The sequence below is a fragment of the Mesocricetus auratus genome, unplaced genomic scaffold (assembly GCF_017639785.1).
Source record: "Mesocricetus auratus isolate SY011 unplaced genomic scaffold, BCM_Maur_2.0 Super-Scaffold_100010, whole genome shotgun sequence".
In the NCBI taxonomy this organism is placed as follows: Eukaryota; Metazoa; Chordata; class Mammalia; order Rodentia; family Cricetidae; genus Mesocricetus; species Mesocricetus auratus.
In genome coordinates this window covers 44,564,111-44,679,775 of record NW_024429194.1, presented here as the reverse complement: position 1 = coordinate 44,679,775, position 115,665 = coordinate 44,564,111, and the positions used below count along the sequence as shown (strand labels likewise).

At 42.5% G+C, this 115,665-nt stretch overlaps 3 protein-coding genes, 2 long non-coding RNA genes and 2 other non-coding genes across 7 annotated transcripts; 5 read left to right on the top strand and 2 right to left on the bottom strand.

Moving 5' to 3' along the window:
* The first annotated feature begins 8,512 nt into the window (after window positions 1–8,512).
* Window positions 8,513–12,129, top strand: LOC121142808. Its single transcript, XR_005879916.1, has 2 exons — window positions 8,513–10,383; window positions 11,766–12,129. It is a non-coding gene; the product is annotated as an uncharacterized LOC121142808 (long non-coding RNA).
* Window positions 12,130–17,213: 5,084 nt separating this feature from the next.
* On the bottom strand, window positions 17,214–49,878 carry Ndufs1 (NADH:ubiquinone oxidoreductase core subunit S1). The gene is made up of 19 exons (XM_005070577.4): window positions 49,722–49,878; window positions 45,350–45,415; window positions 44,652–44,743; window positions 43,455–43,562; window positions 40,508–40,584; window positions 39,011–39,092; window positions 38,791–38,921; window positions 38,181–38,366; window positions 35,333–35,467; window positions 34,393–34,507; window positions 31,941–32,086; window positions 30,847–30,975; window positions 29,199–29,328; window positions 27,791–27,951; window positions 24,933–25,087; window positions 21,630–21,805; window positions 19,170–19,304; window positions 19,000–19,072; window positions 17,214–17,532 (listed from the first exon to the last, which is right to left on the bottom strand). The coding sequence occupies exons 2-19, from the start codon at window positions 45,408–45,410 to the stop codon at window positions 17,441–17,443; spliced, it is 2,184 nt and encodes a 727-aa protein (XP_005070634.1). The 5' UTR covers window positions 45,411–45,415; window positions 49,722–49,878; the 3' UTR covers window positions 17,214–17,440.
* A 173-nt stretch (window positions 49,879–50,051) lies between these two features.
* Eef1b2 (eukaryotic translation elongation factor 1 beta 2) lies at window positions 50,052–53,025 on the top strand. Its single transcript, XM_005070576.4, has 6 exons — window positions 50,052–50,434; window positions 50,854–50,976; window positions 51,577–51,703; window positions 51,974–52,040; window positions 52,606–52,731; window positions 52,830–53,025. The coding sequence occupies exons 1-6, from the start codon at window positions 50,355–50,357 to the stop codon at window positions 52,982–52,984; spliced, it is 678 nt and encodes a 225-aa protein (XP_005070633.1). The 5' UTR covers window positions 50,052–50,354; the 3' UTR covers window positions 52,985–53,025.
* LOC121142989 lies at window positions 51,814–51,892 on the top strand. The gene has a single exon (XR_005880132.1). It is a non-coding gene; the product is annotated as a small nucleolar RNA SNORD51 (small nucleolar RNA).
* On the top strand, window positions 52,187–52,321 carry LOC121142992. The gene has a single exon (XR_005880135.1). It is a non-coding gene; the product is annotated as a small nucleolar RNA SNORA41 (small nucleolar RNA).
* A 2,184-nt stretch (window positions 53,026–55,209) lies between the features above and the next one.
* Window positions 55,210–103,713, bottom strand: Gpr1 (G protein-coupled receptor 1). The gene is made up of 2 exons (XM_005070647.4): window positions 103,387–103,713; window positions 55,210–56,620 (listed from the first exon to the last, which is right to left on the bottom strand). Exon 2 carries the CDS (start codon window positions 56,588–56,590, stop codon window positions 55,523–55,525), a length of 1,068 nt encoding a protein of 355 aa, XP_005070704.1. The 5' UTR covers window positions 56,591–56,620; window positions 103,387–103,713; the 3' UTR covers window positions 55,210–55,522.
* On the top strand, window positions 69,237–71,754 carry LOC121142809. Its single transcript, XR_005879917.1, has 3 exons — window positions 69,237–69,292; window positions 70,969–71,182; window positions 71,593–71,754. It is a non-coding gene; the product is annotated as an uncharacterized LOC121142809 (long non-coding RNA).
* Window positions 103,714–115,665: the final 11,952 nt, after the last annotated feature.

Sequence of the window (115,665 nt, the reverse complement as noted above, 5' to 3'; positions counted from 1 at the left end):
GCCATGTGATCGAAGGCTCAGCAGAGATACTTAACTGCACAAGTCAGGCGACCTGGGTTCAATCCTGTGGGCCCCACATAGAGTGGGGGAGTGAACTTGCTCCATAGAGCTTTCCCCTGGCCTTCACACCTGCACTGTGACACTCACATGCCTCCTCTACCACCACACAATAACAAATGATTCCTCGCAAGTCAGAATGAGAAAGGCGTGAGATGGACCTCGAGAGATGGCTCAGCAGTTAAGAGCACTGGCTGCTCTTCCAGAGGACCTAGTTTCAATTCCCTGCTCACTATGGCCTGTAATTCCAAGATCTGACATCCTCATACAGACATACATGCAGGCAAAACACCAATGCACATTTTATTTTATTTATTTATTTATTTATTTTGGTTTTTCGAGACAGGGTTTCTCTGTAGCTTTGGAGGCTGTCCTGGAACTCACTTTGTAGACCAGGCTGGCCTCGAACACACAAGAGATCCGCCTGCCTCTGCCTCCCAAGTGCTGGGATTAGAGGCATGCGCCACCAACACCCGGCCTACCAATGCACATTTTAAAAAAATTATAATTTAAAAATGAAATGAGACAAAAGCAGATGAAATTCACCCAAGCTTAACCCAGCCTTGCCCTCCTGTTTGACTGGTTCTCTTTTGCACCTTGTGGTGCCTTTATGTCTGTCTTAAGGCTCCATGGCAGAGCAGTCATTGGAGGAAAAAAAAAGTATTAACATATCATGTATGTGGGTATGTCTGGACTGGGACAGAAATGTGAGGCCCTGCTGCTGTCTGTCTAAGGGTGAAATGTGTGGCATCTTCTTTTCACTAACCAGTGAACAAGATGGATGGATGGATGGATGGATGGATGGATGGATGGATGGATGGATGGATGGATGGATGGACGGACGGACAGACAGACAGATGGATAGATAGATACATAGGATGGTCCCCATTCTTGACTTACAATTAAATCCACAGGAATGATGGAATCTTAGGAAAACTTGAGTTTTAAATTACCCACCCACCCGGCCCCCCAAAGACTCGGGCAGAGCTACACACATCCATGGGAAATTTGTTGACTAATTACTGTGTGTCACCCTGGCTAGAACATCTCATCAAAATGTAGTGTGTCCATGCAATTTAGGTCACCCTGCTTCACAGACACAAAGGAGCCAGACAAGATGCATGGAGTCATTGTGTTGTCATAAAACAACAACAGCAACAACTGCACTGCAAAGCCTTCTCTTGTGGAAAAAGAAGTAAAATGAGTGTTACTGCTTGAATGTGAATGCCGCCCCCTATCATGTACACTGGGCTTATTTGCTAACTGATGAGCTTGTAGGAAATGGTTATATCATGAGGGGGCTCTGACCTTGTGAGTGGATTAACCCATTGATAATTTATAATCTGATGGCATTATTGAGTGGTAGGGCCTGGTTGGAGGAAGTGGGCCTCTGAGGGTGTGCTTTTGAGGGACCTATCCTTTTTTTTTTTTTTTTTTTTTTTTTTTTTTGGTTTTTCGAGACAGGGTTTCTCTGTGGCTTTGGAGGCTGTCCTAGAACTCGCCTGGTAGTCCAGGCTGGTCTCGAACTCACAGAGATCCGCCTGCCTCTGCCTCCCGAGTGCTGGGATTAAAGGCGTGTGCCACCAACGCCCGGCTGGACCTATCCTTTTTTGTTTGTTTGTTTGTTTTTGAGACATGGTTTCTCTGTATTGTTTTGGAGGCTGTCCTGGAACTCACTGTGTAGACCAGGCTGGCCTAGAACTCAGAGAGATCCGCCTGCCTCTGCCTTCTGGGAGTAAAGGCGTGTGCCATCAACGCCCAACCTTGAGGGACCTGTCTTGTCCCCAGATGTACTTCAAGGTCTTCCTGCTTCCTGGTTGCCCGGAGGTAAGCAACTTTATTTCTGACTACCTGCCTACCATGATACTCTGCCAAACCGTCATGGCCTAGAAGCCTCTCAAACAGTGAACCAGAATGAGTCTGCCCTCACTTTAAGTTGTTTCTTTCAGGTATTTGGCACTTCATCTTAATGCACCTGGGTTGGGATTAGTCAAGGCAAATAGATCCTCCACATTGTTTGTGAGTCAAAGAGAATGCGTGGCTCTAAAGAAAATGGTATAAAAAAGAAAGGAGGGCCGGGCGTTGATAGCTCACGCCTTCAATCCCAGCACTGGGGAGGCAGAGGCAGGTGGATCTCTGTGAGTTCGAGGCCAGCCTGGTCTACAGAGCAAGTTCCAGGACAGCCTCCAAAGCCACAGAGAAACCCTGTCTCGAAAAACAAAAACAAAATAAAAAAGGAGGGAATAGGAAAAGGGGGAGGGGAAGGAAGGGGGGAACAAGGTGTTGAATTTTTTTGTTTTATTTTGAGCCAAGGCCTCAAATACCCCAGTCCAAGATGGCCTAGAACTCTCTTTGTAGCCAAGGATAAACTTAAATTTTTGATCCTTTTGCCTCCACTTCTAGAATTATCAGCATGACCCAACATACCTAGTTTAAACAGTGCAGATAATAGAACCCCCAAGGTTTCATGCCTGCTAGACAAGAACTTTACCAACTGAGCTATAGCCCCAGTTCGAAACAAAGCCTTTCTGATGCAGCAAGCTCCAATCATACATCATACATAGCTCTGTGTGTGTGTGTGTGTGTGTGTATGTGTGTGTGTATGTGTTCCAGACAGGCTTTGTAGACCAGGCTGGCCTTGAACTCACAGAGATTGCCTGCCTCTGTGTTCTGAATGCTGGGACTAAAAGCATGTTAAACACCATGCTCAGCCCCATACATAGCTTATTTTAAAAACTGGCATAAATGAGGGCTGGAGAGATGGCTCAGTGGTTAAGAAAATCAACTGTTCTTCCAGAGGACTAGGGTTCAATTCCCAGCACCCACATAGCAACTCACAACCGTCTGTAACTCCAATTCCAAAGGATCTGACACCCTTATGCAGACATACTTGTAGGCAAAACACCAATCGATGCTTATAAGATAAATAAGTTATTTTTTAAAAATTGGTTATACATGGAATTTGATTTAAATGTTAACTTTTCCTTTTCCTTTTTCTTTTTTCTCCCTGAGTTTTGCTATCAATATAGATGGCTCTATACCCTAGCAAAATATTTGTAAGAATATCTTTCATTATATAAAATTCCTTTATATTGTTGTGGGACACACACACACACACACACACCCCGATCTTCCAACTAGGAAAAATCTATCCTCATAGTCATAAACCATTTCTATTTTCACAGAAGTTGTGTGTCTGCTTTAAATGTATTAAGACCAATTATGTAATCTACTATGAACAGAATTTATGCTACAAATGTTGCAACAATGGGTCATCTCCGTTTGTGGGAGGATGTACAGATGCTTCCTGTCACCCTGTCCAGGATGATGTTAACATCAACCTCAGGGAAAGCCGTTAGGCCAGCCTTTAGCCCAATGGTAGCCATTATGTCTGTATTGAGGAGGGAGGGAGAACTGTTATTTGGATTTTACTTATTTATTTCTGATTTTGAGACAAGATCATCTCTCTAGAGGCTCTGGCTGGCTTCATACTCACTGTGTAGCTTAGGCAGGACTCAAAAATCACAATAGTTCTCCCAATTTAATTTGGCTAATACTGGAATCATAGATATGTGCTACTATGCCCAAGTGTTGCCTAAAATTTTAGAGCAGGGATGGAAAGATGGCCCAGCAATTAAGACTTCTCCTCCAGAAGACCTGGGTTCAATTCCCAGCACCCAATGAACCTGAACATTTTATATAACAGTAGTTGCTAATGGTGAGATAAATTGTCATAGATAAGTGTGTGTCTACCTCTGAGATAAACCAAGAAAACAGTACAGAGCCAAGCATGGCAGCGCACACACATATCCCAGACCAAAGAGGCTGAGGGCAGGCTGATCCTGTGAGTTCAGGAGTTCAAGACCAGCTCCACCAACATAGTGCAACTCCATGTCAAAATAAGCAAGCAGGGCTGAGGATGTAGTTCTGTTGGTGGTGTGTGCCTAGCACGAAAAAAGCCCTGAGTTCAGTCCCCAGCATTGAATAAACAGGATGGAGCAGTATACACCTACAATCCCAGCAGCTAAAGGCACAGAAGATCAGAAGTTCAAGGATATCCTCAGTTGTACATAAAGTCTGAGGCCAGCCTATGGCCCAGACCATGTGGGGGCGGTGGAAGCTAAGGAAGTAGAATTGCCGTGAAATGTAAGATAGCATTCTTTTTTTTTTTTTTTTTTTTTTTTTTTTGGTTTTTTTCGAGACAGGGTTTCTCTGTATTGTTTTGGAAGCTGTCCTGGAACTCGCTCTGTAGACCAGGCTGGCCTCAAACTCACAGAGATCTGCCTGCCTCTGTCTCCCGAGTGCTGGGATTAAAGGCGTGCGCTACCAATGCCCGGCTCGTAAGATAGCATTCTAATAAACACTGTGCGACTATTCTGTTGGGCCATTTCTCTCTCTTTTTTTCTTTCTTGAAGGAGTCTGTTTTCTTCAGATAAAATGCATATGTATGTATACATAAATACAGGGAGTTCATGTATATTCCAATATGGAATCTTTCTTTTCTGCCAGAATAGTATGCAATTATTCCATCTTGCTTCTAGAACTATCTTAGCAAAGATGAGAAAAATGTAACATCCTTTAAAGATATATGCATGTGTTTTACCTGCATGTATGTAAGTGCTGGTGCCCCTGGAGGCCAGTAAAGGGTGCTGGATCCGAAGGCGGGAGTTATTAGCAGTTCTAAGCTGACACGTGGGTGCTGGGAGAGGAACCTGGATCCCCCACAATGGCAACAAGAAAAAGTGAAAGATTCTTTTTTCTGTTTTTTGTTCGTTTGCTTGGTGTGTGTGTGTGTTTTGATTTGGCTTTTGGTTTTTTGAGACAGGGTTTCTCTGTGTAACAGCCCTGGCTGTCCTGTTACTCATTCTATAGTCCAGGCTGGCCTCAAAATCACAGAGATCCACCTACCTCTGCCTCCCAAGTACTGGCTTCAAAAGCATGCACTACCACTGCCCAGCCTGTTTTGTTTTGGTTTATTTATTTGTTTATTGGATTTTTTTTTTTTCGAGACAGGGTTTCTCTGTGGCTTTGGAGGCTGTCCTGGAACTCGCTCGGTAGTCCAGGCTGGTCTCGAACTCACAGAGATCCGCCTGCCTCTGCCTCCCAAGTGCTGGGATTAAAGGCGTGCGCCACCAACGCCCGGCTTGTTTATTGGATTTTTTAAAGATTAATTTTATTATGTATCCAGTGTTCTGTATGCCTGCAGGACAGAAGAGAGCCCCAGATCTCATTCATTCCACATGGTTGTGAACCACCGTGTGGTTGCTGGGAACTGAACTCAGGACCTCTGGAAGAGCAGTCAGTGCTCTTAACCATTGAGCCATCTCTCCAGCCCCTAATTTATTTATTTTTATTGTATGCACATTGGTGTTTTACATGCAGGTATGTCTGAATGATGGTATCGGATCTCCTGGAACTAGAGTTACAGACTGCTGTGCACTGCCATGTGGGTGCTGGGAATTGAATCTGTGTCCTCTGGAAGAGCAGTCAGTGCTCCCAACCTCTGAGCCATCTCTCCAGTCCTAGTGCAGCCTGTTTTTTTTGGTTTTCTGAGACATGGTTTCTTTCTGTAACTTTGGAGGCTGTCCTGGAACTCACTCTGTAGACCAGGTTGGCCTCGAACTCACAAAGATCTGCCTGTCTCTGCCTCCCGAGTGCTAGGATCAAAAGTGTGCACCACCACTGCCCAGCCCAGCTTGTTTTTTTTTTGTCTCTCTCTCTCTCTCTCTCTCTCTCTCTCTCTCTCTCTCTCTCTCTCTCTCTCTCTCTCTCTCTGAGAAAGGGTTTTGTGTATTTATAGTTCTGTTTGAGCTCTTTCCCCAAACAGTACTTCTGACACTGCTAATCACAGTGACGTGTGTGTATCTATCTATAGTCCCAAGTACTGTAGAGACTGAGGCAATTGAGGCAATGGATCACTAGAGCCTCAGAGTTTGTGGTTAGGGTAGGGAGTGGGGGGTCAGGAGTGGAGAGAGAGAAAAAAACATGAATAACAACATATAAACACATTCTGGACATGTGTGGGGTCTCTCAACCAACCAATTCTCCCAGCTCTCTGAATATAACAGCTCACTCAAAACTGTGACACCAATTACCAAAAGTTGTCATCAGATCCCACAGGTTTAGTGACTCAGTTCCACAAGACAACCCTCACTCCAGGCACTGACCGCAAGCGTCAGGTTCCAGGAGACCTACGCTTCTGTCCCACGTGGCCACAAGTTCTAGTTTAATGATTTTCTAGAACTGCTTATACAAATAGGAACAGTCCTGGCTTATTATAAACACTCTAATCCAGGACAGCCAAACGGAAGTGCACTTTGGAGGGGTTGGAGAGTCGCAGGGTTCTGAGACCTCTCTGGACAAACTACCTTCTGAGCTCTGGTGTGTTCTCCATTCTGGAAGCTTCCATACCCTGACATGTGGAGTAGTGATGGAAGATCAGTCACGTAGACACACTTAGTTATTAATTCCATCTCTTGTCCCTTTTCCTTTGCCAGGGTCATGGGGTAGGCAATGAAGGTTCCAGGCCTATTATCAAGGTTTGGTCTTTCTGGCCACCACTCACTACTAAGGTGTTTGGGGCAGGTCAAGAGTCACTCATTAAAAAGATCCCTTTGACCCAGGAATTCCAAGAGCTTTCAGAATTCTGAGGGACCAGAGACCAGGGATAATAGCCAAATATTAGGACAAAAGGCACATGCATGTGTCATCTAGAAAACTATGTGGGTGTTTAATAAGCTTTGTAAACAAGGACATTAAAAGACAAAGCAGCCATCAGGGGCTGGAGAGATGGCTTAGTGAGTGGTTAAGATGATCCGGGTTCAGTCACCAGCACAATATGGTGGCTCAGAGTCACTCCAGTTCCAGAGGCACTGAGGCCCTCTCCTGGCCTGTCAGGGCATTTCACATAAGTGGCACACATGAATACATGTAGGAAAAATACCCTTACACGTAATAAATAAACAAGTAAATCCTTTCTAAAATCCTTTACAGATGTATTAATTGCCCTAATTTTCACTTTGGGAGTATACTCGTTAACATTTACTCTTTATGTTTGTTTGTTGTTTTTTATTTCTTGTTTTTGTTTTTTCGAGACAGGGTTTCTCTGTGGCTTTGGAGGCTGTCCTGGAACTCACTTTGTAGACCAGGCTGGCCTCGAACTCGCAGAGATCCACCTGCCTCTGCCTCCCAAGTGCTGGGATTAAAGGCGTGCGCCACCAACGCCCGGCTGTTTTTGATTTCTGAGACAGGGTTTCTCTGTGTAGTCCTGGCTGTCCTGGAACTCTCTCTGTAGACCAGGCTGTCCTCTAACTCACAGAGATCCGTCTGCCTCTGCCTCCCGAGTGCTGGGATTACCGGCTTACATTTACTCTTCTTAATCTATATTATTGCATCATAACTGTTAACACTGTTGAACTAAGCTGTCTTTTGCATATTTTTTTTTCTCAAAGCAGGGTCACTTGTAGTCCAGGTTGGCTTCAAACTCACTGTACAGCCAAGGATGAATTTGAACTCCTGATCTTCCTGCTTCTGCCTCCCAAATGCTGAGACAATAAGTACTGTCTTCTGAAACACACCATCTCTTCCAAAATCAAACTACCTTGCTGGGCACAGTAGCTCTCTCCTTAATCCCAGCCTTTGGCAAGCAGAGGCAAGAGAATGAGTTCAGAGTGATCTTCAGCAACATAGGGAGTTTGAAGTCAGCCTGAGCCACATGGAATGAAACAAAACAAGAAAAAAAATTAAGGTATAGTAAGTGCAAACAGAACTGTTAGCATATACATACTAAGCAACATAACAGTGTTTCAGCTAGGAATCTTTTTTCAAAACTTTGTTACGTTTAGGTGTGTGTGTGTGTTTACATGTGCCATGGCATGGATGTGGATGTCAAAGGATACCTCTAAGGAATCAGTTCTTTTCACCACATAGGTTCTGGGGTCGCCAGGTAACTTTACCCACTGAGCCATCTCACCAACTGTCAATTAAGACTCTTACAACACATTACAAACATTTGTTTTGAGGAGGAAATTCTTTTACTGGGCCTAGAGGCACACACCTGTTTTTGGTTTGTTTTGTTTTTTGTTTTTTTGTTTTCCAAGACAGGGTTTCTTTTGGAGGCTGACCTGGAACTCACTCTGTAGACCAGGCTGGCCTCGAACTCACAGAGATCCGCCTGCCTCTACCTCCTGAGTGCTGGGATTAAAGGCATGTGCCACCACCGCCCGGCAGCACACACCTTTTTTTTTTTTTTTTTTGGTTTTTCGAGACAGGGTTTCTCTGTGGCTTTGGAGGCTGTCCTGGAACTCACTTGGTAGTCCAGGCTGGTCTCGAACTCACAGAGATCCGCCTACCTCTGCCTCCCGAGTGCTGGGATTAAAGGCGTGCGCCACCAACACCCGGCTAGCACACACCTTTTTTAATTGTAGCACTCAGGAGACAGAGGCAGGCAAATCTTTATGAGTTCAAGGCCATACTGGTCTACAGAGTTCCAGGACAGCCAGAGCTACACAGTGAGACCTTATCTCAAAAACAAAACAATAGGACAATGTAGTGCACACCTTGAATCTTAGCACTTGAGAGTAGTTCACCTTGAATACCAGCACTGGGGAGGCAAAGGCAGGTGGATCTCTGAGAGTTCGAGGCCAGTCTGGTCTACAGAATAAGTTCCAGGACAGTCAGGACAGCACAGAAATCCTGTCACAAAAAATCAAACCAAACTAACTTTATTTTTAATTATATATATGGGTATGTGCATGTAAGTGCAGGTAACCTCTGGGACCTGAATCTTCTGGACCTGGAGTTACATGTGGTTGTCAGCTGCTCTATGTGGGTGTTAAGAACCAAACTTGAGCCCTCTACAAGTGCAGTATGTGCTTTTAACCATTGGCCTATCTCTCCAACCCCTACACTTTTTCTTTTTTATGATTTATTTTTATTTCATGTGCATTCATGTTTCTCCTGCATGTATGTATATGTGAAGTTGCTGGATCCCCTGAAACTGGAATTACAGACAGTTATGAGCTGCCATGTGGGTGCTGGGAATTGAACCCAGATCCTCTGGAAGAGCAGCCAGTGCTCTTAACCACTGAGCCACCTCTCCAGACCCCCCTTTTTCAATCTTAACAATCGGAAGGACAAGAAGATGGCTCAGCAGATAAAGGCACCTGCCACGTAGCCTGAGTTTAATCCCCAGAACCCACCCGCATGGCAGAAACAACCAACTCCTGAAAAATTGTCCTCTGATCTCTACTTGTGTGCTACAATGTACACACACACACACACACACACCAGTTTACAAACAAATATAAAACAATAAAACAACTGGAAGAAAACAAATTCCAGCAGGAGAATTGCTTAGTTACATTGCCCCTCTGGTTCTAGGAAGAAATAACTGTGATGTGTTTTTGTAACTTGGTTAGCACTCTGCACTGCAATTCACCAGTTTCAGGTTCATACCCTTTCTATGTTCCAGTTACTCACTCCTTCCTGTCTATCCTGACCTCATCACTCTGGAAGAGTACTGCTCTTAATTTGGTAGAATGTCTCTTACTTTGGGATTTTTCCAGTGTTTCTTGTTTGTTTGTTTTCAGGATGAGATGGGAGTGGTATATTTTTTTTGCAAGAATCTCAGCTATAATGCCTGTACATGATGTCAATGTGTTATTAATAATTTTATCATTTATTATTGCTGCTATAACAAATCACCACCGATTTAACATTTGAAAGCAATATCCATTTGTTATCTGTTTCTGGGGGTCAAAAGAGTGTGGCTAGCGTCCTGCTTTGACCTGGGAATCACAAAGCCAAAGTCCATGTGTGGGTGTGACTGCCTTCTTATCTGAGTCAGATTGCTGGTGATTCCTTGAGATCATATGCTGAACAATGTCTTGTAGGCTGGCAGTTGAGACTGTCTCTCAGCTCCTGGAAGACACTTCCATGCCGATGTCACATGGCCTCACAAAGACAGCAGATTTTCCCCGCACACAGTCCTTCTCACGCTTTCTCTACTTCTAGACTCAAATTTGAAATGTTCCATAAAGTTGGGCATGTGGGACATCGCTGTAATCCCACTGCTTCGAATAAAGCCTGAAGTTAAGGATTGCTGCAAATTTGAGTGACTACAATGTGAGACCAAATGTGAGACCCTATTTCAAAGACAGGCAAGGGTGGAGAAAGAAGGGGAGGAGGAAAAATAGTTGTCTCCGCTAGAAGTTTATTTTGTTTTCAAGACAGGCTTTGGCTGTCCTTGAACTTGATTTGTAACTACACTGGCCTTGATGTCACAGAGATTCACCTGCTTCTGCCTCCCAAGTACTGGGATTAAAGGTATGTGCCAACATGCCCCGAATCCAACACAGATTTATTATCTTGTTGTTCTGGAAACAAAAATACAAATAGTATTTGTTTGGTTAAAATTAAGATGTTAGTAAGAGATAAAAGGTCAGGTATGGTGACCTCTAACCTGCACACATGCTCTACTCACCAATGTAGTTAATCCTGGCACTTAGAAGTAGGCTACCCTGGTCCTTAAAACAGCCAGTTCCTGGCCACCCAGGAATACATAGTTACACTCTATCTCAAAACAAACAACAAAAGATATTAGTTAGCAAGGTCAGGCTGTTCCCAGAGGCAGCAGGGGTAATCTACAACCTTTCTCCATGGGCATTCCTGTCTTCATTTTCACAGCAAGCAGCGTGAGACTTTCCAGTCTCTCTCTGACCTCATCCATATGGCTTGCTCCTATTAGGACCCTCTGGTTCTGTTAGACCCATCTGGATAATATATCATCTCCCACACAGAATCTCTTTTGCTATACAAGCCTATTCACAGGTCCGGGGATCAAGACATGACGCCTTTAGGAGCCACTATTCTGCTTCCCACATGAACATATTTGGACTAATGAGATAATTGATCAATCCAACGTAAAACTGGTTTTTGGTGATTTGTTTTGTTTGATTTTTCCAGACAGGGTTTCTCTGTATTATTTTGGAGCCTGTCTGGAACTAGCTCTGTAGACCAGGATGACCTCGAACTCACAGAGACCCGCCTGCCTCTGCCTCCCAAGTGCTGGAATTAAAGGGGTTCACCACCTCTGCCTGGCTAAAACCGTTTTGTTTTAAGATGGGGTCCCTGCTATGTAGCCCAAGATTGTAGTGTGTCATCATGCCCTGTCTAGAAAATGATTTTGTTGGTGTTGTAGATTGAGCTAGGGAGTCTTAGATGCTAAAGTGAGTATCCTACCAGTGAGAAGAAACTCCATGCTCTTTTGTCTTTTTAAATAGGGTTGCTAGCCTATCTTAAATTCGCTATGTAGGCATGACCTTGAATTTCTGATCCTCTGTTTCCACCTCCAAAGTACTAGGATCTTAGGAACAGGCTACTGTGCCCCATTTATGTGGTTCTGGGATCAGACCCTGGGCTTCATGAATACAAGGCAAACACTCTACCAGCAAGTGTACCTTGTTTGTTGTGTTTTGTTTTGAGACAAGTTCTCACTCTAGTCCAGGCAAGACTGGAACTCACAATGGCCTCAAGTTCTTAGTAACTCTCCTACCTCATCCAACCAAGTACTGAGATTACAAGCATTAGCCATGACTATGTCTGGCACTTTTAAGAAACTGTATTTGTACATTTGGCTAAATCCTTATTAAAAGTAAATGTCATGAATTCCACATTGCCAGGACACTGGTTTGAATTTTGTTTTCCAGCAAGAGTGAAAGCTGTGGATCTGTCCGTCTGTCTGTTCTCCTCCATGTTTGCACCAGCAGCACAGATTTTTACCCAGCTGTAAAAGCAATGATCCTCATCCACCCTGCTGTGTTATTCTCCTGTGTAAGGCGAGTGGTCTATAACCCCCTATACGCATCCCTGGCTGGGAATTACATCCTCAGAGGCAAATGAAAGAAGACCAATAGCCTAAGGTAGGCATCATCATGCTTGCAGGTGACTGCAGTGACCAGGGAAGCTAGCACAGGAGGTTCATGTAAATTGCAGAATTTGAAGTCAGACTGGGCAACATATTAAGATCCTATCTCAAAAGAAAAATGTTTTAAAATAAATGTTCTCATCATGCTCTTGGCTACAATGCATTTTTATTTTTATTCACTTACTCAATAAGTAAATATTTACTGAATATTTGCTTTGGAAAGCGCTGCAGTAAATATTGGTGACAAATGGTAAGATGTAATAAATCAGAATTTAAGATACAGAAAAGCTGCTTCCAGTAGTTTAATCTCAGGAATAATTCAAGTATCTAATATAACCTTCCTATGAGCAGTTTTTAAAAGTGAAGTTTCTCCCTTATTATTTTGACCAGATAGAAATAAGGTTCTTGGTGTAAAGTATTCCGTGCAGCCAAGTGTGATGGTGGACACGGAGAGGTAAGAGGACTAGGAGGGCTTAGGGTCAGTCTGGAGTACATGAGACCCTATCTCAAGAGATGTATGAGCCAGTCTGGAGCACATGAGACCCTATCTCAAGAGATGTATGAGCCAGTCTGGAGTACATGAGACCCTATCTCAAGAGATGTATGAGCCAGTCTGGAGCACATGAGACCCTATCTCAAGAGATGTATGAGCCAGTCTGGAGTACAGGAGACCCTATCTCAAGAGATGTATGAGCCAGTCTGGAGTACAGGAGACCCTATCTCAAGAGATGTATGAGCCAGTCTGGAGTACAGGAGACCCTGTCTCAAGAGATGTATGAGCCAGTCTGGAGTACAGGAGACCCTATCTCAAGAGATGTATGAGCCAGTCTGGAGTACAGGAGACCCTATCTCAAGAGATGTATGAGTAGGTAAAAGGGCTTGTTGTTCAGCCATGGATACCTGGGTTCAATATGCAGAAATTCACAAATGTAGGAGAGAAAAATAAATACATCTTTTTAAAGTGTTCAAAGATAGCCTGGACTATGTAGTGAGACCACTCTCTCCCGCACAGAACTTATTTAATGCTGTCTGTTCTACTACTAAGCTGTACATTGGCTGCATTAGCATTAGCAATCACTCTCACTGTGGGAGCTGGAGAGATGACTCAGTAGTTAAGAGCACTGATTGCTCTTCCAGAGGATGAGTTCAATTCACAGTACCCACATGGCAGCTCATAACTGTCTGTAACTTCAGTTCCAGGGGGTCTGATACATTCACACCAATGCACATAAAATGAAGTCAAGAAGATTATTTTTTTAAAAAAGAAATAATTCTGGGAATTGGGCAGTGGTGATACACATTAGTTCCTAGAATTGGAGTTATAGAACAGTTGTACGCAGTCATGTGGGTGCTGGGAATTGAACCTGGGTCCTCTGGAACAACAGCATCTCTCCAGTCCCAGAATGATTTAGTTTGCTTTTCTTTCTTTTCTTTTCTTTTTTTCCTTCCTTTCAAGACCTGGCTTCTCTGTGTAGCCCTGACTGTCCTGGAACTCAGTATGTAGACCAGGCAGGCCTTGAACTCAGAGATGTGCCTGCCTCTGCCTCCCAAGTGCTGGGTTTAAAGGTATGAGTCACCACTGCCCAGCCTGTTGAATTATTTTATGCTGCATTTGTATAACTCTGAGAAACTTTGTTACTTTGCCTGTCTACAACACCTGATTGGTCTATTGAGAGCTGAACAGACAATAGCTAGACAGGAGAGAAAAACAGGCAGGGCTGGCAGGAAGAGAGAATAAATAGAAGAAGAAAGTGAGAGGAGGAGTGAGGGGGAAAAAGGAGGAGAGGAGGATGCCAGGGGCCAGCCACAGAATGAGGAACAACAACAACAAACAGGTATACAGAAATAGAAAAAGGTAAGTGCCCAGAAGCAAAAGAATAACTTAAGCTAAGAAAAGCTGGCAAAAATCCAGCCAAACTAAGGCTTGTTATAAGTAAGAACAAGTCTCTGTGTATTTATTTGGGAGCTGAGTGGTGAGCCCCTAAAGAGCAAAGAAAGAGGAAAACCAGCTACATCACAGGTTTAGAGGTTTAGTCCATTATCATCATGGCAGGAAGAATAGTGGCATGCAGGCAGACATGGTGCTGGAGAAGGATCCGAGAGTAGAGTTCTATATCTGGATATGAAGGCAGCAGGAAGAGAGAAACATACTGTGCCTGGCTTGAGCATTTGAAACCTCAAAGCCTACCCCCAGTGATACACTTCCTCCAACAAGATCATACCTCCTACTAGGTCCACTCCATAATGACCAAGCATTCAAATATGTGAGCCTATGGGGCCCAGTCCTTATTCAGAGCATCACAATGTCTGTAGGCATTGTCTATGCCTACTGCCCATGGAGGTCCAAAAAGGGTACTGGATTCCTGAGATCAGAGTCATAGATGGTTGTGAGTCACCATAGGGTGCTGAAAATCAAACCTGGGTTCTCTGGAGGAGCAGCCAGTGCTCTTAACTTCTGGGCCATCTCTCTAGCTGGACCTTGAACTTCTGATCTTCCTGCAGCCACCTCTGAAGAGCTCAGATTACAGGCTGTGGTAGTTTAAATGTAATTGGCCCCCATAATCTCATAGGGACTGGCACTATTAGGAGGTAAGGTTTTGTTGGAGTGGGTATGGCCTTGTTGGAGGAAGACTGTCACTGTGGAGGCAGGCTTTGAGGTTTCCTATGCTCAGGATACTGCCCAGTGTTTCAGTCAACTTCCTGTTCCCTGAAAACCAAGATGTAGCCAGCACATCTGCCTGCACACCACCATGTTCTCCATCATGATAATGGACTGAACCTCTGAAATTGTAAGTGAGCCACCCAATTAAATGTTTTCTTTATAAGAGTTGCTGTGGTCATGGTGTCTCTTCACAGCAATAGAAACCTAAGATACACAGCACGATGATACCATGCCTGGTTGAAGCTTACTCAGTGCTAAGGATAGAACCCAGAGCCTTGTAGAGGCTCATTAATCACTCTACCAACTGAGCTATTTCTCCACACCCTAGAGTGTTAATATTGTCAACTTGGTTAGATTGAGAAGTATTTAGATTTCTAAAACACACTTGTGTGAGGGCACTTCCAGAGCACTGGCTAAGGTGTATGTGTGGAGGGGAACCTCCCTTGAATGTGGATGACACCACCCAATGTCTGTGGGCCAGAGAGGAATCAATAAAGGGAAGGAGTGAAGAAGTTGCTATCAGCTTCCTGGCAGTGAGAAGGAGCAGCACTGCCCACTACATTTTCCCAGATACAATGGACTGGAAGCAAAATCAAAACAAAATTTCCCTCTTTAGTTGTTTCTTGGTTATTTTGTTACAACAATGGAAAAAAACATCTAAAATATCTGGGTGGTGATGGTGCATGCCTTTAATTCCAGCACTCGGGAGGCAGAAGCAGGAGGCTCTCTGTGAGTTCGAGACCAGCCTGGTCTACAAGAGCTAGTTCCAGAACAGCCTCCAAAGCCACAGAGAAACCCTGTCTTGAAAAACAAAAATAACAACAAAAAAAATCTAAAATAACCATAGTAGCTTATAAATGATAGAGCTCGAATCTACATTTGAGAACTGACCCTACATGACAGATGTAGGATAGATATCTTACAGTGTTGCCACCAGAAAATAGACAAGGTGGAAATCTCAGAAATAGACAAAATGCTGTACAGACTTAGACTTACATCAGAATCCTGCTTTTATGTAAAGGGTTTTTTGAGACAGGGTTTCTCTGTAGCTTTGGAGACTGTTCTGGAACTCTCATTGTAGACCAGACTGCAGACTGGCCTCGAGCTCAGAGATCTTCCTGCCTGTCTCCCCAGTGCTGGGATTAAAGGCGTGCACCACCACTATCTGACTGTTCTTAAAGCAAGTTTCCCATTCCTACGTGTAGTTTTTATTTTTCTTTTCATGTGTTTGTGTTTGGTGCACATGTGTCTGCTTGTCTGCAGGTGTGTGTGTGTGTGTGCAAGCCTATTTCCAGGTGTGAGGGTATGCATGTGTGCGTAAGCATGCATGTGAAAGCCTTCAGTTACGTCAGGACTTTTCACCCTTTTACCTCATTCAGTAAGGCAGGGTTTCTCAATGAAACCCAAGGATGGCGGATTGGGCTTGTCTTGCTAGTCACTTTGCCCTAGGGAGCCTGTCTCTAACCTTCCAAGGATGGAATTACAGGTGACTACCACTCAGCATTTATGTGGATTCTGGAGATCTGAACTCAGGTCCTCATCTTTTTGTGGAAGGCTTTTAATCACTTGGTCATCTCTCTGGCCCAGTCCTACGTTAAAAACAAAACTGTATGAAATGGGTATGAAGGTACTTGTTTGTAATCTGAATATGCAAGGGCTGAGGCAGGAGAATTGCTCTACAATTATTTTGTGTGCAGGGAAGTGAACCTAGGGCCTCATGAACACTAAGCACACTGTCCACCATCAGCCCTGCACAACTTTTAAAGTATTGATGGCACATTCCCTCTATTCTAAAACCACATTGTTTCTTATGCTCTGAAAATGGCATCCTGTAGTTGGGGCTTTTGGTGAAACAAGAAAGAAATGAGGATTACAAAAGAAAAGAGATTTGAACAAAACAAAAACCAGTACTGAGGCTGTACTGCCATGGTAGAACACTTGCCCAGTCCAATCCTCGTTAACTACAGATAAAACAACAACAGATAAGCCCTGGGTTCAATCCTCATTAACTACAGATAAAACAACAACAACAAAAAATTGTTTACCTAATTTTGGTTCTTCTCCTAATATAAAATGTTTACTTTTTTTCTTTAGTTATTAATTGTTTTATTTTTTCTGAGACAGGGTTTCTCTGTGTAACAGCCCTGGCTGTCCTGGAACTCACTCCATAGACCAGGCTGGCCTCAAACTCAAAGAGCTCTGCCTGCCTCTTTTAACTCTAAAGCCCAGGTGGCTAGATTTTGTGTGTACAATTTGTAGGATTCAGTTTCTTCCTTCTACCATGTAGGTTCCAGGACTCCAACTCAAGATAGAGCTGGCTGGCAGCAAGCACCTTTACCCATTTTGAGTCATCTTGCCGGCCCGAAAATCTTCAGCACAAAATGTGAGACTGAATGGAAGATCTTTGTTGTTTTCTTAAGCTTCATGGGTCAAATCTTTAGCCTCACACATGCTTGGCAACTACGCTACCTATGAACTATGTCCCTAGGCCTGAAAGGCCTTTCATTTTATCCATTTTGAAATAAATGATCTATGAAAATAAAAAAATTCATATTTTAAGGATCAGTGTTTTTAACATGACAGAACAAACGATAGTTTTATTAAACCACTAAATGCTTGCACATAAATACATAAACTGCCAAGATTCTTGATAAGTGCAATACCATTTCCAAATAAGCATAGTATAACTTTAAATATTACATCATTTAGAATCACGATGGAAAACATTAACTTGTAAGGGATTACGCCAGTGTCCATTTACTGTCTATAGCAAAACTGGGTCCCTGGTAGATGTTTCAGCATATGGATGGTTCCTCTACAGCCTGAGCGCCCTCTGTGACAGCTTTGACACATTTGGCCATTGTCTGTGAGGCTCTACTGATTGAATCTGAAAGACATTAAGAACATGCATTTTGTTATTACAACCTCCTTTCTTGTTTTGGAAAGTATTTCAGATTTCAGACCAGACAGGAACCAAGTTATCCTCAAACTTGGGGTGATGCTCCTACCTCAGATTCCTGAGTGTTGAGATTACAGGGAGGAGACACTATGACAAGTTTTTGCTGATGTGACTTTAGAACACATGGAAAATTTAATGCTACACATATTCAAGAACAAAAGATGGTGAGGCTGTAATGCAATTATAAGTAAGCAACACACTTTGCATATAAGCTCTTTTTTTTTTTTTTTTTTTTTTTTTTGGTTTTTCGAGACAGGGTTTCTCTGTGGCCTTTGGAGGCTGTCCTGGAACTAGCTCTTGTAGACCAGGCTGGTCTTGAACTCACAGAGATCCTCCTGCCTCTGCCTCCCGAGTGCTGGGATTAAAGGCATGCGCCACCACCGCCCGACTCACATAAGCTCTTTTTAAAATTAGGGTCTTGTGTATCTCCGGCTGTCTATGAAGGCAAGGATGACCTCCTTAAACTATGATCCTCCTGCCTCCACTTCCTGTTTACCACCACAGCTTTCTGGCCAAATGCTTTTACTATCTAGCAATAATTAATAATCACATAAGAGCTAGATAACATTCCAGCACAAAAAATTAAATGATAGGAAGTTCTTAAAAATCTAGGAAAAATAATAGACACAACTGTTTATTAGATATGGTAGCTCCTACTCATAGCCCTTTAGCAACAGGATAAACGAAACAAAACACCTAGGAGCTGGCAAAGGCCTGATAAGCCGAGTTTGAGCTCTGTATCTCAATATAAAAGCTGGATGTACAGGCACACATCAGCAATCCCAATACTACTATGGCAAGAAAGGCGCTAGAATCTAAGAGACTCACCCTATAGCTTGGGCTAGCTAGCCTGGAACACAAAGCATGGCAGAAAAAGCAAGAGAATCTCAGTCATGATGGAAAGAGAGGACTCGCTTCAGAAAGTATGGTGTGGCATGCACAGACCTAAATTTCAGTTCACTAATTTTTCTTATAATGGTAAAATTTTATATTCAAAACCTGTTAAACATTTTGGGTGTTCAAACTTTGCTTACATGTCATAAACACACAAAAAGCTACAGGACTAGGGGTACAGTGCCCATGCTTTCAGCCCCAGTCCTGCCTCCTACATTACATTAGTTTTAATGTCTGATAATTTCAGATTAGAGGTCAGTGAGGTGGCTCAGGGAACAAAGGTGCTTGTCATCAAGCTTAATAACTTGAGTTTGAGTCCCGCAAGTTGTCCTTTGACCTCCACACTCTTCATGGTGAGAGTATGCTTGCCCACACACAAATAAATGTAAAAACACAAGATCTTCAGATTAACAGCAAACAGTGCTAAGCACAAAATATGTACAATAATAAAGGAGGTCCGGATTCTCTGAGTGGTCAGTAGTGGAAGTGATAGTTACTTACCTGTCATATAGAAGTCTTTTATAGTTAGCTGAGGTGGGACAAGTGGGTCAGCAAGAAGCTCCTGGTTCACTAGCTGAAAAAATAAGAGAAACCAACAATCATGCTGAAATTCGGTACTGTTGTGCCAAGATATACACCTTTAAGAAAACTGCACATAGGTAAGCTTTTACCTTGGCAAGTTCAGTTGCTTGCTGAAAGTAATTAGCTCCTTCAACGTCATCATATCGAACAAGATTAGGAGAGACCTCTTCTAGACGGTTCCTCACTTGATCCAGAGTATCATATGGAAGAGTGATACCTGCAATCTACAACAGATCAGATCCATGACGACATACAACTTTACTACTTAAATATGTCAGAATTGGGGCAGGCCAAGGTGACTCAAGACACCTAATGTCAAGCCTGAGGATTGGAGTCCATCCCTTGGACCCACTCAGTGCAGGGAGAGAAAAGACTCCCTTGGGATGCACAACCCATGGCCCAATACAATAAATGTCAGTTAGCTTGGCAAGGTGGCCCGGTGTTATGGAATATTACTTTAACCAGCAAAGTGCTACACTTGTTTAAAGATATGTTAAAAAAAAATGGGGGTGGGGTGGAGATGCTCTGCCTGCCTAAGGTACCCAATTGGTCTACTAAAAAGCTGAACAGCCAATAGCTAGACAATAGAAGGATAGGCAAGACTGGCAGGCAGGCAGAATAAGTAGGAGGAGGAATCTAGGCTCAAGAGGGGAGAGACAGACAACAATGAAAAGAAAAAGGGAGATGCCCGGGGCCAGCCAATCACAGAATAGGACATGCAGAATGAAAGGAAGGTAAAAGGCCCAGAGGCAGAATGCAGATGAAGAGAAATAGGTTAATTTAAGTTATAAAAGCTAGCAAGAAACAAGCTAAGCTAAGGTCAAGCATTCATGACTAATAATGAGTCTCCATGTCATGATTTGGGAGCTGGTTGGTTACTCTAAAGAAAGCCTGGTACAGAGGCTCAGAGGCTAAGAACACTAGCTGGTCTTCCAGAGGTCCTGAGTTTAATTCCCAGCAACCAAAAGATGGCTCAAAACCATCTGTAACGAGATATGGTGCCCTCTTCTGGTCTGCAGGGATACATGCAGATAGAACACTGTATACATAATAAATTAAAACAAAACAAAACAAAACACAACAAAAAAGCCTAGTACAGCATAGACCCGTAGTACTAGCATTAAGGAGGTAGAGGCAGGTGGATCTCTGAGTTTGAGGGCAGTCTGGTCTACAAATTGAGTTCCAGGGCAGCCAGGGCTACACAGAGAAAACAAAACAAATCAAAACAAAAAAAGGTCCTGACTAGGATTTAGTATGTACTTTAGACTGGGCTCAATCTCCAGGACCAAAAGAGAGGGCAAAATAATTCATAACTGCAACAATGGTGAAATATTGCAGCATTACTAAAAGGAAGAAAATTCTGTTATCTTTTTTCTTTTTTGGTTTTTCAAGGCAGGGTTTCTCTGTGTAACAGTGCTGGCTTTCCTGGAACTCACTTTGTAGACCAGGGTGGCCTTGAACTCACCAAGATCTGCCTGCCTCTGCCTCCCAAGTGCTGGGATTAAAGGTGTGAGTCACCACTGCAGGGCCCTATTAATATCTTTTAGCAGACAAATTTTTCTTTTCTTCTTAAAAATTTATTTATTACTTTTTTGTGCATGTGTTTTGCCTGTGTGCATTATCAGTGTACTATGTGCATATCTGATCTTCAAGGAGGCCAAAATGAGTTACAGATCTTGTGTGTCACCGTGTGTGTGTGTGTGTGTGTGTGTGTGTGTGTGTGTGTGTGTGTGTGTGTGTGTGTGTGTGTGTGTGTGTGTGTGTGTGTGTTGAAAATTGTACCCAAGTTCTCTGGAGGAACAGTCAATGCTCTTAACTGTTGAGTCATCTCTCCAATCCAGACAGATTTTTCAAGGAAGCATCACATGTGGAATATAGATTTCAAAAATTCTAATTCATAAAACGTCACCATATTAATTTATCGGCAGAATGTTGCTCCATAGAAGAGAGAATACTTAGCAAGTGCATGGTTCTGAAGTAAAGGATTACAGAGATGATGCTAGGCTAAATATTAATGCTTGCTTTAATGCTTCATTTTCTGAAGGCTTCTTCTACACTACCAGGTTATGCAAACCCTCCCTCATTTTAAAGAAAAACTTTCTGTGATTCTAAAAATCATTCTTACAAGCTAACATGTCTAGCATGTCTTTTTTTTTTTTTTGGTTTTACGAGACAGGTTTCTCTGTATTGTTTTGGAGGCTGTCGGTCCAGCCTGGCCTCGAACTCACAGAGATCCACCTGCCTCTGCCTCCCGAGTGCTGGGATTAAAAGCGTGCGCCACCACCACCCGGCCGTCTAGCATGTCTTAAGCATGCATCACTATGACATGCCTTAATGAATGAACACGCAGCTCAGTGACAAAGCTCCTGCCTAGAATCTACTGAGCCACTGGGTCTATTTCTAGCACTATAAATTATATACAGGAATTTACTGAACTCAGGACTTCATGCATGCTAAGCAAGTACTCTACCAACTGAACTCCGTCCCCAGCTGCTTAACGAATATTAACAAATAAAAAAGACTTCAAAGAAATGCATCAAAAAAAATACCTCTGAGAGAGCTCTTATGATTTTCCAGTCTTCTCTTGCCAAGCCAGGAGGCGTCACGGCTACTTTGGTTTGCTGGGCTCTTCCCTCAGTATTGACATAAGTAGCAGACTTTTCTGTGTATGCAGCCCCCGGGAGAATAACATCAGCTATGGGAGCACCCACATCACCATGATGGCCTGTGAGGAGAAAAGTGATGAACCACATTTTAGGTCAGTGTGCGTTACATAGTTAAGACCATGTATCAATACCTACTACCACCAACAAACCAACCCAACATGCACTGGTTACTACTATACCCAAGACAGCATACCTCCTTTGTAATTCCCATTTTTATTTTTGCAGTTCTGGGCATCAAACCACTTATTTTCCATTGAACTACACTCTTTTTTTTTGAGATGGAGTTTCTCTGGGTAGCGCTGGCTGTCATAGAACTTAATCTGGAGACCAGGCTGGCCTTGAACTTGAAGATCAGCCTGCCTCTGCTTTCTGAGTGCTAGGATTAAAGGCATGTGCTACTATGCTCAGTCATTTTCATAGGTTTAAAATGAGAATAAGAGTGTAATTCAAGCTCGGTGGTGGTGGCACATAACTTTAGTCCTAGCACTCAGGAGGCAGAGGCAGGCAGATCTTCAAGTTCAGGCCAGCGTAGTTTCCAGAACCTCCAGGGCTACATAGACAAAAACTTTGCCTTGAAAAACCAAACAAGCAAGCAAGCAAGCAACCAAAAACAAAACAAACAATAAAAAATCAAAACACCCTTAAAATCCAAAACCCTATTAAGACAATACATATTATTCTAATGGGATGTGGTGGTGCCTATACTCTCATCACTGAGGCAGAGGATCAGAAGTTCAAGGCCATCCTTGGCTACACACTGAGGTTAAGGTCAAACTAGGATACAAGATTCTGCCTGAAGAGAAAAGAAAAATAAATGACATGCATATCAAACTGACTACCCCTAGAAAGCACTAGAATAAGATTTTCGTTCACTCATTTTGATTTATATCAACTATATATAAACTAAAGATATAATAATATCTTTCTTTATTTTGGTTGTTTTGAGACAGGGTTTCTCTGATTAGTCCTGGAACTCCCTCTGAAGATCAGGTTGGCCTCAAACCCAAGAGATCCTCCTTGTTCTGCTTCCAAAGTGTTGTGATTAAATGCATGTACCACTGCTGACATAAAATCTTATATAATAACTTTTAGATAAGATTCTTACTTTATATGTATGTTTACTTGCATGTATGTGTGTGCAACACATGTGTGCTGACACTCTCAGAGGCCAGAAGAGGTTGTCAAATACCCAGGCCCTGGAATTACAGACAATTGAGAGCTATCATGTGGAGCTGACATTCAAGTGGTTTTAACTGCAGACCCATTTCTCCAGGCCCTGAACAAAGATTTTTATGGCAATAAAAATAAAATATCTAGCCGGCGGTAGTGGCGCACGCCTTTAATCCCAGCACTCGGGAGGTAGAAGCAGACGGATCTCTGTGAGTTTGAGACCAACCTGGTGTACAAGAGCTAGTTCCAGGACAGGTTCCAAAGCCACAGAGAAACTGCCTCGAAATACAAAACAAAACAAACAAACAAAAAAACCTACTACTATAAATTATATCCATGTATACAATAAAATTAAAGCTTGTACTGCAGTTTTAATTTTCCAGAAATATACAACGCACTACTTACTCTAGTAAAACTTAATTATGTTTACAAGTAGGAGTTCAAAAGAATGCATCAAATACAGAAAGTGAGTGTGCCAGGTTAACTGTAACCTATTCTTGCTAAGGTTGAGTGTAATGTAACTTACTTAAGCCAGACACAGTGCACACCTGCAATCCCCAGGACCAGGAGGCAGAATATGAGGCTCATGAGTTCAGGGGCAGCCAGGGCTACATATCAAGACCTTCTCTCAACGACCAAGAGCTGGAGCTATAGCTTAAGTGGGGAGTACTTGGCAAGCATGAAAACACACATGTACGAGGTCTGTGGTAAAGCCTCTACACAAGCAACAACAAAACATGACTTACTGCATGTCCCGTAATACAGAATCTAAGTGATTAGTTAAATTTTACAGTTTCGTCAGGCATGGTGGTACATGCCTATAATCCCAGTACTTGCAAGGTGGAGGCAGGAGGATCAGGAGTTCAAGGTCATCTTCAGCTATGCATTGAGTTAGAAGTCAACCTGAGCTACACAAGATCTTGTTTCAAAGAAAAAAAGTTATAATAATATTTTGCACTATTAAAAGTTCTTTTCTCTAACAATACATAATAGCAGTATATTATTAGTAATTAATAATACTAAACATTCTGATAGTTTTATGTTGTCCTGGCTGACCTCAAACCTGTATTCCTCCTATCTCAGCTCCCTGAAGACAGTAACTACTGCTGCAGGCAAGAAATCTTTTTTTTTTTTTTAATTATTTTGTGTACGGCTATTTTGTCTGCATGTATATTTGTGCACTACATACAAGCCTGGTGTCCTCTGAGGTCAGAAGAGGGTGTTGGAACCCCTGGATTGGAATTACAGATGGTTGTGCACTGCCATGGCAGTGCCTAAAGTCAAATCTAGGCTATCTGAGGAGCATCCAGTGCCCATGACTGTGGATCCCCATCTTCAGCCCGGTATGTAGTTTTTTTTTTGTTTGTTTTGTTTTTTCGAGACAGGGTTTCTCTGTATTGTTTTGGAGGCTGTCCTGGAACTCACAGAGATCCGCCTGCCTCTGCCTCTGCCTCCCTAGTGCTGGGATTAAAGGCTTTCACCACCAACGCCTAGCCAGGTATAGTTTTTTTTTTTAATTTTTTTTTTTTTGGTTTTTACAAGATAGGGTTTCTCTGTATTGTTTTGGAGGCTGTTGGTCCAGCCCGGCCTCGAACTCACAGAGATCCGCCTGCCTCTGCCTCCCGAGTGCTGGGATTAAAGGCGTGCGCCGCCACCACCGCCCGGCCGACGGGTATAGTTTTTATTAGCAGTGTCAAACATAGTAACATCTACCATGGGTTTTTAAAGACTGCCTCAAACTCTTGTCTCATCCTATATGGGCAGGTATCACAAGCATATGCTACCCCTCTATATAGCAAACATATCTGTTTGTTTTGATTTCTAAAATAAGGTCTATTATAACACTTGCAAATAAAAAAAGTCACAGACTCAGATTAATCAGACCCAAAATCTATACATTTCAATAAACTTCTAAACAGAACAGCTATTCAAAACAGAAATTGTATGTATCAAATAGCTTTTAATATACACCATGCATGACTCTCTTTTTGTTTCTGGTACCATGGTGCTACTTGCCTTGGTAAATAATGAAACAATCCTTTGGCAAGTCCTGTCGTGTGATACAACCTCCATCTGCTCCTAGAAGAAACAGCACTTTGGGAGGGTTCTTCCTAATTGCGTCTATCCCAGGTTTATAGCCAAGGTCCAAAGCAGCTACCTGGCTTGCAATCCTACAAAACAATTGTGGAATTTCAAATACATACAGCATTTTCAGTATAAGCAATTCAATTTGAGTAATTACACAGGAATAATTTGAAGTTTCTTTTATATACACAACTCTTACCCACTTAAATGTAAGATGCATAGCATAGTGTCTCTTTTCCTTTTTTGGGGGGGAAGGGGGCTTGAAACAGGGTCTCTTTGTGTAGCCCTGGCTGTTCTGGAACTCACTCTGTAGACCAGGCTGTCCTTGAACTCAAAGATCTGCCTGCCTCCGCCTCCCAAGCACTGGGATTAAAGGTGTGAGCCATGGCCCAGTTCGTTCGTTCGTTCTTTCCTTCCTTTCTTCCTTCCTTCCTTCCTTCCTTCCTTCCTTCCTTCCTTCCTTCCTTCCTTCCTGTGGTTTTGGAGACTGAACCCTGACTCTTGTGTGTGCTGGGCAAATACTGTAACAGTGAACTACTCATCCTCCTCTTGACACTTCTTCATGAAACAAAATATGCAATGGAGTAATTATGGAAACTTTAAGTCAATGTAAATGGCTTACATTCAACACAGTGAGACATAAAACACCAGCAAATCAAACATCCTCACTAGAAAAAAGACACAGAATATCAAAAATCAAAAGGGAGCTAGATGTGGTGGCATATCACCATAATCCCAGCTGAGGCAGGAGGACCACCAGAAATATGTCCAATCAGAGCTATAGTCAGTTCAAGGTCAATCTGGATTGCATAGCAAGATTCTATCTCAAAAAAACAAAGAAAGAAAAAAAAAAACTAAAAGGGAGAAATTTAAAACTATTAATAAAACAATAAATCAAATAAGGGATGATGCTGATAGTTCCAGCTACACAAGGGCCAGAGTTATGAAGAGGGTTACAAGTTTGAGGCCAACCTGGTGGGGAAACATAGCAAGTTCAGAGCTATCTGGAGATACAGCAAGACCCTGCCTCAAAAAAAAAAAAAAAAAAAAAAAAAAAAGGGGGGGGAGCCAGGCATGGTAGTGCATGCCTTTAATCCCAGCATTTAGGAAGCAGAGGCTATTCGATCTCTGAGTTCTAGACCAGCCTTATCTACACAGCAAGTTCTAGGCCAGACAGAGCTACACACAGATACGCAGCCTGGAATATACCTCTATGGAATTGTTTTCTACAACTATTGTTTATTTCAGTCAAAGTATCTCCTAAGAAAGAGGCTAGTAGAAACACACAAAATGGCTCAGATTAGTCCAGTGCTTCTATTCTTATAACCTAAGGAGGCAATCTAAAGCTCAGAGTTATCTGTGCTATCGATGCGTAATTTGTTTAATTTTGTAGCTGAGAATGGAAACCAGAGCCTTGCACTTAGATAGGTAAGCACTTTATACCACTAAGCTACACCCATCATTCTCAGAATTATTTAAAAGTCGTTAGAAAGTACCATCAGTATACATGCTAAAAAAAAGTTATATATTATTATCATAAATAACTTCATATCTTTTGTTTTATTTTAATATTCTGTCCTATTGGCTTTTATTTGTCTTTTTTTTCTTGAGAGAAAGCATGAAGAAGGGTGGGCAGGGAAATGGGGAGGACCTGGAAGGAGTTGAGGAGGGGAAAGAATAGGATCAAAATATATTGTATAAAATTCTTTTGGGTTTTTTGTTTTGTTTTTCAAGACAGGGTTTCTCTGTATAATAAACCAGGCTGTCACAGAGATCCGCCTCCTCACCTTAACCCTAGCTCTAACCTGAGTGCTGGCATTAAGGGCATGTGCCACCATGTCTAGCTGAATTTTTAAAGGAAAAATTTCTAAAGGAAATAGTTCATAAAGGATTTCCAATTATAGGTGAAAATTCTTAAATAATTTATCTTTATTTCATTTGCATTGGTATTTTGCCTGCAGGTATGTCTGTGTGAGAGTGTCAGATCTTGGAGTTACAGACAGGTATGAGCTGCCATATGGGTGCTGGGAATTGAACCCGGGTTCTAAGGAAGAACACCCAGGGCTCTTAACCACTGAGCTATTTCTCCAGCCCCTAGGTGAAAATTCTTATTTAATACTGAAAGTAAGATAAATCAGCACACAAAATTTATAGTCAAAGTATGATTTCAACTAAATAACTAAAAGCAATCATACAGGGAAAAAAAGACTAGAAGGAAAGGAATTAAAATAGCACTAGCAAGTATTTTCAGATTATGACATAATTTCATTTTCATACTCTATTCTCTTTTTAGCTTTATTAAAAAATTAGCATACTTGAATGTTTACAAAAAATCTTTTTAACTAAATTCTCATACTAGATTATATGTTTATCATCAAAGTCAGAGGACTCACTGTATGTTTTTTTTTAAGACAGAGTTTCTCTGTGTAGCCCTGACTTCCCTGGAACTCACTCTTAGACCAGGCTGGCCTCAAACTCCTCTATTTCCCAAAGGCTGGGATTAAAGGCTTGTGTCACCACTACCTGGGAAATGTTTTTTAATACAAGATCTCATATATCCCATGCTGTTATTAACTTGCATTCTTTTTAAACAAAACATTTTATATTTCATATGTGCAATAGAAATAATGTTTCTAAAAGCTGATTGTCCACATAAACATGGCAAGTTTGTCAGGAATGAACATAAATGCATGCATACTTGCAAATACACACACACACACACACACACACACACACACACACACACACACACACACAGTCACTTGAATTTTCTAAAACAATTAACAAACCTATGCAGGATATTCATAACTTTCCAGTCTTCAGTAACACCGCTTGTCACCCGAATCATCTGTGCAATGTTGGACACGGTTGCAAGAATTGCTGCTCCATCATTTCTCTGGAGTGCAGAACTGCCTAAAACCAACATTGGTTTTTTAGCTTCCTTTAAGACCTATTAAAAAAAAAAAAAAGCTGTGACCTTAAAACACTGCAAGTATAAGCTAAACCATTTAACCTTACTTGCATCTATATGTTCTTCCAAGTTAACATGAAGAATCATTAATGTACTTAACATCTGAGTTACAACAACATCTTGCCAATGTTATTGTGAAAAAGCTCAATACCACTTAATATAGAATTTACACAAGTAAGCACTGGGAATGAAAATCCTAGCCAAATATCATTTGGCTGGAATGAATTTGGGTAGGTCCCTACAACCTGGAGAGTGTCCCTAAAGATATTCAAATGGACCTGTCTGTCATTTAAGCACTTGGGAAGAAGGAAAAGAATCATTAGGTTTGAGGCCAACCTGATCTACATCATGAATTCCAGGCCAGCCAGGGCTACAAAGTAAGACCCTGTTCCAAACAAACAAAAAGAATAAAAATGTTAAAACACAAAAGAAGATATAATATGGAAGGGTCACCACTTACTGCTTCCTATAGTCACCAAGACCCAGACAGAAGAGAAGGCAGGGAAAGCAACCAAGCATTCCTAAAGCAGCAAAGACTGTTTACCCACACAGTAAGTCTCCAGAGGACAGGAAACCACAGCTTGGTGGAAGATGGGAAAATAAGTAAAACTGAAGAACAAACAGCTCACACAATAGTTTTAAAACAACAAAACAACTGGCTGGTGGTGGTGCACACCTTTAATCCCAGCAGAAGCAGAGGCAGGTGGACCTCTGTAAGTTCAAGGCCAGCCTGGTCTACTGAGTTAGTTCCAAGACAGTTAGAACTGTTGTTATAGAGAAACCCCATCTTGAAAAACAAACAAAATACAATAAATTAAAGGACTCAGAACTTGGAGAGAAGCAGGAATTCGGTTCCTAGCATCCACATGGCAGCTCACAACCATTTGTAACTCTAGTTCCAGGGCATCCAATACCCTCTTCTGATCTCTTTAGGTACCAGACTTGCAAGTAGTAGATATACATGTAGGCAGGCAAAATATTTATACATATAAAACAAAACTAGGGACTGGAGAGATGGCTCAGCGGTCTTGCTGCTCTTCCAGAGGATCCAGGTTCAATTCCCAGCACCCACATGGCAGCTCACCACTGTCTGTAACTCCAGTTTCAGGGGATTTGGAACTCTCATGCAGACATACATGTAAGCAAAACACCAATATACATAAAAATAAATAAACTTAAAAAAAATCAAAAACCAGCAACAGTAGATATGGATAACTTAAAAGCACCTGGCTGAAAAGATGGCTTCCCGAAGCAATGCCTTGCAGAATTTTAGGAGAGTCTCCTAGATGGTCGTATCTGTAAGTGAGGTCCACTGGACTACCTATGAGGGCCACTCTTAAGTCATTATGAAGCCAGCTGAAACAAAAACAATTTTTGGAGTCAAATAAGCACAGCCCTTGACCTCAACAATTTTAAGTCCTACATCTGTTTACAATCGCAAAATGTCAAAAGCACAAAAGAACTCACAGAATATTTCATCTTAGCAGATACAATGTACATTTCAAAGAAAGAATGTTGTAAAAATGTATAAACAATTCAGGGAACAGATTTGTTGTGTAGGAGCCCTAAGCACAATGTAAACAAAGACTATTTGAGAATAAATAACTGACCTATAGGTTACATTTCGCAGTACTTGTATGGCAGACTCAGTATGGTACCGATAATGCTTGTGTGCAACAATGCTCATTTATTTGTTACCCTGAAGCAGTAACTCCCTCTTTCACTCTCAACATTTCCAACATGAATTACATGTTCACACTACTGTGTCTACAACACAAGTGAAAAGCACTGGGGTGGGGGATGTTCTACAAAATAACTAGCCTGTACTTTGCAAAGGATGTAAAGGGGGGAATGAAATGTGATGACATTAACAGCAATGTGTGACTCTAGAAGGACATTAGACAAGGACGACACTGCTCTAAGAGATGGGGCATGGAACACAGTTCAGCTGGCAAGTATTTACCTAGTATACAAGGAAAAGCCCCGAATTTAGTCCCTACCACCAAAAGACAAACAAAAAACAGAGGGTGGGGCTGGCTAGACAGCTCTGCAAGTTAAGGCACCTGCCACTCAATTCAATTCCTGGGACTCACATGGTGGAAGGAGGGACTAACTCCTGAAAGCTGTCCTCTGATTATAGCATGTTCATGCCCATATACATATACACACATAAAATAAAATCCAAGCAAACATGCCTGTAATTCATGAAGAGAGGTGGAAGCTGAGGGATCAGGAGTTCAAGTTCAACTTTAATTTCACTGAAAATTCAAGGCTAGTTTTGACTACGTCATGAGACCTTACTTTTTTTTTTTTTTTAAATTAGCCAGGCAGTGGTAGCTAACACCTTTAATTCTAGCACTTGGGAGGCAGAGGTAGGTGGATCTCTGAGTTCAAGGCCAGCCTGGTCTACAAAGCGAGTTCCATAACAGCCAGAGCTACACAGAGAAACCCCATCTTGGCGAAAAAAAAAGTACAGGACCAGCACTTCTTGAGGTAAAGGCAGGAAGATCAGGAGTTCAAGGTCCACTCTGACTTATAGTGAGCTTGAGGCTAGCCTGGACCACAAGATAATAACAAGGAAGCCAGGTGGGGTGGTACATGTCTTTAATCCCAGCATTCAAAGGGCAGAGGAAGGCTGATCTCTGAGAGTTCTAGGCCAGCCTGGTGGTCTATACAGTGAGTTCTAGGCCAGGCCAACTCAAAACAAAACCCTATTAAAATAAATTGAAAGACAAGGAGTTAGGAATTTTCCTCTTGAATCACTACAACTAACATTTAGTAGGAATCACCTACAATATATTTACACACATAAAACAAAAACAACCTCATATGTTTAAAACTTTGATTACATGAGGATTAAATCAAGTTACGCACCTCTTTCGAATTCTAGCATTAAATAGCGGGGCCTCAAAACGTGGATTTGTGCCAATGAGAAGAACAACATCTGCCTCTTCCACACCAGCAATCGTCGTATTGAGAAGATAATTGGAGCGTAAATCTGTGCTAAAAGGGTAATATACAACTCAACCTTAAGATAAGAAACAGTAACAACATAAAGCCCTGCCAATAAACTTAGTATGTGCTAAAATGCATACCTAAGACTCCAAGGACTATTCTTTTATCATAAATCCCAGGGCACTCTCACACAAAAATTTTCATAAAGTATGCCTAACTTTTGTTTATGAGACAATGTCTCACTTTACAGCCCAGCTGGCCTTGAGCTTGAGGAGTCCTTCTCTCAGCCCTCCAACTGCTTGAGACTAGGCATGAACCATCATGCCAGGCAGGTGAGTGTAAATGAAATCTAACTTACAGTATTTATTAATGACTATATTCTCAGCCGGGCGTTGGTGGCGCACGCCTTTAATCCCAGTACTCAGGAGGCAGAGGCAGGCGGATCTCTGTGAGTTCGAGGCCAGCCTGGTCTACAGAGCGAGTTCCAGGACAGCCTCCAAAGCCACAGAGAAACCTTGTCTCGAAAAACCAAAAAAACAACAACAACAAAAAAGACTATATTCTCCTACAACTTTAACTGGTTTCATTTTTGAAGTCTTTTATTAGCATGCATTAATTACACATAATGGGTTTAGAATTCCATTTTCATACATGCATAATGTGTAACTTGAATATATTCACCATTCAATCCCCTCCCACTCCTGCTAATCTTCCTCTTCTCAAACAGCCCCTTTGTACTTTCCCGATGTTATATTTGATTCACATGTGAAGGTTCACTGGTGTATTAGAGAACAAGTGTATCAGAAAGTGAACCCTGATGTTACAGATGTGGCTGTTTTATGTAACTATGGTAGTTGAGAACAGCAGCACTTATCTTTAATCCAAGCACTTGGGAGGTAAAGGTTGCTCTGGAACAGAGTTCAAGGTCAGCCTGGAACACCAGAACCACCACCACCCAAAAAAACAAAATAAACCCTAAGGCAGCAGCCTGGGATACAGCCTAACATTCTTACCCTGCTCCTTCAGTGGGGAAGATCTCTTCAGTGCATAAGTTGTCAGAGTCTACTTTATTAAGCAAATCTTTCAGAGCTACTAAGGCTTCAGCATCCACCAAGCCACCTGCAATCGCGGCAACATCCTTGCCTTGGAAGCTCTGTAACTAGAAACAGACAAAAAGGGCACCATTTAGAAAACTACAGGCAGCAAAGACCATAATTGTTCAGAAAGTAAAACAAGTCATTTTCAAGTATCGAAAGAGAACTAAACATCAGGATGAATCAGTCATCTTTCCTGAATAGTGTAGCTATCACCACATCAAATAGCTTTTCTTTGCAGCAGATGGAAAGAAAAACCACAACTGAACACAATCAAGAGATTATGGGGACCCCTACCACCACAGATACATCCACATCACAGCTCCTGCATCTACAGCTCAGGAACACCATGAAAAAGGCAGAATCTCTTTATGTTTGTTTTTCTTAAGACAGGGTTTCTCTGTGTAGCCCTGGCTGTCCTGGAACTTGCTCTGAAGATCAGGCTGGTCTTGAACTCAGAGGCTGAACAGCTTCTGTTTTCCAAAGTGCTGGGATTAAAAGCATTCGCTACACCCAGTTTATGATAGAATGTACTGTATGAAAAAGAAAAAAGGCTATCAACTTGAGAGTGGGAGGGGAATGGGAAGGATTTGAGGAAAGGTAGCAGGGGGGTCCTGGAGGGAGAACAGGGAAGCGATGCAATTCTATTTCAATTAAAAACATTTAAAAAAATGGAAAAAAGTGAGCAAACATAAAACATGAATTTTAAAGGATGCTGTTATCAAAAATATTAGAAAATAACAATTTTAACCTTTTCTTTTGCTTGTGGATCAAATTAACTAGCACATGGTTGTTGAAATAACTTACGAGTTCTCAATTTAATATATTTGGGTTTGAATGCAGTGAACTACTTAACTGCTTTTTTTTCTAATAAACTTATTCCTAACAACAGTTCTTGTCATTGAAGCAGATTATAAAATTTACATACTTTTTTTGACACAGAATTAAAGCCAAGCTATATGTAGTCTCAATTTTTCACTCATACACACACACATATATTGGTTTTTCAAGACAGGGTTTCTGTGTAGCCTGGAGCCTATCTTGGCACTCACTCTGGGAAAAAGGTGTTCACCACCAACGCCTGGCAATTTTTCCTGTATTTTAAGAAGTATACATTTTCAGCCAGGCACTGGTAGCACACACTTTTAATTCTACCACTAGGAAGGATCTCTATGAGTTCAAGGTCAGCCTGGTCTACAGAGTGAGCTCCTGGACAGCCAGTACTATTACACAGAGAAACCCTGTCTCAAAACACAAAACAAAGAAAAAAATCACACATTTTCTTTGCCAAGTGCATCAATAATACATATTGAACAATCTGCAAAGCAGAAAAACAGTAACCCACATGTGACTAAAAAGCTCTCCACTGCTCATTCAGTCTAGGAATGAGAAGCAGCAGTGGTGTGTGCGGGACCAAGGTGAGCAACTCTAGCCTGGCAGGATTCTGTACATGTAAGCTTCAGGACAAAGCAGCTTCACATGAGCTCTGGAGAATGAAAACCATGGAGCTAGAGTTCCCTTAACTAAACACAGTCTCTTCTAAAGCACCCGCCACTCCCTCCAGGCTTTTGCTCTTTCTCTACACTGTCTTCCATCAGGTCTATTCTTTTCCCTTTTATTGGCTGCCGGGCACTAAACCCAGGGCTTTGCACATGCTAAGCACAGCAGTATGAGTGAGCTCCACCTTTGCTCTGGCAAGCTTACATCCATTCTCAGGCTTTGTTCCTGAATCACTTTCTTTAGGAAGGTATCTTGATACCGTAGTTTTGGCTAGGCACCCTGTACCCCTTTGTGTTTTCCCTGCTATCAGTCCTAGTAGAACAATAATTATGACTCTTTCTCTAGCACAACAAGGTGGAAGTTAGACATGTGTCAGTGATTTACCGGTTATAGTCTAAAATGTATCTAGTATACTATCTGAGATACAGCTTTCAAAAATGTCAAATAGAGACAAATTATAATCTTGGCAAGAAAGGAGAAAAGAATGGGTATGATGGCGCATGCCTTTAACCCAAAGCATTCAGAAGGCAGAGCAAGTAGATCTCTGCTTAAGGCCAGCCTGATCAGCTGGAGCTGCATAATAAAACCCTGTCTAAAAAAAATAAAAAGGACTGAAAGATGGCTCAAAGGTTAAGAACACTGACTGCTCTTCCAGAGGTCCTGAGTTCAATTCCTAGCAACCACATGATGGCTCACAACCATGAGATTCAATGCCCTCTTCTGGTATGCATACATACATGCAGATAAACCACAGTATACATAGTAAATAAATTAAAAATATATATATAAAAGAGAAAGATGTGTCCTGCCTTCACGGCCAAGTTGTTTCTTGGAAATGACACACTATTTATCCTATATTTCAATTTTTTACCATTCCAGCTACACGAGAGAGTGCATCTTCCCAGGAGGTGTAAGTTAAAAGCCCCTTTTCATTTCTGACCATCGGCTCAGTTAGTCTTTGACGTTTTAGTCCATCATAGGCAAATCTAGATAAAAGAAACCACACAATATATAGAATATTGAAAAGGAGCAACTATAATTTTCAAGATTAAAAACATTTAAAAAATGTTATTTAAATGAAAGATCACCTAAAGTGTCAGACAGAATAATAAATACCTAAGGCAGGCATGGTGACAATAGATAGATCTACCTTAGCTGGGCATGGTGGGACACACCTTTAATCCCAACACTTGGGAGGCAGGGGCAGTTGGATCTCAGTAAATTCAAGGTCAGCCTGATATACAGACAGAGTTCCAGGACAGACAGACTACACAGAAAGATACTGTCTTGTGTGGGTGGGCGGGGCTCTCCCTTTATTCCTTCATTTCCCCAAGCACTGGTATGGAGACCAGGGCCTTCACTCTATTAGGCAAGTGTTCTACAGCTAAGTTAAGCTACATCGCCAGCCCTTTTGAATCTTTATTTTGAAACAAGGTCTAAGTCTCACAGGTTGGTCTGAGGATCCTCCTGTTTCAGCTCCAAGTACCTTTGACCACAAGCGTGTACCACTATGCCCAGCATTTATAACTATTAATGTTGATTTCATCCCACCATTCTCTTAATAAAAAATTCACATTTTTAAATAGTTTATATCATTTTGCACATTAAAAATGACCATAAAGGCTAGAGAGATGGCTATGTGGTTAGGAGTATTTGTTCTTACAGAGGAACTGAGTTCAGTTCCCAGTACCCAGATGGAGGCTCACACCGACCACAGCACTATAGTACACAGACATCCATATATGTAAAATAAATCTAAAAGAAAAGTATAAATGTTTATATCAAGTGTAAAAATCTAAGAAAGACAGTACCTGGTTTTATCAGAGATCCATTCTTCATTAATATCTTCATGCATTCGTGGCAAAATCCTCATTACCTCTCCAGTCCTCGTGCTAACCACAATGTTACTCCCCACTGCATCCATTACATCAATGGATTCTGTCTTTCTGAGAAAATAAACATACAATTAGTATGCTGATTCTAGGAACAACAAAAGCTTCTGGTACTTAATCATGTCCCGATTAGTTTTTCTTTTTGGTATTTTGAGACAGGTCTCATACACTCAGGCTGGCCTTAAATGCTATAGTGACTTTGAACTGATGGTGCAGCCTCTGCATTCCAAGTGCTGGGATTACAGACATACACTACCAAACCCACTTCCCTTTCTAAATCTAAAAGTAGTGCAACTCAGATGGATAACAATAAATATAAGCACCTCATAGTTTGAACACATTGACAGGCCAACGTAAGGAATACAACTAATTAATTCTAGGCTCTTGTAGTCCAGACACCAACAAATCAACAACCATTCGAGTAGAAACAAAGCTCAAAAAACCAACAAAAATGAACAAACAAAATAAAAATTCCCCCCAAATACCATTTTATCACTTATATACCAAAATGTAAGACACTTTAACGAATAAAAACTACTCTGTGAGGCTGGAGAGATGGTTTAGTGGTTAAGAGCACTTGTTGTGCTTACAAAGAACCTGAGTTTGGTTCCCAGCACCCACATGGCAGCTCACCACCTGTCTCAACTCCAATTTTAAAGGATTCAATGCCCTCCTCTGGCTTCTTTGGGCATCTGCATGTATACAGAGTTCATCTATAACTCAGACCCACACACATATACATAAAGTAAAAAATTGTGGAACTGGAAATATGTTTTAGTAGATGAAGTGCTAGTTCTGCAAGCATGAAGACTGGAATTCAGATTCCTAGCATAAAAGCCAGGAGAGCAAGGCAGTCTGGCACTCTGGAGGATGGAGGGCTAGGTGGGCTTATCAGGAAAACTGGTGGTCAGAGTACAGACAGCAATTGGTAGAGAGCTTCAGGCTCAGCAAGAAATGCTGCCTCAGTAAACTGAGTGACGGGAGAGCCAAGACACCTGATGTCAACATCTGGTCTCCACACACGTGCACATGCACAAGCACACCTGACCAGCTAAAAATCTGTGATGGCTGGATGTGAGTGGCACACAATGCAACCCCAGCACTTGGAAGGCAGAGAAATGTATTTCTGTGAGTTCAAGGTCACCTGAATCTACATAACAAATTCCGGGAGAGCCAGGGTTACATAGAGCAAACCTGTCTCAGAACAAAACAAACTAACAAACAAATCTGTAATGGTCTAGCTTGACTGTTCCCGTCTCTCTCCTCATTAAAGGCTAGGACCATTGCATATAACACAACACATGTAATTTTTTTTTTAAGAAAGAAAGCAACTATAAATTGTAGAGATTGTTTTACCTTTGAATTTAATTAGTTATCTTCCAATAAAACATTTTTATAGGGCTGGGTAGGCTGTTCAATCAGTAGGTAAAGGCCGCACAAGCTTAAAGAAAGAACTGAGGTTCAATGTCCAAAACCCACATGAAAAGGTGAGTGCGACAGTGATGCCTTGTAATCTCAGCACTATGGAGGCAGAGGGTGAAGGCTCACTAGGGCTGGCTGGGTAGGCAAATCACGGAGTTACAGTTCAGAAAGAGGTAAGTTATGAGAAATTAAAGACATCCATACACACCCTTCATCCCCACATACAAACATGTATATACATATAAAATTTTTTTTGTTGTTTTGTTTTTTTTGAGACAGGGTTTCTCTGTGGCTTTGGAGGCTGTCCTGGAACTAGCTGGTCTCGAATTCACAGAGATCCACCTGCCTGTGCCTCCCAAGTACTGGGTGCTGGGATTAAAGGCGTGCGCCACCACCGCCTGGCCTACACATACAAATTTTTTGTTTGTCTGTTTTTCCAGACAAGATTTTTCTGTGTAATAGCCCTCACTGTCCTGGAACTTGCTATGTAGACCAGGATGGCCTCGAACTCACTGAGATCCATCTACCTCTGCCTCCCGAGTGCTGGGATTTAAAGTCATGTGCCACCACCTCCTGGCAACACAATTTTTTTTTTACTTAAAGCAAACAAATAAAAATGTAGACCAAAATCAATTAAAATTTAGGAAGAAAATGATAAAGAACGTTTTATAAAAAGTAGTGAACTAAAATTTAAAAACAGGGCCAGGAAAATGGTTCACAGAGCAAAAGCACTTGCTGAGCAAATCTGATGATCCCAGTCTGACCCCTAGAACCCACAGCAAGAGCCAGCATTCCTACAGTAGGAAACTGGCCAAAGCTTATAGGCTGGCAGGTCTGGCATATGCAGCTTAACAGAAGAAATTAGAGACCTTCCTTTACAGGCTAAAGGTAAAACTAATTTCCAAAAGTTGTCCTTCTCATGTGCACACTGGCATGCAACCACCTGTGCATGAATACACATAGGTACACACACTAAATAATCAAGGCTAGGAGCACAGCTCAATCTGTAAAGCCATGGCCTAACAACTACAATGACCTGAGTTTTATCCTCATAGCACATGTAAAAATGCTGGGTATGATGGTACATGCTTGGAGTCCCAGTGCTGGCGAAGTAGACAGAAGGATCTCTAGCCAGTCACTCTAGCCTGATTGGTGAGTATAGGTCAACAAGGGACCCTGTCGAAAAGGAATCAGACAAGATATCTGATCTGCAGAGGACAGCAAACATGTCTTCCAGCTTCCAAATATATTTGCACACACATTAGTGAGCACCTGCACATCTGTCACACACACACAAAATAAGATCTTGTAAAAACAAGTTGGTCAAAATTGCAAAGATAAATACCTTGTTTCCCAAGGCCGGGCAGTAAAGGCATAAGGCTTCGAGGTTAGGGCACCTACAGGGCAGATATCAATGACATTCCCAGACAACTCAGACATGAACATCTTTTCAATGTACGTGCCAACTTGCATGTCATTTCCTCTGCCCGTTGTGCCCAAATCATCAACTCCTGCAATCTCACTTGCAAACCTAAAAAATAACAATTTATCAAATGGTTGAGTTCAGCAAACAGCATTTCCTTTCCTGTTCATAATCACAAAGACAATGATTTCCAAAACACTAAAAGACATTAGCATATTTTCAATGATAAGCATAGTCAGCAAATAAAAATTAATGCTTTTCTATAACTAAAGCACAACCCATAAATGGAAAACTGTACAAATCACATGTACACAGTTCAGTAAGTCATCACACAATTAATAACAGATTTAAAGTTTTAAATTCAACTGAAATTGGCATTAATTGAAAGCAAATAGCATAGACCTTTTATCAGAATATATGAAAAAAAAAACCACCTAAAACAAGCAAACTTTCCCCACTAAATAATGGCTATCATTTCAAATGATGCTATTCAATGAAAATTAGTAGTCAGTGTTCCTGAAGAAAAACGTACCTGATGCACCGAGTACACTGTATGCATCTAGTCATGATAGTCTTTACCAATGGTCCAATGTTCTTGTCCTCCACAGCACGTTTCCCCTCTAGAAACCGGCTCCTATCGCTTCCAAACATCATGGACTGGTCCTTAAGTAGATTACGAGACAGTCAATCTAATGCTGCTAATGAAATTAAAATGAGTCAATCAAAAAGATTAACAGAATTATTCTAGATACCTGCAGATCACATTCACCTCCCTGGTCACAAATAGGACAGTCCAATGGGTGATTTGCTAATAAGAACTCCATCACACCTTCTCTGTATGAAAAATTGAATATATAAAGTGACATAAACAGCTACCACTAAAAAATGGTTAGCTCAATAACCTTCAGAGGTACTTTTTACAGTTAGCATAAATTTTACATTGACTTCCAAACATGCTATCATACTTGTATTCAGCTAGTATTAAACACAGTTTGAACATGCTCATAAGAGTTTCAACTAAAATACTGTCCCTAGGAAACTGACTTTCAGGGCTTTGTTTATTTACTTATTTGAGACTGGCCTCTGACTCACAGTGTGCCAAAGATGTCCTTGCATTCTGATTTTCCTGCCTATACCTTCCAAATAATGGAAACACAGGTATATGCCACCATCATCAGCATTTTTTATTTTTTTAAAGACAGGGTCTCGCTTATGTAGCCCATGTAGATTCAACCTCCCAATTGCTAAAACTATGGGCATGTGCTATCATGCTCATCTTTTTAAAATTATGACTTTTGGGCTAGAGATGGCTCAGCAATTAAGAGCAGTGGTTGCTCATTCAAAAGATCCAAGTTCAATTCCCAGCACCCACATGGCAGCTCACAACTGTTTGTAACTCTAGTTTCAGGGGATCCGGCACCCTTATACAGACATGCATGCAGGCAAGATACCAATACACAGAAAATAAACACATTTTTTTAAAAATTATGACTTTTAACAATACAGAACTCTCAAACATCACTAGAGGTAGGATGTAGCTTAACTGGTAGAACGATCATCTAGCATGCATGAAGCCTTGAGTTTAATCTCCACTACTGCATTACTCAGGCATGGTGCACTATCCTAGTACTAAGGAAGCGGAACCAGACTCAAGGTCACCTTCAGCCTCATGAGTGTGAGACCAGGGTGTGCTACATGAGAGCATCTCCAAAACAAATTCTGTTAAAATTGCTGAAAGGTTCTCAGAAAATATCAACAATTTTTGTTGCTGTTGCTGTTTTTTAAGACAGGGTTTCTCTGTATTGCTTTGGAGACTGTCCTGAAACTCGCTCTGTAGACCAGGCTGGCATCAAACTCACAGAGATTCACCTGCCTCTGCCTCCCAAGTGCTGGGATTAAAGGTGAGCGCCACCACCGCCTGGCTTTGACATGAATTTAAAATGAAGATGGGGAAAAGCACTCACCTGTATTAGTTCTATAGCTTTAACCCACAAGCCTCACAAACATACTGAGCACCAGAGTCAATATGAGTGTATCATGAACTCAGCTGAGCAAGCCCTAGGTGCTACTACTCATCACAAGATGAATTTTCAACGTTGACACTATTCAAACAATACCTTGGCTACCTGAACTGACCTCCTCTACTGTGTACTCATTTCTGCTGTTCTACAAAGTCTGACAGTAAACCCCTCATCTATGGGAGGCATAAATACCTCCTGACAAATCCACAGCAAATAAGGTCAACGTACCTGGCTTTCTTAGATTTTTCCGAGTTAGTCAGGATATTCCAGCCCTTCATAACAGGCATAGCACAAGCAGCTACAACCTAAAATTTCAATGGAGAAATCCATATTTGTATTTTTGTAGTCATAACCAATGCTACATACAAAATATTAAGAAATAAACAAAACCCTGGGACATACAATGAGTTGCATGACAGCCTGAGATCTGTTTCAAAGATTAAAAAAAGCAGAGATCATCTTTCAAAATAGATTTTAGCTTTCAGTTAGGTATAGTGGTGCATGTCTGTAACCTCAGCACTCAGGAGGAAGAGGCTGCAAGTCTGAGGCTAGCCAAGTCTAGCCAAGGTTTTATTTATAGTAGGACCTTTTCTAAAAGACAAACAACACACTTTTTTTTTCCCAGATATTTTTATAGTCATAAGATAATCTGACCCTTCATGTTAGTCCCTCCCAAGACAGGGTTTCTCTCTGTAACAACCTTGGCTGTCCTGGAACTTGCTTTGTAAACTAGGCTGGCCTGGAACTCACAGAGATCCACCTACCACCACTGCCCAGCCTCCTTAATGCTAATCTTAAAAACAAATAAAGCATTGTTGTGGTTTGTCCCCAATCTACAAAGACTTGTGAGAGACAGTGCCGAGTGGGAGGCAATTGGGACATGGGAGAGTAACATTGGCATCTCAATGAGTAGGTCTTAGAGCAGATCAGTTCCCACGAGAAGTGGGTTATTGCCAAATAAGGAGGGTGGCCCCTACCCACTCTCTTGCTTTTCTTCCTGTCATACAACAATCAGATGCCTATCAAATGTAGTTGCTTGATTTTGGGCTTTCAGACTCCAAAACTATGAGCTAAATAAACCTCTTTCTTTCATATATCCAGTCTTGGATATTTTGTTACAGCAACCCCAAAGAAGCTAAGACACACTAGTAGTCCTTAAGGATTTTTCTATTAGTCAAAGCAGCATTTTATCATGCCCTCAAATCATTTTTCTTATCTTTTTTTTTTTTTTTGAGATAGGATTTCTCCACCTGGCTGTTCTGTATCTCTCTATGTAGACCAGGATGCCCTCAAACTCAGAGATTCAACCACCTGTGCCTCCTAACTAAGTGCTGGGATTCAAGATATGCACTATTATGCTTGGCTTTTACTTTTTAAACTTTTCTGGTCTGTCTGTCTGTCTTTCTTTAATTTATTCTTACTTTAAAAATTTTAAGACAGGGTCTTCACTGTGTAGTCCTGCTGACCTGGAACTCACTATATAGATCAGGCCAGGTTCCTACTGAAAGAGGTCTGCCTGCCTCTGCCCTGAGTGCTGGTATTAAAGGTGTGCACTATCAGCCTGGTACACGCCTGAAATCTCAGCACTCAGGAGGCAGAGGCAGGTGGATCTCTGTAGTTCCAGGACAGCCTGGTCTACAGAGTGAGTTCCAGGACAGTCTCCAAAACAATACAGAGAAACCCTGTCTGGGGGGAGTGGGGGGAAAGGTGTGCACTACCACACCCAACCTGATCATCATTTCTGTGCCTCAAAAACCAGGACTGGGCAGACAAGATGGCTCAGTGTGTAAAGGCACTTACTAAGTCAACCCTGGCACCTACATAAAAAAGAAGAATGATCAGACAAAGTTGTCTCTAATCTCTACATTTCATGTCACGTATACACACGTGACAAAAAAAGACATGGTGGCTAATGTCTATATTAGCATTGAGGAGGCTAGTGGGTAAGGGCACTTGCTGCCAAGCTTCACAGATATACATGTGTGCACATATACTCAGGCATGCATGAAGGAAACACAAATACATGCACTAAATACAGTAACATTTTTAAAATTAGTTCAACACTAGCCTGTGTTTGAGGTCATCCTGAACTATGTTGAGAGACTCTGTCTCAACAAAAATGAAGGACCAGTGAGATGGCTTAGTGAGTAAAGGTACTTTCTAACCTAGTGACCTAAGAGTTCAATCCCCAGGACCCACATGGTGGAAAGAAAGATCCAGACCCCTGTAAACTGTCCTTTGACTTCCACACGTGCATCATGGCACACACCCCAGATCTCATTTCCTGCTAAATAAATGATTACTTTATCTTTTAAATTCAAAAAGCAAAAAACAAACAAAAAACCAACAGCAACAAAAAGCAGGAAGAGTCCTAGGATTTAAGGAAATAGCTTAGTAAAGTGCTTGCTGTGTTTAAAACTAAGTTTGATGCCTAAAACCAATATAAAAAAAGCTGGGCACAGTGGTGCATGCTTGTAATCTCAGCACTGGGGAGGCAAAGACAAGCACATCCTAATGCCAGCTTTATCCTAATCAGGCAGACCTATCTCTAAAAAACAAGATGGAGGATGCTTGAGGAATGAGATGTGAAGTTGTCCTTTTGAACACACACACACACACACACACACACACAAAGCCTTGCTTTCATTTGTAGGCACTGCTGACTTAAAGCTGTATACACCAAAATGCATTTACATAAGCTAACGTGAACTTCTCTACAACTTTGCCAAGTGAAAATAGCACAGGATGAGTGCTTCTATACACTACATATGCGCCATGAGTTTTAAGACACTGATACCTTGAGGCTCCATGGCAGCTGTGGGCACGCCTTTAATCCCAGCACTCAGGAGGCAGAGGTAGGCGGATCTCTGTGAGTTCAAGATCAGCATTGCCTACAGAGGGAGTTCTAGGGCAGCCAGGGCTGCATAGAGAAACCATGACTCTAAAAAGCAAAAACAAAAACAAAAAACCAAAACCACCTTGAATTCTTAGACTTGGTATATGGCATTAATGTTTATACAACATTTCCATCAATGTATTTCACTTTGAAATGAATCACCTATATACAAAAAAAAAATATTGAATTTATAGTAGTACTGGTGTTAAAGAAAGTTTGCTGCAAGATTAAAGTCTTCTCCCTCCTACAGCATGACATGGAATTCCAGGCATCATGTACCTTCGGAGCTTTCTCAATTTCCACCAGGCACATCCTGCAGTTCCCAGCAACAGACAACCTTTCATGGTAACAGAACCGAGGGATCTGCATGCCAACCTTCTCGCAAGCCTAGAAGACAAAACTTTGTATTAGAAGATCTTCACAGCCGGGCAATGGTGGCGCCTGCCTTTAATCCCATCACTTTGGAGACAGAGGCAGGCAGATCTCTGTGAGTTTGAGGCCAGCCTGGTTTACCGAACTACTTCCAGGAAAGCTAGGATTGTTACATAGAGAAACTCTGTTTCAAAAAACAAACAAACAAAAATTTTCACTTGGGTTGGAGAGATGGCTCAGAGGCTAAGAACACTGGCTGCTCTTCCAGAGATTCTGAGTTTAATTGGATGCTCTCTTCTGGAATGCAAGTGTACATGCAGACAGAACATTGTGCACATAATAAATTAATTATTTTTTAAAAAGAACCTCACTTTGTTCTTGTCCTCACTGAAACAGAAGGTGGGGGTGGGGATCCTTTATTGCTAATATCCCTAAATACCTCTATCTTCACCCACTACTACATAAGTTCCTGAAGAGATTTCAGTCTTTGATTCCCAAACCTGTCAGCTCTGAAGCTGCCTCAATGGACACAGCATCCTCAAAGTCTCCTCATTTTATGCGTCAGAAATTAGATAGAGTACTCACAGTTTGTGGTGAAGTCTTTTCTCCCATTATCTGCTTTGAGCCACTCTCCATAAGCTTCCCTGTCAAACTGTCCCAGTGGCTTCATGCCTGGACTTCCCTTTTGTTTTTGTTTTGAGACAGGGTTTCTCTGTGTATCTCTGGCAATCCTGGAACTGGCTCTGTAGACCAAGCTGGCCTCTAACTCTTAGAAATCCTCCAACATCTGCCTCTCAAGTGCTGGGATTAATGGTGTGTGCCACCACTGCCTGCTATCTAATGTTTTGTTTTTATTTCGAAACAGGGCTTCTCTGTGGCTTTGGAGGCTGTCCTAGAACTAGCTCTTGCAGACCAGGCTGGCCTCGAACTCACAGAGATTCGCCTGCCTGTGCCTCCCGAGTACTGGGTGTTGGGATTAAAGGCGCGTGCCACCAATGCCCAGCTTGTTTTGTTTTTATAAACTAAACAGTATGAAGTAAATAATTTTTAAACAAAAATCAGAGAACATACACAGTCACAAAAATAATTACAACATATGCATACCTGCAAGACAGTGGTTCCTGGTTCCACCATGACAGACTGACCATCAACAAATACTTCAATCAAGTTACTTGCTGCTGTGCCAGTTGTTCGAACTGATCACCAAAACAATAAGGTGAAAAACAAATTAACAGAGCTTAACTCATGACAGCAGAAGCTATCAGATAAACCACACATAAAATTTTCATTTTTTGCTAGTCCTCTCCCTCAAGATGCAAACTTCTTAAAGTACTAAAGCAGCCCAAAGGCTTTCTCAATTCAATTTTATCAAACATATCTTTAGGAGACTCAGAAAGACCTATCAAGGCCCTGTTTACAGGCAGCCCTGGCTAGCCTGGAACTCAATACCTGCCTCTGTCTCCTGAGTGCTAGGATCAAACACATGCGCCACCAATGCCAGGCCTTAGTTGTCTACTTTTAATAGCAGTTTAAGATGAGACTTTAATAGTGCTTCTTCAAAAACCAAATGATCACTATTTTCTTGTTTTGATACAGAAATGTAGTTTCTAATATTTTCTATTATGTGTTTTTTGTTTATTTTGAAAATTCTTTTGTCAACTTGGGTCAATTCCAAAACAATACAGAGAAACCCTGTCTCAAAAAAATCAAAAAATTTTTTGAAAAAATATTTAACAGACCATGGAACTGACAAAGGTAATTCTAATACTCATGAATATAAACAAACAAACAAAAGAACTTACCATATCCTTTAGGAGACTTAGAAAGGCCTATTAAGGCCCTTTTTACAGGTATCCTTAACATGATGGCTAAAAAAAAAAAAGATGAATTATAATTCATAATTATAAAACATCTGTGGTTTCATATACATTATTCTAAGAGGATCTTCAGAAATCCCGATGTTTTCTCTCAAGTTTTACATTCAACATTCAGTCTCAGAGACATTAGCTTATATAATGTCACATAGCTAAGAAGTTAGCGTACAGTAGACTTTGGGTCCTCGTGTAGGTAAGTGCTTTGCGATGCAAAAAGCAGTTCTGTTATAACCAGAAGGAAGTGGTAAGGGCTTGGAATACAGCTCATTTGGTATATGACACATAAGAGTGCTTGCAGAGCATTTAGTAAGTCCTAAATTCTAACCCCAGAACAGCAGAAACTGGATTACAAGCCTGTAATCCCAGAATCTGGGAGGCAGAGGCAGGAGAATCAGAAGTCTAAGGTAATCTTCTGCTACATAGCAAGTTTGAAGTCAGGCAGAGATACAGGTAACACTGTCTCAAAAAAAAAAAAAAGAGCTAAGAGTAAAGTAAAATAAACTGCAAAACTAATTCTATCATTAACAGCTATTTAAAATAAATAAAATGTCTTTCTGCTCTCATCTCCTCCCAGTATGTTGGGGTTTTTGTTTTGTTGAGACAGGGTCTTGCTATTAACCTTTAGTCTTGAAGTAATCCTCCTGCCTCTGCTTCCTGGGTTCTACTACAATTGGCTCCAGTATGCACTCTCTCATGATATATGAATTATATATGATCCCAAGATATTCTGAGGTAGCTCAGAAGTCAAAAGCCTTTGATGAATCTTAAGGACCATCATTTTACACTGGGTAGTGTGTTTATCTCACAGACCTGCAATTTGTATGTATTGAATGTATGACAAACTCATGGAATCTTCCCACTTCAGTACCAATTCCCAAGATCTCATAAAAATTAGCTTTACAACAATGGTCCTCCATTGAACCTGGTGTTACAGGACTGTAATCTCAGTTATTTGGGGCCTTGAATGAGTTCAAGGTCAGCCTGGATAACCTGTTGAGATCCTGTCTCAAAAAAAAAAAAAAAGGTGACTGGAGAGGCTCAGCAGTTTAAAGCACTTGTTACTCTTGCAGAGAACCTGGTTTCAATTGCCAGCACCCACATAGTGGTTCACAGCCATCCATAACTGCAGTTACTCCTCTGATCTCTGCATGCACAGCATACACAGTGCATGTGCATACACGAAGGCAAAACATTCATGTACAGAAAAGAATATACATATAAATTCTTTGTTGTTTTGTGTTTTTTTTTTTTAGACAGGGTTTTTCTATGCAGTCCTGGCTGTCTTAGAGCTCACTCTGTAGACTAGGCTGGCCTTAAACTCAGAGATTACCTGCCTCTGCCTCCTGGGTGCTGGGATTAAAGATGTACACTACCACTTCCAGGTGTGGAAGCATTTTCTTAATTGAGGTTCTTCCCTCCTCTCAAATGACTTTAGCTTGTGTCACGTTGACATAAAACTATGCAGCATGCCTCTAAAATCATAATTTTTCTTTTGGAATTTTTAAAACTTTTGTTTAGTCGGCTGGTTTTTGTTTAGTTTTGGTGACAGGGTCTCATGTAGCTCAGGCTGGCCTTAAACTCCTGATCCTCCTGCCTTTATCTCCAAACTGCTGGTATTACAGGCATGTACAAGATGACTAGTTTGTTGCATGTTTGTTTTTACCTTTTAAAGTAAAAAAACAGAATTATGTGATTAGAAAGTATCAACATAAAAAAGTTTCAATAGCAGTAGCAGTATTAACAGGAAACAGTACAAAACTGAATTTTTCTTTAATTAAAAAAATTAAGTGTATCATATTTTGACTGTATGTATGTCTGTTCACCATGAGCATGCTTGATGCCCAGGGACACCTGAAAGAGTGTCAGATCCCCTGGGACTGGAGTTACAAACAGCTGCTAAGTTGTCGTGTAATTTTGGGGAATCAAACCTGGGTTCTCGGCTGGGTGTTGTTGGCGCATGCCTTTTACTCCAGCACTCAGGAGGCAGAGGCAGACAGATCCTCTGTGAGTTCAAGGCCAGCCTGGTCTTCAGAGTGAGTTCCAGGACAGCTTCCAAAACAATACAGAGAAACCCTGTCTCCAAAAACCAAAACCAAAACCAAACTAAACCAAACCTGGGTTCTCTAGAACAGTCAGGAATCTTAACCACTGAGTCACCTCTCCAGCCCCAAACATATAGCCCAGGCTAGTCTTGAATTCATGATCCTCCTACCTCTACCTCTTCAACATATCCTACTGGCTTGTGCTATCACAAGTGGCTTTTGGCTATATGGAGACCAGGCTGGCCTGAATCCCACAGAGAGAGATCCATCTACAGACCCCTGCCTCTCAAGTGCTGAGATTAAAGGCACTACCATTCCAGAAAAATAGAACCCTAAGCTCTAAAGTCTATAGTTATCACAGATGGCCTATAATTAAAATTTTCATTAATTCACAACTCATTTCACTTAATTCCTTAATAACAGTAATTACAAAAGTTCCTTGACAAGAAGTCTATTTCCCTTTTCTGAAGACTAGCACAGTACCCTTCCAAAAACAAGTCACCAAATTCCAGGATCTGTTAGCAAAAAGTATTGATGAGGCCAAGCATGGTGGCCCATGGCCATAATCCCAGCACTGGGGAACTTGAAGCATGAGAACCACGCATTTGAGGCCAACCTGAGCTACATAATGATAAAATCTACATAGACAGTTCGAGGATAACCTGGTTTATAGAGCATACAGTTTGTTTTGTTGTGATTTTTTTTACTGTAGTGGCTATCTGATTTTTGAGATAGATCTCATGTACCTCAGACTGACCTCCAATTTGCTATGAAGACAAGGATCAACTTGGGACTCCTAAACTTCAGATCTCCATTTCCCAAAAGGCACCAGGATTACAAACATGCACCACGACGTCCAGATTGGTATGTTTGTTGCTGTTTGTTTTTGTTTGTTTGTTTGTTTTTTGTTTTTCAAGACAGCGTTTCTCTGTATTGTTTTGAGGATGTATTTGGAACTCGCTCAGTAGACCAGGCTGGTCTCGAACTCACAGAGATCCACCTGCCTCTGCCTCCCGAGTGCTGGGATTAAAGGCATGCGCCACCAATGCCAGGCTTGCTGTTTGCTTTTTACATTCATTTATTTACTGAGTGTGCATTAGCACACGTGAACTGCGGTAGGGCTCGTGCAGATGGAAGACCAAGAACAGCTTTTGGGAGTCAGCTCTCTCCTGGATCACGTGGGTCCTAGGACTAGAAACTCAGGTTGTCAGGCATGGCAGCAAGCATCATTACCAACTAAGCTACCTTGCCAGCCCTGAAATGTGCTTCAAACAGGAACAAAAATAACTACTCAAGCTGGGGGGGTAGCTCAGTTAGCAGAGTCCTTATCTAGCATAAAGTCCTGGATTCGATCCTCTGTCTCGGCCTCCCCAGTGCCGTTACAGACAAGCGCCGCCGCACCTGGCACATCCCTACTGTCCTGGCTGTGACTTAGACAGACAACTTTCTAAAAGTCGCTGATGCTCTGGCTTAGAACACTCCATTTAATGATGCAAAATTCAGTGGGAAAAAAAGAAGAAAAATTCCCAGGAAAAAAAGAAACCTAACGTTTACAATTCCGTTTGACCTTACAATCCTTGAAGACACTGCGGCTTCCTGATTTGCAGCTGGGCTCCGAGCTAGCTTTTTGAGATTCTTTTTTTTTTTTTAATTTATGTGTGCATGTGTGTGGGTCACGTTAGCGCAAGGTGCTCACAGTCTAGAAGAGGGTGGCGAATCTCCGAGAGCACAGTGGCAGGCAGTTGCGAGTCTCCTGAACTGTCTTGACACTGAGAACCGAATTCAGATCCTCTCTGCAAGGTACTTGTAACCGCTTAGCTAACCAGCCCCGGCGAACTTTTTAGAAAGTTTTTGGTGAGTTCTCCACGTCAGTAGGATAAGCAAATGACTACCCAACACGGTCAGTGAACTAGACAAAACAAGCAGCAGCGTGGACAGCTGCAGGGCAGCAACTAACCAAGGTGCCTAAAAGTCACTCGTCTCCTGTCAAGGCCACCTCCCGCTGTCGCCTGCAGGGAGGAAGCGGCTCGCAAGCCCGAGCTCCCAAACGTCTTCTGCTCTGGCCCTCCGGCTCCACCACACCGGGGCCGGTAAGCTTCCCCTGCCGGTTCTCCCGGCTTCCCGAGGTGGCGGGGCGGGAGGCGGTGCCCAGTCAAGGACAAGGGGAGAGTGACTCGTCTGGCCCCAAGATAAAATCCTGCCAGGAAATGAAACCGTGCTCGAGGCACTCCAGCCTTCCCGCCTAAACACAGCCTCACCTCTTCTCCGGAGCCCGCTGGGCTGCTCCACCGACCGGTCCGGATCTCTCTGACCCCTCAATACCGGGCCGCTAAGTCAATATGGCGGCCACGGCTAACTCCGTCACAGGAACTGGATGACGGAAAGCCAAGAGGGACGAAAAAAAAAATCCAGATTCGACAATTTTTTTCCCTCCTCGGACTTGTTCGGCAATTTCCGTCAACCCGAGCGACAGCCGGGAGGAAGCGGAGAGGACGACTTGGACCTGCAGTTCCGCCGGAAGTAGCCGAGGCCTTGCGGCCGAGCGCTTTCGCTCAACTCCGGCCCTTCAAGGGGCGTCTCCCTTAGTGTCGGAATCCTTGTAAGAAGACATTCTAAAATGCCTCTTTTATTAATTCCTTTCCGGTCTCAGGGAAAAGCCCGCGGACAACCTGCGGGCCGTTTAATTCCCAGGTCCCGGGTTCACGTGGAGGAACGAGACTAGGAACGCACTTTGACCTTTAACCTCTGGCCGGTGCAGCGGAGGGAAACGCCTCCGTCTCTATATAAGGACTTTTCCGGCCGGCCCGGGCCCTTTTTCCCTTAGCGCCGGCCGCAGGCTTCGGGCGCGCTCTCCCTCCGCTGCTGCCGGCCCCCGGGATCCAGCCGACGCCATGGGTTTCGGAGACCTCAAGACCCCCGCCGGCCTCCAGGTGCTCAACGATTACCTGGCGGACAAGAGCTACATCGAGGGGTGAGGCCGGGGCCACGTGGCGGGGGCCGGGCGGCGGGGAAGCGGGGAGGCCGAGTTCGGCTCTCCCGGGGCCCGGATGCCGTCGGGGCAGCACCTCCCGGGAGGGGCTGCGAGCGGAACGATTGGAGTAGGCATGGTGTCCGTGCGGCGGCCTGCAGCCGAGTTCTTCCACGTCTGTGCCGCGTTCAGACATTTAAACCTGGGCGACCACAGGGAAGATGGTGGCCCTGCGTGCCACATGCTCTTGGCTTGTGTAGATCCAGACACATGTCCGGTGCACTTCGCAACTAAAGCAACTTGTCGGCCCTGTAATAGCTCCCACTAGTCAGTCTGACGGATGTAGGGCTTGGCGCGTACTAGCTGGTGTCCGTGCCTTTTCTTTAAAAGGTGTGTGTGCACCCTTTTTGTGTTCCCGGCAGGTATGTGCCATCGCAAGCAGACGTGGCAGTGTTTGAAGCCGTCTCTGGCCCTCCGCCCGCTGACCTGTGCCATGCCCTGCGCTGGTATAACCACATCAAGTCTTACGAGAAAGAGAAAGCCAGGTAAAAATCCCTTCTCTGCCACCTGGGTTTTCACATGGCAAACCAGGACCTAGGTTAAAGTTAACTTTAGCTTTGTTGGGCTAGTGTAAGCTCAATTCCTTTGTGACCCCAAAAGGCCAAGAGACTGAAGCCCCCCGTTTTCTCACGGAACAGGTAGAACATGGACCACAGCAATTCAACTTTACCCCACACCTCTCTGCCAGTGTGCTTGGACCTGGGGGGGCCATCGCTGGGGTGAGAGGGTAGCTCATTCATTCGGTCCCTGGCCATTCTTCTGAAGCTCCCGGCAAGGGTGGAGAGTTTGGGGAAGTGGACTCCAGTTAACTAAGAATGGAAGTGAGCATACTTGATGAACTCTCACACAGAGACGTTCATTCTGAAAGAGTTAAACCATAGTGAGTATTGAGTATGATGTCTCCCGTGGTGCTGATATTTGTTGGGCGAAGAGCTGGTCACCATAAAGTTTTTACCTGGGGTTGTTTGTGCGAAAGGATAATAACCAGAATAGAAGAGATTGAGTGTCACTGGGAAGAAAGGTTTTGTGTGTCCAGAAAAGGATATGGCCACCGACCTAATATTGGTAGAATGTTTGTTTTCAAGCCTGCCGGGAGTGAAGAAATCTCTGGGCAAGTATGGCCCTGCCGGTGTAGAGGACACCACGGGAAGTGGAGCCACGGATGCTAAAGATGATGATGACATTGACCTTTTCGGATCAGATGAGGAGGAGGTATGGCTGACCTCATAAAGAGCGCATTGATAAGGCAGTGCAGATGCTGTAGTCACTGGGTTGGAACCCTGGCTTTGCTTCGTTATCTGCCTTTTTAAAAAAAGTTACCACTGGGTACATGATGAATAAAACCAAATCACCATCTTTCGGCTGAGGTCCTGATGGATTTGCTTTTTTCTGATAAATCTGGTCTTTTGTTTATTTTTGTAATGACCTTGTCACTATCTTTAAGCAGAAGATAACCAACTTTGTGGAATTTTTGTTTCCCAGGAAAGTGAAGAAGCAAAGAGGCTCCGGGAAGAGCGCCTTGCACAGTATGAATCCAAGAAAGCTAAAAGTGGGTACTTTTACAGTGTGTCTTCATTGCTAAATAACAGTGTGACCAGTCTCCCAAAGCTTGACCCTAAAGTGATTTTTTTCCCCCCAGTTTCTTTGAATGGGTCAGTATTTTTAGTCTTCAGTAAACATTTTTCCTTATAAAACTTCCACAGCTACTGGTCTGCAACTGCTCATATGATAGCATTTGTAGCATTCCTCTGTGGGAAAGAAACTGTTACACAATTTAATGCCTCTTTCTTAGCCAAACTGAAAGGGGAAGAATGTGCGTGACAGACACAAGGTAAATTCTGTATGTTTTTTTTTTTATAGCAAAAAGATGCCTGCTTTAAACAAATTGAGATTTGGCCTAAGGAAAGGTGTTTAGTTGAGTGCTTTTTTGTTTTTCGAGACAGGGTTTCTCTATTGTTTTGGAGGCTGTCGAGGAACTCGATCTGTAGACCAGGCTGGTCTCAAACTGACAGATCTGCCTGTCTCTGCCTCCCGAGTGCTGGGATTACAGGCGTGCACCACCACCGCCCTGCTAGTTGAGTGCTTAAGTGTGATGCTTTCTTAATCTTTTTCAGAGCCTGCGGTTGTTGCCAAGTCTTCCCTCTTACTTGATGTGAAGCCTTGGGATGACGAGACAGACATGACAAAGCTGGAGGAGTGTGTCAGGAGCATCCAAGCGGATGGCTTGGTGTGGGGCTCTTGTAAGTTTAGTGATATGTTTTGAAGTTGGGATTCATGTACATTTTCAATGTTTTCCCGTCAGAGTTTCCTAACTTTTTCTGTTGATGTTCTTTTTTAGCCAAGTTGGTTCCGGTGGGCTACGGAATTAAAAAGCTTCAGATCCAGTGTGTAGTTGAAGATGACAAAGTTGGAACAGATATGCTAGAGGAACAGATAACTGCCTTTGAGGACTACGTGCAGTCCATGGATGTGGCTGCTTTCAACAAGATTTAAAACATCCTCAGAGCACTTAAATAAAGACTTGAAAACAACAACCCTTGGCTCTACATTCTATTGTGACAAATATATACATATATATGTCGAAATTTGGGGGGAAACTTGGCTGGAAAGATAGATAATGCATCAGGTCAAGCCACTTGCTTGATTGACCAGCCTGAGTTTCACCCTCAGGACCCACGTGGTGGAAGGAGAGGACTGAAAAATAAACATTTAGCAATTACAGTGTAATTTTGTAACCGTGGGTGATAAAATTCACGTGTTGCTGATGGATGCGGTCTATTGTGAGCAGACTTTTTTTGGACAGTTGACTTTTGCCAGTAGATGTTTCAGCCATTAAGGGTACATTTGCCACTTGGGTTCAGTCCCTAGAACCTAGGTGGGGAGTAGAGTGCCAACTTTGAAAAGTCTCCTACTTGATAAATGCATAGCACCCGTTCACAGAAATGTTTTCTTCAGAGGTGTGTCTGTATTACCACATGAGTGCCTGCCTGAGGAATTCATAAGAGGTTACTGGGTCCCCTGGATGTAACTGCTGAATGATCTGGTTACCTCCCCCCCCCCAAAATGTTTTATGTGCCGCTGTTCCACAGGATGTTAGGTCACAACAGGCATTTACAAATGTTGAGTATTCGTTCAGCTAAAGAGGTTGGGCCTTTTGTTACAAGTGTGATCTGATGTCAGGGATTGTACTGCCCTGGAAACGGCACCATTGAACACATCACAGCTGTTTAGGCTTCATGTTAAATACCAAATATAGTTACTATAGTTTTTACAGTTTATTTTGTAGATGGGGGTTCAAGAGAATAAACAATCCAGGGTTATTTCACTCTTGCTCTCAGTCTAGTGAGGGAAACTTGATGTAAAGGTTTATTTGATAAAACATGCACCGAGGAAAATTTTTCAGGTTCGTTAGGATCATAATGGCCAGCAGAGGGCAGTGTCTAAACGATGAGAGTCAGAGGAAGGCAATGTCAGAACCATGAGAGTCGGCAGAGGGCGCACTTGTTATGCTGGGGATTCATAGTGCTTGAGTCCGGCTTGAGTTCAGTTTATACTGGTGTCCACGTAAACAAAAAGGCAAAAGATGGCACTATGCCTGCAATGCATGCTCTTTGAAGTAGTTCTGAGTTCAGATTAGCCTCTATATCACCTGGGAATGTGTTTCTGTTGTTTATAGTAATCCACACACTTGTATGCAGATGGAATTTTCCATAGCCGTGATGTTCTAAAGAACTGAAAATGAACACAAAATAGTAGACATGCTTCCTCAAAAGGCAAGAGGTCTGTCCTCTGATTCTGAGCCAGCCTAGTCTTGCTTTGACCAGTTGGATATTGTGGAAGCAAGGCTGTGAGTGACATTCCTAAGCTTTAACCGGCCTGAGGATGAGGCTCCGTCTGAGGATGAGCACTTCCCCTTGCAGCCTTTGGACCGAGAAGTGCAGATGTGAGAGGAAGGACGATGGATTAGCTCATCCCAACTATTCCAGGCTAGGCCATTCACATCATTATCCGTCTGAGGCCCCAGACAGACATAGGAAGCCGAGTCAAGTCACCCTCTGTCTCGCTTGTTTTCCAGAGCCTCAGATTGATCTGAACCAACAAGAAACTGTAGCTTTAAGCAATTAGATTTGGGGGCAACTTATTAAGTTAACAGCTAACAGGAATGGAAGTTTTAAACCACTATAACCAACTAATAGTTTTATTCATAAATTATCAAAGTTGAATGTGTATGTATTATGTTGTTAAAATATATGTATATTCAATTTGTTTATTGGAGCTTGAGGCCAGTCTAGGCTACGTAGTGAAACTCTATCCCAGATGAAGTTTTTTGTTAAGTTTCTCTTTTAGTAACTGAAAAGGTGATCAGGGAGCTGGGGAGAAGCCCCAGTTGTTAAAGAGCGGCCCACAGAAAAAGCCTGGCGTGGTGACCGGTGACCGGCGCCCAGTTGCAGTGTTGGGGAGGTGAGATAAGCAGATCTCTGGGACTTGCTGGTTAGCCATCTTAGTTTACTTGGTGAGCTCCAGGCAAGTGGAAGACCCTGTCTCAAAAAAAAAAGTTAGGTGGGAGGCTCATGAGGAGCAACAATCAAGGTTTACTTATCACCGTTTGCAAACATGTGCACGTGCACACACATGAACACGCATGCATGCACAAAATGACCCAAAGGCAAACAAAAATGAGCCCGATACTTTTTCAAGAGGATTAATATAATGTGGTATGCATTCTAAAGATGATTTATTTAAATCTGAGAGATATATTGCAGTACATCAATGGACGGAGGCTGAAACACTGGGAGGAGTTATAGGTTGTCAGTACCACAATCACCGCCAGAGGGCAGACAGAAATATGCCTCGTTTAAAAGGCAAGGAAGAAATCCTACATTTTATACGCACACAAAAATATAAGGCCAATACACCGCACAAAAACAACAAAAATATGGTCAGCCAGTTTAGATCAGGACAAAGCTTCATCTGAAAGGATGTTATCAGGCTCACTGGGCGACTCCACGCTGATTTCTGGGAACACGGTACTCATTGGATGGATTCTAGGGGAGACAAGCTCTTGGTTTCAGCGCTCCTGAGTTGTTCACTGGTTATGCCATGGCAGCTGACTTCCCACAGTGAATGCTTTAGTACCTCAGCAGCAGAGGCCCGGAAGTGAGTTTGGAACTTCTTGCTAATGAGAACGTAAAGGATGGGGTTCAAGCAGCTATTGAGGAATGCCAAGCCGGTAGAGAGAGGGATTGCACCCTGCAGGACGTGCTGGAAAGAGCTGTTGTGGTACGTGGTGAGTTCCCAAATGCTAAACAGGTGATAAGGAGTCCAGCACACCGTGAAGGCGATGACCACACAGAGGATTGTCCAAAAATGCTTACTGGACATCGGAATGCCTCGCTTCTTCACCTTGAAGATGAGGCACAAGTAACAGAAGCTCATCGTCAGCAAAGGGAAGAGGTAGCCAAAAAGGAACTTCACCCAGGTCAGAACATGATGTCTCATCAAGCTGAGGTCAGGGTCGTGCTCCTGGAAATTGTTATAACAAATAATGTGGTTATTGACCTCCAGAGTGTCCCGGAAGTACAGGCTAGGACCTCCAAGCAGAGAAGCCGAAAGCCACACAAATAAAATAACGACCAGTGAGTTCTTTAGGGTTCGGTGCCTTTGGGCCAAGATAGGATGGATCAAACGGAAACAGTGGTCTAGGCTGATCACTGTCAGGAAGAAAACACTAGAAAACATGTTCAGCTGGGCAATGAAAGAATTAGCCTTGCACAGCCACCGGCCAAAGGGCCAGTGGAAACTCAAGACCACGTAGGAGACATAGAGGGGCAGGAAGAGGACAAAAATCAAGTCTGCAATGGCCAGATTGAGGAACCAGAGAGTAGAGACTGTCTTCTTCCACTTGAATCCCATGAACCAAATGACAACGGCGTTTCCCGGAATCCCCAGGACAAACGCTACGACATATAATAGCAGGGAGATCCAGTGAGTAATTCCCAGGTGCGCCTTCTCCTCCAAATCAGACTCCGGGGAGTAATATTCCAAGATATAGGAATAGTTCTCAAATTCATCAAATACCGTTTCCTTTGAGATCTCCATGATAACCTTGTAGGTGGAAAGTAAGGAAATCTGTCAAAGCAAATTTTAAGGGGGGGGAGAAGAATTAAGTTTGGTGAACAAAGAACATAAACACAAAAGTACGTCAATTTATGACTAGGAAGTGGTTTATTTTTTGAAGGGCTTGTGTTTATACCATGTCCCAGTTTCCCTGATTCGGCTCTCAAAGCTCCTGAGAGTTCATGTGTGACTCAGTCATTGCTAAGTTAAAATGATGCACTTTATAGGTCAAGTCCTCTGTCCTTAGTACTTACAGTGCATTAAGAGGATCTTGACATTCAACAAGTGTGTATTAGGCTCCCAGTATGCATTATTTTACAGCAGATGCAAAGGGAACCAGATTGCTACTTACACAGTGGAAAGTTCCAGCTTTGTAATTGCAGCCCTGACTTCTAAAGCTCTAGTCCAAGAACACAGGCTTTCTGGATCCTTCCATTTCCATGATACTAGTAAGCACTGAAGATTTTGACCAGGTATTTTAGGCCCAGACTTTTATGTTTTAGGCAGGGTTAGGAATTATATTAGGGACCTCGAACATGCTAAGCAGACACTCTACCAGCAAGTTAGGGCCTCAGTCCTAAAGATGATACAAATGGTAGTAATCAGTTATATCAATAAATGGCTTTTCAGCTAGAAGATATCTTTACTTCTGTTGTATTTTGGTTTTGGGTGTTTATTTATTATTTTTCCTTTGTTCTGCTTCATGAGATGGGCCAGCACTCTGTAGGCCTTGTAGATGGCTTGCATCTCACTGTATCCTCTAAGCTGTCTTAGACCTCACAGCAATGCTCCTGCCTCAGCCTTCCAAATGGTAGGAAATAAGGATAAACCACCACCCAAATAAAAGATATCTTTTGGAGTAAACTTCATTTCGACCATATACTTTTCACATCAGTTTCTTATATAATGCAATTACATTTTTATTTCATTGAAATTCCTTTGCTTTGATATAACCCTAGCCTGTTGGAGCCCATTCCCTATGGTGGGATGGGATGCCGTGGCCAGTCTTAATCCATGGGAGAGGGCCTTGGCCCTGTTGACTCCTCATGGGAGCCCTTACCTGTGAGGAGGAATGGAATGGACTGGGGTGGACTGCACGGGGGCGGGGGGGATCTGTAATTGAAATGTAAAATGAAATTAAAAAAAGAACACTCGGGAGGCAGAGGCAGGTGGATCTCTGTGAATTCGAGGCCAGCCTGATCTTCAAAGGGAGTTCTAGGCCGGCCTCCAAACCTACAGAGAAACACTGTGTCAAAAAACCAAAAATAAATTAATAAAAAAATTTAAAATCTTAAAAATTTAGTCAAGCAGTGGTAGTGCACACCTTTAAATCCCAGCACTTGAGAAGCAGAGGCAGGCGGATCTCTGTGAGTCTGAGTCCAGCCTAGTCTACAAAGCGGGTTCCAAGACAGCCAGGGCTTTTTACACAAGGCTTTTGAAACCCTGTTTCAAAAAAGAAAGAAAGAAAGAAAAAGGAAAAGGAAAGAACAAGCTGAAACTGGACTGCAAGATGGTTCAGCAGCTTAGGGGGCCTGCTGTCAAACCTGGTGACCTGAGCTTGAAACCAAGGACCCTCACGGTGGAAGGAGAGAAGTGTCTTCTAACAGTTGTCCTTTGATCTGTGATACATGCTCTCCCACGAGTACAGGATGGATGGATGGGTAAATGGATGGAATTTAAAATTTTAAATACTATGATAAAAAAAAAAACTGAGAAATAAGAATGGAGGGAAGCGCCGGGCGTTGGTGATGCACACCTTTAATCCCAGCACTCGGTAGGCGGAAGCAACCGGATCTCTGTGAGTTCGAGGCCAGCCTGGTCTACAGAGCGAGTTCCAGGACAGCCTCCAAAACAATACAGAGAAACCCTGTCTCAAAAACCAAAAAAAAAAAAAAAAAAAAAAAAAAATGGAGGGAAGGGAAAGCTAACAAGATGCATCTGTGGGCGGATGAAGAGATTGTCCAATGGTTGGAGCACTGGCTGCTCTTCCAAAGAATACTTATTCCATTCCTAGTGCTTATATCGTGGCTCACAATCTTGTCTAACGCTACCCTTAGGGTATCTGCTGCCCTCCTCTGGCCGCTCCGGGAACTGCATGTGGTTCTCAAACATGCAAACAAAATAATACACAAAATAAAATTTAAAAAAAATTAAAGATGGATCAGTGGAACTGGAGAGATGGCTCAGCAGTTTAGAGCACTGGCTGCTCTTCCGGAGGTCCAGAGTTCAATTCCCAGCCACCATATAGTGGCTCACTACCGTTTATAGTGGGATCTGTTGCCCTCTTCTGTCATGCAGGAACACATGCAAATAGAGCACTCATGTGCATGAATAAAGAAATCTTTTTTAAAAAATGTATCAGTGGGTAAAAATGTTTAGTGCCAAGACTGAAGGCCTAAGTTCAATCCCGGGGAAGGAGAAAAGGGAACTGATTTCCAAAAGTTGTCCTCTAACTTCCTCAAGCATGGACGCTGTATCCCACCTCACAATAAGCATATAAATAAAAATATAAATATTTTTAAGGGAGAGAAAAGAAAGACTGAAGCTCAATGAAGTTGTGAGCGTGACATCAGATTATGTAGGCAGAGGATTCTTTTTAATGAAAACAGTCGTATGTATGGAATTTTTGCCTGCAGGTGCCTGCAGAGGGCAAACGAAGACACTGGATCCCTGGGACAGTCTTTACATACAGTTATGAGCCACCATGTGGGGTGCTAGGAATCAAACCCAGGTCCTCTGCAAAGGAAGCCAGTATCCTTAAGCACTGAGCCCTACCTGCAGTCCCATTGTTGAAGGATTTTTTTTTTTTTTGGTTTTTTTCGAGACAGGGTTTCTCTGTATTGTTTTGGAGGCTGTCCTGGAACTAGCTTTGTAGACCAGGCTGGCCTCGAACTCACAGAGATCCGCCTGCCTCTGCCTCCCGAGTGCTGGGATTAAAGGCGTGCGCCACCAATGCCCGGCTGTTGAAGGATTCTTAAGCAAAGTTTCCTGATTTGTATTACAGAAAAATCCCTGTTTCTGTAATGGCAAAAGTTGACTGTAGAAACAAGGACGTTAATTAGAAAAGTATTATAATGTCCTGGCTAGGGATGTAGGACAACCTTTGATTTAAGTCGTATGTGTAGGTTATAGCATGTTATATGGGATTATGACCTTGGTACCATTTTTCATTTGGAAGTATGGCCTAAAGCAATTCAACTGAGTATCAAGTTGATGAGGGCTGTGATGGTTTTCATGGTTGTCATCCTGACTGAATCTAGAATCAACTAAAAGTCAGCAGTTGGGCACTGCTGAAAGGGGCTTTCTTTCTTTCATTGTTTTCTGGACAGGGGCTTATTATGTATCTCCACTTGTCCTAGAACTCACTATGTAGACCAGGCTGGCCTCAAACTCATAAGGTGCTGGGATTAAAGGTGTGCACTACCCTGTCTGTTTTTTTTTGTTTGTTTGTTTGTTTGGTTTGGTTTGCCTTTTTTGTTTTGTTTTGAGACAGGGACTCTCTGTATAGCCTTAGCTGACCTGGAACTCACATTGTAGACCAGGCTAGCCTTGAACTCACTGAGATCAGCCTCTCTGTGCCTCCCAAATGCTGGAATTAAAGGAGTGTGCCATCACCACCTGGCAATTCTAAACATTTTTAAAGATGTATTTATTGTAATGTTTTACCTACATGTACATATATTATCATGTGTGTGCCTGGTGTCTCTGGAGGTCAGAAGATCTCCTGAGACTGGAGTTACAGATGCATGTGGGTGCTGGGACCAGAACCCAGGTTTTTTTTTCTACAAGAACCATGAGTGCTCTTAAACACAGAGCCATCTATCCAGCACAGCCCCGCATCATTTCCTAAGAATCTTAATGGGGGGGGGGGAGCTAGCCGGGCGGTGGTGGTGCACACCTTTAATCCCAGCACTCTGGGAGGCAGAGGAGTTCCAAGTCAACCTGGTCTACAGAGCACGTCCCAGGACAGCCAGGGTTACACAGAGAAACCCTGTCCAGAAAAAAAAATCTTAAATTGGGCATAGTGGTACATGCCTTTAATCCCAGCACTCAGGAGGCAAAGGCAGGTATTTCTCTGTGAGCAACTTAGCAAGACGCCATGTCCAGAAACAAAACAAAAAAATCTATATTGTATAGTCTATCATACTGTGTTGTGTTTATCTATTCAGTTTTTGATGAGTAAAAGAAAAAAGGGAAGACACAAGAAAGAAAACAGAAAAATTTCCCTTAGTCTAACTTAGTAGAGCTATATCAAGACAAGTATAGGGGGCTGGAGAGATGGTTCAGCGGCTAAGAACACTAGCTGGTCTTCCAGAAGTTCTGAGTTCAATTCCCAGCCACCACATGGTGGCTCACAAGCATCTATAATGAGAGCTAGTGCCCTCTTCTGGCCTATAGGGATATGCCGAGGTAGAACTCTGTATACACACTAAATAATTAAATCTTAAAAAAAAAATTGAGGGCTGGAGAGATGGCTCAGGGGTTAAGAACACTAGTTGGTCTTCCACAGGTCCTGAGTTCAATTCCCAGCAACCACATGGTGGCTCACAACCATCTGTAGTGAGATCTGATGCCCTCTTCCGCATGCAGGCTTACATGGAGGCAGAACACTGTATACATAATAAATAAAAATTGAAAAAAAGACAAGTATAAACACACATGAACACAAATGCATGCATGTATTTTGGGGAGGTGACGGGAGGTATGACAGAGTCTCAGAGGTGAGGTAGGCATAGGAAGGAACTATGCTAGGCAGAGACAAGAAAGAAATATGGACAAGCAAATGTTAGGTCTTCAAATTTGCATTTAAAAGAAATGTCATTTATTAAGCAGGCAGGTCTTCGCTCATTGTGACTTTGTCCTGAGATGTAGGTTTTCTCAATTTGGAAGAGCAAAATAATGCCAGAATGAGGCTTTTAGGCCTGATTGAAAATAGGAAAATAGCCGGGCGTTGGTGGCGCACGCCTTTAATCCCAGCACTCGGGAGGCAGAGGCAGGCGGATCTCTGTGAGTTCGAGGCCAGCCTGGTCTACAGAGCGGGTTCCAGGACAGTCTCCAAAGCCACAGAGAAACCCTGTCTCGAAAAAAAAAAAATAGGAAAATATCTACTGTTTTAGTCTAAAACCATTTGTGCAGTGGGAGGGTCAGTAAATAATTCTGACTGCAATAAAGGCTAATAACGATATTTATAATCATAAAACATTTGAGTTGCCACTAAAATAACTGCCAAGCTGCAGTGTAGACATGAACAGAGCCACCGGAATCTGCTGGAAACGTGTGGAAAATGCTTGGGATGGAGCCAAGCTGAAGAAACTGTCCTTGACGTCCGTGGTCTGGTGTCCTGAGAATGCGAAGGGGCATATTCAGGGATTCAGTTGCTGTGAGGGCCCAAGCTATCACATTTCTGGGTTACATTTATTCATACACTTTAGCATCTGTCCTGTTCTGGAGTCAACAGGAATTTACAGAACTAAGCAAGCTGGCTTCTGACCTACCAGGGTTTAATAGACGGTAAAGCTTGAAACCCTTTTCTGAACAAATAAATTTTACTATAAGACTTTTGTCAGAAAGTATTAGTGACAAATAGTCTATAAACCAGATGGCTTTGGGGGAGAGGACATCTGGTAAGAATGTGTATCTAAGCCGTGACATTAGACAAAGTGTGGGTACAGAGGGAAGCATTGGTTTTAGTTGCCACCATCTCAGGGCTCAAGAGGTAGAGGCAGGAGGATCCGGACTTGGGGAGTTAGAGGTGAGCCTGGACTACATGAGACCTTGTGTTATCTCAACAGCAATGCTACCTTCTGACAGAATGTGGGGGGAAGGTGGAGACACTGGACTTAAGTTCTGTAACATCAAGGTGGATGGTTTTTCCTGAGCTACTGAAGAGATGTGTACTTAGCAGAGTCTGCAGGGGGCTTGGACTTTAACCTACTTCAGCAGAGGAAGATTTGATGCTGTTGACTTTTGTCTGTGCAGACTGGAGAAAAAGAAGCTCAGCGGCAGACTGTTTATCCTGTTAAAACCATGGGCCTTCGGCTGGCCATGAGAAGGTATGCACTTAAGCCCAGCAGGGACAAGTGGATCTCTGAGTTAGATGAAGGCCAGCCTGGTCTATGTAGATAGAGAGTTGTAGCCCAGCCTAGGTGACATAGTGAGACTCTATCTTTAAAAAATAAAGGCAATTAAAACCATAGGCCTTTAAAAGAACATGTGCTTTGCCTATGATTGAATAACAAGAACAAATGGAAAGAGAAATAAGAAATAATCTATTGCTCTGCTGTGGTGGCACATGCCTTTAATTCTAGCATTCAGGAGGCAGAGGCAGGTAGATCTCTGTGAGTTCCTGGTCTACAAAGCAAGTAAGTTCCAGGATTGTTACACAGAGAAACTCTGTCTTGAAAAACCAAAAAGAGGAAAAAAGGAAAGAAAGAATCTATTAACACGAGAGAAACTCTAATTACAGTCACACAGTTCCAAGACCCAGGAGTCATACTGAGTTAATGGTCAACAAACTTGCATTACTGTTGAGTTAAGGCAGGATTTCAGGTAACCCAGGCTGGCCTTGAACTCCTGGATTTCTGATCCTCCTCCTCTTCCTCCTCCTCCTCCACCCACTGAGTGATGGAATTACAGGCATGAGCTACTACACTCAGAGGGCAAAACTATTTTCAACAGATTTCTTCTGAGTTGAAGAAAGAATTTTGGGAAAGTGGACATGAGTATATGTACTCATGTGCCTACATGTGTATGCACGGGGCAGGGTGGGGTTGACTTAGGTCATTGCTCAATGTTCTCCACAAACTATCAGATGTGAACTATATACCACACCCCAGGGTGTACTCAAGATGTTTGGCACCAGTAGAGTATTCTGCTGCCCTTTGGATGAACAACCTCTTGGAAAGTTTAAGGCACAGCAACATTGTAAGAAATACCCTGTTTATTTACCCAAGAGGAGCAAAGGACATTTTTTGTTGTTGTTGTTACCAGGGCTTAGGATAGAATCTAGAGCCTCTGGCATGCAACAGGAGCTTCAGTTGAGGCTGAAGGTTGTGTACAGTATAACCCTGACACTCCAGAGGCAGAGGGGGATCACCAAGAGTTCCAGGCAAGCCTAGGTATATAGCAAGGCCTGGTAGGGTTAGAGCATTGTGAGATCTTACCAAAGGGAGAAAAGAAGGAAGAGAGGAAGGGAAGGAAAGAAAGAGATGGAGGGAGGGAAGGAGAGGAGGGGAGAAGGAAGAAGAGAGAGAGAGAGGGAAGAGGGAGGGAAGAGGGAAGGAGGAAAAGGGAGGGGAAGAGGGGGAGGGAGGGAAAGGAATGGAAGATGGAAGTTGCCTGTTATTCTGACAACCTCTGTTGGTGAGTAGGTAGCAGGACAGAATGGCCAGGTTGGGTCTCCCCAGAAACCCCTTTTCTTCAATAGGGAAGTGTCTTGCTGTCTTTGTAGTCACCCCATGGGTTATTGCTTAAGGCCATGAGCATAAGATAAATGAAACTATTCTTTGGTGACTTACAAGGAGTGGACTTGTTTTGGTCTAGCTGGAAACAACACAAAACCTTGGGAGTGTTCTGAGGAAGGTCTTTGAAAGTCCCTGCACACGGTTTTGGATTTTATTCCACTGCCAGTTGGGAGCAAGTAAAATGTTTTAGCAGGGAGTGACATATCAAATCTTTGTTTTTATCAAAATCATCTGGTAGCAGTTTGGGAGATGAGTTAGAAAAAAAAAGATTTGAATGAAAGTAGGGAGACAGTTACCACACTTGAAATCCGAAAGTGGAAGGGGCTTAGCAAGAGCTAGAAAGGAGACGAGGGAGACACGCTTGAAAGGCGGTAATTCAGTGACTGAACAGAATGAGGAAGCCCAGCTGAATATATCCTTCACAACAACATTCATCTCAAGCTGGCACTGAAGAGTCTGTCTTGGACAGAATTGCTAGCTAATTTGAGACATAAATGTGTTATTCGGCTTTCTAGGCTGTGATGTTGAGAGAGAGAGAGAGAGAGAGACGGAGAGACAGAGACACAGAGAGACAGAGAGACAGAGAGAAAAAAGGAAAGAGAGAAAGAGAGAAAGAGAGAGAAAGAAGAAAAGAGGTTTTCTTTTATCGTTAAAATAAAACAACAAACAAACAAAACAACCAAACTAAATCAAAGGCAATGAAATGATATCTGTTCCCTCTGTGCCGAGACCAGGTTCTGCTCATAAAAGGACTTGCAAACTGATCTTCCCGTCTGTCGCCCATGCCTTAGGTAGACAGTTTGGGAAAGAGAAGAAGGCACATATTCAGGAATGTCACCACCTACTTATAGACCAGTTGTTTCATTGCCCCACCCAGAAATTAGTCCCTTCACTGGTACAGTCTTGGATCAGGGGACATTTAACACTTCTTTGCAAGTGCTGAAACAATCAGCACACAGGTATACTTTAAACACCAGACAATACAGTAGGCGCTGGACGGCCTTTTCTCTTTCAAACCCCATTTCCTCTTGTTCGTGCCTGTGAGATTGGACAACTGCCTGCTCCTTCCAAGCCTGTTTTCTTACCCTTCTTGTCTGGAAGCATAAAGTTGCTGTCATGGGTCTAGAGAAATGGCTGAGTGGTTAAAAGCACTTACTGCGATAACTGGAGGACCAGTGTTCCAGTCCCAGCACCAGCATCAGACAGCTCACAAATGCCTACAACTCCACCTCTAAGGGACACAACACCCCCCTTCTGACCTTTATAAGCAACAGTCACCCTCCCCACATGTGTATATGTACAAACACAGAAATAAAAGCTGTTGTGGCTAGAGAGGTGGCTCAGAGGTTAAGAGCACTGACTGCTTCTTCCAGAGGTCCTGAGTTCAAATCCCAGCAACCACATGGTGGCTCGCAAACCCCTATAATGAGATCTGGTGCTCTCTTCTGATCTCCAGGGATGGCACATGCCTTTAATTCCACCACTCTACAGGACAGGCTTCAAAGCTACAGAGAAACCATCTCAATTTCTCCCCCCCTCCCAAAAGTTGTGGTGATCATGTGAAGAAATCCCTCAGAAGTGCTTAGCTCATGCTTGGCCCAAAGCATGCTCAGTAATTGCAAATACTGATCTTTACATGATTAGAACAAAGCAGTAGCCAGGTATTGGTGGTGCACACCTTTAATCCCAGCACTCAGGAGGCAGAGGCAGGCAGATCTCTGTGAGTTTGAGGCCAGCCTGGTCTACAGAGCGAGTTGCAGGACAGCCTCCAAAACAATACAGAGAAACCCTGTCTCAAAAAACCAAAAACCAACCAACCAAACAAACAACAAAGCAGGAAAGAGGAAGGCATGAAGTATGGAGGTTTCTTTTTTGTTTATTGTTTTGTAGACAGGATCTCACTATATAACTATGACTGGCCTAGAACATCTTACATAGACCAGGCTAGCCTCAACCTCACAGAAATCCACCTGCCTCTGCCTTCTTGGTGCTGGAATTAAAGATGTGTACCACCACACCCAGCTACAGCGGGAATTTATCTGATCTAAAAACGTTTTATATGTTCCATATTTTTCTCTGCACTTTATTTTCTTCATGGGGGCAGGAAGAATGCATGAGGCAAGCCCTGGCTGGCCTGGGACTTGCTCTGAAGACCAAGTAGGTCTTGAACTTGCAGCCATCTTTCTGGTTTCATAGTTTGAAAATACTGACTTAGGCTGAGCAGTGGTGGTGCATGCCTTTAATCCCAGCACTTGAGAGGCAGACCCGCAGATGGATTTCTAGGTTTGAGGCCAACCTGGTATACAAAGTGAATTCCAGGACAGCCAGGACTACACAAAGAAACCCTGTTTGGAAAAAAAAATTTTAAAAAGGAAGAAAAGAAAGGAAGGAAGGAAGGAAGGAAGGAAGGAAGGAAGGAAGGAAGGAAGGAAGAAAATATTGGCTTGGTATGGAGTTCACAAGTGTTATCTTTCCTCCACTTGAGTTGGAGATTTCTGCGTCTAGCCCCAAAGTGTCAAATTTAGCCTCAAATTTTACAAAGGATGATAAGAAAATAAACCACTAGATAGTATTTTCTTTCTTTCAAAAAAATTTTTAATGTATTTATTTTGTTTTATGTGTATGAACAGGGTGTACAAGGCCCTGGGTTTGGTCCCTACCCAAAGAAGGAGGTGGAGGAGGAGGAAAAAAGGAAAACAAAACTTAAAAGAAACATGCTAAGCAGAACTAATTTGTCTTGGTCTGGAGTCTTAAACCCTGACTTGAAATCTGCCGATTAAGGCAGTCTTCCCAGAAGCGGGGGGGGGCACACAGCGGGAGTGTGTCTGTGTGTGCTGCCACAGCCCTGCCTCTTACTTGACCATTACTCGGCATGTTTTGATTATCAGCCCCACACTGTCAGTGACATCTATAGCAGTCCAGGGGAAATGCCAGATTTCGGGTGGAAACTGAATTGGCAGCCCCTGTATTCTTCTTTTAATTTACATCAAGACATTTCCTGTCTTAAAGAAAGACAAGGCTGTTCTCTTAAAGGAGGAGGAACAACGGTGAGGGAATCTGCAGAATAGATCAAGGCTGAACAATACCGCTCATCACGCAGGGGGGTAAGGGTGAACCTGATACAGCCTGTGGGGAGAAAGCATGTTTTTTTGGTAGCAATGCAATTCTGTTCCACATGGCAGCAAATGGTGGGGGAAGAGAAATGGCAGCAATTTGAACCCTTTCTCTTATTCCTACAAGATTACATCTGGACATATTTTTGCTTTTTTCCCCCTCCTACTAAATAGCAGGGCGCATAGGTGATTGCAAGCAGAAGAAACCTGTCTGTTGTTCACAGTCATACTGTGGTGGTGTAGAGAAACACCATCATTAAACATTATTAACAAATATTAATATTACTATCCCATGATAATGAAAAAAAAGCTAGCCACTGAGATTCCTTTTTTAAAGACAGATCTTGGGGTTAGTTCAGTGGTAGAGCGCTCGAACTGGATTTGGTTCTTAGCTATGGAAAAAAAAAAGACAAACAACAACAGCAAAAAAGGACAGGTCCTGCTGGGCAGTGGTGGGGTACGCCTTTAATCCTAGCAGGCAGATCTCTGTGAGTTTGAGGCCAGCCTAGTCTACAGAGTGAGTTCCAGGGTATCCAGGGCTGATACACAGAGAAATCCTGTCTCTAAAAACAGACAAACAAGCAAACAAAAAGGACAGGTCTTGCTATGTCAGTGGTTCGCAACCTGTGGGCTGTGACCTTTGGGAGTGCTGAAGGACTCTTTCACAGGGGCTGCACATTAGATATTTACATTATGATTCATAACAGCAGCAAAATTACAGCTATGAAGTAGCAACAAAAATAATTTTATGCTTGGGGTCATTACAACATGAAGAACTGTTTTAAAGGGTTGCAGCATAGGAAGGATGAGAACCACTGTGCTATGTAGTTTTAGTAATCATTATGTAGCCCAGGCTGATCTTAAACTCCCCACAATTCTCCAGTTTCTCAAGTGTTGGCACCATACCCAGCAGGGATATTCCTGTTATGGCCAATCTGTATTAAGATAACTTAGTTGGATTTTCCCAACTTTGAAAATTTCATTGGAAAACTGAGGCAGAGCAAAAGGAAGGACTAAAGAAAGTGTGCAGAAGATATGACTTAATTGGAATGACTGAAACAGAAAGGAAGATTAAGGAATTTGATGGCGATTTTCCAAAGCTTGAAGATGAAAAAAACAGATGTTTCTTTTAAATGATTCTGGTCTTGGAATTAGAACAAAATCCTTAGTGCAGAGTTGGAAAGATGGCTCACTGGGTAAAGATGCCACTGCCAATGCTGGTACCCAGGTGGTAGAAGGAAAAAAGCTGACTCCTGGGAGCTGCCCTCTGACCTCTATACTCATGCTGTGGCATGAATAGTTTCCCCAAACACATGCAAAAGCTCTGTTTCTCTGTTTCTCTCATAAACGTAAGTATTTCTTCAAAAGTTTCTATTTTAGTATTAGCATTATTTGTTGTCTGTTTTCTGAGACAGGGTTTCTCTGTGTAGCCCTGGCTGTCCTGGAACTCATTCTGTAGACCAGGCTGGCCTTAAACTCAGAGATCCACCTGTTCTGTCTCTCAAAGTGCTAGGATTAAAGGTCTATGCCACCACTGACAGGCTTCAAAAGGGTTTTTAAAGAATCTCGGGAGATGGTGAAATGGCTCAGTAAGTGAAGGAAGGCACGTGTCACCATATCTAGCAACCTGAGTTCAATGCCCAGTCTCCACATAGTAGGAGAACTAACTTCTGTAAGTAAGCTGTAGCATGAGTACACACACACACACACACACACACACACACACACACACACACACACACACACACACACACCTATCTACATGAATCAATAAACAATAAAATTTTCTTTAAATCAGAAAACTAGGATAATTTGGGTCTTTAGGGGCAAGAAGTCTGTTCAAAATTGAAACTTTTAAGAGCCTACTAACCAACAAACCCAAAGAAGGCACTGCATTGACTGGACTCTCCAAAGTCCAGACAGCTCAATGCTACTGAACTGGTTCATTCTACAAGGCACTCATATATGCACTAAAGGGCTCTGAATGTTCCTTTTTTAAGGCAAGGATTTGTGATAAGAAATATCAATTATGAGTCTTTCCTCTCTATTTACAGAGTAAGAAAGTGAAGACCAGAAAAATGAAAGGATTTACAAGAAACGTAGAGCTGGTAAGTTGCCACAGCCAAAATTGGTTTCCAAACTGAAAACTGCCTCTGTCTTAACCTCTAGGCATCTGGGTTCACAAGTGTTTGTCCCACACTCAGTTCACTCATTACTGAGGTCCCAGCCTACGCATTGGTCCATGCTAGGCAAGCACTCTGCCAACTTCATTATTTCCTTAGCACTCTCGTGCTAAACTTCGATGACTCTGCTTGTGGGCTTTCTTTCCTAGCTAGCTGAGAGGCAAAATGATGGATGGGCTTGGAGAACAGTACATTGACTCTCATGATATTGTTTCAGTAAAAGATGAATCACGAGGAGTTAGAAATTCTATTTTACAGAAGTTTCCATAAACGAGCAAGCTTCAAAAAGACCTCCTTTGTGTTATAAATAATGTAAGAGCCGCACATCTATCTTGCAGAAAGAATCTTGTATGGCTGTTTGTTTGTAGAGAGGACTGCTTTGGACAGCCCAGCCTCCAACTCTTTTTCCCAGCTTTGCCTCCCTAGCACTGGGATTATGAACATTACACCCAGATCCAGAAAGGCTCTGATTTACAATACATTCTTTCTCTTGACATTTTTGTCTTTGCATAACAGTATTCTCAACATGTTGAACCCATCAGTTGTCAGCCCCCTTCTTTCCCCACCTGTCTCAATACACTCATTGCATTTTTTAACAGATTAAAACATTCTTAATGCCAAAATTTGAATAACAATTCCCTGTTTTTCTGAACTGAATTTTGTAGCTTAATGTTATTATGAAGTTTTGAACTTGTCTTTTTAAATGGTGAAAGTTTCTGGAAGTTGAAAAGTTTTATCTAATAATGGTACAATAGAGTGCATAATTTTAAGTGTGCATAATTGGTATTTGCTTTTCATTTTAATAAATTATGCTGGTGGTGTCATTATCTCCTAAAATTGATTCCTACTTAGTCATTCTGTCAGGCATAAATTCTTATTTACTAGAAAGCACTAGTACTTCTTTTTGGTTTTGCTTAGTTTATTTATTTGTTTATTTTGCTCCCATATTGAAGCACTGATAATAAACATGGGGAAAAACTCTGAAAAAAATGTTTCCAACTAATTTTTTTGTTTTGTTTTATTCTTTTATTTTTTGAGACAGGGTTTCTCTTGGTAGCCCTGGCTGTCCTGGAAGTCACTCTTTAGTCCAAATTGACCTTGAACTCAGAGATTCTTCTCTGCCTCTGGCTCCCAGAGTGCTGGGATTAAAGGCTTGCACAACCACCGTTCTTCATTTTTTTAGTTGTAAATATACAACAAAGGGGTGAGGGAAAGATATACAACAGATGATAGAACCAAGATACCCCACATGAGATTCTTGCAAGTCAAACACGATCTTCCCAAATTAAAACATTCTCACACCCTTATCTCAAGTATAATAAAAAAATCTGAAATCAGACCAGTAAGATGGCTCAGTTGGTAAAGGACTGTGCCAAGAATCCTGATCCTGGGACCCTAATGGTGGAAGGAGAGATGTGACTACAGCAAGTTGTCCTTCAGGCTCCGCACAAGCATCATGACACACAATCACATGGATGCACACACTCAAAAGTAATTTTTTTTAAAGAATGTGAAACCATTGGTCTTTCTGCTTTGTTTAAGCATAGAAAAATCAGGTTGCCTTTTTTTCCTCCAAAATATATTTTGTTCAAATATTTCAGGTTGTGAGTGAAGCTGACTTGTGCAACCAGTTTACCCTCTGGGATTTCTTCCCCGTTGATGATATGCAGTACCACCCGAATGAGTCACATTTCATAAAATGTAACATCTGTGCGAGAGTGTTATAAACATGACAGTGCCCAAAACAGCTGTGGAACTTTGGAAGAAACAGAATCTCTCCTTACAGCTAGTTCTGCATAGTTCGGTTTGCAGAAGGTAAGCCTGTGCTTGTGCATACAGCCCACATACGTTTTCCTTCTGGTTTTTATCGGCAAAGGGGGGAGCGAGTGGTATAGCTCAGCTGGTAGAATGCTTCTCTAGCTTGCACACGGTACCACAGGATGATGCTTTAAAAAAGAGGGCCAGGATCTCAGAGGTACATCTTCCAAGAGGGCTTCACCTCACTTGTTCATGTCTGACATCTGATCATTTGGGTGTTAGGACCCAAATCTGGCCCACTTACAAAAAAAATCACTAAGATTTGAGGGCACTCAGTCAGGTGGAATCCCAACCTGCTCCACCATAGGCAAGCCCCACCAGCCACACCCCAAGAACCTTCAACTGCCAGGCTCCACCCACAGAACACTCTAACTGCTCTAATTGCTGGAACCGTTCACCACCTACAGAGTAAAAGGCCAGGATCTCAGGACTTGAAATCCCACCAGTCTCCACCCTGGAAAGCTTCCACCTGAGAAGTTCCACCCCACTGCCCAAGATACTCTACATCAGTCCTGTATCCTGTTCAGTGTTCTGCTGTTTCTCACCTGAGCAGAGGCAGCTGTTTCTCCCCTCCCAATAAAGCTCTTGCATGAGGTTGGTTGTGTGGTGTGATTTGGTGGTTTTCCTTGGCTCCTGATTACCATGATATCTTTCCATCCAAGCTACAATGCTTACATTTGGTGCAAAACCTGGGATAGGTTCTCCTAGTGCCTGTGGTTCCCCTTTGGATCTAAGCTGTGCTGGGATCCCATCCCTTGTCCCTAGTCTACCTGCAACAGACTCACCTTCTGGTTTACCAATCACGCAGCACCCCATCCGCCAACAGCAATTGTTGGGGCCCATAAAGATAGCTCTGGGGGGCTGGGGAGATGGCTCAAAGGTTAAGAGCACTGACTACTCTTCCAGAGGTCTTGAGTTCAATTCCCAGCAACCACATGGTGGCTCACAACCATCTATAATGAGATCTGGCACCCTGTCTGGCCTGCAGGCATATATTAAAGGAGAATGCTGTATACATAATAAATAAATCTTAAAAAAAAAAAGATGGTTCTGCTTCATCTTGGCTCAAGGTCAGAGAGTTCAAAACTGTCCCTAGTAAGTCATAAGACCTGAGGGTCTAAGGCATGGCTACAGTAGGATGTTTGATCTTGACCTTGGGTGTCTTATCTAAAAAACAACAGATTTGGTATGAGGTGTGGTTACTCTTGACCCTCAAGGTCAGATAACAAGAAGTTGAATCTAAGGTGTGGTTAGCGAATCCTTGGAGAACTGAGGAAGAAAGTCTATTTGTTCAATATACATGATAACAAATTCTCCTTTTTGGGTAAGGTATTTAAGATGGTGAAGAATAAACTCGGCACTTTCAGTTTTCACTGAATTGCCCTCCTGACTCTATCCTGTGTCTCTGTCTTTTTCTTAGCATCTTTATCTGCCCTTTCTCAATCTACACTCCTCTCTCAGATACGAACCAGGGGCAAGTTGACTAGTTCCAACTGTAGCCCCACAAACACGGGCTCCCACAAGTGTCCCCTTTGGTCAGTGCAAATGTTTCCCTGAGACCAAGGAAGGGACCATTGCATGTCCAGCACCCCTCCAGTATTCTTGGAGGCAGAGGTACCCCCAGCCATGGTCTTTAAGGATAGGCTGGCCATCTTCACCTGACTCTATCCTCCCAACCATGGAGCTGCAATCCTGAAGTTTCCTTAGGCCCAACTAAGTTATTTTATCCCTTCTGCCCTCTTTTCCTATCTTCCCTTCAGAGCTTCACAGAGCAGAGCAGAGCAACTGTAGCACTTTCACTGGGGAAACCCTCCCATGTAGCAGAGTTTATACACTTGCATTAGGGAAACCTTTCCCAGAGAAGAGCTGTAACACTTTGCTGGGGAACAGAGCCGTTATACTTGTTAGGAAAGCCTTCCCTTAAGAGCTACTTGTAATCTGGCAGATCCTCTAAACTCTGGTAACTTTTATGACTCTATTCTGCATTTCCTTCCTGTGGATGAGACCCTCCTCCCAGAGCTTGAATTTTTGTCCTCGCCTTCATGAAAACCATGGTACCAGGCACTGAGCTTCTCTTCTGCCTTAGTCAGGCTAAGCCCCTGATTCACTTTGGAATGTTATGATGACTCATTGAATGGCATGGTCCTCATTCAGTCCTCCCTGAGTTCTGGGGACACCCACAACAGGATGCACTGAAATTTCCCTTTTCTCTCATCGTGTTTAACATGCCCTTCATACCCTCTCATTACTTCTTGGTACACCACTTAGAAAACCTTCAGCTTCTCCCTCCACCTGATGCTTGACCCGAAGGGCCCAAAACTTATTCAATTTTGCAATCAGATTAGGCTTCAAGAACCATTAGATAATCAATCCAAAGAGCAGCCTAATGGAACCCTAGATTCTTTTTTTTTTTTTTTTGGTTTTTCGAGATAGGGTTTCTGTGTATTGTTTTGGAGGCTGTCCTGGAACTTGCTCTATAGACCAGGCTGGCCTCGAACTCACAGAGATCTGCCTGCCTCTGCCTCCCAAGTGCTGGGATTAAAGGCGTGCACCACCAACGTCTGGCTCCCCTTTCTCCCTTCTTAACTACAGACTGCTCACCCAGTCAGAGCTTTGGCAGACCTCCCACCCCCACTTCATGAGGGTCCTGAATGGAATGACAATTCCCCAGGGGCATCCTTGCTAGGGATCAATTTGTAACTTGCCTCTTGGTGACCATCCTTAAAACAATAAATCATGAAAAAAAATCCAAGAAGTCATCCAGGACAAACATTTAATTCCTAGACTGCCTCACAAAGGCCCTCTTAGGATATATCAATCTAGATCCTGAGACCCCAGATAGAAAATAACTCAGTATGACTTACTTCTTCTCCCTGAGTTTCCCTGATATTAAGGCTAAACAAACATCTATAGCAATGGCCTTTTAAGGTGTATCATGGGGGAGATCAAAAAGCCTGAAAACAAAAATAGCTGATGCTAGTGAAGGCCTTTGACTGGTCATAGAAACTGCCCAACTGCCTAGGCTCTCTTGGCCTGACCACTGCCATCTCTCACTGGGAGCCCCATCACATATAAGGGTGATCTATCTCTCTCCTTCTGGACACTGGAGCTACCTATTTAGTCATGATGGAGTTTTAGGGACCCTCCTCTTCTTGTTCCCCTATTGTCAGGGTAGGGTGACAGCTTCACCAAACTCATCAAACCCCATGAAATATATTACCCAGGCTCTAACCTCTTTCTTATTCTCTGTCTCTCCCTAAAGCCAAGCTTATATAACACAGCTCATTTGTAGTCTACCCCTGCAAATTAGCCAGGTCAACACCTCTACCTTATTAAGCTTTCTGTCTAACTGGTGATATAAGGTCTCACCCTCTAAGGTTCAGCTGTTCACTCCTCAGGTTACTTATCTTGGATTAGTTATTGCTCCAACTCACAAGGCCATTACCCTAGATAGAAAACACTTAATTCAGTTACTCACAGTCCCCACCACCAAGGATGAAGTTCTATCCTTCCTAGGGATGACCAGCTTCTTATACTCTTGGATTCCTTCTTTCTTTCTTTTCGCCTGCCCCCTATATAAGGCAGCCCTTGGACCCTCACACAAGTCTCTTACAGCCAATACTAAGTCACTTCATAAACTTCAACAGGCCCTCCTCCTAGCCCTGGTCCTATATCTTCTGAACTTAGCTTGCCCCTTCTCTCTCCAGGTTACAGAAAAATGAGGGATATGTCCTCTGGGTCCAGAGTCACCAACTGGGATTTTTCCTGTGTGCTCATTTATGCATATCAGGAAACAGAGAATACTGTACAAGGACGGGCACCTTGCATCTGAACTTCTTATATGTGAATAAAAAAGGTTACCTGAAGGTTACCCACTACTGTCTTCTCTTTTCACCACCTATGATGGGGGATGTCCTTCTGTATATATGTTTCTCTTATTGGTCAATTAATAAAACACTGATCAGCTAGGCAGGAAGTATAGGCTGGGCTATGAGAGGAAGGAGGAGGAGAGAGACACCATGCTGCCGAAGGAGCAATATGCCAGATTACGGGTAAGCCACAGCCTCTCGGTAATACATAGATTAATAGAAATGGGTTAATAATTAAGACAGAGCTAGCCAATAAGAAGCCTGAACCATCAGTCAACAGTTTAATAATTAATATAGCATCTGTATGCTTATTTTGGGGCTGAAGTGGTTGTGGGAACTGGCGGGACAAGAACCTCCTGCTACACTCCTATTCCCATCTTCTAACACACAAGGATCTCCAAACACTTCCAGCGTTCTCTGTCTTCGGGTAGGACAGGTATACTTACCTTTCAGTCCTGCTCACAACTCAACATTTCTAACTAACGCAGGCTGCTGATCTGACCCCCCTAAGGTATGAATGGACCATTTGCGTCTGCTGGGTGTTATCACCCACCAAATTAGATTTTAGAGTCTGCCTCTTCAGCCGCTTCTTCTCTCCTCCTTGGCTAACCACCCATCTCTCCTTGCCCATTCAGTAAATGTCCTCTCTCCCAGTTGCACCACCTGGGCTGCCTGCAATGTGGGCATACCCCTGCAGCACCCTCAGGGTCCCACCACATGGGCAGTTCTCCTAAGACACTTGCATTTCTCCAGCTATTTTCTCCTCCACCTGCTCTAACCACGCGTCTCTCCCCGTCTACTGGGTAGGTGTCACCATGAGCACCCTGCTTTGTTTATCTTTACTACAAAAGCCACACTGGTGTGCCAGGAAGCTTCCTCTCACCCTACTGGGCTCCCATTACGTGGAAAGGGACAGTGCTCTGTGATTTGGGACATTTCTCACTGACAAGTCCCTCAGTCTACTTGGGGATGTGTTGGATTGAAGTTTTTGTTGCTGTGATGCTTACTGCCTCTGCTTCCTCATGGTTCCTCTCTGTTCCTTCTAGAACTTCCTCACCTTTCCCTAGGAGCTGCCTACAAGCTCCAGGTCCTGATACCTTTCCTTGCTTCCTTTATCTCAGAGCTACCTGTTCTGTCTCTCCTAGTGCTCTCCTGGGCCTATGTGTAGCAATTTTCCTAGCCTCCCAAAGGGAGCGGCCTGCTAAGCCTAACTCCACCGGGCCATGTCTTTGTCTTCTGTCACCTACAAAATGAACCCTTCAAATTCAATACAATATTTTATTTTCAATTTAGGGCTCAAACTTCCAAAGTCTCCTCCTATCTTTTATTAAAGCCTATCATCTTGTTTTCAGTAAGGGGCTGAGTAATCTAGGCAAATTCTTGAATTCTCAGGTCTCCCAAGCGCTAGAATTTTAGCTGAAGTTTGACACGCATGCTAAATTCCATGACCAGCCTATGGGTCGCACAGCAGGGGGAGCGCTGAAACTACCAATCCACTGATGGTAACCAGAAGTTCGGTGCTCTGGCCAGAAGAATCTTCGTACTTCCGGGTCTCGGAAAATGGCGGCCGTCAGTGGTTTAAAGCTAATGCGGTACACAGGTAATCCTGTAAGAAAACTTTGTTCTGGCTGTTCTGCTATTGGCTATGGAATTCGAGGTACTCTCTCGGCAACTTCTGGCTCACAACGCGGTCAGTCGCAAAGGTAACTATTTCACTAGTACAGGTAACCATTCCGTTCACATCTGCTTTAAGGAACTGAGCCCTAAATTTGTGGGATTTGTATTAGTACCTCCATACAAAACCACACACTACATTTGTACTTAGTGCCCCCTGAAATTGTCTAATCCCTTGGATTGATTTACAGACTTCTGTGAGCTGACTTGTAGGTACTGGGAATTGGACCCGGGTCTTTGGAAGAACGGCCAAGTGCTCTTAAGACAGCTGAACCATCTCTATAGCCCCACTCCTGGTTTCTCCAGAAAAGGTCTCGTTGTGTATCCCACCCTGGTCTCAAACTCCTCTGACCTCTGTCTCTTAAGTGCTGGGGTCATGGATGTGTTGCCACCATATTTCTCGGGATAGTCTATTTAGACATTTAGTGTCTGACTCATAGAACCCTGTAAATGTGAGTGTGTTCTTATGACCCTAATAATCAGTCCCTTTTCTAAGGTTTATAATAATTTTCATGATTTAGATATGACTACAGAAGGGAGCATGTTTTTGAATTTGTAGCTAATTTAATGACCTATAGCTCAGATCAGAGAGCTTATTTGAGGATATTATGTATTAGCTTTAATAACAAATTTATGTTTATACTGAGAGAACATCAGCTGAAAGAAACCATTGTAAAGAGCAAGATAATGGTGTCCCTGCTATTTTAGAATGGTTACATTGTACTCATTCTTTCTTATTTTTTTTGTAAAACTAGGACATTCTGATCCTCTGAAAGATAATGGTGTATGTTTGTTTTGTGTCAGAACATTCAATAGATGTGTTCATTTCTTGTGATGAGTATCAGTACAACAGACCTGAGTTTCTTTGTATGGCCCTGCCGATGAGATATAAACCACCTGGCTTGAGAACTGAAAAATTATCTGCCTCAATGAGAGAAATGATGTTCAGGCACCCTCTTAAGTTTGATGAATACATTACATACTGATTGTGTGAGAAAAAAATGTAAGTGGGAAAAAAGGGCCATTCTGTAGAAAATTACTGCCCATTTGAGCAAATTCTACTGATAATAGGTACAAAACAATTTTTAAAAAAAATATCAAGGTTTTTTTCAAAGTGTGAAGCAAATGAGTATTCTTGTATATATTGTAACAAAAGCTGGGCATGTCCTCCATACAAGATCATTTTCTTCCTTCCTGATTCAAAATATACTAATTTATGAGAAAAAATCTAAAATATACTATTTTTATTGTATTTTACTTCATTGTTGTTCAAGTCCAGACTGGCCTGTAACTCATTTTTTAACTAAGACTGGCCGTAAAGCCCTGATCTTCTAGTCTTTACTTCCCACGTATTGGTTTTACAAGTCCGCATCTCTATATTTAGCTGACCACTACCTTTATGTACCTTGAAATTCACGCTTCTCTCATTAGCTCTGCAAAACAAAGGCAGAACAGTGGTTCAAACCTTTCTGTGACTCTTTAATACAGTTCCTCATGTTGTGGTGACCCCACCCATGGAGACAGATAGAGGAGTATGTCTCAGTTCCTAAGACCATCAGAAATATGTATTTTCCAATGGTCAAAGAGGTAACGACCAAGGTTGAAAGTCACTGGGATAGAACATTGTGCCCTCGCATCAAGGAACAAAGAACTTAGATCTATTTATTTAAATTATGTGTTTGTATGTGTGCCTCTGAACATGTTAAAGTCAGAAGACAACCTGGCAACTTTAGGTGGGTTCCATGGAATAAACTCAGGTTGCCAGGCCTGTATGGGAAGTGCTATTTAACTAGCCCCGAGATCTACATAAGGTCTTTCATGATCTAAAAGTTTCCCAAATTCTTGGTTAAGTGAAACAAAGGGACTGCAAATGTGAGTCTGTGTGTGTGAGTGGTTGCAATAAGAAAGTATTACTCCAGAGAGGAGTTCTTTTTATTTTCAATGCAGCTAGTGAAATGAAAGCTGTTGTGGAGCCAGACTGGTGGAAAGGGTCTGTAATCCTAGCTGAGTCAGGAGGATCACAACTTCCAGGCCAGCCTGAGCTTTAGACTGAGTTCAAAGCTAGCATTTCCCTAGATTCAATCCTCAGGTCTGGAAACAAACACAAAACCTTATGGAACACAATGGCAGTTGGAAATGATGAAATACAATTGGGTAAAATAAATAATTTCTATGAACACAGCATCATCCAGAAGTTGATGATGGAATCTACTTGCCTAAGCTTTCCTTTCTGGAATCTGCTGATGGTGCTGAAGTCACGGAGAAAACCACCAGCTCTTCTAAAGAGCCAGTAGTATCTCTACATGACACTTTCCTACAGAGACTCTTCCTGATTTGTACCACCCAGGCCTCAGTCTACCTCAGGGTCCCTGCTCTGCACTCTCCTCTCAGAGACTGGTGCTCACACACCGAATGCCCATTTGATAAGTGTCTGTCTGTCTCACACTGCACTTCTGCTGACCTGGGAGGGCTCAGTGATACCTACTGAACCATCAAAAGACTACTCGGTAGGTTGTGAGAAAGGGCATTCAGGCCACAGGCATCTTGGCATATCTGAGAAGACAAGAACAGGCTGAGGAGGGAACTGAAATGTGTATTCTCAGCAAATCCATTCGTTTCAGCATTCAGTTCCCCCGTTTAAAGGGTTTAAAAGGATGTTGGGTACCTGGCAAAGCTAGCCTCCCTCGTGAGACATCTTTCATCTGTTCAACCACTCCATTGGACTTTTGATTGGCAACAGCTCCCATTTCCAGGGAAAGAAGTAACCATCCCCCTACACACACACACACAGACACACACACAGACACACACACACACACACACACACACTAGCATCAAGAATTATCAGCTTTACTGCAAGCCAGTATGGTTAGCCAATCATGAAGTGCTTATAACAAACCAGTTATAAGCATGCCAAAGGAGGCAGCTTGCAAGCACCAAGCAAGCCTAATTCCATCCCTAACTACATGTAAGGAAGGGAGTACCAGCTCTGCCTAATTGGCACAGCAACGAACGCATCAGGTAATACCTAGTGTTTCCTAAGTACTTGTTAAGTATGACACAGTGCTAAGCAACTTCACTGCACTGTCACAGTTAATTCTCACAGCGATCCTGGGAAGAACTACTATTTCAATAAGGCTAAGGGAGGGTGGGCGGTTGGCAAAAGTAGTACATACAGACTGAGCCTCTGAGTGTGTTAGACTTTAGGACCTGCCTTCTTCACCCTACCCATATAGCCTCGGTGTAGCCATCTGTTAGGTGTTTATCTCTGTTAGTGGACTGAGAGACCCTCATGGGACAGGACCACCTTTACCAATCCTTGTCTGTCTAGCTACCATACTGTACAAGATGCTGATATGTACTCGGTGATATTGAGTGACTATAGAGATAAGCAGTTTCTCATCTATCCAAACTGTGTCAGGCATGAACTGTGTGTGCGTGTAGTGGTGCACATACTCAGGGGGCTGAGGCAGGAGGATGACAAGTTTAGGTTAACCTAGCCAATGTAGGGAGGCCTTGCCTCAAATGAAAGAAACCACAAAAACAAAAGAACAACAACAAAAAAATCTCTCAATTTCTCTTGTGCTTAGGATATTTTATTGTTGTTATTGTTTGCTTCTTGATACATTTAAGAAAGGGAAAAATACAGCCCATGATAGCCTCCGACTTTCTAAGTTGCTGAAGATGGTCTTGAACTCCTGATCCTCATGCCTGCACCCTGTAAGCAGTGAGATGATAGGTGTGTACCAACAGGGTCTCACTAGTTGGTCCTGGATATCCTGGAATTTGTTAAATTTGTCTTGAACTCACAGCAGTCCTTCTGCCTTAGTTTGATTATGGAAGTGGGGTACCATATTAGACCATGGTTATATTGTTAAATATATTTAACTATAACCTATGTAAAAATAAAAGAAATGTTTAAAACCAATTATTTCATATAAATGTAATCTATAATTATTCTTTAAATAATCCATGTTTTGTTACATCATAAAAAACCTTTATTTCATTAGGCTAAACATGGGCTGTTTTTAGTACTACTCTTTTTTGACACCTAGTAAATGGAAACCTATGTCAACCTTTATTTATTTATTTATTCATTAGACAAGGTCTCTATGTGTATATCTGTCTGGATTGGAACTCATAAACGATTTACCTGCCTCTGCCTCCCAAATGCTGGGTTAAATGCCTGGACCACCATTTCTGCCCTATGTCAACTCTTCTTATTTGTTTGAGGCAGTGTGTGACATATCCCAGGCTGGCTGGAACTCAGTATGTACCTATGGATGACTTTAAATGTCTGATCCTCCTCCAGCTTCCACGTCCCAAGTGCTAAGATTACAGAGGCTGCCGGGGTGCAAACCCGGGGCCTCGCACTAGGCAAGCATTCTAATAGTGAAGCTACATTTCTAGTCCCTAAGTTAATTCTTAATTATATAGTTAGGCATCATACTCCATTACCATTTTATTTTCCCACAGTAAATGTTCATCCCTTTGAATTAGTGAAGAGAAAGTTTTATGGAAAATTAAAGATGTCATGCTTATAAGCACTTTATTCTAGGCTCAATGGCCAAGTCTGGTCTAACTTTCTGTATTATTTTTTCATACCATCAGGGACACCTTGGTTCTAAGGTGAATTCAATCAGTTACAATGTGTCTCCTGTTTGCCTTAGATTGTCTTATCTTTCCATGTTGTCAGGTTGTAGACTTCTTTGAAAAGGCCCTGTCAAGCTAGGCTTTGTGGTGGTGTACACCTTTATTCTCAGCACTTGGGAGGCAGAGACTGGTGGAGTTATGTGAGTTTAAGGCCAGCCTAGTCTATAAAGGAAGGAAGGAAAGAAGAAAGGAAGAAAGAAAAAAGAAAGAAAGAAAGAGCAAGCAAGCCCTCTACCCAGTATTAACTCTTCCTGTTCCCAATCCCTGGCCCATGCCCTGCTGTTCCTCAGGCCATTCTTGTTCTTCTGCCATGGTTAGAGCATGTATGTTTAGAGTGGCCACTTTTTGTTAAATATGGCTTTTATTAGATCTGACTATATATTTTTAAAGGAGGAATTATATGTAACCATATACAACTTATTAAACTGAGCAAAGGATTAACTAAGGACAATTAGTACTGCTTTATTTTTGCATGAAAAATAAGCACTTTCAGGATTAAACCTGGATGTCATCTAAATAAATCCATATTAAATCTGCCTTTTTTTAAAAGGGTTTTTCTGTGTAGCCTTTGCTATCCTATAACACACTCTGTAGACCAGGCTAGCATCAAACTCACAGAGATCCGCCTGCCTCTGCCTCCCGAGTGCTGGGATTAAAGGCGTGTGCCACCAACACTGGCTCATTCTTCTTCTTATATTTATTTATTTGTATATGTGTGTATGTCCGTGGGCACATGTGCCATGGCACACATGTAGAGGTCAAAGGACAGCTTGCAGGAGTCAGTTCTTTCTCTCCATCATGCGAGATTTGGGGATCAAGCTCACTCAGGTCATCAGTGCTAGGCCCAAATGCCCTTTTGTGAGTCAAATTGACGGCTCGGCACTGTTTTGTTTCTGTGTGGTTCCTGAGTGAGCACCATGGCCTCTCTTTCCATTCTTATGTGCTAAACTTAATGACATGAATCACCTTCTCCTTTTGCCTGCAACTTTGATACCTACAGTTGTCTTTGCCAGTGATATAAGATCTTCAGATTGTGGAGTTCCAGGAATGGCTAGTAAGCCTGGAATTCTTTTCTACTCCATGAAGTCTTAAGTTTTAAACTCCACTCAAAGCAAAGCCCACTTGGAATTTCCTAGTCCTAGTCCTGGATTTATTAAATTCTGAACTATATTTGCTGGCAGTGACACAGAGACAACAGGTTTTGAGGATTTGCGTGAGATCCTGTATTGAGGTTCATGTTCGAACTCTTTGAGGGTAGTCTCCTGCAGGGTTATTAAGATTAACATGATGGGGCTGGAGAAGTGGCTTGGCAGTTAAAAGCCTGTACCGTTCTTGCAGAGGACTTGAGTTTGGTTCCTAGCACTCACGTTGGGCAGCTCAAATGACAGTTGCCTATTGCGCTAGCTCTAGGGGCTCTGACGCCCTCTTCTGGCCCCCAATGGTACCACATGTAGATGCACACCCTCCTACAATGCACCTAATTAAAAACAAATAAATCTTTAAAAAAATAGCATTGTGACAGGTATAGGGCACATGCCTACATACCAGCACGTGGAAAGTGGAGGCAGGAGAATCAGAAGTCTGAAGAACTTTTTCAGAGCTTCAGCATCCACTACAGAGCTGGTTGGAGACCAGCTTGAACTGTATGAGAGCTTGGCTTCAAACAGCAAGCAAGAGGGATGGCTCTGCAAATAAGAGCATGCACTGCTCTTCCAGAGGACCTGGGTTCGATTCCCAGCACCCATATGGCAGTTCGAAACCATCTGTAGTTACAGCTTGAGAGAATCCATCCCACTCTTCTGGCCTCCAGAAGCACCAGGGAAGCATGTGATACACAGATATACATGCAGGGGTACACAGGTATACACAGATATACATGCAGGGGTACACAGGTATACATGCAGGGGTACACAGGTATACATGCAGGGGTACACAGGTATACATGCAGGGGTACACAGGTATACATGCAGGGGTACACAGGTATACATGCAGGGGTACACAGGTATACATGCAGGGGTACACAGGTATACATGCAGGGGTACACAGGTATACATGCAGGGGTACACAGGTATACATGCAGGAGTACACAGGTATACATGCAGGCAAAGCACTGAGCACATATAAGTAAATGAACAGCAACAACAAAACAGCAAGGAAGAAAGGAAGGAAGGAAATAGCACAGTGAGAAATCTAAAGTCCTATGTATTTGTATGTTTGTGAATATGAATTTTTTTGTACTTGACTAACTCAGGATTGGCTGTTATGTGCCCCTTGGTCAGCACATTAGTCTGTGTGCTAGCCCAATAAATATATCACATCTTAGGAGAATTTTCTAAAAAATAACAAATAAATAAATAAATAAAGCGCATCTCTATCTTTCCAATGAGTTGATCTCTGAACCCTGTAGATATTAGAGTCTGGATGCCCACATCTGTGTCTTAAACACAGTGGTATCCACAGGTACTTGGTCCACCCCCTCCTGCCACAGCACCCTAAGAGGAAGGTCAGTGAAGAACTGAATGAGGGTTTCAGCTCAACCTGCTCCCACAAAACTGGGCAGGACAGCAGGACATTGTGCAGGAAAGATTGACTTGTCAAGCAAAGAGGAGAAGCAGGACGAGAGGGGACAAGAACCCAGCCTGGGCTTGCACACTGAGAAACGGAGCCTTATTCTCAGCACATGGGAAACTAAAGGGAGAAGCTGCTTCTGAGGCAGGAGAAAAGGACACAAAGTCTGACTCATACTGTATACTCTGAGGCCCTCACCTGAGGTCCCTGGCTCCTTCTAATGGAGCCAAAAAGATATTTTATCCATGGCCTTTTAAGGGCACAATTACATGTTTGTGATTGTAAATATGTTTGACTTGGAGGGAATCTTGTCTCATATCTTTATGGAAATGTAAAAGCTTTTGTTTAATGTATGTGTGTGTGTGTGTGTGTGTGTGTGTGTGTGTGTGTGTGTGTGTGCACGCGCGCGCGAGTGTATTGGGTGGTGTGTGAGGCAGCCTCCCACCATGTAGCCCTGGCTGGCCTGGAGTCATGTAGACCAGGCTATCCTCCAAATCACAGAGCTGTGCTTGCCTCTGCCTCCTGAGTGCTGGGATTAAAAGTGTGCACCACCATGCTTTGCCAAAAGCTTTTATTTTAAAGGCAAAATAATTCCCTGGTTTTACCATTTGCTTTTTAGAGGTTCTGAATTTTTTTTATTACATTTTATCTACTACCTATTTATCTAGAGTGTTTCCATATATATGTGGGTATGGTGCATGCCATGGTTCTTCCCTCCCATCATTTGGAAGAAAAGAACCGAACAGAGGTTGTCAGATTTTATGGGAGCCACCTTTATTTACTGAGTCATCTTGTCTGGCCCCTTGATTTTATTTTATTCTTTTGTACAACCAGAAAATTCTGGTGTATCAAATTACAGGGAGCTTTGAGTGTATGGTAGGGGATGTTCTCATGTTCTCTGTGCTGGGTGAGTACTGCTGGTGGATTTTATATCCCATAATGCAAAGCTGTACTGACTGTTACTTACCCTGCCTCCCTCGGCATCCACTGTCAGTCTCAGCTGGACCTTTTCACAGTGGTCAGTTGTCCCAGCCCCTCAAGGTGATAGATGCCATCCCACTGCCTCATACAACCTCATCCCGGGGCCACCTCCTTAAGGGACAGCTGGATGTAATTCACTTGACTTAGCCAACTGACCCCCAAGTCCCTTACAGAGAGTTCAGACACCTCACTTTGGCTACCTCCGCCACAGAGCCTCGATGGCACTCATCTGCCTGCTCTAAGCCCCCAACTAGGACTCCCCATGGGAATCCTGCTGGGTGACACCTGTGCCCATCAACCTATATAGGTTCCCCCATCATCCCCAACCCGTTCCCCTTCTCTCCTTCTTATTTCCCTCCCACTGTCTGCTCCTGTGTTCTGGGCAGCTTCTCCTTCCCACGGGCTTTGGAGGCCCCCTGTTCTCTGGGATTTGAGTTGTCACCGTGATTCTGCTGTCCCTGGGCTTTGTTCTCCTGCCTCCTCCTCTCTCACCTGACCTGCACTTGGACCTAGCTCTCATCTTTCTCCTTTGAAATAAACTGGACAAAAGAAAAATATAACCAGATGTGGGTGGTCAACTTTAGAGTTTTGGCCTTAGCTTGTGGGGGAGGAGGCCATATGCATTTAGTAGAAACTGTACCTCATATTTTAAATTCTGGTCATTATCTAAGCTAGCAATATGACACAAACACTTCAGATCCTGGGCAGCACAAGCGGCAGCTCTTAGTCAGCCATGCAATCATGAGGAAAAAAAGCGGAACAGTGTTGCTAAGCAACCATGTTCAGTAAGTGAGGTGTATTCAATTTGTTTTCAATTAAGATATTTTCAGTTTACAATGTGTTTATTGAGGTGTAATCCCTTCATAAATCAAGGATTATCTGCATAAACAAGTTCCTCCTGTGAAGGACACACAGTCTCAGGTTGGACACTTTACCATTTAGGCCAAGCTGCAGCAGTGTCCAGAGAGCTGCACACTGAAACATCCATGACCACCTCCCCAGGAGGCCTGCCAGGGCAGAGCTGGGGCCTCTCCCTGAAACACTGAATCAGAGGAAGATACACAACAAGCAGGATGCTATGGTGAGGGAGCAACCCTCCCCCACCCTTGACCTCCCTTGTGACCCACAGCGGGGGCGGCAGCTCTTATGCGGAAGTCCTGTCACTCTGCCTTCATATGCTTCCCGGTGTCTCAGCTGCTGGTTCCCTGCCCTGTCCACCCCCAAGTGTCAAAGTAAATCCTCCCAAAGGATGCTAGGTGAACCCTCCACTGGGCCCCAAAGAGGCCCTAGTCTTACAAAAAACAGGGGCCTCCCATCTCATGCCAGTGAACCTTCATTAGATTTCTAAGTTTGAATCCCATCCTCAGTGAAGATGATGGTTGAGAGTATGTAGGAAATTATTTCTCATAGTAAGGACACAAGGAGAGGTTGTGCACTGTGACCACAAAGCAGGAAGGCATACTGGGGCTAGCCTGGATCTTGCTATGTAGCCCAGGCTAGTCTCAGATTCTCTGCCTCCCCCTTTTCTCTGCCTCCTGAGTGTCTAGAATATAGGTTTGATCAACGATGCTCATCAAAGGGTTACTCGTTTCTCCTTCCTTCTTTTCAGTGGTGGGGATTGAACTCAGGCCTCGTACACATTAGGTATGCTACCTGCTACTTAGCCAAGGACTATATCCTTAACCAGCATGAGAATAAGCCCACAACAAGAAACCAAGCAACCATCACAGAAAACAAAAACCAAACCAAACCAAACCAAAACACCACCACACACACACACACACACACACACACACACACACACACACACACACACACACAAAACAAAAGGGCTGAAGCTGCCTTCTTAGCTTCTGTAGCTCTCTGCATTCCTGGCGCTACTGAGGGCACCTTAAGGAGGGAGGCAGCTGCCTGAGAACGGAGACAATAGGAATTCAAAATGGAGGCCACTGCAGACAACAGGGATTTTTTTGCTATCACTTTAAGCATAGCAGGTAATCATTCAAACAGAGGGCAAGAAACGTCAACTACCTAGAAAAACAAACCATTGTAAAGATTTTACTCAGAGGACAAAATCAAATAAAATAAAAGGGTGGGACAGCCATGTCACAGTCCTCAGATTTTAAACATCAACAGAGCAAAGCAAGGTGGTATGTGTGTGTGTGTGTGTGTGTGTGTGTGTGTGTGTGTGTGTGTGTCAGGGTGCATGATCTCTGTTGTCATTCCCCATTTCTTGCTATGGATTGGGAGCTAGAGATGGAATCTTTGGGTGGATTCAATATATAAATCAAAACAAAGTCTATAAGGTGTGTGTGTGTGTGTGTGTGCGCGTGTGTGCATGCGTGCGTGCGTGCGTGTGTGTGTGTGTGTGTGTGTGTGTGTGTGTGTGGTGACTTCAAAATCAATTTGGGAAGAATTTATATTTACAAAAGAGTAGCATTCTTAAATGGCAATTTGGAATCACAGTCCTGCAATTAAAATGTTTTGAGCATTTTAAATTGGACTTCCATACTGTTTCTTAGGAGAATTGCTTCCTTGCTCTTGACTCCTGCTGTCACAATTCCTGTGCTCTGTCACATCTTAGGTAGTGGGCGTCCAATTTTCCTAATAGGCTTATGCTAATGTACTGTGAACAAACGAAAATCTAGCATGTCGTTTGGATGGCATTAAATTGTAAATTAACAGCTTACTGACATTTGAAGGTACTAATACTTGATATCTTCCTAAAAAAATCCTTCAACTTTTACACTGGAAAGTTACTGTTGTCTCAAGAAGAATCACAGCTACATGGCTTTCCTTTTTAGTGCATAAACCGAGGTTGGTGCACATGTCTTTAATCCTCAGTCTCAGGAGGTAAAGCAGGTAGATCTTGGTGAGTTCCAGGCCTACCAGAGCTACACAGTGAGACGCTCGCTCAAATTAACTTAATAAATAAATGAAAAGTTTTTAATGATTAAATTAAAAAATTCAATGCAGCTGGGTGGTGGTGGCTCATGCCTTTAATCCCAGCACTTGGGAGACAGAGGCAGACGGATCTCTGTGAGTTCGAGGACAGCCTGGTCTACAAGAGCTAGTTCCAGGACAGCCTCCAAAGCTACAGAGAAACCCTGCCTGAAAAACAAACAAAACAAAACAAAATTCAATGCAGTATGTTAAGAATGTGCTGGGTGGTGGTGGTACAGGCAGATCTCTGTGAGTTTGAGGTCAGCCTGGTCTACAGATCGAGTTCCAGGACAGCCAGGGGTACACAGAGAAGCCTCGTCTTGAAAAAAAAAACAAAAAAAGACAAGACCAAAACCAAAATCCAAAAAATTGTGTTTGGTTAGGTGTGGTAGTATACACTTTTAATCCCAACAGTGGGGAGGCAAAGGTAGGCAGATTTCAAAGGCCAGCCTGGTATACATAAGGAGTTCTGGGACAGCCAGGGCTACTTATAGAGACTCTGTCTCAAAAAAATAACATCTGACCAAGTAGGTTTCATCCCAGAGATGCAGGGATGGTTCAATATGAAAACCACCTGTCGATATAATCCACCATATAAACAAACTGAAAGAAAAAAGCCACATGATCATCTAAGAGGCTGAAAAACCTTTTGAAAAATTCAACACCCCTTCCTGATAAAGGTCTTGGAGAGAATAAGAATACAAGGAACATATGTAAACATAATAAAAACAATATACAGTAACCCAACAGCCAACATCAAACTAAATGGAGAAAAACTCAAAGTAATTTCACTAAAATCAGGAACAAAACAAGGCTGTCCACTCTACACATATCTATTCAGTATAGTACTCAAAGTTCTAGCTAGAGCAATAAGACAACAAAAGGAGATCAAGGGGATACAAACTGGAAAAGAAGTCAAATGCTATTTGTTGATGACATGATAATTTACACAAGTGACCCCAAAAATTCTACCAGGGAACTCCTACAACTGATAAACATGTTCAGTAATGTAGCAAGACACAAGATTAACTAAAAAAAAAATCAGTAGCCCTCTTATAAATCGACAATAAACAGGCTGAGAATGAGAAAGAAATCAAGAGAAACACCACCCTTTACAGTAGCAGCAAGTAACATAAGATATCTTAGGGTAACTCTAACTAAACAAGTAAAAGACCTGTATGACAAGAACTACAAGTCGTATAAAAATCAATAAATGTAAAAGAAAAGAGAGAAGGGAAAAATTTTGTTTGTTTTGTTTTTCGAGACAGGGTTTCTTTATATTGCTTTGGAGCCTGTCTTGGCACTCACGCTGTAGACCAGGCTGGCCTTGAACTCACAGAGATCCACCCGCCTCTGCCTCCTGAGTGCTGGGATTAAAGGCTTGCACTACCAATGCCCATCAAGTTGTAAGTCTTTAAAGAAAGAAATTAAAGAAGATACCAGAATCCACTTGCCCACTCTGGGATCTCCTGGCCTGGGGACTATAGCCAGGTCAACTCACCCTGGAGGACCAAGCAACCAGGAGCCCGCTGAGAGTGCTGGTCTACTACTGCCTTCCACTCAGGGCAGACATGAGCTCTGGCCCCCTTTGGTCCCAACTTCCCTCGGTTCCAACTTCCTTCTGCTTGCCCTCTCTGGGATCTCCTGGCCTGGGGACTGCAAACAGGTTGACTCGCCCAGGGCTCACCAAGCAACCTGGAATTTGCTGATAACACTGTGCTAATCCAAATCCCACCCACCAGGAGAGGGGGTGCCTCAGACCTGCCTGCACCCACCATGAGACCCATCAGAGTATTGGACCTGCTTGCACACACTGGAAGAGAACCTTGGACCCAAACTCACCAGGAAAGGAAGAGACCCCACCTGTACCTACTGGAAGAAGGGATGGGAAGACTGCAATATAAGAACACATTCAACAACAGAAAAACCAATATGATTCCACCAGAGTCTAAGGACTGTACACATGAAATCCCAACACAAATGGAGCAGAGAATGACCTTAAAAACAACTTCATGAAGATGATAGAGACCCCAAAAGAGGAAATGAGAAAATTCCTTAAATAAATGGAAGAAAAGACAAACCAAAAATTGCAAGAAACAATTCAAACAGGGCAAGGTTTGAAAGCTGAAACCACAGTCTGAAGGAATGCTGGAATTAGCAAAGGTGAGTAAATGATTAGGAACTACAGATGCAAGCATGACCAACAGAATACAAGAGTTGGAAGAGAGAATCTCAGGTGTTGAAGACTCACTAGGAGAAATTGATTCCTTCGACCAAAGAAAATCTTAAGTCCAACAAAATCCTAACACAAACTATCTAGGAAATATAGGACACTGTGAAAAGGCCAAATCTTGGGGCTGTAGAGATGGCTCAGTGGTTAAGAGCACTGACTGTTCTTCCAGAGGTCCTGAGTTCAATTCCCGGCAGCCATATGGTGGCTCACAACCACCTTGAATAGGATCTGGTGCCCTCTGCTGGCATGCAGGCAGGAGACTGTATACACAATAAGTAAATAATTTTTTAAAAATTATTTTAAAAAAATCTGCAACTCATTAAAAAAAGGTCAAATCTAAGAATGATAGGGATAGAAGAAGGTGAAGAAACCCAACTCAAAGGTGCAGAAAACATATTCAACAAAATCATAGAAGAAAACCTTCCCAACCTAAAGAAAGACATGCCTATGAAAGTACAAGAAGCTTACAGATCACCAGAGTGGACCACAAAAAAAGTCCCCTTGCCACATAAATCAAAACCTCAAACCTCAAACATACAGAATAAAGAAAGAATATTAAGAGCAGCAAAGGAAAAAGGCAAAGTAACATATAAAGGCAAACCTATCAGAATCACACTTGACTTCTCCATGGAAACTCTGAAAGCCAGAAGGTCCTGGATAGATATTCTACAAATACCAGGAGACCACGGGCTGGGTGTTGGTGGCACATGCCTTTAATCCCAGCACTCGGGAGGCAGAGGCAGGCAGATCTCTGTGAGTTCGAGTCCAGCCTGGTCTACACAGCAAGTTCCAGGACAGCCTCCGAAACAATACAGAGAAACCCTGTCTCAAAAAAACAGAAAAAAAAAAAAAAAGAGAGACCACGGATGCCAGTCCAGACTACTATATCCAACGAAGTTTTCAATTACTATAGATGGAGAAAACAAGATATTCCACGACAAAACCAGATTTACACAATACATATCCACTAATCCAGCCCTACAGAAAGTACTGGAAGGAAACTTAAGTTTAAGGAACGTAACTATGCTCAAAAAACATAGACAATAGGTAATCCCATTTTACCAAAAGCCAAAAGAAAAAGCAGGGCAAATGCACAAACAATACTACCACCAACAACAAATCAAAAACAAACAAGAATTAACACTCAATGATCCTTAATCTCCCTCAATATTAAAGGTCTTAATTTGCCTATAAAAAGACACAGGCTAACAGAATGGACAAGAAACACACCTCAACTTCAAAGACAGACATTACTTCAGAGTAAAGGGTTAGAATAAGATTTTCCAATCAAATGGACCCAAGAAACAAGCTGGTCCAGCTATCTAACAAATTAAACTTCAAACTAAAATCAAAAGAGATGAAGAAGGTGATTTCATATTCATCACAGGAAAAACCATCAGGACAAAGTCTCAATTCTGAACATCTATGCCCTAAATACAAAGGCACCCATGTTCGTAAAAGAAACATTACTAAAACACAAATCACACATAAGACCTCATACAGTTGTAGTAGGAGTTAACCTCACTCTTACCACTAAACAGGACCACCAAACAGAAACTTAACAAAGAAGCAAAGGAACTAACAGAAGTTATGACCCAATTGGGTTTAACAGACATCTCTAGAACATTCCATCCAAACACAAAAGAATATATATTCTTCTCAGCTCCACATGGGACCTTCTCTAAAATCGACCACATACTTGGTAACATCAAAACTCAACAGGTACAAAAAAAATTGGAATAACCCCCTGTATCTTATCAGACCACCATGCTTTAAAGTTAGAATTCAGCAACAACACAAATTGCAGAAAACCTACAAACTCATGGAAATTGAACAACGTGCAATTGTACCATTCCTGGGTCAAGGAAGACATAAAGAAATTAAAGACTTCCTAGAATTCAATGAAAATGAAGACACAACATGTCCAAACTTATAGGACACTTTGAAAGCAGTACTAAGAGGAAAGTTCATAGCACTAAGTGCACATATGAAGAAACTGGAGAATAGTCACACTAGAGAATTAACAGCACAACTGAAAGTTCTAGAACAATAAGAATCAAACTCACTTGGAGGAGTAGACACCAGGAAATAATCAAATTGAGGGCTGAAATCAATCAAGCGGAAGCAAAGAAAATACAAAGAATCAATGTAACAAAGAGTTTGTTCTTCGAGAAAATCAACTAGACTAACCTTTAGCCAAACTAACCAAAAAGGCAGAGAGAGATCATGTAAATTAACAAAATCAGGAATGAAAAGGGGTACATAATAAGGGACACTAAGCAAATCCAGAGAATCATCAGGTCATACTTTGAAAACCTGCACTCCACAAAATTCAAAAATCTAAAGGAAATGGACAATTTTCTGGATAGATATAACTTACCAAAATTAAACCAAGAACAGATAAGCAATTTAAACAGACGTATAACCCCTAATGAAAGAGAAGCAGTCATCAAAAGTCTCCCAACTAAAAAAAAAAATACAGGGCCGGGCGTTGGTGGCGCACGCCTTTAATCCCAGCACTCGGGAGGCAGAGGCAGGCGGATCTCTGTGAGTTCGAGACCAGCCTGGACTACCAAGGGAGTTCCAGGACAGCCTCCAAAACAATACAGAGAAACCCTGTCTCGAAAAACCAAAAAAAAAAAAAAAAAATCCAACACCCCTTCATGATAAAGGTTCTGGAGAAGTCAGGGATAACAGGAGTATATCTGAACATAATAAAAGCAATATACAGTAAACCAACAGCCAACATCAAACTAAATGGAGAGAAACTCAATGCAATTCCTCTAAAATCAGGAACAAGATAAGGCTGTCTCTGAGCAGTGGTGGCACATGTCTTTAATCCCAGCACTCAGGAGGCAGAGGTAGGCAGATCTCTGTGAGTTTGAGACCAGCCTGGTCTACAAGAGCTAGTTACAGGACAGCCTCCAAAGCCACAGAGAAACCCTGTCTCGAAAAACAAACAAACAAACAAACAAACAAAAAACCAAGAAAAAAAAAGACAAGGCTGTCCACTCTCTCCATATCTCTTCAGTATTGTACTTGAAGTTCTAGCTAGAGAAATAAAACAACAAAAGGAGATCAAGGGGATACAAACTGGAAAGGAAGAAGTCAAACTTTCACTATTTGCAAATGATATGATAGTTTATGTAAGTGACCTGAAAAACTCTACAGGGGAACTCCTACAGCTGATAAACACATTCAGCAAAGTGGCAGGATACAAGATTAACTAAAAAAAATCAGTAGCCTTATTATATACAGACAATAAATGGGCTGAGAAAGAAATCAGAGAAACATCATCCTTTACAATGGCCACAAACAGCATAAAATATCTTGGGATAACGCTACCAAACAACTGAAAGACCTATACAGCAAAAACTTTGAGTCTTTTTTTGGGGGGGGGGATAGGGTTTCTCTGTGGTTTTGAAGGTTATCCTGTAACTAGCTCTTGTAGACCAGGCTGGTCTCGAACTCACAGAGATCTGCCTGCCTCTGCCTCCTGAGTGCTGGGATTAAAGGTGTGCACCACCACCACCTAGAACTTTGAGTCTTTAAAGAAAGAAATTAAAGAAGACACCAGAAAATGGAAAGATCTCCCATGCTCCTGGATAGGTAGGATCAACATAGTGAAAATGGCAATCTTGCCAAAAGCAATCTACAAATTCAATTCAATCCCCATCAAAATACCGGTACAATTCTTTACAGGCCTTGAAAGAACAATAATCAACTTTATATGGAAAAACAAAAGACCCAGGATAGCCAAAACAACCCTGTACAATAAAGGAACTTTCAGAGGCATCACCATCCCTGTCTTCAAGCTCTATTATAGAGCTACAGTCCTGAAAACAGCTTGGTATTGGCAGGTAGACAGGTAGATCAATGGAATAGAATTGAACACCCTGATATTCACCCTCACACTTGATTTTTGACAAAGAAGGTAAAATTACACAATGGAAAAAAGAAAGCATCTTCAACAATGGTGCTGGCCTAACTAGATGCTGGCTTGTAGAAGACTGCAGAGAGATCCATGTCTATCGCCATGCACAAAACTTAAATCCAAATGGATCAAAGACCTCAACATTAATCCAGCCTCTTAGAAGAGAAAGTGGGAGGTACTCTTGAACAAATTGGTACAGAAGACCACTTCCTGAATATAATACCAGTAGCACAGACACTGAGATCGACAATAAATGGGACCTCCTGAAACTGAGAAGCTTCTGTAAGGCAAAGGACACAGTCAACAAGACAAAATGGCAGCCCACAGAATGGAAAAAGATAATCACTAACCCAATATCTGACAGGACTGATCTCCAAAATTTACAAAGAACTTAAGAAGCAAATCTTCAAAACACCAAAAGAGCCATTTAAAAAGTAGGGTACAGAACTAAATAGAAAATTCTCAATAGAGGAGACTAAAATGGCTGAGAGACACTTAAGAAAATACTCAACATCCGCCGGGCGTTGGTGGCGCACGCCTTTAATCCCAGCACTCGGGAGGCAGAGGCAGGCGGATCTCTGTGAGTTCGAGGCCAGCCTGGTCTACAGAGCGAGTTCCAGGACAGCTTCCAAAGCCACAGAGAAACCCTGTCTCAAAAAAAAAAAAAACCAAAAAAAAAAAACCCAAAAAAAAAATACTCAACATCCTTAGCCATTAGGGAAATGTGAATCAAAACAACCTGAGATACCATCTCACTCTTATCAGAATGGCTAAAATCAAAAACACTAATGACAGTTTATGCTGGAGAGAATGTGGAGGAAGGGGAACACTCCTCCACTGCTGGTGAGAGTGCCAAACTTGTACAGCCATTTTGTAAATCAGTATGGAGATTCCTCAGGAAAATGGGAATCAGTCTACCACAATATCCAGTAATTCCACTGTTAGGCATATACCCAAAAGATGTGCATTCATACAACAAGGATGTCTGCTCCACTATGTTCATAGCAGCATTACTTGTAATAGCCAGAACCTGGAAAGAACCTAGATGCCCCTCCACTGAAGAGTGGATAGAGAAAATGTGGTACATTTACACAGTGGAATACTTACTACTCAGTGGAAAAGAACAATGGAATCTTGAAATTTGCAGTCAAATAGATGACTACAAGAAACCATCCTGAGTAACCCAGTCACAAAAAGACAAACATGGTATGTACTCACTCATATATGGATTTTAGACATGGAACAGGGGATTGGCAGCCTACAATCCCATCACCAGAGAATCTGGGAAACAGGGAGGACCCTAAGAGAGATATGCATGGTACTCCAGAGAAGGGGAATGGGACAGGATCTCCTGAGTGGACTTGGAGAATGGGGGGGAGGGGAGAGGGAGCAGGGGAAAAGTGAGGGGGAGAAGAGAACATGGATAGGAGAACATGGGGGAGCAGGAAGGTTGAGTCGGGAAAGAATAGAGGAGAGCAGGATAAGAGATACCATAATAGAGGAAGTCATTATAGGTTTGAGGAGAGATCTGGCACTGGTGAGATTTCCAGAGATCTACAATGATGACACCAACTGGCAATCCAATAGTGGACAAGCTACCTTCAATGCCCTTCCCCGATAATGTGATTGACGACTACCTTGTATGCCATCCTAAAGCCCTCATCCAGTGGCTGGTGGAAGCAGGGGTGGACACCCACAGCTAAACACTGAACTGAACTCCTGGAATCCAGCTGTAGAGAGGGAGGAGTGATGAGCAAAGGGTTCAAGACTGAGCTGGTGAAATCTGTAGAAACAGGTGACCTGAACAAGGGGGAGCTTGTGGATCCCAGACTGATGGCTAAGAGGCCAGCATGGGATCCAGACCCCCTGAATGTGGGTGTTAGTGAGGAGGCCTCGGCAATCTTTGGGGACTTAGGTACTAGATCAGTATTTATCCCTGGCATTGGAATGGACTTTGGGAGCCCATTCTACACGGAGGGATGCTCTTTCAGCCTGGACACATGGGTGAGGGCCTAGGCCCTGCCTGGGATGATATTACAGACTTTGGAGATCCCCCATGAAGGGCCTCACCCTCCCTGGAGAGTGGAGTGGGGATTGGGTGGGGTGTTGGAAGGCTGGTGGGAGTTGGGGAGGAGGAGAGGGAGGGGGAGCTAGGATTGACATGTAAAGCAAGATTGTTTCTAATTTAAATTTAAAAAAGAAAAAAATTCCAGAAAATGGAAATACCTCCCATGCTCTTGGATAGGTAGGATCAACATAGTAAAAATGGCAATCGTACGAAAAACAATCTACAGAGTCAATGCAATTACCATCAAAATTCCAGCACAATTTTTCACAGACATGGAAAGGACAATACTCATTTTCATAGGGAAAAACAAAATTCCAGAATAGCCAAAACAACCCTGCCCAATAAAGGAATCTGGGGTCATCCCTATTCCTAACTTCAAGCTTTATTATAGAGCTTTCATAATGAAAAGAGCTTGGTATTGGCATAAAAGCAGATAGATGGATCAATAGAATTGAATGGATAAGATTAAAAGGGTTAATGAAAGCTTATTCTGGAGAGGGTGTAGAGAACAGGGAACATTCCTCCATTGCTGGTGGGAGTACAAACTTGTATGGAAATCAGTATGGCGATTTCTCAGAAAAAGGAATCAATCTACTTCAAGACTCTGCTATACCACTTTTGGGCATATATCCAAAAAGTGGGACACTCATACCACAATGCCATTCACTCAACTATGTTCATAGCACCGTTATTCATAATAGCCAGAATTGGAAACAACCTAGATGTCCCTCACCCAAAGAATGGATAAAGAAATGTGATACATTTACACAATAGAGTACTACTCAGTGATAATAAACAATGACATCCTAAATTTTGCAGGCAAATGGACAGAACTAGAAAAAAACATCCTGAGCCAGGTACTGCCTGACTTGGACCGAAGGACTGAAGAATTGAAAAGTTGTTTGCGTGTGTTCACGCGCATGCGCAAGTCTGTGTGCCATCATGCCCGTATGAAAGGAGATCATGTCGTCTTCCGCGTTGTTTCAGGGATCGAACACAGGTCAGACTTGGCGTTCATTGACTTTAATGCAGTTTTAACTACAATTTAAAAGAGTCTTGATGGAAGGATGAGTGAGGAAAAAAAGGGGGATTACATTTTTAATTTCGTAAAACTTGAATTCTACTTTGTTTCCTAAAGTCTAGACCTGGGAAGACAGTGGAGGCTTTGTGATCGGTCCCTACCGTACTCTGAACCTTCCTGAGTCCAGGAAAACCGTGCTTGCTTCCAGGAAGGTGATGTGAGGAGCGGGATGTGTGGGAACAAACTGACTTTTTAACCCAGCTGTTCACTGCGCGGAGTTGACTTTTTTTTTTTTTTTTTTTTTTTGGTTTTTCAAGACAGAGTTTCTCTGTATTGTTTTGGAGCCTGGCCTGGCCTGGCACTCACTCTGTAGACCAGGCTGGCCTTGAACTCACAGAGATCTGCCTGCCTCTGCCTCCCAAGTGCTAGGATTAAGAGGTAATGAAATTCCAGAAATAAAGGGAGAAGAGAGAAACATGCTGGTAAACTCAACAGAAGCTGTTAAAAGTACTTTGAGATACCATGTAACCCCAGCCAGAATGGAGACCATCAACACACATATTGGAGAGAAGTGGAGAGAAATGACCACCTACTTATTCACTGTTTGGTGGTGATGCAAATTAATGCAGCCATCATGGAAATCAGTCTAAAGATTACTCAAAAAATTAAAAATAAAGCTGGGCAGTAGTGGCGCATGCCTTTAATCCCAGCACTCAGGAGGCAGAGACAGGTGGATCTTTGTGAGTTGGAAGCAGTCCTGGTTGCAGAGTGAGTTTCAGGACAGGGCTACACAGAGAAACCCTGCAAACCTTCATGTTCTCTTCCATATGTGGAATTTAGCCATCACTAGCATATGTATATATGCAAACAAATATACACGTGGGAACAGAATAACATGCAGAAAAGAGAACAAGGAAGAGCTTAATATTGGGGGATGAGAGCGAGTGTTGGTAAGATGGGGGTTTCTCTGTGTTGTCCTGGCTGTCCTGAAACTGTCTAGATTAGGCTGGCCTCGAGCTCACAGAGATCCACCTGCTTCTGCTTTCCCCATTGCTGGGATTAAAGGTGAGCCCCACTGCCTGGCTGGTGTGAGATATTCGTATTTATCCAAAAGTTTTTTTTTTAAATAATTAGACTGTTTATCTTCAGAAGGGATGAGCAATACCAAACTTGTTTTCAGTTCTGAGTTCCACTTCTCCTTTCTCTGCAGTGAACTTTTCACGACAGTGAATGGCATTCTGGGTTTACAGCTACTTAGAAATCCACAGCTGAGTTGTCATTTACTACATCAAAGCTGAGCAAACGGTGTCAATCACTTAACAAGACCAGAGATATGGGGAGTTTCCCTTACTTGCCAGCTGGTCTAAAAGTGGCCTTGTGAATGAATCCTCAGTGGGTTGGTTGCGTTCATGTCAGTTTGAGGAAAGCAAATACCTAGAGAGCCTATCTGTTAGTACTCTGTGAGGGGGCCGAGGACATTTTTCAGTTGCTTACACTGCCCACTCTTTTTCTAGTTACCTCATATCTCTTTTTTTTTTTTTTTTTTTTTTTTTTTTTTTTGGTTTTTACGAGACAGGGTTTCTCTGTATTGTTTCGGAGGCTATTGGTCCAGCCTGGCCTCGAACACACAGAGATCCGCCTGCCTCTGCCTCCCGAGTGCTGGGATTAAAGGCGTGCGCCACCACCGCCCAGCCCAACCTCATATCTCTTAATTTGACTTTTGAGATGATGCTGTGCAAATGTTATTGTATTTTGAGCATGTTCTTTCTTTTTCTTTTTTAAAAGATTTTTTTCCCATTAGTTGCACACCACATGCGTAGAGTACCATGCAGAAGCTAGGAGAGGGTGTTGGATCCCTTAGAACCTTGTTACAGATGGTTGTGAGCTCCCATGCAATGCTGGGAATCAAACCCTGGTCCCCTGGAAAAACGTCCAGTGCTCTTAACCACCAGCCATCTTGCCAGTCCCAAGTGTGAGTGTGTGTGTGTGTGTGTGTGTGTTTCTTATTTCTGTCTAAAAGAAAGATTGGGGATAGGGTACTGGGAAGACAACTGGAATGGAGGGGGGGAAATCTTTGGGAGGAGCTAGAAACCTAGTACAACAGAAAAAACAAAAACAAAACAAAAAAACTTCCCTCAAGTATTCCAGAAAGAAAGTAAATTCACTGAATGTACATTTAGTCTTTTCCTGGCCACTTTTTTGTAGCATTGTCTGGTTTCTTTTTGCTGTTTAATTGGGAATCACTGCTGCTTGCTGCCCTGCTTTTGGCAGGAAACAAGGTGACATGAAGTTCCCTCTCCTTTATCTGGGGACATTTTCTGCTTGTGAAAAGTCTAGGTATAGTGGCTAGGGTTGACTAGGAGACATTTTTTAAGATTGCATTTCCTTGGCGTGTGTATGAGGTCGGAGGACAATGCAGGAGTCAGTGCTTTCCTTCCACCACTGTGGACTCTGGGGATTGAACTCAGGTTGTCAGGGGTGGTGACTTGAGGTTTTTTTTGTTTTTTTGACTGAGTGTCAGTCTGCTCAGTTAGTGAAGAGATAGAATCCTATTGGTATATTTAAACTTTTCTTTTACAGTGTGTGTGTGTGTGTGTGTGTGTGTGTGTGTGTGTGTCTGAGAGAGAGAGAGAGAGAGAGAGAGAGAGAGAGAGAGAGAGAGAGAGAGAGAGAGAACTTCATTCACTCCAAGGAAATTAAGAAATTGGTTTCGAGCTATCGTCACACAGTCTGTGGCCCTGGTCCTATGTATTTTTGTGTGAGGCAGCCTCAGTTCCCAAGTTCAAGAGATAACCAGTATGAAGATAGAAAGGAAGCAAGCTTGGATGCTGTTAGCTTCCCTTTGAAGAACTGCCTTGACTCTTGTATCCTCCATGAGCCCAATTGTATGATATTTGAGACTGAACCATCAGGCGATAAGAAGTCAGCTTTCAAAATGGTAACAGAAGCTGGGTGGTGGTGGGGCATGCCTTTAATCCCAGTACTCGGGAGGCAGAGGCAGGTGGATCTTTGTGAGTTTGAGGCCAGCCTGGTCTACAGAGCAAGTGCCAGCATAGACTCCAAAAGCTACACATAGAAACCCTGTCTTGAAGAAAAACAAAAACAAAAACAAAAAAAAACCAAAATGGTAACAGAGAGCCAGGTGGTGGTGGTACACACCTTTAATCCCAGACAGAGGTAGGTAGATCTCTGTGAGTTCAAAGCCAGCCTGATCTATAGAGCAAGTTCCAGGACAATCAGGCCTACACAGAGAAACCCTATCTTGAAAAATCAAAAAATGGCAGCCAGGCTAGACCCTATCTCACAACAAAACAAAACAAGTCAGAAGCACATATTTTGTATTTGTTGTTTGGAACCAAACCTAGAAAAAGCACAAGATGTCAGTTGCATGGGTGGTGAGTAGACGCTTTGCACACTCTCTCCCTTTGCTCTAGATTCCAGAGCCCTCTAGGGCCTAGGAGACGTGCATTCTCCCTCTGCCCTCAGGGAGTCCCCTGATTGCACAGCGATGAGCATGCACAGCGATCTTGGCATATTTCTCTTCTGTTTCGAAGGATTCATGTGGTTGTGGAGGGGGGTGATTGTTAGTGCTGTAGGCTACTCAGTGTGTCTTCCCATGCCTGTGTCCTGTAACCATACAAAAGCTCAATTTCATCCATAAAAGGCACTATTGGGGAGAATTTCCAGAAGCCTCAGTTACTTAGCACACTTTTGTTTTGTGATATAGCAGGATGTATCCAGCAACAAAGACTACAAAATGTGGTAAGAGAAGAGACACTGATTAAAGATTATACTATGTGTCAAGCATAGTTTAAACACAGTATGCAGTGAGACCTAGGAATGCGTATCTTACTTTATATATTAGACACCACCTAAAACAAAAGTGTTGAGATATGCTTGTTCAGCTTTTGAATTAGTCCAAGATGTAGTAAATTAAATTGCCATAAAAACAAAACAAAACAAAAAAAATCTGTCTTTAGTGAGCTCTATAGTTTGTTACATGTTTGAAGAGTGTCTCTCCTGTTTTCTCTCAGTATATTACCTGGGCTGGCCTCACATGCTTATCTTGCATTGGTTTCTCATGTAGGTGGGATGACAAGTGTGTGCCAATATGTCCGGCTTTGAAGACCCCCCCCCACAGTCCCCATAACCTAAGAAGGTTTGACTTGCAGTTTTCCATAAGTATCTGAGTGTGGACCTATGTAAATGTACTTGAGACCTTCCACCCTTGAGTAGTAATCACCCTCTGGTAGTGGATGGGACATTGGTAAGATTGGTAAATCAGGCTGAACTGTGGTGATGCATGCTTGTAATCCCAGCACTCAGAGGCAGAGGCAGGCGGATCTCTGTGAGTTCGAGGCCTGATCTACAGAGGGAATTCCAGGCCAGCCTAGAGAAACCCTGTCTCTAAAAACCACACACACACAAAAACAAACAGTTTGGTCGGTCAATGTCTTGGAGGTCTGTTAAGAGAGCCTATTTGGGGACATTGAGAAGGCCCAGCAAGTGGTTAAGGGCACTTGCCTCCAAGCTGATGACCTGGGTTTGAGCCCCTGAACCTAGGCGGTAGAAGGACAGAACTGACTCCATAGAGTTGGCCTCTGGCTTCCACATGTACATTTTACACACACACACACAACACACACACACACACACACACACACACACACACACCTTTGGAAAGAGAAAGAGAGCTGATTTTGGCAGTGGTAGGTAGGGGCTTGGGGTTTGTTCCCAAGCACCCAGAATCCAAACCTTTCTTTAAAAGACTTCCTAGTCGGGTTATGTATCTCCTTACTGGAAGAGATGTTTATAGACCTTAAGGAGTAGGAAGAAGGGGTGGCAATAACTTCTACTAGACAGATGGGATTCAGGACAGTTTCACTACTTTCAAAACCTGTTAGAGCTATGTTAAAGGAACTTCTTGAGGAAGTATGTGTATCTCTGCATTCCTTTAGGAACAATTGGACTCAGGGACTACATAGTACCTCTGTCTCATTATTTTGGTCATGAGGACCTCACACACCATAAAAATAACCTTTTTTTTTTTCATTTGATGCTTGAAAGTTTACTTTTAGATAATTAGAATATATTATGCTTTTTAAGATGTGTATTTGTAGTAATCAAATTCAGTGATCTTAAAGTGGCTATTCTCTTCCCCTGCCAAAGTTTCTCATCTTTTTCTTTTTTCTTTTTTGTTTTCGAGACAGGGTTTCTCTGTTTTGTTTTGGAGGCTGTCCTGGAACTCGCTCTGTAGACCAGGCTGACCTCGAACTCACAGAGATCTGCCTGCCTCTGCCTCCCAAGTGCTGGGATTAAAGGCAGGCGTGAGACTCCTGGCTCTCACCTTTTTTTTTTATATGGTCAAGGATGTCGTTACTCTTTCCTTTTCTTGCTTGATGTTAAAATGGCATACTTGTTCTAAATACCTAAATATTCTGATAATAGTTTCAGAAATAGACTTTTGGTAGATTGTAAATGGTGGTCATGTTAATTTTTGTTAATGCTCAAACCTAATCTTGCTGTTGTTGCCTGTAAAAAAAGAAAAAAGAACAAAAGGGGGGAACCGTGCAGAACATAAGCTCTGGAAAGAGGTTCCTAAGTTGATTTTGAAGGAGGGACTCACATTTCCATTCTTTCTGCTACCTAGGGTGCTAGCTATCTCCTAAATAAGGGCCCTTCTTGGGCCTGCTGCTTTTAGGTAGGCAGGGACAGGGTTGAGGTCTGCGGTCTTTATCTGATTTCACAGTGAGGCTGGAAGCTTGCAGACCTTTCCAAGGATGGAAAGGATTCACAGGCACAGATTCAGTGGTCCTAGGGGTTTACATGGAGAAGTCTAGCAGCCCTGCCTCACAGGGGCATTTTTATTCCACTTAAACCAAGAATTCTTAAAGGCCACCTAGGACAAAGCCTTGTCTAAATTCTTGCTTTTAATTTTTATTATTCCCTAAAGGAACTGAGCCTGGAGGCTGGGGGTGTTAGAAGACAGTCTACATCTTTTTCTCTAAGATACACAAGGCTTTAATTCCCTGCGGAAATGTGGGGAGCGGCTTCTATTTTCCTTCTAATTTGAATAAGCCTTCACAATAAGCCAAATGCCAATTCAAATGAGATCTAGATAAAAGGATTTAAATTGATTTTCTTACCTACTGTCTGTCTGACTCACTTGCCTGGGAGTGGTGGGGAGGAAGAGAGGGAGGGAGGGGGAGAGGGTGAAGCTTTGGGGTGGAGGGGGGAGTTCTCAAACAAACACTTACCTCTGAAAGGTGCGGGTGCTGGAGTAGTGGGGAGGCGGGGAGGCTGGAAGGCAGGCAGCCTCGTCTTCTGGGCTCTGTGCTCAAGATCCTTCAGGTTTAACGATTTGTCTGGGAGAACTGATTGCAGCTGTCCTGAGTGGAGGAAGTATTTCCTCCCTTTGTGAGCAAGGGAGGCAAATCTTCTGACTTAACTACTCTGGGAAAGAAAATGTGGTCTGCCTGTGGCTAAACAATCTGTTGTACTCCAGTTAGGTGACAGTATTCTTGGCCTTGATTCACAGGGTCAGTCCCCTCCCAACTACCTTCTCGAACGATGCTTCTTTTCTCATTAAACTCGTAATTATAAATATGATGTCAGTGTATTTGGATTTTTCCAAAACAGCACATTTTAGGAAAGGAAAAGGGCAGGAATGAAGCACATTTTTGCAGTCTCTGCTTTAGCTGGTGTAACATTTCTCATTGGGAAAATTGGCAGCCTGGAGACACACCACAGCTGTGGGTGCATTTTGTTTACACTGTATGGTTTTTACAATTTGAATTTCCTTGCAACATTAAAAAAATCAAGACAGCTTAAATAGCCACTTAGATTATTGATTCCTGGTGAAATGAATTCACTTGTCTGGGTACTGGGACAGTCTGTGTGGGGATGCCGTAGGAGGTGGCTGAGTTGTGGCTGCTCTCACTTTAGACAAGATGTTGTTGCCTCTGGGTCCCGAATGGTTCTCAGTCGGTGAGAGCGGTTTGTAATCTCCACCCTGCATCCTTCCAGATTTCTCTTTCTGTTGAATTTCTTCAGCGTTAGAAAATTGAGCTGAGTTTAACACAAGCAAGCCTGTAATTTCAGCTTTTGAGGCTAGATGATTGGCTTATAAAACATTAGAAAAGCATATCCCTTGTCGCCCTAGTAAAACCCAAATGCAATGAAAAGGATGAGAAAATTAGCAAAGCAACTCAGAGGAGCTTAACTATAGAACAGTCACGAGTCCAAGAGGTAAATAGGAAGCAGTCCACCCAGATACAAGGGATGGACTATAATACTGTAAGCAGTAACTAGACCGCTACAGCCCTCCTGCTCTCCATCACTTGTCAACAATTCTTTATTGTTTAAATTCTACACAATTGATGGGATTACTATGAGCTTTAATTATATCTGTTTATTTACTTATTTTGAGACAAGGTTTTGCTGGAATAGCCTGTGTAGCTCACGTTGCCTTTGAGTTTGCAGTGGTCCTTCTGCTTCAGCTCCCTAAGTGCCACTGTTCCCAGCTGCCATTGATTTTCTTTTATTTATTCTGCATGTGTGTGTTGTGTGTGCCTGTTAGTATGCGGTTTGCATGGAGGGGCGTGGTGTGTGTGTGTGTGTGTGTGTGTGTGTGTGTGTGCGCGCGCGTGCGCGCTCGCGCGCACGCACGCGTGTGCAGGCTCAAGGTTGATGTCAGGTGCTTTCCTCGATTGTGGTTGTGGCAAGGTCTCGAGCCTTTTTGGCTGTCTGGCTAGCTACTTGTTCCAGAAATTAGCATTCTCTGTCCCTGGTCCACGGTGAGCACAGATGACCCCCACACTGGATTTTATGTGGATTCTAGTACTTGCACACCAAATGCTTGATCCGCCTAGCTATCTTCCCAGCCCTCATTCATTCATTCATTTTGGTTTCTTCCCAGCCCTCATTCATTCATTCATTTTGGTTTCTTGAGGCCTTTCTTGAACTCACAGAGCTTCGCTGACCTCTGTCTACCAACTGCTGGGGTGAAAGGCATGTACCACCATGCCCAGCCTCTGTTTTCTTTTAAAGTCAGGTCTCTCCTGAACCTGGGGTTCCCAGATTCAACTGGCTTCAGGGATTCTCTCTTTCCTGTACTGGTGATGTGGGAATGTGAGGCATTTGATGGAGGCCTCTCTCTCCCCTCAGGTGGGCTTTAGCTCAGGAGTCAGTGTGTTTTATTATAGGTCCACAGGGGGAAGATTTAGAGAAGGCAGAGCTCACTGCAGCAGGATCAGGTCCCTGAGAGTGGGAAACCATCCAGCTTAGTCTGAGGCTTTTAAAGCATTTAAGGCAGTAATGGGTGAGTGAGGTGTGGGGAGGGGATGGGTTGGTCCATCCAGCTGGCCCATCCTGAGGTGTCCAGTGCCTCCCCAGTCTCTCTCACAGGCTCACACAGAGCCTCACATAGAGACACAAGGATCAGAATTCTCCTCTGACCTCCTGGAAAGACATTTTCAGAATTGGATTTTTGGGGTCTTTGTTCTACCTGACAAGTTTTAATCTGTTCTCCTTGTCACTGGGATTATAAATACTCCAGGCTCTATTTGACTGTTTACTAGGGTTCCAAACTGAGGTCCTTGTTTGTACCTGGGCAGCAAGCATTTTACCAACTAAGCCGTCTCTCTAACCCTAGTTTTTTGTTGTTTTCAAATTTAAAATAGTAAAAAGGGCCCGGGGTGCAGGATCTGCTAATTTTTCTTTGATAATTGTAAATTTTGATCCATAGATGAGCATTTTATTTTTTCTAAATGTCTTTTTGTTGTTGTCTGTTTTTTGAGACAGGATTTCTCTGTGTAACAGCCCTGACTGTCCAGGAACTTGCCTTGTAGACCAGGTTGGACTCACAGAGATCCATCTGCCTCTGCCTCCCGAGTGTTTTCTCTAAATTTCTAAGTGTGAAAAGTAAAGTCTGAATCGCGATGTAAAATATGACCAGCAAGAGGTTCAGGGGTTTAGCTGCCTGCTGCCGTCCTGATAACCAGAGTCCAATCCCTGGGATCCACGTATTGCAAGGAGAGTACCAGCCCCTGACAGTTGTTCTCTGATCTCTGTACCAGTGCTGTGGCACACTCACACACAACAAATAAATAAATAAATGTAATTTTTAAAATAAAAAACAACTAGAGGCCAAGTGCCAGCACTGAATTAAAACAAGACAAAATAATGTGCTAATAATAGCAATTCTATGATTTAGTGGTTGCCTAAACTGTAGCTTCTGCAGATATTTCAGTTTTCTTAAAATCCAGTTATTGATTTCTGGGAAATTGTTTGCATAAAATATTACTGATATTCTGTAACCAAGGGGTTTATGGGCAAATCATTAATTAGAAAGTAGGGTGGAGGGGCTGGAGAGATGGCTCAGAGGTTAAGAGCACTGACTGCTCTTCCAGAGGTCCTGAGTTCTATTCCCAGCAACCACATGGTGGCTCACAACCATCCACAAGTCAATGTGGTGCCCTCTTCTGGCATAACACTGAATATGTAATAAATAAATAAATTTAAAAAAAAAGAAAGTAGGGTGGATGTAGTCAGTGAGGGGGGGACACTGACTGTCATGTTCAAGGGTATGGATTCAGTTTGCAGCAGTTTTAATTGATACATATAAACTTACTTTTTAATTTAATTTTATTTTCGGAGCCTGTCCTGGAACTCTCTCTGTAGACCAGGCTGTCTTCAAACTCTCAGAGGTCTGTCTGCCTCTGTCTCCTGAGTGCTGGGACTAAAGGTGTGTGTGTGTGTGCTATTATTTGTTTTTTTAGACAGGGTTTTTCTATGTAGCCCTAGTTGTCTTGGAACTTGCTTTGTAAACCAGATTGACCTTGAACTCAGAGATCCTCCTGCCTCTGCCTCCCAAGTGCTGGGATTCAAAGTGAGTAGGAGGATCTAAAGGTTGAGGCCAGCCTGTGCTGCATTGTGAGACCCTGTCTCAAAAAAAAAAAAAAAAAAAAAGAGTTAGGCATGATAGCACACACCTATCTTTAATGCTAGCACTTGGGAGGCAGAGGCAGGTAGATCTCTGAGTTCAAGGCCAGCTTGCTCTACAAAAAGAGTTCCAGAGACCCAGAAACTGTCCTGAAAAGCCAAAGTAAATAATAATAATAAAAAGTGGTTTTTAGGCAAAGTTTTTTCTGTCCTTCGAGCCAGTTCCCAAATAACCACACAGTGGCTTATTATTAATTATAAATCCTCAGCCCATAGCTTAGGCTTGTTTACTAATTGCTCTTACATTTTAAATTAACCCATTTCTATTCCACATGGCTTATGGCTTGTTACTTCATTTTGTACAAGTCCTGCTTCCTTTGCATCTGGCTGAAGACTCCTCAGACTCCACCCTTTCTTCTTGCCTGTGTCCCCCTAGTCAGGCTCTCCTGCCTAATCTCTTCCTGTTCAGCTATAGGCCAGTCAGCTCTTTATTAACCATTGAGAGTAATACATATTTACAGTGTACAAAGACTGTTCCACAGCACCCAGGAAGCATAGGCAGGCAGAACTCTGTGAGTTCAAGGCTAGCCTAGCTCTAATACAGCCAGAAATACACAGAGAGACCCCACCTCACCCTGTCTCAACAAACAAACAAACAACAAAATGTTCTTGTCCTGGAGAGGAAGAGGGAGTAACCTTAACAAAAGGAAGCACGGATTATCTTTACAAAGGGAAACTTTATTATGCCCTTTGTTTACGGAGAGGACAGAGAATTTGTCTCATGTTTCCTCTTTCTTAATTTTCATAAACTAAAAAAATGCCTCTGCACAGGTAGCATTTGAGTGGTATATTCTTTTTTGTTGTTGTTGTTGTTTTTATTTTTTCACATAGGGTTTCTCTGTGTATTTTTTCTTTTTTTTTTTTTTTTTTTTTTTTTGGTTTTTCGAGACAGGGTTTCTCTGTGGCTTTGGAGGCTGTCCTGGAACTAGCTCTTGTAGACCAGGCTGGCCTGGAACTCACAGAGATCCGCCTGCCTCTGCCTCCCGAGTGCTGGGATTAAAGGCATGCGCTACCAACGCCCGGCATGTCCTGCTCTTATAGAGGCTCCCAAGCCCAATTCCCAACACCACTGGCACTGAGCAGTTTACAACCACCTGCAACTCCAGCTTCAGGGGCATCTAGAATCTCTGTGGGTACCTGAACTCATATAAGCATGCCCCCTACAATTAAAATAAAAATAAATCTACAAAAAGTTGCATGCTTATCATAGAATACTTAGAAGAAAAAAAAAAAGAAGAGATTAAAATCATCCTTAACTCCAATTCCATCATTTAGAGAACCCAGTTTTGCCATTCTTGTATATTCTTATATTTTTAAAATATTTGTATGAGATTAAGGTGACTGAGGAGTACAGCTACCCATTTCACTTACACCATGAACATTTTTAGTGTCATTACATATTATTCAAAAATATGCTTTTTGATGCAAGTTGTGTTTTAGTGAAAAAATAGGCTTTTTAATGATTACATAATACTGTACTCTACTGGCACTCTTCAAGACATTTTTAAAAGTGGCAACTTCATTGCCACGCTGTTACACAGAAGTTTCATGCTGTCAAACCACTTTCTAAGCAATTACTGGTCCATCTTCTACAGAAGTAAAGTACTATCAAGCTGGATCCTAAAAGATAAGCACATTTTAAGAAATATTACAGTAAATACAAATCCTAGTACAGGCTACAATTTAGGAAAAATGGAAACAGAATCTGGTATTATCTGTCAACAAACAACTTTAGAAAGCTTTTCCATAAAATTAAATAATGATTTGATGTGTTATCCAGTGCATTTGCAGCACTGTAATTATAGTAACGAGACATTTAATACAATAAGACCATATTTTTTAAAATGTGATTTGGTGTTACCCTGCCATTGAGCTATTTAATGCTCTCCATTTAAGTTTCATGAGATCCAGAAAGCACAGTGAGAAGAAATTTTGTTGACTTATACAGTGCATGGAAATGGGAAGACGAAAACTTCCTTTGAATTCTCGAGAGGTTAGCAGCAGAATTGCAAGTTGATAGCTTCAGCTGGAGTCCGAGAGCCCTCAATGATGCACACAAATTTATAGCATTTAGAATGTAATAAAAAGAGCAGACTTGATGTTTGATTTCCTTTCTTGCCACTCTATCAGAAAGTTGCAGCAATACTCATCAGGGAAATACTAATCAAAACCACAATGAGATATTACCTTGCTTCAGCATGAATGACCCAGTAGCGTATGCCTCTCGTCTTACTTAGTAGGAAGCGTATGTCAGTGTACATGTCAAGTCCCTGTCTCAGCACACACACACACACACACACACACACACACACACACACACACACACACACACAAAACAAAACAAAACAAAAAAACTTCCAAAAGACAGAGGCTAGTCAAACATGAAGAAAAAAGAAGGACTGGTAGGAATGTAAAGTTAGTACAGTCATTGAAAAATATGTGGAGGGCTTTTAAAAAAAATTAAAAAGGGAGTTACCATAAAATCCAGCAATCCCATACTGTCTCCACATCCAAAGGAAAAGAAATACATATGCCAAGAGACATCTACATTTTTCTGTTGCAGTAACATTCCCTAGACAGGTGATGGAAACAACTGATGTGTCCACCCTCTGATAAATGGATAAAGAAACTGCACATAATTGACACCCTTCAGCCATAAGAAAAGATGATATCTTGTCTTCTGTGACAATACAGGTGGATCCGGAGATGGATACGATAAGTGAGATAAGCCAGACACAGAAACTCAAGCCCTGACTCATCTCAGGCATATGTGGGATCTGTAACAGTGGATGTTGTAGATATTGAGCATAGAATGGTGGCTGCAGGAGTTTGGGAGAGTTTCAAGAAGGGAGGCATGGGGAAAGATTAGTCAGTTGGCACCAGGTTACAGCTGGGTAAGAATAAATTCTAGTGGGCTCTTGTCAGAGAACAGGACTGTACATAATGGTGATAGGCGTATAACGTTGAAAAAAAAGCTAGAAGAAAGGATTTCGAATGTGACTGCCATAAGGAGATGGTAAATGTTTGAGGATATAGATATGTTTATAACTCAATTTAAACGTTATACAATGTATATATGAATTAAAATGACATACAGTACCTTATAAATATGTGCATTTTTGTGTCATAGTTTAAAAGCTTTTAAAAAGAGAAATTGTTAGTGATTATTCATATAGGTAGGATTCGGGGGAGGATAAAGTTAATTGCTCATGGGCTTTTAGAGTTTTTCCTCCCAAATAATAAGTAAACGCAATTCAAAATTTTAAGTTGTAAAAATTAGAAGTTGAATTACACACCACTATTGGAAATTTACCTGGGGGTGGGGGTCTAATTATGGTAATAGTGCATGTAAGATGACAGATGCAAAGAGTAGGGTACACTTGGCCAGAAATGGAAAAAAAAAAAAACCCTCCTCTCTGACAGAGACAGCAGAGTCAGATTTCTTGTCACGCTCCACTGTGATAAAGGGCACAGCCTTGGAGAAGGCGCCAGCCACATTCCAGGAGCGGCCTATCCTCTCCAGAATAGACGCTCAACTTTCCACTTTGCGATAGAGATCAGAGCCTTGGAGGAAGCCTCATTGAGGGACTGCAAAGCTGGGCTTTCAGTGGCCTGGGTTCTAATCTAGGTTTCTTATTTGTGAGATGTTTGAGTGACTTGAAGTGTATTTCTGAACTTCTTCCACTCCAGTTCCGATTTTTGTTGTTGTTGCAAGGTTTGCGCATCACAGGCTGCCCTTGAGATCTCTGAACTCCTGTAGCAAGAATGATAGGCATGGATCCTATCATTTAAGTCCTGTTTCACTCGTTTGTTTTGTCTGAAGAATGATGATGATGGTATTAGTTACACCATAGTGGTGATGTGAGGTTTTCTCCAGCATATAAAGCAGGCAAAGAGTAGGGGCCCAGTGAGTGTCCATGCTATAACCATTACTTTCCCAAGTTACCCACTCTGCTATAGAAATCTATTTCACCTTCCTTACTATTAAGTATCATGATTTTATTCAATGCAGAAATGTACCTAGAGGAGACACCACATTTTGCAGCTTTCATGAAAACTAAAAATGTCCACTAAGGTATATGTAGGAAATACTACCTGGAGCTTCCAGAAAAGTTGGCCCAGCTTTGGAGAGATGCCTTAAAAGATGAATAAGAGAGCTGTAGCCTACAGAATATAAGAAAGACAAGTGAGGTTGGTGGTATGTTATTTAAAAACAAAAACAAAAACAGAATCCTAAATACCCAACCTTGACATTCTTTGTCACTGAGACAGGGTCTCACTATATAGAATAGGCAGACCTTGAACTCACTGCTGCCCTGCTCAGCTTCCCACATGCTGAGATTTATAGGCATATATCATCATGCCTAAGCTCCGCCCTGAAATTCTTGAGGCAGTGGAGTGCAGTGCCAGCAACTTTCACTCTGGGAGCTCCTTGTCTGTTGAGAGATATAACTCTTACGTGCTTAGGTCACTCTTATTTTGAGTTTGTTGTTCTGTGTTGTCAAACCAAAGGGAAACTCGATACACTGCACTTCTTTAAGTTCCTTGAAAATAGCTAACACTTCATCATTCAAGATGTCATGACAACAGTCTCATTGGGTGAGGTAACTTGGGCTTGTTTTTGAAAGAACAGACGAACAAAAGCCTGTTTGAAAGTTCTACCTTATAGAGTTGTTCTAAGGATGGAGTCAAAGAAAGCACATAAATTGGTTTGCCTAATCTAGGTCCTGGCGCATCATGATGACTTAGTTCATAGCCTCTGATATTACAAGGCAATCCCAAAGGGAAGCAAGGTGGAGAAAATATTGTTTGTTCTCAGACTAGAAGGCAGGGACAATCACTTTTATAGTTCATCAAAGTGAGCTTGTTTGATGAATCTGTTACACAGGAGATGTCAGCTTGAGAGTGATGGAGAAGCCCAGGCCTAAAGGAAAGCCAGTGGATGTCACAAAGCTAGAAGCTCCAAAGTGGCCTTCTACTTAAGTAGAGTGACAGGTAATAATTTGCAATCTCTTGATTCTATTTCTGGAACTGAAGGCAATCATATACTTGTGCTCTGTATCCAAGCTCTGTACTTCTTTCTGCCCCATCCAGTGCTCGCTCAGGCATGATGTCCAATCAGTAAAGTGCACCCGTGCCTGCTGTTCAGGGCTTCCTCATCTCCTGGGAGCCGGGTGGGTGGGTGGGGGTGTTTACAGTCAGTGCATCACAAGAGTAGACATGAACTAAGCAGCTCTGCATGAAGGTTTTTTGAATGATGGAAACTTCTGTATGGACTTTCCCCTTAACCGAGAAATGATGGATAACTGGAACTTTTAGATGGTTGCAGATCACAATGAACCCGGGGTCACTATGCAACTAAAGAGAATTTTTTAATTAACCTACTGTTTTATCATCATATTATTTTTTCTTCGGTCCTTAAAGAACATTATAAGGGTAGAGATGGCTCTCCAGAAGTTTTACTTGTCTCATTTTACGTTTATTCTCTTTTGACTGAGGATATGACCCTTTGGACATCACTGGCACAGTTCTGAGAGTGCTGCTGTCACCGTATTGTGATGTATAGTCTTAGTGATCTCACTGATGTGTAAAACACACAAGGAAGGGTGATTACTTCTTTCCATAACTCTGCCCTGTTTATACAATCCTTGCTCTAATTTTACCTGGAATGACAGCTAGTACTAGATGCATCATGTACTTGTCATATGTTATTGGTGACTATATTCTAAAAGTATAATTCTTTTGTGTGTGTGATAGTAAACAAAACAAAATAAAACGTGGTAATTTGATTCCGTTCTGTATGTAAGAGACACAAGTACATCAGGAAGTTCTGATGCAGCTGCACAGTAGAGTCTCTCCAGATGACAAAGGAATAAAGACTATCTCTACTCACTGATATATAGGACCCACTGAGATACATTTTAGAAAACAAGCGGATTCAGAACTGTGCTATGTTAGGTTTTGAATCAGAGGGAACATACAGGCTGGGACTCTAGCTTTCATGGTTGTTTCTTTCCTAACATGCCAGAAGCCCTGGATTTGGCTCCTGGCATTGGGAAAAACAAAATCATCAAGGCTCCCCTACATGAAGGACTTTAGACAGTTAAAAAAAAAAAAACACTTTTATTGGCTCACACACAATGCCAATAGTTGGGAGGTTAAGGCAGGAGGATTTCCTTAAGATCAAAGCTAGACTAGATTATAAAGTAAGGCCTTGTCCCATCTCAAAACAAAACAAAAATGAACAAAAAGAAAGTTGCAGAATCATACCTCCCCCCTTTTTTTGGGGGGGGGTTTCGACACAGGGTTTCTCTGTGGCTTTGGAGGCTGTCCTGGAACTACTAGGTCTTGTAGACCAGGCTGGTCTCAAATTCACAGAGATCCGCCTACCTCTGCCTCCCGAGTGCTGGGATTAAAGGCGTGCGTCACCACCACCTGGCTAGAATTATACCTCTTTAATACTAGAACTCTGGAGACAGAAGCAGGCAGGTTTCCATAAGTTCAAGGCCGGTATGGACTACAAAGTGAGTTCCAGGCCAGCCAAGAATAAAGCCAGGAACAAAGTGAAATCCTGTCTCAAAACAAAGATGATTCTCTCTGTGTGTATGCTTACATAGAAATGAATTTGGAGCCGGGCGTTGGTGACGCACGCCTTTAATCCCAGCACTCGGGAGGCAGAGGCAGGCGGATCTCTGTGAGGTCGAGGCCAGCCTGGTCTACAGAGCGAGTTCCAGGACAGCTTCCAAAGCCACAGAGAAACCCTGTCTCGAAAAACCAAAAAAAAAAAAAAAAAAAAAAAAAGAAATGAATTAAGAGGGATGACTTAGTTGATAAAGTGCTTGCTTCAGTTTGATCCCAAGAACCCAGTACTGGTGGTGGGAGGGGGAGCTGGAGATGGTGGTGTTTAGATCTCTCATGATCTCAGAGGAGGAAGGTGGAGACAGGGAGATCCCTGGGACTCACTGGCCACCAGTCTAACTTGATTGGTGAGCTCCAGGTGAATGGGTGATCCTGTCTCAAAGGGTGTGGTTAATATTTCTGAGGATGACATCCAAGGTTGTCTTTTGGCCTCTACTGTACACACATGCATGTGCAGGCAACACATACATACCTGAGCAATAAATTAGAACAGCTGGATGTGGGAGGAGTTCAAGGCCGTCCTCAGCTATATAGGGAGTTGAAGGATATCCCAGGAGATATGAAACCCTGTTTCAAAAAATTCTGTCGCCAGGCGGTGGTGGCGCACGCCTTTAATCACAGCACTCGGGAGGCAGAGGCAGGCAGATCTCTGTGAGTTTGAAACCAGCCTGGTCTACCGAGCGAGTTCCAGGACAGGCCCAAAACAATACAGAGAAACCCTGTCTCGAAACAAAACAAAACAAAATTCTGTCTATAGCCATTTTTACAATACTAATTCTGCTAAACCAGAATCATTGAATTCTATCATCTAGTATCTTCTTTAATTTGTATACATAGAGGTTAACGATCAAATTCCACATGATTATCATGTTTTGAATAAAAAACATTAAAATATAAAAAAATTCTGTCTGTAGATAACAAAAGGATACAGGCTGGGAAAGAAAAAGAGAGGTGAGAAATGTACTTTTCTGAATGTACCTTAGTATATAATTTTTGTTTTTGTTACCATAGTTGCTTTACATTACTAAAAGAACAGAATTGAATCAAGTGAAAAGCACAACCTTTAAAAATGGAAAACAAATTGAAGCTGATGAGCCTAACAATATACCTTGTTGGTAGCCTTCCCATACAGAGAAAAAACAATTACTTTAAGGGACTTTAAAATACAGTATTTTGCCTACATATCCTATGGGACAAAAGAATTGTGAGGAAATTTAAAACTGCAGCCAGCAGTTACTGTTAGCAGAAGTATCAGCATTCTTATTTTGAAACTTATTATAACTCTATTGAAAGCTAAAATGAAATCTAAGTTCACATCAGTATGAATGTGAATGAAGATATTATATTCCATGTAAGAGCAAAAAGATAATGTATAAAAATCAAGGAAGTTAAGCCAACACATTGTAATCTTAAATTTGAATTGGAAAAACAAAATGAACTTAGAACTACTTTTCTCTCTTAAAATAATACACCTTCCAGTTTAGCTGTGCAAGGCACTGGGAAGCACAAAGAGCCAGTAGTGGTGAGCATCCATAATGCCCAGATCCCAGGTCATGCTAGCAGTGGGGGCTTATGACTGTATCCCTGATTTTATGAAGCCAATGAAGGAGGGTTACTGGGAGTTCCAGTTCAGCCTGAGTATTGAGTTTCTGGCCAGCTAGGGATAGATATTATGAGACTCTATCTCAAAAACAACCCCCCACCAAATAACAAAAGTAAGAAAGAGGGGAAAGAGGGAAAAACAAGAAGCCATCTGCTGTCCTGAAAGGTCACTCTCTAGTCTTGGAAGAGACATTCTGTTCGGGAATCAAGACAAATAATGACTGCATTCATAAGTATATTAAAAATATATGAGTTCATGGTGGTAGCTAAGGACAAACTCGTTGGTCGTCATT

Excerpts from the sequence above, each read along its gene's own strand:
- Ndufs1 (XM_005070577.4), bottom strand. The coding sequence starts at position 45,410 with ATGTTAAGGATACCTGTAAAAAGGGCCTTAATAGGCCTTTCTAAGTCT. Across the intron at positions 21,806-24,932 it reads TTGTTTCATTATTTACCAAG|GCCATCATGGTGATGTGGGT; the intron begins GCAAGTAGCACC and ends TTCTCCTCACAG. Across the intron at positions 19,305-21,629 it reads TCATAAGAGCTCTCTCAGAG|ATTGCAGGTATCACTCTTCC; the intron begins GTATTTTTTTTG and ends GATCTGTTGTAG.
- Eef1b2 (XM_005070576.4), top strand. The coding sequence starts at position 50,355 with ATGGGTTTCGGAGACCTCAAGACCCCCGCCGGCCTCCAGGTGCTCAAC. Across the intron at positions 50,435-50,853 it reads GACAAGAGCTACATCGAGGG|GTATGTGCCATCGCAAGCAG; the intron begins GTGAGGCCGGGG and ends TGTTCCCGGCAG. Across the intron at positions 52,041-52,605 it reads TGAATCCAAGAAAGCTAAAA|AGCCTGCGGTTGTTGCCAAG; the intron begins GTGGGTACTTTT and ends AATCTTTTTCAG.
- Gpr1 (XM_005070647.4), bottom strand. The coding sequence starts at position 56,590 with ATGGAGATCTCAAAGGAAACGGTATTTGATGAATTTGAGAACTATTCC.